This window comes from Pogonomyrmex barbatus, unplaced genomic scaffold (genome assembly GCF_055798465.1).
Source record: "Pogonomyrmex barbatus isolate J1 unplaced genomic scaffold, ASM5579846v1 scaffold19, whole genome shotgun sequence".
NCBI classification, from domain to species: domain Eukaryota; kingdom Metazoa; phylum Arthropoda; class Insecta; order Hymenoptera; family Formicidae; genus Pogonomyrmex; species Pogonomyrmex barbatus.
The window spans coordinates 2,266,758-2,389,151 of NW_028297115.1; the positions used below are offsets into that span (position 1 = coordinate 2,266,758).

Below are 122,394 nucleotides of genomic sequence, written 5' to 3' on the forward strand. Positions count from 1 at the left end.
TGGCGTTACGCAGCAAACCATTTCCGTATGTTGGGAAACATACGATGGGAAAGGTTCAGAAGAAAAGCAGATGGGTTCCGCATGAATTGTCCGAAGACAACAAAAATCGTCGGCGTGACTGCACTCACTTTGCTTTCAAAGTTCCGGAAAAAAGATTTTCTGCACAAAATCATTACAGGCGATGAAAAGTGGATTCTTTATGATAACCCTAAACGTAGAAAATCATGGGTCGACCCTGGTCAACCTTCGACATTGACGCCAAAGCAATATCCACGCCAAGAAGGTTTTGCTCTGTATCTGGTGGGATTGGAAAGGTGTGTTGTATTACGAATTGTTACCGGGTGAAACAATCACGGCAGACCGCTACCAACAACAATTGACCAATTTGAGCGATGCATTAGAAGAAAAGAGGCCATTTACTGGCCAAGGACGTCGTAAAGTGATCTTGTTTCATGACAATGCTCGATCACATGTTGCGAAAGCGACTCAGGACCATATCTTTGCGTTAGGCTGGGAACTTCTCCCGCACGCGGCGTATAGCCCAGACATGGCGCCTTCCGATTACTACCTATTCCGGTCGCTGCAATATCATTTGGCTGATACACATTTCGTGAGATTTGAAGAGATACGAAAATGCATTGATAACTTTATCGCTTCGAAGCCGGTGAGCTTCTATCGTCAAGGAATTCGCAAGCTACCCGAAAGATGGCAAAAGGTCGTTGATGCAAACGGGGAATATTTCGCTGATTAATATTTTTTTGTTTGTTTTTGAATAAAGATTGAATTTTATAAAAAAAGCTCAGAACTTTTTTGTGAACACCTAATATATACATTTATTTTAGATAACATACGTTATACAATTCTTCAAAATTGTTAGTTACCATGTTTTGCAAAACTTTAATCAAGAGACACAGTAGTGTCTCGGGTGTCAAGTCAATCAAACACTACCGTGTGACTTTACGCGAGTCGACGAGATGCGAGCATCCGTAACTATCGGATCTCAATAACGAATAAACCGATCAAATTTTAAATAGGCTTGATCGATAGCTTGAGTTTGACTTGCATAATAAAAATGAGGTGTATTTTAAGGAATGATCTATGTTGTTGGGAGAGTAGTCCCAGTATGAGAGAAAGAGAGAGAGGATGCGAGTTTATGCGAAAGGAGAATGAATGTGAGAGTGAATGGAAGCGAGAGTGTTGCCTGCTGCGCTTGCGAGTGTGTAACTCGGTAGGCTCGCTGGCTGATGAGGACAAGTGATTGCTGGCGTCTCTTTCTGAGTGCGGAGTATTTCGTTTTCGGCTATGTGGAAGGCCAGCGATGCAAGCGATTAGAAGCCAAGCAAGCAAGCAAAGCGAAAAATAAGCAGCCAAGGTATCGCAAGTATCGCAGTAGTAGTAGCGCAAGCTTATTTTTATGTGAGAGATGTAGGAATAGTGTAAACGTTTTTCAAGGTTTAATGTTCAAAATAAATAAGTTAGTCTTTTATATATTTCTTTAACATAACGTAATAAATTTAATATGAAAAAATTAATTATAAAAGTCTGGAATTCTCACAAGAATAATTTATAATATTTTATGACCGAGTCTTTCCGATCAAATTATTGCGATATCTTTTTCTCGACTCAACTTTATTTCCGACAAAATCTATTCGCTCTATATTCTATTCAATTCCGATTCTTTCTCGCTCTCGACTTCGTCTGTCTTTTTTCTCAATGCTCAATTCTAAACCCAGCTTTCTCCCATTACTTTCCTTTGAACGTCCCTACTTATATTCTCATCCTCCTACGTTTATTCTTTCAATTATCTATCCTAATCATTTTTTTAATATAAATTTTAATTTTAAGGGCTTACAGATAGGAAGGTTGTGTGCATGTTAATAACCTTTGACACAGCAATTAGTAATCACAAGTCATGCATATATTTTGCGATTATATGTACAGATGTATATGGTCTGTAGCTTCGAGTATTGAGTTTGAGTCCCGTGAGTGGGCGCGTGTCGTAGTCGTAGGTGATATCTATGTACCACTGGTCCTTACTATCGGAGTTGATAGTTACCGGGGTCAGTCTTGCTGATCGTAGTGACTCGTCCGGAGACTGGTATTGGAACTGCGTCGATAGTCGCGAGCAGAGTGCGACAGTGAACAAATCGCCCGGACACGGATTGGGCGATGTTTACGACCGTAGGTAACTGGCCTGGACGAAATGGTAAAGCGGTGTTTACGATTGTATAGGGAATGTCACCCGGAAACGGGCGGATTGAGCGGCATTCACGGCCGCTGTGGAAATGCGAGCAGATTGAGCGGCGTTTATGATCGCATGTAAGGAGTCGCCCGGAGACTGGCGGATTGAGTGGTGTTCACGGCCGCGTATGAGGGAGCGCTCGGAGGCGGGCAGATTGCGCGGCATTCACGGCCGCGGAGAGAAGATGCGCCCGGAGAAGGGCGGATCGCGCGGCGTTCGACCGTTGCAGAGTACGATCGGAGATCGGTCTTTCCGGCGTTTACGGCCATGTGATGGCACTAAGGTCGGAGCTGGCCTTTTGGGCTTCCAAAAAAAATGTCACAGTAAGACTCTTAGCCGAGTAGGTGACTGAGGCAAAGAGCGGTACTGGATGCCGCTTTTATATAATCTCGGTGCAAGTTAAATGCGAAAAAGTAGTCCTGCGCCTCGCCACTACTATCCTTGGCGAGTCCGTGCACAATTGCGCGTCGCAGTGCGGTCGAATGGCATTGGCCGTCACAAAAGTATTTTTATTTTTCTGCTACGTGCCCTACGAACGGAGATATTGCTATGTAAAGTTCGATTTGGAAATTTTTACTTTAAGAAATGTCGTCGTCGTCGTCTCCCCTGTATAGTTGCAATTTCTGTCATGAGAGGCGCTATTGATCCAATGTACCGCCCGTCAATGATTCGCTGGATCTTATAGTAACCTATCGGCCTGATTTATCCACAAAGTCAATAAGACTTTTAAGCTTTCAAAATCACTGAAAGATTTGCACTGACAGTTTATACTGTTCATGTATATCTTCTTTATATCTTTGTTGTACATACATACTGAACTAATCTATTAACATATGAATATGTTATTTAGTCAATAACATATTCAATTGATTGAATATTGCATACTGATTGAATATTGATTGAAACATATTCAGTTGATTGATTGAAGTTTACACTTACTCAAATAAAAAGGGAGGGTGTGCGTCACGGCGAGGCTCGACCACGAACCAGTCGTGAAAATTTGTAATTATTTTGTGAAAAATATCACCTCAGCCAGGAATCGAACCTGGATCTCTGTTTACCGGGCAGGTATTTTATCCTTTCGAGGCATGTGATGATATTTATCGCAATAACGTGTTTAGAACAACATGTCAACAATACAATGATGTACACACACATATATATATATATATATATATATTACAATATACATATATACATGTATATTCTCTCGAATCCCCACGACTGGATATTCCAGAGTGATGTTGGTCTCTCACTCGATGGATGCAGATCGGACTGCAGCGGTGACACCCTCCAATGCCATTGGCAGATATACAAATAATCCTCCTGATGCGCAGCAGGAAAGATTGCATCAAGCATGGCTCGAGGCTATTACAATATATATATATATATATATATGTATATTCTCTCAAATCCCCACAACCGGTTTACGTATATCTTCTTTATATCTTTGTATTAAACTAATCTATAACTAATCTATATAATTATCATTTAGTCGAACATTCAATTAATAATATCAATAGATAATATGGTTTATGCACTGATCTCTACGTTACAAAATCTTGCAGAATCGATAATATAAAAACTGATTTATCTCACGCGCTCGCATGATATAAAAAAAGAGATACTAGAGGTCCTATAAATAAAGTGCGTTACCAATTATGTAAATAATAAATAAAACCGCGAATCATGAAATAAGTTTCAACATGGCTACTGAAGAAAATATGTAAATATATTTGACCTAACATTTTATATAATTATACTAAATAATAAATTACTATTATTCTATTATTCTAAATTACTATTATACTAAATAATAAATACTAAATAAATTTATATAATTATAACAATATAAATTGAAAATATGAATTTTTAATTATATCTCATCTATGTGAAATATTTTTTCAGAGACATGAGTGATGACTTTAACCTAATTGATCTAAACAACGATAGAGAAATAGCGACTCTGAGGGCTGAAATAAGAAAACTTAAAGAACTAGATAAAATAAATCGGCCCTCAGAGCCTCTGGGTCCATTGTCGCAGCCGCCGGGACCACTACCACAACCATCAGAGCCGCCAGAGCCGATGCCGCAGCCAGAAACGAAAAAAAATGTAAATAAAACAATATGCATATATATGATACCCACACTACAATCTTTCTGATTAATATTTAATATTATTTAAGATTATATTAATAAACACACACACACACACACACACACACATATATATATATATATATATATATATATATATATAATATTCAGATAATTTCATCATTAGTTTTAAATTTTCATTATTTTCCTTATTCGGTCGAGCAGCACTAAGTATTTTTACATAAAAATTTTTAAAAATTAAAAAAATTTTTTATTTAAATAAAATTTTATCATTTATTTTATACTGTTACTCTTTAATTCTTTGTGATAAAAAAAAACTTAGGTTGAAAGCAATTTTGTTATATATAATAATATTTTAAAGCTAAATAATTATTACTACTTGGGTTAGAAAAGAGAGTCTTGAATGGGTAAAAATATATACATATTATTTGGTTTTTATTATTTTTAAATTAAAGACATACCGCTTGGACTTTATTTTTTAAAACTAGTGATATATCAAATCTTTTATATAAATAAAATATATAATTTGGCTAAGGTGGACTTGTAGCTTAATGTTTATAAGACTATAACTTGGCGCCAGTTATTGATATCAAATCTTTTATACAAATGATAATGACGACGTTTCTTAAAATAAAAATTTACGAATCGGACTTTGTGTAGCAATATCTCCGCTCTTAGGATATGTCCCTAATAGCACTCGTCTATTCTGAGAATGTTCCATGGGCTATCGTACAAGTATATTCGAGATATTCTCCGAAATACTGCGATATACTGCAGAATGTACTTACTACCGCTCATTAACCTAATCCCTAGTATGTACTGAAGAATATCCCGCAGTATGGCCATAGGATGAAAATGATTTAAAAACAGTATATCATGTAGGGCATGCATAAGGGTATCCCAGACAGCCGTATAGATCGTGAAAATCTACAATATACGTGACATCTCTTAAGGAAAATAAGTGAAAAAAATGAAAAAAAATGAGAGAAAGTAATGAAACATTTTTTATCTTGTATCACTGCATTTTTTTCGATCACCCATCCTATTTGGGATCCTGCTTGATGCTGCTTAACTTCTATAATGGGATGAAACCTGCAACTGAAATGATGATAATGAAATGACGATAAGTGAATTTTGACATAAAATATGATAAATCCGATTAACGAATGTTACTATATTGTCATATAAATAGTCTTAATTTTAAAATCTTGATTGCATATGTAATTTTTATGGATAATTTAATTACATATATAGATACGTGAATCTATATTGTGTTTAATGAGAATCATTTTTATTATGAAAATTGTTCATAAATTGATGAATATATTTTGTTTATTTGTTTATGAATTTGTCAATAATTGTATTAAATATGAAAAATATTTTTCTTATTTATATATTATAGTTAATTAAGAAAAATAATAATTAATAATGTTATTTCATTATTTATCCATTAAAAATGACTATTAAATGACGATATATTTATAACGGTAATATTTCGTGACAAATGTTACGTTTATTTTACGTCATTATTTAGTACACTGACGTCGAATGACGAAAAATAATCTTAAATCATCGTCATAATGATGTCATTTTGCTACTTGGGACAAATTCTACACAGATTTTATATGAATAATCTTAGTATCTTCGGTATGACCACAGTACATTCAGTATAAATTTAGAATCTTCGTATGAGATCATGTGCTGATAGGATATATTTGATATATTCTGAAGATGAGCTTAAGAATATACGAGAAATGATATACTATCAAGATATCATATAAATGTTCTCTGGTATATTAGGCAATAGTATGTATGACCACACTACTTTCAGTACGAGTGTAGAATATTCGAATGATATTATGTGCTATTAGGGATATGTCCCTTTACTTGACACCCTTTTTTACCTTTTTTTAAAAAGGTAATTTTGTATTATTATTATATATTATTTATATATTATAATTACATAACGATTATATTATGATTATATGTGATACACATCATATTTTGGAAGAAGGTGATATAAGTATCTAATTACTCCTTCTCAATGTTATAATCCATATCTATAATTAATTATTATTATTTATTGTTTGAATCTTATTATATAACTATTATGCATATATTTTACTTTATTTGTGAAATAACTTTATCTGTTAACTTTAATAAACTATAATTAAAAATATTGCGTTTTTACTAAAATATATTTTGTGAAAATTTGTTATATTTTCTTAATATATAAACTGTATTTTTTTAACAATAAAAAATATATTATATAGTAACATTTACATTTTTAGAAATATTTTTTAAATGAAAGTTTTATTAGGCTAAATATAATGTGCAAAATTTTAATAATTATGTTTTACATGAGAAAATGTTTACATAAATATATTGTATATCTGATATTGTATATCTTATGAAATTTGAAATTTTTTGTTTTCCGTTTAAATTACGCTTAAATTAATGGTATGTAGTTAAAAAAGAGTTTTTAATCTTATCTTAACTATGTGTTTATTTTCTAGCATGAGATGTATAACAAAGAATAAATATTTATTTATCCCCTATAAAAAATATTTTTAACCAATACATTGATATAAGCCGAGTACATGTTAATAAATAATAGCGAGAAACATTGTCAATTTCTTGGCAAGCAAGATCTTAGTTGTTAAATTTTTTTTTGTATGAAGTAAACTCAAATAATTATATAATCAACTACGTAACACTTAGTTTAGCAGACTTTCAACGTAATAGTTCTATAATAATTCGATAATCAAATATCTTGATATCGATTAAAATCCCTTTTTAGTATTTCCCACAGGAAATATATATTGCAAAAAGTATCACTTTAGCTAGGGAACTGTTAAATATTTTTAAATTAATATAGATTTTATTTTAATATTTTTAAGTTCTTAGAGGATCTTATAAATGCATAAATCTAATGTACAAATTAAACATATATTTTTAGAAATCATTATTAATCAATAATAAAAAATCTTAAATTGTATTTCTAAAATTGTAACTGATTTATATCTAATAAAATGACTTTATTTACTGACTGTTATCACCTCTTTGATATACAAAACTGACTTATTATGAATTTTGCACAATAACTACTTGATAAATATTTTATTTATGAATCAGAACTAAGCAATGGAAATGTATTAGAAAACGATAAATACTGCAATTGAAAACTTATTATACCTACGTACGTGTTTTGTTATTTACAGTGATCAATTATTTATATTGTTAGAAAACATCTTAACATAATAGTTAATAATTATTAATTAACAGTAGCAACAAAAAAGATTTTATTAAATTAGCTTAACACATGTCATAAATATTCTATATATTTTCAACTGTACATAAAATTGAGATACATAATATATATCTTAAAATATTTGTACTACAAATTCACAGAATATAATATGTTTAATATTTTTATATTGTGATTTATGTATGATACAAAAGTCTTTCAGGCAATATATATACAGGCAATATATATACAGGCAATATATTTTATATGATTAAAGACAATATATATATACTTTAAATGATTACACAATGCATTTTAATAATTATATGTGTTATAAATATGTGTGTATGTCTGTTTGCATGTGTGTTTATGTGTATGCATGTTCATGTGCGTACGTGTGTTTGTATTAATTTGTGTACGTGTGTGTTAATTTTACATACTAATTATTTTACATACTAAACATTACAGATGCACCTCATTCGTGCGCTATTTATTTTCAAACAAGCTAATTAGACTTTGTATTGTAAGTAAATTAATAAATAATATTACTTTTTTTTATTACTTTTTTTGATATCATAATCAAATGAAAAACTATTGTATTTAAGAATTTAAAACAAAATTATTGATAGATTAAAATAAATTTTGATGTTCAAAAACAAGATTTAAAAGCTGCAGTGGTGGTACAAGATTATTTTCAAAAACTAATTATTAATTCAAAAACTAATATTAAATAAAAAAATAAAAATATATTAAATGTGATTTATTATTAATATTTGTTTGTCAGAATTCAATATGTTAATTTGGTCTGATAAAACTTCGTACGCGAACATGTGGCAGCCAATATATTCTACTAACCACTTGTCACTTTAATCATTTTAATTAATAAATGAGTAATAAATGATTAGTAGAATATGTTTCGATATGTTGCGATTCATGAGAAATCTTCGATAAATTTTCTGTAGTATCCGGCTAATCCAATGAATGATTGCACGTCTTTTACCTTTTTGGGCGTAGGAAAGTTTTTTACTGCGTGCAATTTTGATTGATCTGGCGAAATTCCATTTTCAGTAATTATGTGTCCTAAATAGACTACTTCTTTTTGTAAAAATTCGCACTTGTCCGGTTGGAGCTTCAGATTGTTCTCTCTTAGTCTTTGAAGAACTAATTTTAATCTTTTGTTATGCTCTATTAGGCTAGGACCGTATATTACAATATCGTCAAGATACACTAGACATTTAATTCCTTGCAATCCTGTTAAAATTGAATTCATTAATCGTTAGAAGGTTGCAGGTGCGTTTTTTAGACCAAATGGCATTCTATTAAATTCATAATGACCGTGTGGTGTAGAGAATGCCGTTTTATTTTTATCTCGCTCCGTCATTGATATCTGATGGTAACCTGATGCGAGATCCAGTGTTGTGAAATATTTCGCGTTGCCCACCTGATCAAGTATATCCGTTATGTTGGGCAACGGGAATGAATCTCCGATTGTGAAATCATTTAATTTTCTGAAATCTACTACAATTCGTAATTTTGTTTTTCCTGACGCGTCTGTCTTTTTTGGCACGACTAATAGTGATGCGTTCCATTGGCTGACGCTCGGTCTGATAATTTCTTGTTTCAACATTTCTTGAATTTGCTTATTTACCTCATCTTTATGCTTTTCAGGTAAACGATAAGGTCGTACGTTTACTGGTGATGAATCTGTTTGTACCATTACTTCGTGCTTAATTTTTGTTGTGCACGTTAATGTGTCTCCTTCCAGGTGGAACACGTCATTATATTCGTGACATAATTCTAGTACAGATTTTCATTCTTTCTTATTTAAATGTTCTGTGCGCAAGGAATTATTTGCTCTTCTCGAGAGATTAATTTTGTATCTTTATTTTTTGTCTGCATTGCGTTCGCAGATTCCTGTGTTATTTTTTCTTGTATGTTTATCTCTTCTAATATTACTTGCGGTAATATCTGAACGATTTTTTCTTCTTCCGTAATATTTATTATACTGATTGGACTGATTGTATAATTTCGCGATTCGACTAGGCAACATCCAATAAAAATTCAGGTATCATTTCCTCTGGTTTCGTCAATCCAATTATGTTTTGGTTAGTCGTGACTTGCACGATTGTTTCGAGCGGCCCAAAAATTATGCGCCTGGATAAAGTTTGAATTTCGTATTTTTAAATTGTACTGAGATTGTTTTTGGATTGAACGTAGTTATGTATTTCTAAATGAAATCTGCTCCTAGGATTGCATCGTATTCCATTGACGCATTATCTCGCACTATATATACGGGGTGTCGTACCTTTTTTCGCGACAGTTGAACCGTAATATGTGTCTTGCCCAATGTTATTATTTCATGCCCTATTATGCCTGTTAGCTTAGTTTTCTCTTCATAGATTAGGACGTGATCTAGTAGATGTTTTAATTTTATTATTGTTGCTGATGCGCTCGTATCAAACAGGAAATTTATTTTTCTTCCTGTGGCTTCTGTAATCGGTAATGTGATCTCATTTAGTCCGGTATTAGCGAGCGATGTTCCCTTGACGTGTGCCACGCGATACTCTGACACAGGACGGTCGGTTTACTTTCGCCGATTTCGCTCTTTTTACTTTTAAAATTCTTCGCGGGATTTTCTCTTCGCGAATTCGAAAAAATTTTTTCTGAATTTTTTCTATTTTCCAGTTTTCCATTCAGTATCCAACATTCGTGACGCAAATGTCCTATCTTTTTACAATAGCTACACTCTTTTTCAATAGTATTTATTCGTGATTGTCCTTCCGGCTTAGGCAGGGTATATCTATTCGTGAAACGAGTAGTTCTGCAATCGTGCCCACAATGACCGATTTTTCCGCATTTATTGCAATGTGGGTTTTGTGATTGTGTTTTAATTATTGGCCGATTTCGATAGGTTAGCGTTCGCGTGCTAGGTCCTCGCGTTTTTTCTTCCGCGGTTGCTCCTGCGATCGCTTCCTGTATCGTTTGATATCGCTGCGATCGTACAATCAATTTAATTTCTTCATGTAAACCGTTCTGATAATTGTAGAGCGCCTGCTCTTTTATATTTTCTAAAATCGCGCGTTGCTGTTCGACCGTATGATTTTTTCCTTCTTCCATGGATTCGTATAATTCCATGGCTATATTGTCTGTTCGTCTGCCGAATTCTTGTGCATTCTCGTTTGGTTTTTGTTTAAGCGAGTTAAATTCGAGTTGTAAATGTGCGGTACTTCGTTTGCTTAAATATTCCTTTTCTAGTTCTCGTTTTAACTGTTCGAAGTTTATTATATCTCGCGTATGGAAATCCATCATGGCCTTGCCTTTGAATTTAGTGCAAAGAATGGCTTCTAATAGAGAATGTTCATCCGCGGGATGTATATTTTTTATTGCGTACGTACTTGCATTTAAAAATTCGTACACGCGTCCTCGTGACGTGCCGTCGATCTCTGGGATCATGTTACACGCGTCTTTCAATGTGAGGAATGTCAGTGCATTTCCCGGTTGGTTTCGTATATCTTGATACGAACATCCGTAAGTTAAGTGTAACGGGTGTGGCAAAAAATCCTGGGAGATTCTCGTTCGTTCGTCCATAGGTAATTGTGTCTGCCGGCTTAATCCGTTCACTTGTACGCGAAGTTCGCGTATTTCATCCATCAGTTCACGTAGTATAATGTTTTCAGGCTGTGCGTTAATTGTGACGCGACGGTTTGTTCGATTTTCTTGCGGTCCATGTCTATCGACTGAATGCCGTAGTTGCAAAATTTCATTTGTCGATTTCGTTCTGTTGTTCGACGGGTGAGTGGGCCATTTCGCTTATTAGTGATTGGTATATGTTAGAAGAATTAAATATATTTCCGTCTCGTAAATTTGTTCGTGTGTGTTTGCGTGTCTGTACGTGTGTGTTAATGTGAGAGTCAGTGTCGTTCGATTCGAGCAAGCTATAATCCTTTTCGTCGTACGGAAATTCGCATTCGGTTATTACGTGGACGTCTTTGTCACTATCATATCGTAGTACACGGCGCATGTTATCGCGTATTTCTTTTAACGCGTTTAACGCGGTATTTAACGCGGAGATAGTGTGCGGAAATTTTACGGGGTTGTTTGTTGCCCGCGATTTTGGCCAAATCGCATTCGCTAAGCTGTCCTTCGCTGCGGACATTCGCTTTACAAAATATTTTCTCTGACTTACATTAGAAGACAGATCGAATACGTTCGCATGGTTGCTGTTTGTGCTGGCGTGTCAGTTGACTGCGTGTAGTAGTGCGTGTCGGTGTGTCGGTGAAGCGTCCTCGCTGCCTGTGTCGATGTACACGGTCGACGCTGGCTGGCTCTCGGTGCTCGTGGACTCTCTGGTTGTTGCTCCGCTGCCACTGGACACTCGTTGTCATAGGTCGGCACTCTGCTGACTTTTACACTATACTGCTACAATTTTCGTGGGCGGCTTATTTTTTGATGGGGCCTTTTCCGTCTATCTTTTTCCTATAGGTTTTGTATTTCCGATTTACAGGAAATTTAATTTTTCTGCCTGCAGCTTGTAATCTATTACTGTAGGTCTTATTTTTGTTTTTTCAAGAAAATTTTTCCCTTCTTCTGCCCGTAATGCAATGCGTTGGGGCTTACTTGTTTGATTCTGCTGGCTTGATCAACGATGATCCTCTCAAATTGTTATTCTTCGGGATGGTTTTGACAATCCCACCGCTGCCACCAAATGTTGTACCCCGGATGGGCTACGACGTTAATATTAGGGATAGTCGAGTTCGTTAAGCCTAAGGAGTTGGGACTCCGAGCAGGATCAAAAGAATGTAGGGATCTTTTTGAATTCATTAACACACACTTTCTTTATTTTAACTGATTTATTCTCACAAGTGCACAAATGCTTGATATATTAACGATTATATTTTACACACAGTTAAACATCATCGGGTGACTCGGTGCGTATCGCGTTACTCTGGCGGCCGACGACTGAATATGTCACCTGAGATGCTGATAGTACGGCTCGCGGGAACTTCGCTACGAGATTCGGTAATATCTCGTGCGATTATTATAAGTCCGATTCCAGACGACACGTAATTTTCGACTCTGCCTTGTATGGTCGATTATATAGACTGGTCGATCAGCATGGCCTGATCAGCATTCTGATCGATTGATCGCGTGATATTGATTGACCAATATCACGCCTGGTTCGATCAGCAAATTGAGGAATTTGTTGATAGACTTTTCGCAAATGTTCGCAATGTTCTCGCGCGATGCATTTCTGCGGTCTGTCGAAAAACTGATCGCAATTTTGGCGATCACGCATTTATGTCGTCTTTCGAAAGACTTTTTCTGATTTCATGCGGATTAATTTTGTTGCCATGCGGACTACTTATTATTAGTTGTAGGTCTGGCTACAACAATATATATATATATATATATATATATATATAAAATATACGTATATTAAAATAGTATTGTATGTAACAATATATATTTACTTGTAGCATGGCATATACATTAATGGATATTAAGAATATTAGCTATTTTATCGACATTTTAGTTCTAGCAACATGTATTCCTACCGAAGTTTGGTTTGCACATTATGCGCAAGTGTTTGCATTATCGCAAAACCATTAACAAAACTCACAAAAAAGGGAGAGAAATTCGAATGGACCGAAAAACAGCAAATGCATTTGATACGCTAAAAAATAAATTAACAACGGCACCGATATTGAAATATCCGAACTTTACAAGAGAATTCCTTTTAATCACGGACGCATCGGACTATGCAATAGGAGCCGTCTTATCGCAAGGCGAGGTAGGTCAAGACCAACCCGTCGCGTACGCCAGCCGTGTACTATCACGAGCGGAACAGAATTATAATACGACTGAAAAGGAATTACTCGCAATAGTATGGGCAGTAAAACATTTCAGATCTTATTTATACGGGACAAAATTTAAAATAATTACTGATCATAAACCATTAATATGGTTATTTAACGTAACAGATCCCGGATCACGTTTAATCAGATGGAAATTAAAGTTAGAAGAATATGATTACGAAATAATACATAAAGCTGGAAAAGCGAACGCTGACGCATTAAGTCGTAATGTGGCAACAATAATAGAGAAACAACAAACTGACGACGTCGCGTCAGAAAAGCAATATGAAGAACGAAATAAACAATAACAATACAATAAGATACTCTTTTTTTTCACAAAAACACTTTGTATATCCTGTATCAATTAGCAGCTCGTTAATAATAATTATCGCTATCGTAACAATAATAATTGTAATAAGAAAGAAAAAACAAACTGAAATAATGACTCATGCAGTATAGATCGCGCCGTTAAAATAAGCGAAAGTACTCGATTCTAAGCAAACGATTATAACAAAAAATGTATCGGAAGAAAAATTATGTAAAAAAGCGAAAATTTCGTACCTCGGTTTTCTTTTACTAACGAGGGGGGGGGGATGTTGCAGCCAGACTTACAACTATAATAATAATAAAAGTAGTCCGCATGGCAACAAAATTAATCCGCATGAAATCGGAAAAAGTCTTTCGAAAGACGACATAAATGCGTGATCGCCAAAATTGCGATCAGTCTTTCGAAAGACCGCAGAAATGCATCGCGCGAGAACATTGCGAACATTTGCGAAAAGTCTATCAGCAAATTCCTCAATTTGCTGATCGAATCAGGCGTGATATTGGTCAATCAATATCACGCGATCAATCGATCAGAATGCTGATCGGGCATCGACCAGTCTATATAATCGACCATACAAGGCAGAGTCGAAAATTACGTGTCGTCCGGAATCAGACTTATAATAATCGCACGAGATATTACCGAATCTCGTAGCGAAGTTCCCGCGAGCCGTACTATCAGCATCTCAGGTGACATATTCGGTCGTCGGCCGCCAGAGTAACGCGATACGCACCGAGTCACCCGACGACGTTTAACCGTGTGTAAAATATAATCGTTAATATATAGCATCTGTGCACTTGTGAGAATAAATCAGTTAAAATAAAGAAAGTGTGTGGTAATGAATTCAAGAAGATCCCTACATTCTTTTGATCCTGCTCGGAGTCCCAACTCCTTAGGTTTAACGAACCCAACTATCCCTAATATTATCCCTAATATTAACTATATGTCGTAGCCCATCCGGGGTACAACAATATATATATATATATATATATATATATATATATATATATATATAATATTATATTATATTATGACATAGTAAGTTTCCCTTCATTTGCTTGTATGCTGACACTAACTTCGTCTCTGACACATTGCTATCATGAAAACAAAGTTTTACATGTTCCCTTAATGGTCTTTTTTTATTATTAATTAAGCTAAAGTGTTGCATTATTTGTATTCAGCATAAATTCTTAAATATGAATAGAAATTAAAAAAATATTTTATTTTATTAAAAATAAAAAATTAAAATTTATTAATATAATAATTAACAGTATATATACCAAATACAAAACTTATTGCATCAAATTCCTGGATATTTTTATGCTCGGCTAGTAATAATATTGCGTAAGTTAGACCCATTGCTACGGTATCATGACCCTGTAATACAAAAACTTTTTTAAATTGATTTCTGCATTATGTGCAGCCTATTTATGATACATTATTAAAATTAATTATAAAATACTCCTTTTTATTTAATATTCTTTTTCTTTATTAGATATTTACAATTATATGCCTTTATATATACATATATATATATATATATATATATATATATATATATACATAAAATATAATGAACAATACTATAATCTCTTTCCTTGCTCTTTTTATTTTACTTCTTCTTATTTCTGTACAATATGAATAAAATGTAAATATTTATTTCGAATATGAATGTATCGACTTCTTCTCTAATGTCGGCGTCATCTCAGTGAGCCTTTGATATCAGCAGATCCAACATAGCCAGTCTTTTCTTCACTTAAATAAGTAAAATAATTTGTGAATATTAATTTCATAAAGCAGATATTGCATGTTCTCTGTATACATACTTTCTATCGTCACTATACTTTCGTATCGTCTATTTCAATTTTATCTGTTTTATTTGTAAAAATATTGGCCATCGATGCCTTCATTATATTATTTTCTTTCTGTAATAATCTACGAAAAATGTATTACCATTATTTTAAAATTTTATTATAATATTGCTGTTAAACATATTGTAGTATTAAATAATAGGCTAAGCCAAATAATTTGTTACAAGATTCTTTTCGAAGTTACTGGAGATATAGACTTGAATTTTTTTAATATTAAATACGACGAATGGCTGACATCAGGTGTGAAAAAAAATGTTTAAAGAGGCTTTTAAATGAACAAATGGCATTTCTCATTTTTTTAAATAAAATGGAATATATAATTTTTTTTTATATTTAATTAGTTTTCGTGACAATTTATAACATTTATATGAAATATTTCTCTTTTAGTCTACATTATTAAACAATTACGAAAAGAACACATTTTAAAAGAAAATTTTGAAAATCTAAGAAAATTTAATTAAAATGAAGGATGTATCTCAACTATCCGGTACCGATTTGTTTCTTTTTGAAGCATGTTGTTAAATACGAAAATCTAAGAAACATATTTTTTACCCGTTTCTATTTTAAATACTAGGAGCTTCAAGATTAAGGGGATACTGGACTTGTTTGTATTACCGATAAAACGTAATAATTTGTGTATTGCTCTCATTTTTTATTAATTTTATATATCTGGAAATCCTTTTCCACAATTAAAGTTTATGTATTAATACATGTGTAGCGTATGAATTTCGTATCAAGAACAAAAAAAATTTTTTAAATTTAGATCTTTTTTACCATTTGGTTCCTTAAAATAGCGTCCAAAGCTATCAAGTCGCGTCAATATTTGCTTTATATACAACTTTTACAGCCTGTAGCTACAAAATTGATATTGCCAGACTAAAAAATTACATGAAGAAATAACGTTGAGTTCTTAGAATTAAGCTAGTTACCTAATATAATACAAAAAAGCAATACAAAAATTTGTTCATATGTGTACAAAAATATATGTATGTATGAGTGTATGTATGTATACATATGTATGTATACATAAATGTATCTATATATGTTTAGATATGCATGTATGTGAACATTTTCATCAGAGTTCGCTCGTCAGTCCATAATCCCCTTAAATATTATATAACCATTGTCTAAATTTTACGATTTTTGCTTAAAATTGAATTTAATCTTTAAGCAATGTTTTACTCCATAAAATTCTGAACTGACATGCATAAAAAATATGTGTCTCTTAGAAATTTTTGTGTTTAATAATAAATTTCAAAACTCAAATCGGTGCTGGGCAGTTGCAATATTTTCGTTGTGAGAAGACTATATCAATTAATAGTTTATTACTTCAAAACTTTACAGCCAACAAAAGACTTAATTTAAATATTTCCTTAATCTCATTTATTCATGCATATCTTAACTTAAATCTTATTTTACCTAATCTTGCAATTATACATTAAAAAATTATATATCCAATTTATTATGATTCCTTTTAAGGAAAGATTCTCACAAATTTGAATAACACGATTTTTACTTATTTTTTCGGTGAATCCGTGTAATATTTTCAAATATTTGGCGTGCCTTCTACCCATTGACGTTAATGCAAATATCATATCAAAATCATATAATCATCATATAACCACGGTCTTAACGATCTGCATATTATTATTCAACATAAATTTTAATAAATAATGTATTTTTAACAGATATATTTTTTAAATTGACTATATGAAATTTTTATGTATCTTAACAACTGTATTATAACATTCCATTTTCTCTTTTCGATATTAAAAATAATTATAAATATATCATATAAAATATCGAATCAAAATTGCTATCCATATAAATTACTTGTACATTATAATTTTTCTCATTTCGTGAATTGCTTGGCGATATTGTTCTTGGAACTCACCATTTCTCGTAAAGAAGTGTCCATGGCAGTTTCTAAACACATGAACAAATATTATTTTTAATATTGTAATATTATCAATAATTTGATAATTATATAATGGAAAATAGCTTTTTGATTGAAAACCATTGAAAATCATATCTTCAAGCTTTCTTTTTAAAATTGTATAATGAAATTTTTCAGTTTTTAGAATTATATGTAATTAGTAAGAATTTATGTGAATATAATCGTTGTTTATCTGTACTAAAAAGAACTTTCCTGTTTTATAGATGTATACATTGACTTATCGCATATTGCATTCAACGTGTGATAACTGAAAGAATATTAAGTCATTAATAATCAATCCTTCAATATTTTTCAAAGATTGTGTTAAATGATTTCCTTCGTCAATCAGTATCTCAACGAGTTGTTTTAATATATTAAAATGAAACGTAGGTGTTAGTATTCTTCGCCTTTTTTGCCATTTTGTCCCTGTAATAGAAATAAGATAATATGTTTGTAATCTTAGTATAAAAATTTTAAACCTTGCTCATATTTTAATTAATAAATTTGATACCATAGAAATAATATTTATTAATTGGAGCTAAAATTATATTCTTGTATTACATATTTTTATGCAATATTAAGTTCCATATATCTGTAAAATTATACGTACAAAAAAAGTAGAAGAAGGCCAAGTTTCTGTGCCCTATCTTGTTTAAAAAATTCTGTGTAAAAAAATCAAATTTATAGAAAAATTTCCAGCAGAGAATAAAACATTTTATTGTTTATAAAAAAGATGTAATATCAAAATGTGGCGCCGACTTATCTCAATTGGGTTTTATAAAATAAAAAGAAAATCTTATAAAAATTAAATAATTATAGAATTATCTTTATATGAAAATATAAATCATATTATCATTAGTATAAAAGATTTGATAACACGAAGTTGCGCTGATTTGTAATATTATAAAGTAAAAAAGAATCTTGCAAAGATGAGGTAGCATTTATCGAAGGCTAAAGCCTTGTAATTATCAATAAAAATTAATCAATAAAATTTAATAAAATTTTATCTCTATCCTTATATTTCCATATGACTCATTTGTAGTATAAACATATGTTTGACTATGATACGTTAAATAATAATATAACGTAATATTAATGTTTTATTAAATGTATGTTTTATTACTTTTTATGTTTTTCTTTCCAATTGGCATTTAGGGGAAAGTTGCCAAATGCGTATTGGTCATTTAAATCGTTCCTCATCAATATTTCATATTATTACTTAATGTGTAACGATATGCCCGAGTTACCTCCTCTCGTGATTAGATGGCGAAAAATAATTCCTCGATCCGTCGGGAATATCGACACGGCGATCCTCTGTGATCCCACCTGTCGATAAAATTCACGTAGACCAACGGATGCGATAGTTCACGTGAACAGAATGTAAATAACAACGGACCACCGCTGACCTCGCTACCAACCGCGCCACCGAATGGAATTCGCGAAATCGCCGAGCCCGTTCGATGAAATTCGCGGACCGTTGGCGAAATCATTTGCGGAGTCAGAGCCCCAGAACTCAAATTGCTCCCGATCCATCCTGTTTTACAGTCGACTCGGATATATATGCTGACCCCGACCCCGGATGATTTTCGCCTTTTCTCGGTGAAACAGCGACCAGTGCTGATATCTTTTGCGATCCTAGAATACTATCTAACAGCCAAGAGTTTCTGGCGGATCACTCCTATCTTTGGAGCACGCAAATATTCTCACGAGTTAGAGCGCTTCCTAGTTTCCTAGGCCCTAAAGGCACTTGCATGCAAAATCCATCGCTGATAGGCGACAGAACAGGAGGCTACTTGTCTCTGAGCCACAGCAAATTCAAATCCTGTTCCGAGTTCCGGACCGTAAAATCGTCCAGAAAAGACAATAGCGCGACGTGACAGACGAACAATTGATTGGCAACGCGTCAAACTCCGCGCACCGTCTCACGTCGCGCGCCTATGATCGGGACGCGCCGAATTTCCGCGAACCAGATTATTATGCGATTTCGAGACTTCGCAAATACTTTCGGCGAACAACGCCCGAGATTCTGGAACTTAAAATCGAAATCCGTGTACATATTGTAAATAACAAACGTAATAAGACTATAGTCAGTAAATAATTTCTATCTTAGAATTAAAACTCATTTGTATATCAAAATCTTCTATATTCTATATTTTATTTCTTTTCTTTATCGAATACTCTCTCTCTTCTTGGCAAGCCGGATTGTATGCTATCTTGCGAACCATGAGAGTAACTGTTATAAATGTAAGCAATATTTAGTAACAAAAACATGAAATAAATGAGAAATGAGTAATATAAACAAAAATTTAACAGGTTACATTTTGTTTTGTGAGAGCTAATAATATTTTAAATCAAGTACAATGGTATTAGCCGGCCCACCGGCAAATGCAAGCGCGCAATAAAATATTCTCGCCCGGCAATCATTGTTGATAGACGCGTGAGAAATTGTTTACTTTAAGCGATAATAACTATAGCCAATATATTAAAGAAAATAATTCCTCGCGCGCCTAGCAATGATGATCGCCAGGCGGAAATATCTTACTGCTCGCTTGTATTTGCTAGTGGGCCGGGCTAATACAATCATTTTTAAGAATTAATAACTCGATAATTATCGCGAAAATTGCAAAATGATACAGGACTTTTCTACTCAATTTTACCAGCTCTATCTATATACACGAGAGATGATATGACCAATGCCAGACACTCTGTCCGGCATATATATATATATATATATATATATATATATACATACACACACACACACACACACACACACACACACACACACACAGGGTGTCCCACAATTCGCGACCAAAATTTTTATGACATATTGCTGACTTAAAAATAAGACGAAAATTCTAATACGAAAATGCCGAGGCTGTAATAGTTTTTAAATTAATAGCGATTAAAGTCGACTAATCATAGAGCTAACATTTCGCGCGCTCAGGCATGATGATATAACAAGTGATAAAGGTACTAGCACGAGGACTCTCTTAACGTCAATCGAGATTATTATACAAATATATTGATATGATATTATATTTTTATTGAGAAATTATTTTTGCTTTTTTACGAAACCTATTTGTATATTACATACGTATAATTAATACTGGAACACAAAATAGCAATATCAATTCAATAGCGAGATATTACGACATGTGTTAAGTATCGATATAAATAACGTTGAAATACAATGATAATGAAATATTTCATTAATTACATCATTTAAACATAGAAAATAAGTACATTGCCTATGCATTGTATTTAATCATAATCATAATATAACGAAATGTCAAAATTTGACATATCATAGACAACCTCTCTCGTATTTTTAATTGTTTTTATTCATAAATATGATATTTTCAAAAAAGATATGTTTTAGAAGTTTCAAAGGTCTAGACAACCGGTTACCTAAATCGTATTTTTTGCAGCATGTTACAAATAAGATTATAAAAAATTTGTTATTAGCGAAAGATTAAACGCACAATAATAGGTGGTTAAAACATCAAGCTGTAATTTTTAGTGCTTATCCACATAAAAATCAGTACTAAATACTAGAAAGAGATATGATAAAAAATAACGTAAGTGATACGTATTTGGCAACATCCTAAAATTAATTTTAAAAATTTTCGTTATATTATTTATTATAACTATATTATATTTTCTCATAAAATACATATAAATTTTATATACATACTTTCTCATACAAATATTATTTAAAATCTTTTCTTTGTTAGAATAAAAATTTTTACATTCTAACGATACCTTCACTAGTTAATAGTCCAGTTCCTAATCATGGTTTTAAAAAAGTATATATATATCCTTTTGCAAAATGCTGTTTTGCAGTGCCTAATAATTTTCTAAAATAAGAAATAAGAATATATAAAATAATATTTTTGAATAAATTATATTTTCAATGAATAGTAAAATGAAGAAAGTGAAATATAATGCGTGCAAAAATTTATTCTAAGTACATTGTAAAATTGGACTTAAACAATCATTACAAATAATTTTAAGGATTGTTCTTTATGAATAATTTAATAATTGACATTGAATAGTGCTACTAATAGATATTTGTAAAAATTACTGAAGCAATCTGATATAGTATAATTAATGAAATAAACTGATAAATGATTGATTAATCTTTTGTGTTTTTTATCTCTAAATCATCCGGATGATTTTTTTACAAATATCTATTAGTAGCACTATTCTGGATCATCTGGATAAATGATGACGAAAGGGAAAGGACCTAACCACATCTTATAAATTGGATAATAATTCTTACAATTTATACGCCTCCTAAGTTTCCAAAAATTTTCTAAAATATAAAAAATATAAAAAATAGTACTAAATGATAAAAATATAAACTTTCAATGTATCTATGAAATTATTTTATACGTTGTCAGTAAAATATAAATATAATTGTATTATTTTATTTATTATTGACATTTTTAAGAGAATTAATTTATTTCAATATATGGACTATTCAAGAATAAAAAACATATGATGTCTTCAATCTTCGTAGTCTATTTATTTTTTTTAACTTTTTCTGTATTTAAATATAAAATATAAAATTAAAATTAAAATTAAAATTAAAATTAAAATTTAATAAATATTGTTACATAAATATAAATAGATCTAGAATATATACAATCTGCTTTTGATCAAGCAGTATACACAAATTATAATTCTTCTAATAAACTATTCTTCTAATAATGATCCTATTAATAAGTATTTAATATAATTAAAAATTAATTAATTAAGTAACTATAAAACTAAAATGTAAATATCAAAGAACTTCTACTTGCCTCGTGAAGCCGTACCCAATAATAAAACATGGCCAAACAGTGGAAGTGATGGCACTCGGTATGTTATTAATAAGTCGCCCGAATTTTCCATAATGAAGAATATAATAATATAATAATATAAAAAAAAGACATAATAGAATTAAGTTGATAATCATATTTATGTTTTAAAAGTATAAAATTTCTTCTTTTACTTTATTTCTTTCCTTAATATTTCAATATCAATAACTTATGTTACAATATGCTGTAATACAAAATATAAGATTTTCATTTAATATTATATTAATAATAAAAAACTTATAATGAATTCCATATAATTGTATATAAAATAATGTATAAACATAATTATTTACATATATATGTTTATTTTAAATATCTTACATTATGTAACTTTTCAAAAACTTTTATTTATCATACTTTATAAAAACTTAAATTACTATCCGGAAAAAAATTCCTCTTATTTGTTCATATTAATAAATATATATATTTATACATGGTCATATAAGAAATGGAACTGTGAACTTAAACAATTTTATATGCCTATATATGAGAATATATGATTATATTATTCTTATAAACTCTATTTAAATATGGTCTTATATAATCATATAAAATCTTATATTTTTGTACATTATCATATCTGATCATGTAAAAGTATATTTATGTAATCAAATATAATAATATATGAATATATATAGTCTTATGTTCTTGTATATTAACATATTTGATTTGTGAATGTATATTTATATGATCAAATGTAATCATATATAAACTAATATATTTGAATCTATTCGTAAATTTGTTAGGTATTATATAATATTCTTTTAATACATTATTACAATTTCTATAAATTGTAAGGTATTTAAATAATAAAATTACAATTTGTTACAGAAATAAAGAATTTATTAATATGCTTTTATTACAACGTTTAATTATTTAATTTTATTATGTTTAATTAAATGTTTGAAAATGTTTTATATTTAAAAAATTTTATATAACATTATACACGTACATTTATATATATATAAATTACATTATATTTTTTATGTGATGTGGCATTTTACAAACGTACTGTCCAACTCTTACGAGTTTATACATGTATTATAATGATTTCGTATCAATAAGTAAGAAATTATCTTCTTTCTTTTTAAGAAGTATGTGATTGATTTTTCTTTTTAAAACGCGGTGAAAGAAGAAATGATTATGTTTAATTGAAAAAGGTCTGAAAAGTAAGTACAAATCATTCTGAACACTAATATACAGTCTTATCGAACCATATTTAGTCTTTTTATCTTGTTTTAATTGAATTTCTACATTATTACATTTTCAAAATTATTATATTTGCCATCGGTTTTATATAATTTAGATGTAAAAATTTCATTGAATACTTTTGCTCGACTATAAATTTGAAAAACTTCGTTTTCTAAAATTGATTGGTTTATTTCACCTAATGACGTGAGCAACTTACTAATTTTTTCGGTTTTTGTTAATGACTTATAAACAACTTTGCCAAGTACAAAAAAGATATATTTAAACGAGATATTTTCCAAAACCTATTTTATTCTTTAAAGCTTGCATACCTTGTGTTACAATTAACTTATTCATTTCTTGACCAATATGTTTAGAACCCTTAACAAGTTTTGATAAAATTCCATTTTGATTTTCAAAAGCAAAAGTAGAAGCCCATAAGGGATCTGATCTTTTTATGATTAAATTAAGATGTAAAAGATTATGACTATTATATGTCAATTCTTCTTCTTTGTATAATTTTTTTATTTGATTTACGTATAATTCGAGTAATATTTCCGACTTTTCAATTTCGTCTAATGTGATATTATCTTTTAGTAGAGTATGAATTGCTATAACTAGTAAAATCCAGTAAAATATATTTGAAAATATTCCTCTCCAAGATAATTTTTCATAGTTGGCAAAGAATAAAATAAAAGTCAATTATAAAACTGAGTAGCTTTGTAATAATTAAGTTCGGTCAATGATCTGGGCATTCGTTCCATTGTATCTGGAGATCTAATGTTTAAAAGAAAATTATCTAGATATATTAAAAATTATTTTACACACCATGGTCCCTTATATTCAATCCAATTAATTGTTATTCGCTTTACTATTCTTAACAGAATCAAATACATATATTCTGATATGACGTTTTTCGTAAATGTGGTGGTATTTCGGCTATTGAGAACATAACTGGCCAACAATTTTTTTTGGAACTTGATTTTAAAGAAATTTGTATTCAATATTAATGTTAAATCGTACCGCTGACGTTGACGCAATTGAAAATTGACTCTGATGTATTCTGTTCCGTTAATGAGATCACGTGAATTGTTACGTTGGACTGGCTTTAAAATTTTAGCAAGATTAAGATGTTCAAACATGTATCTAATCTGACCAATTATATCCAATTCATAAAAAATAGGATTGTTTTTTGACAAACTTTGCATATAAAAATATCATTAATTTCAGTACTAATTTCTGGATAGTTCATTTTTACAATAATAATGTCTAATAATTTCGCACGGAGGTGGAACGGAGGCTAATCGTTTTAAGTAATTAAAAAATTTGTAGTTGGTATAAGGCATATTATTAGGCACTGGCAACATATTATAAGAGGCTATTAGTACATCTTGCAATGCTTTGTTAGTTAAATTATTATTTATATATAACTTAACAATTGCGTAAATACTTTCATCTGTGCTCTGTCTATTTTCATAAAGCATCTCTTTATTTGAAAGTTCATTGGTGTCACTTCCATGATCAGAATTATACGAAAGGCAGTCATTATTTTTTGCTTGTACATTTTTATAAAATTCGTTGGAATTATCATTACTAGTATTATCATTGTTATATGCAATATCTCCGCTACTGTCTGTCGAAACTGAATCATTGTATGAATTTAATTGTTTATTATCGAATAGCTCGTTATTTATTTCAATGTTACTTATACATGGCTCTGTACTCGAATTATTTCAATAATTCTCATATATCCATCCAGCTTCATATGTTCCTATATGTTCTTCTAGGTATCTATTATCAAATATTAAGTCGAGAATGTAAGTTAAAAATGAAATATGTATTCTTTATAATTTTATAATTAAATATAAACTATATTACAATTAAACTACATATACATATATCCCTCTACTTACAACTATTTCATTTTACAAGTGCAATAATTTTGTTTTTAATTACTTGTTGAAGTTAATCTGTGTTTAAAGTAAATATTATATTATAATTTATATTTTTAAGAAAAAGCAGAGTTGCTTTGTTTTTAAAATGAAGTCTGTAATTATTTTGTAGTAATAAAATAATTTTCCATGAATAATGATATGATTCATATAAAACTAGCATAATCCATCTTCGCTTCGCAGAAGAGCAATTTTGAATACACTTATATGTCTAATAGTGCAAGATCCGTTCAGATTTTCAAAATTATGCACATCTTCCAAGGACTTTAACTTTAAAAATAAAAGAATACGGAAGTTAAAAAGTAACATATTATCCAATCATATATTGTAACGTCGTAAAGAAAGGAATACCTATATTAATCAAGAGACACGGGTGGTCTCGACGCCAAGTTCACGCGCAGCGAAATTTGCGTAGAACGGCGGCGAGACGCCCGTGGCTCTATTTACGTGAGACCCCGAGATGAACTCGGTCTACATTTTCATATCTCAGCAATGACTGCATTGATTAAGTTTTAATTACGCTTAATCGACAGCTGAGTATCAAATTATATAAGAAAAGTGTTTTTATTTTTTTTCCGTTCTACAAACTGAGATATCGCGACGCAATCGTGATGCAAAGTTCAAATTAGTAAATTTAAGAAACATCCTGGTCGTCGTCGTGACTCTCCTTTTTCTGTCACAAGAGGCGCTAATGAACGTCTCTGTATTACAGCTCTTGCAGTACTCATTTTTTTGACTTGATATGTCTTTGACAGATGTCTTTCGTGTGAAATTGTACATATTGATTAATAAAAAAGAAGATATAACGTGTGTCACATATAATAGTAAGTAATATTGTAATATTGTAAGTAATATTGTAATAATATATAATACATTGAAGAAATAGAAATAGAAATAGAAATAGAATTAGATTTTTACAACAAATTAAATTATTAGATTTTTATTATATTATTAGATTATTGACAACAAATGTATTAGATTTTTACAACAAATTATTAATATTTATTAACAATTATTAATAAATTATTACATTAAACATAAATAACATAAAAAAACATAACATAAAACATAAATTAATAACATATAACATAAAACAACATAAATAATATGTTATATGTTATATGTTGTAATTATATGTTATGTTATATGTTATGTTGTATGTTAACGGCATTTGAAACTGCAAAACAGTTAGTTTAGAAATATTTAGATAATGAATTGCAAAAACAACAAAATGCATCTCAAGATGAGCCAGAAAATGCAATAGGTGTGCAAAATATAGAAGCGGGAAGCCATGCAAGACTTTAAAGATCTTGGAGCTAAAATTAAAGAAGAGGATGTTTCTGAAATGATAATAAAATTAAACACGGATCAAAAGAGAGTATTTGATAGACTTATTAGCACTATTAAATTAAATAAATCAGTATTACGATTATATGTTAGCGGTGAAGATAGTACTGGAAAAAGTTTTCTAATTAAGACTATTAAATGTTGGATAAAACAAAATCTTAATAAAGAAACTGCTGTAGCAGCACCTACAGGTATTGCAGCATTTAATATAGACGGTTTGACAATTTACAGATTGTTCTAATTACCTGTTGACCATGATCATACTCCTAAATATAAACAATTATCTGATCATGTATTGAAAGTTTTACGAGCGGATTTAAATGACGTTATACTTTTTATAATAAATGAAATATCATTGATATCTAATTTAATTTTAATGTATATACATCTTCGATTATCCGAAATATATGACACTACTGAATATAATAATGGCTGGTCTGATAGAAAACATATTCTTTTATTTAGAGATCTTTTTCAATTATCTCCTGTACATGAAGATTTTATTTTTGTTCATTTATTGAAAGAAAAAATTTATAAATATATTAGCACTTTAGGAACCATTAATTTGTGGACATTATTTGAATATGATGAATTGACAATTAATATGCGAGAAAGCAAGAAAGATATGGCTTATCGTGAATTATTGTTATCGCGTATTCGTATTAATTATTTATTTCGTATTTATTGACAAATTCAGATCACGAGATTCAAAATAGAAAAATATTCTTTACGAATACTTCTTTTAATTCAAGATTGGATGAAATATGTAATTTTATTATCAATTTACCAATTGACATTGTGTGTTTATTTCTACTTGTCATATGTGTGATATTTTAAACAATGTTGAATCGTATTAATTCAAAAGAAATATTATTAATTGCTGAAGACATGATAAATTGTATTCCATACATAAAAAAGAAAGTATTATCGAAAATTGAAAGTATTATCGAAAAATGATGAAGATGATATTAGAACAGCTGGACTTTCGAAACAAATTATTATTAAGATTGGAGCAAAAGTAATGATAAGATGTAATATTGATGCTAGTTTGGCACTGGTAAGTGATACAATCGCGAAAGTAATATCAATTGTTCAAGATATAAATACTGAAATGTATATAGTAAAAAGGTAATTTTATTAAGTATTTATAACATATATTTTTGTTCTTAATTATTCCCGGAAGAGCTTATCCAATATAAAAAATATTCCTGGAAATACTCGAAATTGGAGCAAATCACCAGCGCCATGTGAAATTCATACATACTGGTATATTTTTTATTATGTAACCAAGTCTTGTACTTTGTTTTTGTTATTGGAGGATTTATATCGTTATCTATATATTCCATATTAATCTGTTAACATAGCATTTAGTCCGATATCGACCGTTTTTAATTAAAACTTTTCGTGAAACGATTGTTACACGAATACAACTAACAACGATTAAATTTGTAAGGTGTATTTTAAAAAATGCTACTATTACTTTAAGGCTTGTGTCACTATAGAAATTAATCCGAGATCTCGGACAGAGAAAGAATTAACTAATTGTATTTAAACAATACAGTAATTGATTAATGCGATTAGTTAATTTATTCTTCGTTCGAGATCTCGGATTGATTTTTACTATTATACATAAGACTTTAATGTGGTGACTTTAATGTTGTGACTTTTAATGTGAGTGATTTAACCTCTTCATATGCTACGGCTACGTTTGCTTCAAGGTTCATAACGTTTATAAGCATCATTTTGTGCATCATGTTTCTTCTTAAATGCATTGAAGATGAATTTTACTGCGTCGTTGATAATGAAGCAGTAATTTACGAAAACTCTGTAAAAAAAAAGATAAAGTGATCTTTTTTTACAATAAAAAGGAATATGAAGGAGAGATTATAATATATTCAGATAATATAAAAATTAAAATTTGTTTGTGATAAAAAATGAAAGTATAAGATCAAAAATCCAAGTGGGATACAATAAACGTATACTGAAACATATGTCACCTAAACTTTACATAAAAGCATTTATTTCAGGAATCTCCTCATAAGAATCTAACCTCACTTTGAAAAAGAAGCTTATGTGTATGAATTTCATGCACATATATATATATATATATATATATATATACATATATAAGTTTCAGATAATTTGTATCTCAATATACATTCATTATTCTACTATTGAATATTTTATCTTGCATTAAGGTCATTAATTCGATAAAGTTTTTTTTATCTTAATAATTATGTTTTCATATATTTTTTCTAATAATTATTATACAAATTTTTTTATCGTAAAATAAATTGATGATTGATAAATTGTCTAATAATACATAAATTTAAAATTATAGATGATAAAACTTTGATCGATAAACAATTTGAGCAGTTAAAAAAGGATATAAAGACAAATAAAAAATATAAAAATTATAAGATTGACCATGATCTGTCTATTCAACGAAATACAAAATCAAATACGAAATTAAGTCAAAAAAAAATCCAATGCTGAGATTTCTAACAATAATATGTCGCCAGAAAAGAAAATAAAAGTTAAATTTCATACACATTAATTGCACACTTGTCAACACTTAAAAAATTGTTAAGTTTAGTAATTAATTAAATATTATTTTATATAATATTTTATATTAACCTTAATATTTTATATTAATCTTATTAAAAAATTTTATAGATAGAAAAATCATCATCGGAACCTAAAGATTAATAGGAAATTACCAAATCCGTCTAATTTAAAGATTAAAAACAAACGAAAAAGAAAATGAATCTTCCGATGATCATTGTGATCTTTCCATGGATAATTTAAATAATAATTCTACAGACCTCAATACGAAAAAACTCATTAAAAATTTGAGATCTACAGTATCTAAAATACTTCTTGATGATTCTAGTAAAACGAGTGAAGATTCTAATCTATCAATTTCGGGTCAATCAATTTCATCAGTAGTTCCTTTTGTAATTCTGGAAATACAAGCCTCACGAAAGAGGAATTGAAGCAAATTATTCGAGATCTTCAGGAAAAAAAAATCGCAAATCGAAACAAATAAGAAACAAAAAAATCTTTCAAGTTAATTTTATTTATTATTTTATTATTTAATTTATTATTTTATTCCTTTTAATATATTTATATATTAGACAAAAGTATTGAAGAGTCATCTTCATTCCTGCCATATAATCATAATAAGAAAAAGAAACTCGATGTTTCTATATTCAATTGTCTATTTGAAACTTCATTAAATATTAAGAAACAACTCACGTTTGATCAAGAAGATAGTGAAACTGAGAAAGAGAATTATCAACTTTTTGGTCCAAATTGTGGAGATGTAATTATTTAAATATATAACAAGTTGAACAGTAACTCTCTGATTAAAAATTTATTTATAAAAGAAAAAAGAAATTGTAAAAAATACATTTCATATAGAAAATAATATTCTTCATATAAACTTAGTTTACAAATAAAATATTAAATTAATTTAGAGATCCATATTATAATTGTTTTATTATTTAAAATAATAATATATTTTAAAAAATTATAATTTTAATTTTAACATTTTAATTTAATATAATTAATGTTTTTTAATTCGCAAAAATTCATTTGATAATTTGTTTTCTAGATGGTTTTGCTTTCTAATAGCATATATTGCAAAAAAAGAGTACTTAGTACTGCAAGAAGTATTGCGAAAAAACCACAGCATTTTGCACGTTAATTAATGATAGGAGTATTCACACCTGAAGCATTTTTAAAATATACATATAAAGGGCAGGCTGCAAGAGCTGGCAAAGAGAGAGCCAAAATTCTAGTAGATTCTTTAGATTCTTTAAATTCTTTAGATTTTGATGCAAAACAAGCGATTCTTGGTAAAAATAATATCTATATCTACATTTTAGTAAATATAAATATATTCATGCAATTATAATATATTATTTATGATATTTACTACTGTGATCAAATATAAACGAGATTTTTAAATTTAAATTGCACGGGTTCATCGATTCTGACAAATATTTTTTTGATTAAGTTGGTAGTCTTTGACATCTGTGTGAAATTTCATGTCATTCTCTTTATTTGTTTAATAATGAACGCTCGTTTTTGTGAATATCCAAAAGTATTTTTTTCGATTTTTACGATGTGTGATTCTGTTGGGCAAAGAAATTGTATTTTATTTTGTTTGCAGAATGAAATTTCTGCTACTGAAACGTCAGAATGTTTTGGTGACCAGGCTCTAGACCAAGAGTATTTGACTGGTATAAAATGTTGAAAGATAGTCGAGAAAGCGTAGAAAACGAACATCAAAGACGACCAAAAACATTAACTGATGAACAACACGTGAAGCAAATCAAAGATTTGGTGCTCTAAAATCGTCGATTGACAATTAGAGAACTTGCCGATACTGTAAACATTTCATTTGGATCAGTCCAGACCATTTTGAAAGACCATTTATGAGAAGAGTCAAATCTCGTTTGGTTCCGAAAATACTCAATTTTTTGGAAAAACAGCGTCGCGTTGAAATATGTGAAACAATGATTTCTGACTACCAGGACAAGATGAAACGCATGATAACTGGAGATGAGACTTGGATCTATGTGTACGACTCGGAAACAACCGATCAATCGAGCGAATATCATGCAAAAGGCAAGATCAAAAAGATCGCGCCACAGTCGCTCAAAAATCAAGGTTTTGTTAACAGTTTTCTTCGATTATCGTAGTGTGGTGCATTATGAATTCTTTTCGCCGGGCCAAACTGTCAACAAGGAATATTATTTGAGTGTTATGCGTCGTTTGCGTGAAGCTATTCGCCTCAAGAGGCCAGATTTATGGGCAGACAACTCATGGTTTTTGCACCACGATAATGCGCCATCTCACACTGCACTAGTTTTTCGTGACTATTTCGCCAAAAACTCGACCCATATCGTTCCACAACCACCGCATTCGTCTGATTTAGCATCGTGTGACTTCTGGCTATTCAGTAAACTCAAAAGACCGCTCCGGAGACACCGTTTTGAATCGATTGAGGAGATACAAGCCGAAACGAAGAAGGTATTGAAGGCCATTCCGGAAGAAGAGTTTTCAGAGTGTTTCGAGGATTGGAAAAAGCGTTAGCATAAGTGTATTGCATCGGGAGGGGATTATTTTGAAGGCGACGAATTTGATTTTGAAGAATAAATAAAGATTTTTCATTCTATAACAAAAATCTCGTTTATATTTGATCATAGTAATAGATTACATTGAGATGGAAACTAAAAAACGCATCAATTGGGAACTACAAACTCACGTTGATATAGAAAAAGCCATGGCTAGCAAGTTCAATGAAGAAAGAAGTGCGTTTTTGAAAAATCAAAAATTTGACAATTATTAATAACTATCTTATATTTTCTCTTTTTTTCTATTTTTGCATAAGGAACTTTATTTTTTATTTAATTTTTATTTTTTTAATTGAGATTTTGGAATTTGTAAAGTTACGAATAAATGTCATAAAGCATGATATTTATTCAACAACTTCTCAAATCTAACCGATTAATAATTGTCTAAAATTTTATTTTTCTTGTTTCTTTTTTTCTAATTTTTGCATAAGAATCTAAATTATTTTTTATTTGACAATAATTTCTTTAATTAACATTTATTAATAACTTTGACAACATAATAACTGAAACATGTAATAATTTTAAAAGCTGTTATATAATATATATATATATATAAATTATTCTTATAAATAAATATATTAACTGTATTATTTTGCAAACATGCATTGTATAATTCCAGTTGAAAATATATAATCATATAAAAACTTATATGGTTATATAAGATTATATATGATTATATCACAATACTATACTCCAAAATATAAATTTATTTAAATATGACCTTAAATAACCATATATAAACATATATAACCATATAAGCTTTTATGTGGCCAAAATTCATATATGAATTCATATATGAGTTGAGAAATTCATATATGAGTACATAATATCGTTTCTTATATGAGCATATAAGAGATATTTTTTTCCCGGGACTGTTATGTATGATTTTATATAATAATACATGGGATGTAGTATAGTTACTCATATAATTACTCACTCTCATTTTTAAAGTAATGGTTTTATAACATTATCTATTTTATTTTTACTCACTCTTTTATATCAATAATTAATTATCAATATTTATTGTCATAATCTTATTGTTATATCAATGAGATATGTTCGTTTTATTTTACATTATTTGGCATAATTTTATTCATTTTACATTAACTTTATTTTGTTGAACTATAATTTAAAATGATGCATCTTTATTACAATATCTTTCGTTGAAATAATAAAATTGCTTTTTCTTAATATACAAATTATATATTCTTTATTATTATTATATAATTATATATTATATAATTATATTCTTTATATTTAAAGCATATGGCGTAAAATTTATACTAAAAAGATTCTTTTTAATAAAAAACTTATTAGGATAAATATATCTTGCATAATTTCAAAAGTTATGTTTTACATGAGAAAACGCTTTCATAAATTACATATCTCACGAAATTTGATGTATGATTAAATTAAGTTTAAATTAACACTACGTAATTTAATGTTTTTAATCTTTTTAACTAAAAGTTTTTAATCTTACCTTCAACAACGTGTTATTTTCTAACGGGATATAGATAAAGAATAAATATCTTATGTAATTTTAAATTAATATAGGTTTTATTTTAATTTTTATGATTTTTTAAAAGATCTTATGCATAAATCTTATATGCATATTACACACACACACACACACACACACACACACACACACACACACACACGCACGCACGCACGCACGCACGCACGCACGCACGCACGCACGCACGCACGCACGCACGCACACACACACACACACACACACACACACACACACACACACAGAAATTTATATTAAAAGAACTTTAATTAACTTTCTAAAACTGCAACTGATTTATCTCTAACAAAATTTCAAAATGACTTCATTTACTGATTATAATAGACTCACTCTCTTTGACTTGTGGACGAAATAACTATTTATAACACTGCACTCTACTTCACAATCATCATAACTATTTGATAAATGTTTTACTCAGAAATTAGATACATCACTGAAGTGAATAAGATGAAACTGCAATGAAGAGCGATAAAGACTCAAAATTCTATTTGTATTTCATTATCTGCAATGATCAATTAATCATATCTTTAAAGAGCATAATAATATAATACAGATATTAATTAATAATACTTGCAGATAAGATCTCATTAAAATGAACATGCGTCATGAACATTTTATGTATTCTCAATTGTATACATAATATATACTTCATACTATTTATATTATCTATTTTCACAAAATATAATATGTGTTATATTTTTATATTATGATTTGTGTACCATATTTAAACTTTTCACACTCTACAGAATTATTTTAAATAATCAAATAATGCATTTTTTAATGATTATGCGTGCGCGTGTGTATTAAATCAATTTCCTATACCATACATGATATGTAGACACTTTATGCGCGTGTTACATATTTTCTTGTATATTTTTTCTTAAATTAAATATGATATATTCATAGAATTTATTATTAATATATAATTATAGCAGCTACTTATGTATAATTTAACTTTATCGATAAGTTATTTGAATAATATTGTTTTTTTTAAATTTTTTATTTTGATCGAATAATAAATATTGTACTGGAAGATTTAAAATAAAATTGTCAATAAAAGTTAAATCAAATTTAGATGTTCTAATTAAGTAAGCTTTTTAAATCAATGATGCTACAAGAATGTTCTCGAAAATTCTATGAAATATTAGATTAATAATGGTGTTATTAAAATATCTGACATTCTTAAATCCATTATATTATTTTCAAAAATAATGCATGTTAATTAATATATATTGTATTATATATCAATGTATATTGTAGATATAACTTAGAGTAATTCAAATTTTTTGAATAAAAACATAAGAGAAAGATATAGTAACAATGACATTGTACACTTAATATGTTAAATACGATTTTTATTAGCATTGGTTAGCTGAACTTTACATATTTAACATTAACATTAAAAAATCAAGTTTACGCTTTCAAGAAACAGTTATGTTTATTATATGTAATTGCATGTATGTCAATGTAAAGACATTTTTCTACAAAATTTTCATTTCAATTTTCATTTCAAAATGGAAACTGAAAAAATAACTCTATTCTATGTATGATGCAAAGAAAAAATGTATTAAAAATACTTATTTCTTTATAATGTAAGATTTAGAATAAGAAAAAATAAATACTCTGCAAAACAGATATATTTTCATGTATATTAAATTTATTTATAAAATAAAACATAAATTTAAAATTATTAAATATGTAACACCAAATATCATTAAAAATTAAAAGATAAATTATTGTTTTACACCAAAGAAATATATATATATATTATTTTAAAAAATATGACAATTCCAATAAGTGACTTTATATCAAGAAACTTAAACAAAATCAATTGCTTCTTATTTAATAAAATTATATGGCACTGAATAAAATTGATTGCGTTTGATCGACTGGAATATATCGTACTCGAATAGAATGTACAATACGATTTACAATATCTATCTTGAAACGAAAATCCTTTAAATAATCTACAAATAAAAATTGTATATCTACAAATAAAAATTGTAATAGTGCTATTATAGCCTTCATTTCCAACATAGCGAATCTTGTTATTTATAAATATATTAGTACTTGTTTATGTAATTAAAAAATTAACATTTCAGACGTTATACAATTTCATGGTTTTACACTAAATACATAAGAATACGTACATAAGAATAAGGATGAACCTCCTGGATATCTAAATTTAAATATTAATGTGCCAGAAGATATCTGTTCGAGGATGAACCTGTTTTATCATTGAAAGTCGCGCGTAGGCGTCTCTTTTTCAGATGACAACACCTCACGGACGCATGCATTATTCATGATCGTCCGAAATTGGTCGCCTGAGCGCGCTCGCGGCTTTTTTTTCTATTGCGCTCTCGCTCTAGGCTCTTTTGTTTCGGCCATTATGCGCATCGCATACCGCTCTGATTAGATCTTCGCTCTCGTGAGTTGCTCGTTAATAAAATTATAAAAATTCTAATCTCAAGGACTCGCTCATTGAAAGGTTCAGTAAAGTGAAGTGATAAGGAGTGCTACCGAATTATCTCAAGATTACATCATCAAGGCGTGCTCGTGTTTAACACGTGGCATTCACGGCCAGTGAATCCATTCTCATTTCTCTCATCATGGACTTGCTTACTTGGAGAGCATTAATATAATCTCTCCAAGATTCGCGGAATATTATTCGGCTCATCGGTTTCGGACTTTTCATAAATTTTAAACTGTGTGTCTGCTCGTTTAGTGTTCAGCTCGTGGCATATCTCAAGGACTCTTATAACATTGTACTTCTCAAAACTAGTGATCTGTTATATTTTTAATAAATTAATTACTAGCCCTACTCGAAACATCACTCACAGTCTATTTTCATCACTCTTGCCCATTCTCAAACATTTGGTCCTTCGAGCCGGATCGTGAGTGATAAATTTGAAGCGTTGTGTCAGTGATTCTCATCCAGCTCATATCAGTGATTCTCATTGACTCATAGATTGCTCTTTTGAAAGTGATTTTGGAGAGCGCGAATTAAAGTGAAGCTTGTGCTCATCTGTGTGCGTGAAAAATCAAACGCATTTTCTCATTATCAACATGGCTGACGCTCAAAAGGAGGAAGTTGCCAAGCTCGAAGGAGCCCGCTCCTGCTCTCGCAGTTGGCTCTGCTGGTCGGGCTCTGCTCGTACTCCTCGGTCCAATCGCTCATCTCGGCGCTTTTCTCGAGCCAGCTCGGCGCACTCAAGGAGCAACTCATCCGCGAAGCTGCCGATAGAACTCGCTCTTAAGACTCAGAGGACTTATTTCGCTTTAAAACTCGAGAAACATGGGAGACTTTTCTTGACTCATCTCAAGAATATCTCTCGTTTTCTCAATTAAAGGCATTCTTGAATACTGCTCGAATCCAATTCGCTCTCGAGCGAATAGAATCTATCTACTCATCTACCATCAGCTCAGGCACCGAAGAAGACAGCTCTTACGGCTTCTGCTCAACCGGGCCAGTCTGCCGTCTCGAAAACCACAGCATTTTCTCAAGGTTCAACAGCTCATCCATGTGACTATTGTAGTGGCCATCATTACATAGTCACATGTGAACAGTTCAGGGATCTTGCACCGTCGGCTCAAAGATCCTTAGCTGAGCGCAAGCGATTGTGCTTTAATTGCCTTGAACGCCACAGTGTTAAGGCGTGCAAGAGTGCAGAGGGCTGCAAGACCTATTTTGGGCGGCACCATACGATGCTGCATGAAACTGATCGTTCACTCAACAAGTCCAGCTCAACTCTGGCAGCTTCAACTTCCCAAACTGTTCAGTCATCGACTTTAACTCAGCAATCATCATCGTCAGCTCATTGCATGCCAATGCTAAATCATGCTCAGCTTTTTTAGGAACAGCTCTAGTTTAAGTTAAAACTCTTTTAATTGCTCACAAGATACGTCTGTTCATTGATTCAGGCTCAGAATGTATTTTCATTTCTGAACAGCTTGTACGTCAGCTCAGCATTCTTAGCAAACAATCATCACTTATCATTTATAGAATAGGAGGCTCAAGGTCAATTCAAACTCTTGGCGTCGTACAACTACAAATGGATTCTCTAATCTCTCAAAACACAGTCAAGATCAACGCTCATATACTAAGGATTATTTCATCAATTACTTCCAGTGAAGTATTAACTCAAGAATGGTCGTACTTGGAAAAATTGTGTCTTGCAGATCCAGGATACTATTATCCTCGTCCAATTAACATCACCATTAGTGCTGACTCTTATGGAGCAATTATCAAATCCAATATTATTAAACATCATCCATCGATACCAATTGCTCAGCTTTCAATTTTTAGTTGGATAATATTAGAATTCATCAACACATCTCACTCATACTAGATTTGCTCATCAAGTTTGTGCTCATCAAGATGATGAGCAAGGAATCATATCAAGGAATTATTCATTAAGTTTTGGGTTTAAGAAGAATTATCTATCGACAATCACTCTCAATTATCATCTGAAGAAGCATGCGAGGCTCATTTTCGTATCACTTATTCAAGAGACTCATCTGGACGAGTAGTGCGAATTCTACTCAAGACATCTGCAACAACTTTAGAATCTTCTAATCAAACTGCCTCTAGATGTCTACAAATTTTATGTCGGCTCAACAAAGATAGAATACAGCCAACTCTATAGAAACTTCATGAAGGAGTATGAGGAACTCAATCACATGAGAAGAGTTAACGGAGATGATCATACTCCTGAGATGACCTTGGCACATGATGCTTCGATGTCAGGAGAGGTTGAGGGTGGTTCTTCATCGAAGTGCTCTTCTGCTCATCTTCCTTATTACTTGCCTCATCATGGAGTACTTAAGCCGACAGCTCAACTACAAAACTTCGGGTTGTATTCAACAGCTCAAGCCCTATATCATCAGGGAAATCTCTAATGACATCATGCAGGGTGAGATCCGTTTAATCACATTGCAACGGTTTGATCATCAGCCGCTCATAGCGTTTGAACAGAGAAAAATCTCTAGGCACCGACCGCTGTGAGTGGCTGTGGTCAATCGCAACGTGGTTAAATGAAACGCTCCCCATCATGCACACTGGGACAAATTTGTTGCTCAATATTATGGACGTTCTCATCTGGATTCGCCATCATCGCACATATTCGCCACAGACATCACTAAGATGTATCGACAGGTAAAAATTCATCCAAAAGATTAGGGTTTAACGAAGCTCTGGATAAACGATCAGTTCCATGAAGTCCCTTTCCAGTTCACTACGGTTACGTACGGAATAAAAACTGTTTCATTTTTAGCAACTCTTCTTCAACTGGTTGAAGATGAAGGACACTCATTCCCGTTTGCTATATCATCCATGATCGATACGTGATATATTCGGAGGTGCAGATATAATTGAGCAACTCATTTCTGTCGCTCAACAAGTAATAGGCTTGTGCAACGCGGGCGGTTTCCTACTCACAAAATGGCATACAACAAACCCAGAATTACTCTCAACAGTCTCATTCAACAGCTCATCAAAGTTAACATTAACTCCTGATCAAATAAGAAGGGAGGATATGCGTCACGGCGGGGCCCGACCACGAACCAGTCGTGAAAACTCGTAATTATTTTGCGAAAAAATATCACCTCAGCCAGGAATCGAACCTGGATCTCCTGTTTACCGGGCAAGCATCTTATCCTTTCGACTACCGAGGCATGATATTTATTGCAAATAACGTGTTTGGAATAACATGTCAACAATACAATGATACACATATATACATATATCACAATATACATATATACATGTATATTCTCTCGAATCCCCCGACTCCAGAGAGATGACGGTCCTAGTTTCTTGATGGATGCAGATCGGACTGCAGCGGTGATATCCTCCAACGCCACTGGCAAATATACAAATAATCCTTCTGGTGCGCGACAGAAGAGATTGCATCAAGCATGGCTCGAGCCCTCGACTGCATGACTAAATTATTCGGATTAAGTTGGTTTCCTCAAGAAGATAAATTCATTTTCTCATCCAAATTTAGTGATTAGTCAGATAAACTCACAAAATGCCTCTTATCTGAAGTGGCACAGATATTCGATCCTCGATTTTATTTCTCCGGTCGTTATCAAGGCAAAGAAGCTCTTACAAGAGCTCTGGTTGCCATAGAGCTCTGGGCTGGGATGATCCATTACCAGCTCTTCTCAACGCTAAATGGTCGGTAATAAGAGCTGAACTCAGATCCCTAGCGTCTCAGTTCCCCGATGATTTTTCAGATATATTTCAACTTGTCATGGCAACAATCATTGATTTGACTGGACGCTCACTGTCCACTGACTCTGCGACATCGCTTGTATGCTCAAAAACTAAAGTTGCTCTGCTCAAAAAACTAATCATTCCCAGATTAGAACTTATTGCAGCGCTGCTACTCACGAAGCTCATGTCTCATGTTTAAGCCACATTTAAGCTCAAGGTAGATTCAACTCATTTGTAGACGGATTCTTAAGTCACTTTCATATGGATCAAATCACATGCATCTCGTTGGAAAGATTACCTCAGAAACAGAGTATCCCAAATTCAACAATTGTTGACAAATACCATGGGCGCCACGTTCTTGGCTCTATAAATCCAGCAGATTGCGCTTCTCGAGATGTTTCAACTGATCAGCTCATTATTCATCCATTGTGGTGGACCGGATCTCAATGGCTTATTCAGTCTCAAGAGTTCTGGCCAGCTCAGCTTGAACTCTCTCCAGAACTCTTTAACATGGAGGTTCGTCCTGGATTGGGATTGCTTGCTGCTGCCCCAGCACCAGCATATCATTGGGATTTAGTATACAGGTACTCTTCACTCAATAAATTGCTCCGAATCACAGCACTATGTTTCAGGCTTATATGCAGGCTCAAGCAAAAGCTCAGCTCTCCTCCAGCTATCATCATTCCCACACAAGATATTGAACAAGCTAAACTCTTCTGGCAATTCAAACAGCATACTTCTCTCATGAATTCAAGATGCTCAACCACGGAACTCAACCGCCATCAGCTCATGCCTTCTCCAGATTGACGGCATTCATCAATGATCAAGATATTATTCATGTTGGAGAAAGACTCAATAAACTCTCACTTAGTTAGCAAGAAAGGCATCCAGCAATCCTGTCACGTCTCTCTCAACTCTCATCTCTCATCATCGATGACGCTCATAAGATCACACTTCATAGTGGCACTTAATTAACGCTTGCTAAAATCCATCAGACTTACTGGATAAATAGTGGGAAAACTCCAGTAAAATCTCATGTGCTCAAATGTATGGACTGCACTCGACAACAAGGAATTCGTACACGTCAACTCATGGATCAGCTCCTTCTTGCACGAGTGACTCCCTCACGTCCTTTTCATACAGGAGTAGAAACTATGCAGGATCAGTGTAGCTCAAAATTTGGAAGGGTCGAGACTCTAAAACACACAAGGACTGGATCTGTGTGTTGGTGTGTCTCGCAACGTCAACTCATCTAGAAGTCGTCACTACAGTCGTGACTATTCAACGGAAGGTTTCCTAGCTGCATATAGAAGATGTATCTTAAGAAGAGGAATAGCTCGTACTCTTTACTGCGAACCCAATTTTATCGGTACAGACGCGGCTCTCAAGAAACTTTTCATCAACAGCTCAGCAGAACACAATCATCACTTCATCTATCTCAGCAAACGGTACCAATTAAAGATTCAACACTCCAGCATCGCCACATATGGGTGGCAAGTAGGAAGTTGTTGTGAAATCTATCAAATTCCACCTTCGACGGACAATTGGAGACACTCTGTTCATCTACGCAGAATTCTCGATCGCACAGTGATGACTCTGAAGATGTCTCTGCTCCTGGCCATTTTTTGATTGGATCTCCTCTCAACTCAATTCCCAAATCATCTCTACTTGATCTGTCCTCTTCTAGGCTGTCTAAGTGGCAACTCATTCAACAACGGGCTTAACAATTCTAGTCCCAAGGATCGGCTCATTATCTACAGCGTCAACAATCCATTTCCAAGTGGTATCACTCATTTAACATCATCAAGGTTGGCTCATTAGTTGTGTTCACGGATGAGAGACTACTTCCAAACAAGTAGCTTCTAGCAAAGATTCTAGTTGCACCCAGGAAAGGATGGACTCACCAGGATTGTTACGCTCAAAACTGCCACCACAACACTTACTCGACCTATCACCAAGCTTGCACCTTTACCTGCTCATCCGGAAGATTAACATTAGCAAAAACTTACTGATAGCGGGTGGAATGTTCGAGAATGAGCCTATCTTATCATTAAAAGTCGCACGTAGATGTCTCTTTCTCAGATGGCAGCACCTCACGCATGCATTATTCATGATCATCCGAAATTGGCCGTCTGATCGCGCTCGCGATCTTCTTCGGGTGACACCCGTTTGATCACGTCTCGATTGACTACTAGCCACTCACAGCGCTTGAACAGTGGAAAAAATCTAAGCACCGACTCCTGCGAGTAGTTGTGGTCAATTGGGACGTGGTCAAACGGGACGTTCCCCCTTCTTCTCTATTGCGCTCTCGCTCTAAGGTTCTTCGGCCATTATAGCATCACATACCGCTCCGATTAGAGCTTCGCTCTGAGTTGCTCGTTAATAAAATTATAAAAACTCTAATCTCAAGGACTCGCTCATTGGAAGGTTCAGTAAAGTGAAGTGATAAGGAGTGCTATCGAATTATCTGAAGGGTACATCATCAAGGCGTGCTTATGTTTAACACGCGTTCACGGCCAGTGAATCCTTTTTCATTTCTCTCATCATTGGATTTGCTCACTTGGAGAGCATTAATATAATCTCTCCGCGGAATACCATTCGGCTTATCGATTTCGGATTTCTCACAAATTTTAAACTGTGTCTATTCGTTTAGTGTTCAGCTCGTGTCTCAAGTACTTTTATAATATTGTACTTCTCAAAACTAGTGATCTGTGATATTTTTGATATAAGAATTAATCACTACATAGCCCTATTCAAAACGTCACTTACAGTCCCAGTATTTTCATCACTTGCCCCTTCTCAAACAGTATCAAATATGATTCTGAAATTAATATATATGTATCTTTATATATAATTTGTATAATATTTATTATATTATGTTAGTATATTTCTTTAGAGTATAGCTGTTCGAGAATGAGTTTAGATTCTTGAAGAAGGTGCACGCGGAGGTCTCATTATCAGATGATAGCCCGTAGATACATGCATTATGCATGAGCGCGTGGCCACCTGAAGCGCTTTCGGGACTTTTCTTGTGCGCGCGCCCATTACATCACCCTCGTTACGGCCATCTTGTGCAACTCGTCCCTCGAAAGTGCTCGTTTTGGCTCTCGTGGTGTTTTTCTGTTGTGTACTGTTTTGATGAATGAATCGAGATTGCTCTACTATCAGCCCTCATCCGGATTGAAGTGTCGAGATCATTGTGCTACCGGAAGGGTCCATTGAAAGGATATAGCATCACATCGCGCTGGTGCTCACCACGTGGTGTTCACGTGGGCAGCAAGTGCAATCATAATCTCGCGCCTCTCCTTTTGGTCAGCTTACTTGGAGAACATTCTCTCAACTTCTCCAAAGTTTTAATACAGTGTTCAGCTCAAACTTGTCATTGTGTCAGCTTGATCTTTGTTTCCGCGTATGACGCGTGAAAAACTTTAATAGTGCGGAGACATTCAAGATGATTATAGTGAGATCTGTGACATAAACTAAGTGAATCGCGGCATAAATTATAGGAACCTTTTTTCGCTCGCAGTCCCAGTATTTTTGTGACAATTTAGCTAATTCGCAAACATTTGGTCCTTCGAGAATACGTGAGTGAAAATTCAGTAGTGTCGTGTTAGTGTCATGATTGGCTCACGTCACGGTGATTCTTCATGGGCAGCGCGTGTCAAGACTGTATTTGTGTTTGTTTGTGCACGTGAAAGCCATCAGATTCGCGTGTGTACAATATGGCTGACGACAAGAAGCCTGAGATTGCCAGGCTGGAGGTGCCCGCTTCGATTTCCGCGGTCGGCGCTGCCGGTCCGTCAGGCTCATCCTCCCGCGTCAGGCCGTTCTTCACGGTGCTCTTCTCGAGCCAGCTTGGTGCACTCGTCGCGAAGCAACTCACCCGCCGGATTGCCAACAGATCTTGTTCTGAAGGAGACTGTCGCGAGCGCCGAGAACGCAATCACGCTCACCGCTGACAAAGCGGATTGCGGCAAGCGATACTTTATCCGACGAATTATTATTTTACCAAGCGATAGCGATTACCAACGCTACCGTGCTAATCGCGCAAATATTGTGTAATCGTTCCACGTGAAGCAACTGTTAACCGGGTTGCGCGGTCCTTACGCGGAAAACCGCCGCGTGACCCAGAAATATACCGCGAACGCTGACGAACATGTTGATGACACGGCAAGGACCGGCCGCCTGGAACAGGATAAAAACGGAAGACCGATACTAGAAGAGGACTCGTCGAGATCCGCCGTGCCGTCACGTCTGTCGCGGTCCGAATTAAAAAGGACAAACTGTATCAAGTGTTAATAAAATTTATTGAAATTAAAACGAAGTGGTGAGTGCTTCCTCCCCGCCGACTCCTTGACCGATCCACCGAAACGACCCGCACAACATTTCTGGTGGCAGCGGTGGGATCGTTTCGCAGCTACACCCAGTCATCTGGAAGGAACAAACAATCGGAATTCAAGGAAAAGGCCGGAAAAGAAGTCGACATCCCTGCAGCGAGAAAGAGCCGGTAGAGCCACAACGCAGAGCATATCAGTGACACCGGAGAAGCCACGACCTACCGCAACAGCCAGCGCCACGTCACAAACATGCGAATTGCGAGCGTAATGTAAGTCATAGAAAATTAAGCCAAGCGCATTAGATAGCGAGAGAAGCGTGTAAGTAGATGTCGAACGAGGGAGTTAACCAAACTCCTGCCCAAAGAAACACGTCGTGGTTACATAGTGCGTCAGCCAGCCGAGCGCTCAGCCCGAGCCCTCCGAACCTTGAGCAGACGGAAAATTCACGCGATCCGCGCGATAACGTACGCCGCGATTTAAGTAATTATTATTCCGACGATAGTTTGACGAGTCAACCGGAATTACATCCGAACATTGTAATTGAACGCGTGTTTTCGCTTAGTGACATAGATAATAGCCTACTACCGAGTAGTGAGAGACGCGACGACGCTCTATTACAACCAACAGACGCAAGATCTGACCATAGCGACGGCACGAACACAAGTAACCCTAGCCGCGGAGAATTCTCATTGACATCTTACGATAGTAGCGTGTTCGATCCAACTGAATTTTACACCGCTTCACGAAACATAAATCCAGCGGAAATGGCAAATCAACCCTCGGGCACACCGTTAAAATCGATCGCGGAAGAACAACAAGTAGTAAACAAAGAATTGGACGACGAAGTAAAAAGGATGAGAGCCACTTTAAGCCAGGCACACTGGAAATCTGACCCGGCGGAATCTTCGCACGACGCGCGAGATGTTGGTCGAATTGATAGAAGGCATGCGAGCACTACAGGGCCGCATAAGCCAACTAGAAGTCGTTAATTACGATCGGAGTGCAGAAAATGACGAACCGATAGAAATGACATACGGGCGTACACGGGACGATGTCCGAAATTCGCGAGATCCCGCACATACGTTTATGAAACTGAAAGAAGCCCGCGATATGATTCCGGAAATGGTCGGATCATCGCGGAACCAAGCTCAAAAATTCTTAAATGCAAGCACGTACGCGATGAGCGAAATAAATCCTGCCGAAAAATCATTATTAAAAGCGATCTTGTGCACGAAACTAACAGGGAAAGCCATGCACGATTTCCAAACAAGGGATATACGCACATTCATGCAACTGAAACGCGAGATCGAGATGTGCTATTTGGCAAAGCGTAGCACTACGCACATTCAGCGAGAGTTTAATATAACCCGACAAAAACCCGGGGAAAGCGCGCGAGAACGGACTCCGCGTTGACAAACTAGCAATGGAACTCTATCAATCTATGGTAGAAGGACGCGAGCACACCGCGGAGCAACGAAAGGCAATCCTAGATTCGATACAAGAATTAGCCCTAGAAAATTTCCAACTAGGATTACGTGACGAGATACAAACAATAGTACGATCCAGGAACTATACGAATTTAACAGCCGCGATGCTAGGCGCGACAGCCGAAGAAAAATTAAAAGGTAGCCAATCTATAAAAATGTACAATAACGAGAAAGCTAGAAGCAACCAAGAACAGTATAGAAACCGCAATCAAAAACCGGAGTGCCACAAATGCGGTAGGCTAGGACATTTGGCGCGCGACTGTCGTTCAAGCCGATACATAAATAAATATCCGCTACCGCGAGCCGAACGACCGGCGAACGTAAATAATATTGAGAAATACTGCTCGTAGTGCAAAAAGACAGGTCATAAGCGCGACGAATGCTGGTCACTGAACGGCCGCCCGAGAAAGGGGCAACCGAGACGCACGAGACAGGATAATGAAAAAGGGCGACAAATAAATACCGCTGTAATAATGAGAAAGAATAAGCAGCAAAGGGAGAGCGATGACCTATCGTTCACAAGCAGTGGCGACGATGAAGAAGAAGAGAAACCGAGAACAAAGATAACGCGAACCGTACGCGAGCATCAAGTGACACAGGTGAATACGCCTCACACAAACGCCACGTTAGACTTGATTACCCTGCTGATGCGAGAGACAAAAAAGGGAAAAACAAGTTTCCTCCTCGATACAGGCGCCACTTTGACATTAATAAAAGTAGGAAATCTAAAGGGAAACATACTAATGCGCGAAGAGCGTTTAGCCCTAACCGGAGTTACGGGCCACAAGATACACTCGGAAAGATAAAAGCAACGATAACGCTAGGAGACCGAGAGATACGGCACACTATGTATGTGGTAAGAGATGACTTCCCAATAAATTATGAAGGGATACTGGGACTAAACTTTTTGAATAAACAGCAAGCGAAATGCGATCATGGGAAAAAACAAGTCAGTATTGGCAACACAACTTTCAAACTCTATCCGTACAAGAAAACCATGCTAACGCCTCGCAGTGAAACCATAATTCAGGCAGTAACCGATCGGAATAGCATTGGAATAGTAAATGCAGTCGAAACCAAACCCGGAGTTTTCATAGGAAATTGTTTGGTCATACCAGAAGAAAACGTATGTCCAATAAGTGTGATAAATACCACGGGAGAATCCGTGGAGATAACAACGCCGCTAGTCACGGTGGACGAGATAAAGACACAAGACGCCGCACACATGTATACCATGGAGGTGTCAAGTAACGAAACAAGCGACGAGCCCATTCAAGCTCGTAAAGAAAAATTGCACAGACAAATGCGAACCGAGCATTTAAATAAAGAGGAAAAGAAAACCTTGCACCAGATTTGCGAAGATTTCTGTGATATCTTCCACCTAGAAAACGACCGCCTATCGTACACTAACGCAGTAGCACATGAAATAAATACGCGAGCAGATAGCGCGCCGGTGAATGTCCGACCATATAGATTACCAGAGAAGCACAAGGCAGAAGTAAATAAACAGATAGCGAAAATGCTGGACGACGAGATAATCCGTCCCAGCACGAGTCAGTGGAACGCACCCCTACTAGTAGTACCAAAGAAATTAGACGCATCTGGAGAGCGAAAACTACGAATAGTTGTGGACTTTCGGAAATTGAATGACTTAACAATCGGCGATTCTTTCCCGCTCCTGAATATCACTGACATACTAGACTAACTAGGAAACGCGAAATACTTTACAACATTGGATTTAGCATCGGGATACCATCAAATCCCCATGCATGAGGAACACAAACAAAAAAACAGCATTCTCCACACCTTACGGGCACTACGAATTTAATAGAATGCCTTTTGGAATAAAAAATGCGCCTGCAACATTCCAGAGACTTATGAATTCCGTACTAACCGGATTACAAGGCCTCAAATGCCTAGTCTATCTAGATGACATCGTAATATATGGACCAAATTTGAAAGAGCATAACAAAAGACTAATTGAAGTATTCAAAAAACTAAGAAACTACAATCTGAAACTACAACCGAATAAATGTGAATTCTTAAGAAAGGAAGTGACATACTTAGGACACATTATCTCCGAAAACGGTATAATACCGGATCCTGCGAAAATAACGGCCGTAGCAAACTTTCCAATACCAAAACGGGTAAAAGATGTGCAATCCTTCATAGAATTAGCCGGGTATTATAGAAGATTCATCGAGAATTTTTCAAAGATAGCAAAACCACTGACAAAACTAACAAAAAGGATGAGAAGTTCGCTTGGACAGCAGAACAACAGAACGCATTCGAAACATTAAAAGAAAAGTTAACGACCACACCAGTTCTAGCTTACCCGGATTTCACTAAACAATTTATAGTAACGACAGACGCATCCGGATACGCCATCGGAGCAGTATTGTCGCCAGTAGGCCAAGACCGACCAATTGCATATGCAAGCAGAATTCTGAATAAAGCGGAACAAAACTATAATACAACGGAGGAAGAATTGTTAGCCATAGTATGGGCCGTCAAACACTTTCGACCGTACCACTATGGAACAAAATTTCAAATAATTACAGACCACAAGCCATTGATCTGGCTATTTAGTATAACAGACCCTGGTTCACGATTAATCAGATGGAGGCTCAAATTAGAAGAGTACGACTATGAGGTACACAAGGCAGGTAAAGGCAATACAAATGCTGACGCGCTCAGCAGAAACCCGATCGCGCCTGACACACAGATAAACAGCATCGAGCGTGACAAGGAAGAACGCGAATATAACAAAGAAGACAAGGAGCAAATAATGTACGAATATCATAATGCCCCCCTCGGAGGACATCAAGGCGTAACACGTACCGTAAATCGAATACGACTAATGCACAACTGGCACGGACTAATACGAGATGTGGAAGAATACATCGCCAAATGTGAATACTGCCAGAAAAACAAACTAAGCAAGAAAACCAAAATGCCTCTAGTACTGACCGACACGGCAGAAAGACCGTTTCAAAAATGCGCCCTGGACATCGTAGGACCACTCACGGTCACCATGAAAGGAAATAAATACCTACTAACATTTCAAGACGACTTAACAAAATTTAGTAAAGCAATACCGATATCAGACCAGGAAGCAAACACTTTGATTGCCAAAGAGTTCACCACAAAAATAATATGCGAATTAGGAATACCGGAGACAGTACTGACAGATCAAGGAACGAACTTCGTCAATGAAATGTTCAAGGATGTATGAACCCTCCTAAAAATAACGAAAATTCAAACAACCGCGTACCATCCTGAAAGCAACGGAGCCCTGGAGAGATCGCACAGGACTCTGATCGAATACTTAAGACACTATATAAATGAGGATCAAACCAACTGGGATGAATGGATCCCATACGCGATGTTCACGTACAATACGACACCGCATACAGCAACGGGCTATACACCGTTCGAATTGATGTACGGGCACCAAGCAACATTACCTACGGCCCTGGCAGCGCCGCCGAAACCATATTACACATACGATAACTACGCGCAAGAACTAAGAGAACGACTCAGAGCCACACAGAAAGTAGCAAAAGAACATATTCGCGAAGCAAAACAAAAGGCAAAAAACTATGCAGATAAAAATACGAATACTAAAACCTTCAAAGTAGGAGATAAGGTCCTCCTGCATGACGAAGCAGTGCGCAGAGGACGATCGAAGAAATTGGAAGCACCATGGATAGGTCCAGATAATCGAGAAAACCTCTGATGTTAATTACAGGATTAAACAGAAACGAAAAATTACGACGGTGCACGCGAACCGACTCAACTATTCATCGAAGGTTAGCAAACAACGCATACGAATAATTACCCGCAACAAGCAAAAAGCAAAAGCAGTAAAATAAAGATATTAATAATAAAGACAGCATAAATTAGAGTTAGTAAAAAGAAAAAAATACAGGACTCACCAGTCACGCAGGACAGCGACGAACCGCTGCCCGGTGGCAACGCAAACCCGCACCCGCAACGAGTCGCGGGGGTAGAGCTCCTCGCAGACGGGCGGAGGGGGCATAGGAGACCTCTCTATGCAGATCGTTTGAACACGGGGACGACACTCCCCCGTCCAGACGACCGTGGACGGCCACCTGGACGACATCCTCAAGGCTACCCGATTGGGCCGCCAGGCGGTATGACCGCCGCACACATTCACCACACATGATGGGAACATGTTCCCGACCACACCTAGTGCACTGCATGATGGAAAATAAACTGAGAAATAAACAAAAAATCGTCCACGACGCGCGATAGACCACGGTCGACGGCAGACTGAACAAAATAATTTATAATGTTAAACGTAGCACACAAAAAATGCACGACGAGGATTCACGGAAAAGTAACCTGAACCCTAAACTTGCAGGATGCTCCTTATGTGGAGAAGAGCAGGACAAGCGACACCTGACTCTCGGCATAATCTTGACTGGGAATTGTTCTCACAGCCAGGAATCTACTACGAGGAAATCGGTCAGCTGAGACAGGCTGAATCGGCATGGAAATTAGTGATAAAACTGAGCGCAAAAGAATTAGAGATCAGACATCAGCAATTGCAAGACTATATGGAGGAAACCGCAATACAGTGCCGAAAAGTAATAGGCAACGCCCAGTTAGGTTGCCGAAACATTATGAGGATAATAGAAAGAAAAAACACCAAATTGATCACGCTGTTGACACAAGTTGAAACGCTATACAAAACGACTGACAAACGACGAGGACTGCTAGATGCGGTCGGGTCGGTCAGCAAAATATTATTCGGAACAATGGACGCCGACGATCAGAAACTAATAGACGAGCAACTACAAACGTTACGAACAAACGGCAAGGTACTGTAGCACGCAGTAGCAAATCAAATAAAAGTAATCAACGCCACAATAGCGCACTTGGACGAATTAGAAAATACTCTAAATTATAATGAAAATCTGATAATGAGTGCGACAAAACGACTAGAACAACGATTGACCGAGTCAACACTATAGGCAGACGTAGACGAACACTTACTAATCCTGACAACGATAATGAACGATTTAACGAAGGACACGGAAAATGTAATAGACTACCTGACATACGGGAAAAACGGAATGATATCGACACGACTACTACCCATCAAACATATAATAACAGCCCTCAAAGAAGCGGCTACACAATTACAAATGGGATTACACTTTCCTTTTAAAATCCAGATTGAGCACTGGCAGACCATACACACATACATCACTTTTAGCGCATATTCAGATGGTCCATACATATACACAATCTTGCGATTTCCGGTAGTAGCATACCCTACATTTAAACTAGTTACAGCAATACCGTTACCAGTACACGATCATGCGAATGTATTCGCCTACATAAAAATAAACCATCCCTTGCTAGCTATAGATAAAGAGAATCACCACTACAAATTACTAGAGGAAGTAGAGTTAGAACGCTGCATACGAGAAACAAACACATACACATGCGAACAGAACTTCGCGACATATTATGCGGAAACAACAGCACCATGCGAGGTGCAAATATATACACATACACCGGGACAGCTCAATTACTGCGAAAAGAATCATATGATATCTAACACACCGTTGTGGATAGCATTGACGGAGGAGCAAGCGTGGCTCTACTCCACGGCACAGAAGCAAGAAATTAGCATTAAGTGCGAAAAGCAAATAGAAAAGAAAATTATATTAGAAGAAACCGGAAAAATAAAACTAAAAGATAATTGCAAACTAATCACATCAAACGTAATATTAAAAGCATGAAAAATTGAGGGAATAAAATATATTCAAAACTACCTCCCCGAATACAATATAACATTAGAAATAAAGACACCGATAAGAATAAGCTAGCGAAAACCGACACGTTACGACAAATAATTAAGAACCCCGTAGATTTAACCAAGTTAAGCATAAGTCTAGAAGAAATAAGAGAAACTCTAGAAGATAGCGATTATAACTTACTCAAAAATAAATACACTGTATACTCTATGGGAACAGGCACCTGCGTAGTAATAATAACTATAATAGGATTAATAACATGGCGCACAAACAAAAACAAAAATAAAAAGCAAAAGAAAAGCGAGACCGCACAGAGGCGCCGCGACGATGCTATGTTATATTAGTCATAAGCACACGATTATATTACAGTTATGCGACAACATGTGTAAACTAACAAGTAAGATCACCTTCCATCGAAGGGAGGGAGGGATGCCGCGAGCGCCAAGTAAGGGACACATGGAAGCCGAACCCCCATGGTTCCCTTCCATCAAAGGGGGAGGGATGTCGCGAGCGCCGAGAACGCAATCACGCTCACCGCTGACAAAGCGGATTGCGGCAAGCGATACTTTATCCGACGAATTATTATTTTACCAAGCGATAGCGATTACCAACGCTACCGTGCTAATCGCGCAAATATTGTGTAATCGTTCCACGTGAAGCAACTGTTAACCGGGTTGCGCGGTCCTTACGCGGAAAACCGCCGCGCGACCCAGAAATATACCGCGAACGCTGACGAACATGTTGATGACACGGCAAGGACCGGCCGCCTGGAACAGGGATAAAAACGGAAGACCGATACTAGGAGAGGACTCGTCGAGATCCGCCGTGCCGTCACGTCTGTCGCGGTCCGAATTAAAAAGGACAAACTGTATCAAGTGTTAATAAAATTTATTGAAATTAAAACGAAGTGGTGAGTGCTTCCTCCCCGCCGACTCCTTGACCGATCCACCGAAACGACCCGCACAACAAGACTCAAGGTCAACTCAAACTCTTGGCGTCGTGCAATTACAATTAGACTCTTTAACTTCTCAAGACACAGTCAAGATCAATGCTCATATTCTAAGAACTATATCGTCAATTATGCCTTCCAGCAAAGTCAACTCAGGAATGGCCACACCTGAAGAAATTATGTCTTGCAGATTCAGAATATTACCATCGTCGTCCGATTGATATCATTATCGGTGCGGACTCTTATGGGTCAGTTATCAAATCCGATATCAAACATCATCCATCGATCCAATTGCTCAGCTTTTTCAATCTTCGGTTGGATAATAGAGCCGATCAATACGTCTCATTCACATACTAGATTTGCTAATCAAGTTTCTGCTCAACAAGAGAATGACATCAAGGAATTACTCATCAAATTTTGGGTTCAAGAAGAGTTACCTATCAATAATCATTTTTAGTTATCATCTGAAGACGAAGAATGCAAGACTCATTTTCGTATTACTCATTCAAGAAACTCATCTGGACGATACATAGTGCGAATTCTACTCAAAACTGCATCTGCAACAACGTTAGGCTCTTCTTATCAGATTGCCTCGAAATATCAAATTTACAAAGGACTTTACATCGACTCAACAAAAGTGAAGAATACAGCCAACTCTATAGAAGCTTCATAAGGGAGTATGAAGAACTTAATCATATAAGAAGAGTTAACGGAGACGATCAAGCTCCCAGAATGACCTTGGCACATGATGTTTCGGCATCAGGAGGGTTGAAGGTCTTGAGTGGCTCTTCGTCGAAGTGCTCGTCTCCTCATCTTCCTTATTACTTGCTTCATCATGGAATATTTAAGGTCGATAATTCAACCACTAAATTTTGAGTTGTGTTCAACGGTTCAAGCTCTACATCAGGGAAATCTCTCAATAACATCATGCATACTGGAGCAAATCTGCTGCTTAATATTATGGACATTCTCATCTGGATTTGCTATCGTCGGCACATATTCGCCACAGACAACACTAAAATATATCGACAAGTGAGAGTTCATCCAGAAGATTGGGATCTTCAACGCATCCTCTGGATAGATAATCAGCTCAATGAAGTCTCGTCCCAGCTGACTACGGTTACGTATGGAACAAAGGCTGCTTCTTAACCACTTGGGTTCTTCTTCAACTGGTTGAAGATGAAGAATATTCTTACCTGCTTGCTATACCATCATTCACCTATGGTCAATACATGGATGATATCTTCGGAGGTGCAGATACAATTGACCAACTCATCTCTATTACTTAACAAGTCATTGATCGCAACGCGGGCGGTTTTCCACTCGCAAAATGACATGCAACAAATCAAGAACTATTCTCAGCAGTCTTATCCAACGACTCATCAAAGTCAACTCTTGACGGCTGCGCAACCAAATTACTCGGATTAAGTTGGCTTCCTCAAAAAGACAAGTTCATCTTCTCATCCAAAGTCAATGATCAGCCAGGTAAACTCACGAAACGCCTCATCTTATTTGAAGTGACACAGATATTCGATCCGCTTAGTTTTCTTTCTCCGGTCGTCATCAAGGCAAAGATGCTCTTGCAAGAGCTCTGGTTACACATTCTAGGTTGAGACGATCCATTACCAGCCCTTCTCAGCTCCAAATAGTCGGCAATAAGGGCCGAGCTCAGATCGCTAACTAGCATCTCGGTTTCTACGATAGTTTGGTACATGGAGCTACTCAAAAGTGAAACTTCATGGTTTTTCGGATGCATCTCAACTTGCCATGGCAGCAGTCATTTATTTGACTGTCAGCTCACCGTCCACTGGCTCTGTGACGTCACTTGTGCTCAAGGACTAAGGTTACTCCACTCAAAAAACTAACCATTCCCAGGTTAGAATTTACTGCGGCGCTGCTTCTCGCGAAGCTCATGTCTCATGTTGAAGCCACACTTAAACTCAAGGTGGATTCAACTCATTTGTGGACGGATTCTCAAGTCACTCTCATATGGATCAAATCTCATGCATCTCGTTGAAAGGATTACGTCAGGAACAGAGTGGCCCAAATCCAACAATTGTCAACAAATGCCAGCTGGCTATGAATCCAGCAGACTGCGCTCCTCGTGTTTTAACTGATCATTCATACATTGTGTTGGACCTCAAGACTTACTCAGTCTCAAGAGTTCTGGCCAGCTCAGAACTTTCTCCAGAACTCATTAACATGGAGGCTCGTTCTGGATTGGCATTGCTTGCTGCTGTCCCAGCACCAGCATATTATTGGGACTTAGTGTACAGGTACTCATCATTCAATAAATTGCTTAGAATCACAGCACTTTGTTCCAGGCTGATATGCAGACTCAAGCGAAAGCTCAGCTCTCTTTCAACTATTATCATTCCCACACAAGATATTGAACAAGCTAAACTCGTCTGAATCAAGGCAATTCAAGCAGCATATTTCTCTCATGAGATCAAGATGCTCAACTATGGATCAATTGCAATCCGTTCATGCCTTTTCCAGATTAACAGCATTCATCAAACAAAGCATCATTCGGGTTGGAGGAAGACTCAAGCTCACGAACTCTCAACTACCAAGACACAGGCATCCAGCAATCCTGCAACGTAACTCTCATCTCTCATCATCGACGATACTCACAAGGCAATTCTTCATAGTGGCACTCAACTGACGCTTGCTAAAATCCGTCAGACCTACTGAATAATTGGGAGAACTTCTAGAACTTTCAGTTCTAAATCTCATATACTCAAATGTATAGTCTGCGCTCGACAACGAGGAATTCGTGCACATTAGCTCATGGATCAGCTCTCTCTCGCACTGATGCCCTCATGTGCTTTTTTGCACACTGTGGACTACGCAGGATCAGTGTAGCTCAACGCGTGGAAGGGTCGAGGTTCTAAAACACACAAGGGTTGGAACTGTGTATTTGTGTGTCTCGCAACGTCTGCGACTCATCTAGAGGTCATCAACGACTACTCAACGGAGGATTTTTTAGCTGCATACAGAAGATTTGCCTCAAGAAGAAGAGCAGCTCACACTCTCTATTCGGATTGCGGAACCAATTTCATAGGAGCAGACGCGGCTCTCAAGAAACTTTTCACCGATAGCTCTGCAGAACACAAGATTACTTCATCTATCTCAACAAGCGGCACCAATTTAGAAGTTCAACATCCAGCACGTTCCAGCATATGGATGGCAAATGGGAAGCTGTTGTGAAATCTATCAAATTCTATCTTCGATGGAACAATTGGAGATACTCTGCTCACCTATGCAGAGTTCTCAATGTTTCTCATTTAAATAGAAGCGGTTCTCTCGACCGCTTGAACCGCTCAGTGATAACCCTGAAGACATCTCTCCTCCCGATTATTTTCTCATTGGAGCTCCTCTCAACTCGATTCCAGAACCATCTCTACTTGACCTGTCCTCTTCAAGACTATCTAGGTGGCAACTCATTCAACAATTCTGATTTCAATGATCAGCACACTATCTGCAACGGCAACAATCCATCTCTAAGTGGCACCACCCATCCAACATCATCAAAGTTGAGTCTTTAGTTCTACTTATTGATGAGAAACTACCAAGCAAGTGATCTCTAGCAAGGGTTCTAGAGTTGCATCCAGGAAAGGATGGATTCAGGATTGTCACGCTCAAGACAGTCACAACACTTATTCGACTCATCGCCAAACTCGCATTTCTGCCAGCTCATTCTGAAGATCAACATCAGCAAAAACTTGCTGATGACGGGCGGAATGTTCGAGAATGAATTTAGATTCTCGAAAAAGGTTGCGCGCGGGGGTTTCATTATCAGATGGCGGCACCTCACGGATACATGCATTATGCATGAGCGTGGAAGGTGGCCGCCTGAGGCGTTTCCGACACTTTTCTTGTGCGCTCGCCCATTACATCACTCTCGTTATGGGCATCTTGTGCAACGCTCGTCCTTCGAGAGTGTTTCGTTTCGGCTATCTTGGTGTTTTTCTGTTGTGCATCGTTTTGAGTGAACAATCAAGACTGCTGTACTATCAGCCCTCATCCGGATTGAAGTATCAAAATCACTGTGCTGCCGGACATTGAAAGGATATAGCACCATGTCGCGCTCGTGCTCACCACGTGATGTTCACGTGGCCGGCAAATATAACTGTAATCTCGCACCTCTCCGTTTGGTCAGTTCACTTGAAGAACATTCTCTCAACCTTTCCAAGGTTTTAATACAATGTTCAGCTCAGACTTATCATTATGTCAGCTTGATCTTCGTTCCGCGTGTATAATGATGGTTATAGTAAAATCTGTGACATAAACTAAGTGAATCGCGGTATAGACTACAGGAATCTTTTTCGCTCGCAGTCCCAGCATTTTTGTGACAATTTAGCTAATTCGCAAACAATACCATATAACAGATAAAGATAATTTTTGAATAATAATGAGTTTCCTGAAAAATAAAAATAAATATTGACTAGAACGGTTCCGAACTTGATACTGACATATGTCCAGACCAAGTTAATTTTAATATATGTTGAAAATAGGTTTGTTAGTAGATACATATACTTATATACTTATATATATAGTGTTTCACATTTTAATATGACATAATTTTATATAATTTCTTCATCTAAATTAATAATTTGTGAATTTAGTAATTTATTAGGTGTACAAAAAAGTTCTGAGCTTTAGATTTCATACAACCGAAATAACAATTTAAATTTTATATATCTTCCCGCCCTTTTGCGGTTTTAAAGCGTTGACATTTGGCCTTCTAAAATGCCACGGTTTGGCACGTTTGATGCACCTCAAAAATCAGTAGTGTTCACGATGGCAATAACAAAAGAGCATATTCGATTTTCCATCCACTTCGCGTTTCATCTGAAGAAAAATGCTGCTGAAGCCACTGCAATGATTTGTGCTGCATATGGAGAGAACGCTGTAAGTCATACTACATGTAAAAGTTGGTATCAAAAATTTCGCCAAGGAGATTTCAATCTTCAAGATGAACCGCGTACTGGATGCTCTCAAAAGATTGAAACGGACGAATTGCAAGCACTGCTGGATATAAACTCTGCGCAAACTGAAAAGGAGCTTGCAGAACAGCTTGGCGTTACGCAGCAAATCATTTCCGTACGTTTACATACGATGAGAAAGGTTCAGAAGGAAGGCAGATGGGTTCTGCATGAATTGTCCGAAGACAACAAAAATCGTCGGCGCGACACTGCACTTACTTTGCTTTCAAAGTTCCGGAAAAAAGATTTTCTGCACAAAATCATTACAGGCGATGAAAAGTGGATTCTTTATGATAACTCTAAACGTAGAAAATTATGGATTGACCCTGGTCAACCTTCGACATCGACGCCAAAGCCTAATATCCACGCCAAGAAGATTTTGCTCTGGTGGGATTGGTGTGTTGTATTACGAGTTGTTACAACCGGGTCATACATGTAATGTATTCGATAATGTATCGAATACATTACAACAATGTATTCGAATTTTTTTAAAATGTTATATTTTTTAGCCTTCCCACTCCCTCCCCCTAATTTAAAAAAATGTTTTAATTTTTATAAGGACATGAATTCAAGAGTATTTTATGCTAAATACAATGGTATATAATAAAGTTATTTTCCGAAATCGCATTTTTGGAAAATGAACTCTTATTTTTGTTCACGTTTTAACATATTCGAAACTCATTAAAATCGAGGAACATTTCTGATACTTCCCTTAAGATATAACCGCAATTACAATAACCGATTCTTTCAAACATCTTTTCAAATAAAACATTATTTAATGCTGACATAGTAAGTTTTCCTTTATTTGCTTGTATGAGGACATTGACTTCGTCTCTGACACATTGCTATCATAAAACAAAGTTTTATATCATTCTTAGATGACCATTTTTTATTTTTAATTATACTGATACTTTATTTGTATTGCATTATTTGTATACAAAATAATTTGTTAAGATATTAATAAAAACGAAAAAACATTTTTAACTTCATATATATATTTTTAAATCAATATTTTGTGTTGTTTATTTAAAAATTATTCATTAAAAATAAAGGAAATATGAATTAATTAATAGCTAATAATAATATTGCAAAAGTAAACCTATTGCTATAGTATCATGCCCCTGTAATAAAAAATCTTTTTTATGTCTTTACTCATTATATCACCAATACTAAAACTAACAAATTATAAAATACTTCTTTTTATTTTTCTATATTTATTATAATTATTTACAATTTATAAGCTCTTTTACAAATAAAATAATAATAAAATAAACAATAACATAATCTTCCCTCTCTACTGCTGTTTATACTTATTGTTATATAGTATGAGTAAATTGCAAATGCTGTAAAGGTATTCCTAGTCGTTTCCTGATTTTCCACGATACCAACGTACACGATATAGGGGACACACGAATCAGAGAGCAACTTTTATTAAGAAAAATCTCTCTTTATTTTTTCATACGCGACGTACATTACACTCACGCGGGTCGTATGCTATCACGCTCCCTTTCCCAGCGCATCAGTATCACCGGTTTCGATAGTGTCCGTATCGCGCATGCTCGGTACAAATCTAAAGCTAACTACAATTCGGTCAATCTGACTTGGGTTTGGAGACCAAATCCAAATGCTTAAATATAACATAAATTAACGGAAATTAACTATGGTGTTTGTGTGTACACCAATGTGGTGGTTCGTATATCCACCAATGAAGACGTTGTGAATCTGCTGAGTCTCCGGCGTAGCCAGTCTGCTGTCTGCTTCTCGAGTACAAAGCGGAATGGGCGATGGGGAAAGGAAGGTTGTTCGTGCTGGTTCCCAGAAATAGGCGATTCTCATGAGTACATTTTATACATTTTTAATAGAGAAAAGCGTCGTGTACATTAATGGCGCGGCGTGGGAGTTTGCGCGTATACGAGGTGCCTCCGGTGGTGACCGGGGCGCGTGGTTCCTCCATGTACCGTTGTGCGCGTTTCTCGCGGGCACCGGCTCCGCCGTGATGAGGCGTCCTGGCTCGGGTCGTTAGAGCGGCTTCGATGGATGGCGAGGCCTCAGTCTGAGAGGCGGCGTGGAACGAAGACTGCCGGTGGTCTCGGCGGGGCGTTTCCTGCGTGATGCTCCCCAGGTCAAGGGGTATAAGGCGCCACGGAGTGCTGGTGGGCTCCGGTCGTAGTCCAGTGAAGCCTGGGACGGATAGGCAGCGATGTGCCGCAATCTGCGGCGAGAACCTCGCCCGTTGCAGGGTGATTGGTTCGCCGCGTGCGTCCCTGCGGGCCGGAAAGTGGATACTGCGGCCCGGCGTAGGCGGACAAGTCCGCGGAGCTGCTGCGCTCGGACGCGGTGGCGTCCGCGATGTTGGGCCGGACGTGTGGCTGTCGGCCGACGAGGAGGAGGTCGAGAGGGCGCCAAACAGCTCGACTAAACGGTCTCGCTCCGAGGCCGTGGGGCGATGTTCGCTCCTCCGCGCTGGCGGCGCGGGCTCTGGTCGGCGCGGTGTCGCCGGTGTCGGTGTCTGGCCGTCTCGTCGTCCTCCCAGCCGTGAAGTCCGCTCTGCGCTGGCGGCGAGGGTAGGCCTCCCCGCGATGATGGCGGCCAGCAGGCCGCTAGGGCACGGGCGGATGCGGCTGCGAGGTCGGCGGCTGTGTAGAGGTGGCTGCGACGTGGTGGCGGAGTCTGATCCTTGGCGGCGTACTCCGGCGTCGTCTCCGCGGCGTGGCCTTCCTCCGATGTCTGCGGTGGTGGCTCGTTCGGGTGCCTCTCGGCAGGAATGCCTAGAGTCCGCTCAACGGCGTGAACGGCCGCTGAGAAGAGTTCGGCGAGAGGAGGCACGGCGTGAACGGCCGCGTCGGAAGGTGAGGAGCCCCTCTATGGCGTGAACGGCCACCGAGGGGAGAGTACGACCTGTGAAGGGTCGGTAACGCCAGCTGCAAAAGGCCGTGTAATTTGACCGCAAGCAGTCGGACCTCAGTGACTCTTTAGCCGTGTACGGGCCTCAGAACGCACTGAGGGGTAGTGTCGGTTGCTGGCCGCTCTTATATAGCGGCCGTGTGGTCTTCCGCGCACGAGTTGATGATTGTCCGGGTGGCCATCTCGTGGCGAGCGTGTGTATCACTCTCGTGCGCGGGCGGGCCCTACGGCTTTCCGCGCACGAACAGACGGTCGGACGGCTGGCCATCTCGTGGCGAGCGTGTGTCACTCCCGTGCGCGGGCCCACGGTGTCGGCGCGTGGCAGCGCGGCGGCGCGCGCCGGCGCGCTCGTTGCTGGGCCAGAGTGGCGGTGACCGCCACATAACAATTAATTGTATGATTAACGGTGAACCTTATCCTAGGATTGAAAAATAACATATGAACTATTTTGATAGTAACGAGAATCCATCGAGGAAACAAATAAAATATAACAAAGAATTAATGCTCTCTAGAAGTACAACAAATAGATTTAGAACATGCAACAAAATAAAGATATAATCGATAATATGATTAGCGCACATTGAGTTAGAGGCGCATATTGCTAGCTGCCCAGATGCCATTATACAGTTTTTGGAAATTTTGGAAACCCGGAGGATCCGCGAGTACATATCGATCATTTCCCAGGATTTTTTACATCTTGTAAGAATCACGAAAATGTAGTATTAATTTCTTAAATACTCCTGACGTATTATTAAAGTTCCGGATCATGACCAAATCCCCAATGCGATAGTTTCGCGGAGCTTTATGTCTATTATCATAATATAACTTTTGAGTGCGCTGTGTCTTCAATAATTGATCGGCAGTTTTTTGCCGAAGATAATTAAGATCGAAGATAGGACGATTTAATTGATCAGCCACGAATTCACGAACGCTATCACTACATCTACCTCGTTGTGCTATATCGAATATTAAGTGACTCGGGGTTTATCTGAACCTATTAACGATGGTATTATTGATAGCATACTCAATTTCCTACAATTTTGTACCACTGCTTACTATTGTTGTCATCGCTTAATTTAGAAATAATAAGAGTTATAAAACGATTAACCCATTCAGCTTGACCATTTGCTTGTGGTGAAACAGTCAATATTTTAAGATGCTTAATATTGCGTTCCTTTAAAAAGTCTTTCAAATTCTATTGAACGAAAGAACTATCTCGATCCGAAATTAATGTCTTTGGTGTGCTGTAATTGAAAAAATGTAATTAAATAATTAATGGCTTCGTTCGAGTTGATGGTTTTCGTGGCACGTAATTGCACAATTTTTGAGAATCCATTGATAATTAAAACATATTTTTTTAAGAAACTTGTTTACTCATTAGGCCAAAGTGATCAACATGAATGACTTCAAAGAGAAAGTTACCCTTGAGAATGGGATATAATGAGCCTTCTGTCTTACCGCAAGTGGGGGGCAAATGATATGCATTTTAAACAATTATGTATATTCGTCGCATTTCTGCTTAATATTGGGGAACCAATAAACTTTTCTTATCGTGTCGAGAATTTTATTAATATCAACATATCCTATCTTGTTGTGATATTTAAATAGAACATGTCTTTCCATCCTCTCTGGCACAAAAAATAAGAATTGACCTTGCTTTTTACATCGTTTTGTAGTTCGCAGCGGGGATCCTCTGTTTTTTCCAACTTATCGGCAATTTCTTTTATTTTCGCGTCCTCACTTTGTAGGATCATAAGATTCCATTCAAAGGGATTGTCTTCGACAACCAATATGCCAAAGGATTGGCTTAAGGCATCAACGTGCCTCATCCGTGTGCTTTGCCTGTACACAATTTTGAAATCGAAAGCCCTGCAGCTCCAGACTCCATCGCGCGATTCCAGCATTTATGTCGCGTTTATCTAGGTTACTGCGTTGCAGTCAGAGACTATAGTAAAAGAAATTCCTTGGAAATAAATTCGAAATCGGCGCAACGCATAGACGATAGCAAAGGTCTCGAGTTCGAAACTATAATATCTTATCTTCGGCTCGGTAGTACGCTTGCCAAAATAGAATACTAGGTGTAATTTTTTAGTCGACTGCTGTTGAAATAAAATTGCCCTGAGCACTCGCATCACAATGTAGTTTAGTATATTGTTGTAGCCAGGCCTACAACCAATAATAAAAGTAGTCCGCATGGCAACAAAATTAGGTTGCACGAACCTCGAAAAGTCTTTCGAAAGATTACACAAATGTGTGATCGCCGAAATCGCGACCAGTCTTTCGAAAGACCGAAGAAATGCATCGCGAGAACATTGCGAAAAAGCTGATCAGCAAATTCCTAAATTTGATGATCAAATCGAGCGTGATATTGATTGATCAATATCACGCAACCGATCGACGCAAACGATCAGAATGCTGACTAGGCATCGATCAGACTATATAATCGGCTACACAAGGCGGAAGAGTCAGAGTCGGGAAACAATCAAACATACCGTGTCGTTCGGAATCGTTATTATAATTATCGCGCAAGATATTACACGAGCACAGCGAAGTTCACGCGAGCCGTACTATCAACGTCTCAGGTGACATACTCGGTCGACGGCCGCCAAAGTAACGCGATACGCGCTCGCCGACGTTTAACCGTGTGTGAAAGAAATAATATAAATATTAAATCCAAGAAATTGTGCAATTGTTAAATAAATCAAATATCATAAAGAAAGTGTGTTAGTGATTTTAAGAAGATTTCCTTCCATTCGTTTGATCCTGCTCGGAGTCCCAACTCCTTAGGCTTAACGGACCCGACTATCTCTAAAAATTAACGTTGTAGCCCATCCGGGGTACAACATTTTGGTGGCAGCGGTGGGATAGTCAAAACCAACCCCAAGAACAACTTGAGAGAATCATCGTTAATCAAGCCAGCAGAATCAAACGAGTAAGCCCCGATGCATTGCATTACGGGCAGAAGAAAAAAAAAAAAAAAATTTTTTTTTCTTCTTCTTGAAGAAACAAGACCTGTAGAAAACAGGCGGACGGAAAAGGCCCCGTCAAAAAATAAGCCGCCCAAACAAAATAAGACCTGCAGTAATAGACAGGCAGAAGAATCAAATTCTCAATAAGCAGAAAATACAAGACCTGCAGTAATAGACAGGCAGAAGAATCAAATTCTCAATAAGCAAAAAATACAAGACCTGCAATAATAGACAGGCAGAAGAATCAAATTCTCAATAAGCAAAAAAAAAAAAATACAAGACCTGCAGTAATAGACAGGCAGAAGAATCAAATTCTCAATAAGCAGAAAATACAAGACCTGTAGAAAACAGGCGGACGGAAAAGGCCTCGTCAAAAAATAAGCCGCCCACGAAATTGTGTCAAGTGTACAGTGCAATATTAGTAGAGTGCCGACCTACGACAACGAGTGTCCAGTGGCAGCGGAGCAACGACCAGAGAGTCCACGAGCACCGAGAGCCAGCCAGCGCTGACCGTGTACAACGATACCAGGCAGCAAGGACGCTTCACCGACACGCACTATTACACGCAGCCAATTGACGCACCAGCACAAGCAGCGAACATGCGAGCGTATGCGATTTATCTACTAATGTAAGTCCAAGAAATTATATTTTAAAAAGGCGAATGTCCGCAGCAAAGGACAGCGTAGCAAATGCGACTTGGCCAAAATCTCGGTCAATAAATAATTCTGTAAACTTTCCGCATACTATCTCCGCGTTAAATACCGCGAGAAACGCATTAAAATTAAAAGAAATACGCGATAACGTGCGCCGCGTACTACAATACGATAGTGACGAAGACGTCCACGTAATAACAGAACGCGAATTTCCATACGACGAAAAAGATTACAGCTTGCTCGAACCGAACGACACCGACTCTCACAATAACACACACGTACAAGCGCGAAAAAACATACATACAAACCTACGAGACGGAAGCTTATTTAATTCTTTTAATATATACCAATCTTTAATAAACGAAATGGCTCACTCACCTGTCGAACAACAGAATGAAATCGACAACGAAATTTTACAATTACGACATTCGGTCGAGAGACATGGACCGCAAGAAAGTCGAACGAACCGCCGCGTCACAATCGACGCACCGCCCGATAACAGTCTCATTCGAGAGTTAATGGACGAAATACGCGATCTTCGTGTGCAAGTCAACGGATTAAGACAACAAACACAATTGCCTATGGGCGAACGAACGAGAATATCTCAGGATTTTCTACCGCACCCGTTAGATCTAACTTACGGACGTTCGTATCGAGATATACGAAACCAGCCGGGAAATGCACTGGCATTCCTCACACTGAAAGACGCGCGTAACATGATCCCAGAGATCGACGGCACGAGGACGCGTGTACGAATTTCTAAACGCAAGTACGTACGCGATAAAAAATATACATCCCGCGGATGAACATTCTCTATTAGAAGCCATTCTTTGCACTAAATTCAAAGGCAAGGCTATGATGGATTTCCGTACGCGAGATATAATAAACTTTGAACAATTGAAACGAGAATTAGAAAAAGAATATTTGAGCAAACGAAGCACCGCACATTTGCAACTCGAATTTAACTCGCTCAAACAAAAAGCAAACGAGAATGCACAAGAATTCGGCAGACGAACCGAAAATATAGCCATGGAATTATACGAATCCATGGAAGAAGGAAAAAATCATACGGTCGAACAGCAACGCGCGATCTTAGAAAATATAAAAGAGCAGGCGCTCCACAATTACCAGAATGGTTTACATGAAGAAATTAAATTAATTGTACGATCGCAGCGATATCAAACAATACAGGAAGCAATCGCAGGAGCAACGGCGGAAGAAAAAACGCGAGGACCTAGCATGCGAACGCTAACCTATCGAAACCGGCCAGTATTTAAAACGCATACACCTAGTCCGCGTTGTGAAAAATGCGGAAAAATCGGTCATTACGGATACGATTGTAGGACTAGCCGTTTTTCAAATAGATATACTCTGCCTAAGCCAGAAAGGCAACCACGAATAAATACAGTTGAGAAACAGTGTAGCTATTGCAAAAAGATAGGACATTTACGGCACGAATGTTGGACATTAAATGGAAAACCGGAAAACAGCAAAAATTCCGGAAAAATTTTTTCGAATTCGCGAAGAGAAAATTCCGCGAAGAATTTTAAAAATAAAAAGAGCGAAACTGGCGAAGATAAATCGACCGTCCCGCGTCCCGCGTCAGAGTATCGCGTGGCACACGTCAAGGGGACACCGCTCGTTAACACTGGATTAAATGCGATCACATTACCGATTGCAGAAGCCAAAGGTAGAAAAATAAATTTCTTGTTTGATACAGGAGCATCAGCAACAATAATAAAACTGAAACATGTTCTAGACCACGTCCTAATATATGAAGAAAAAACTAAGCTAACAGGCATAACAGGACATGAAATAATAACATTGGGCAAAACACATATTACGGTGCAACTGTCGCGAGAAAAGATACGACACCCCGTATACATAGTGCGAGATAATGCGCCAATGGAATACGATGCAATCCTAGGAGCAGATTTTATTTGGAAATACATGACTGCGTTCAATCCAAGAATAAATTTAGTACAATTTCAAAATACGAAATTCAGACTGTACCCATACAGGCGCGTAACCTTAGGGCCGCGCAGCGAAACAATCGTGCAAGTCACGACTAACCAAAATATAATTGGATTGACGAAACCAGAGGAAATGATACCTGGAATTTTTATTGGATGTTGCCTAGTCGAACCACGAAATTATACGTGCCCAATAAGTATAATAAACATTACAGAAGAAGAAAAAATTGTGCAAGTACCACAAGTAATAATAGAAGAAATAAATACACAAGAAAAAATAATACAAGAATCTGTAAACGCAATACAGACAAAAAATAAAGAGACAAAATCAATAGCTCGAGAAGAGCAAATAAACAATTCCTTGCGCACAGAACATTTAAATGAAGAAGAACGAAAATCTATATTAAAATTATGTCACGAATACAATGACGTGTTCCACCTAGAAGGGGATACATTATCATGCACAACAAAGATTAAGCATGAAATAGCAGTACGAACAGATTCGTCACCAGTAAACGTACGACCTTATCGTTTACCGGAAAAACACAAAGACGAAGTAAATAAACAGATTCAAGAAATGTTGAAACAAGAAATTATCAGACCTTATTTATACGGGACAAAATTTAAAATAATTACCGATCATAAACCGTTAATATGGTTATTTAACGTAACAGATCCCGGATCACATTTAGTCAGATGGAGATTAAAATTGGAAGAATTCGATTATGAAATAATACATAAAGCTGGAAAAGCAAACGCTAACGCCGACGCATTGAGCTGTAACGTAGCAGCAATAACAGAAGGGCAGCAAACTGACGACGTCGCGTCAGAAAAACAATATAAAGAAGAAGAAAAGAAACAAATATTATATGAATATCACAACGCACCTATAGGAGGACATCAGGACGTTGAACGAACAATAAATAGAATACGATTACACCACAACTGGCCAGGATTAAAAAGAGATGTAGAGCAATACATCTCAAAATGTGAATATTGCCAGAAAAATAAATTGCAACGACGCGCTAAAGCACCATTAATGATAACAGATACGCCAACAAAACCATTTGAGAAATGCGCGTTAGATATTGTAGGACCTTTGCCTATAACAACGATGGAAAACAAATATGTATTGACATTCCAGGACAGTTTAACAAAATTTAGCAAAGGAATACCAATACAAAATCAAGAGGCGACAACAGTAGCGAAAGAATTTGTCACAAAAATTATATTAGAATATGGAATTCCAGACAAAATATTAACCGACCAAGGAACAAATTTTACAAGCGAATTATTTAAGAATACGTGCAAATTACTAAAAATACACAAATTACAAACGACGGCCTATCATCCAGAAACAAACGGAGCACTCGAAAGATCACATCGGACATTAACCGAATATTTACGACATTATATTAATAATGATCAGACAGACTGGGACGAATGGATACCGTATGCGATGTTCGCATATAATACGACACCGCACATCGCTACGGGATTCACGCCATTCGAACTGGTATACGGGCACCAGGCGCCACTACCTACGGCCCTAACTAGCTCACCGAAATCATCGTATACATACGATGACTATGCGCAAGAACTCCGTGAAAGAATACGAGCCGCGAATCAAATAGCGAAGGAAAATATAAAAGAAGAAAAACAAAAAGCGAAGGAAACATACGACAGAAAAACAAAAATACGCACGTTCGAAATAGGAGATAAAGTCCTACTACACGACGAAACAGTTCGGCGAGGGAGATCAAAAAAGCTAGACGCGTTATGGATCGGACCCTACACAATTCTAGAAAAATTAAGCGATTTAAATTATAAAATAAAAATGGGCCGCCGAACGATAAACGTGCACGCGAACCGAATTAAACCGTTCGTGGAAAATTAAAAAGGAAATAAAAAGAAAAAAGCACACAGTACAGAATAATATAAGAAAAATAATAGGAAAATGAAAATAAAAATTTTGGGACTCACCAGAGAAGAAATCCCAGGTCCGAAAAATAATCCAAAAGTACGAAAACACTACACTACAGTACTACACTACACTAAATAACTACACTACAAACTAAATTATGGTAGTACGAGGCATGCATCACATCAGGCCCCAGGACAGCGGTTCCTCGCCTGCACGGGATCATCCCCTAGATCAATCTCGTCTTGAGCAGCCACCTCGACGGGATCGTCTGAATCTTCCAGCTCCTCGTCCTCCACCACCACACTGGAAATATATATAGCATCAGGCATGGATATGAGCAGCTCATAAAGCTCCACGGACCACGGCAACTCGAAAATCCGACCAGGAGCCTCATCGGTGGCGAACCAGATGCAATCGCCACACACATAAAAAGTACCATTGTCGTAAAAACGGTTGACAATTGACAACCATTCGCGCACGCGTCGGAAATGGGCCTGAGCGTCAGGCTGGCCCATAAACTCGTCAACGTCATTATCGTCGATTTCAATATCGAAATCGTCATCAGACGCTTCCGCCGCGGCCCGATCGTCGAAAATCGGCGGCGACGCGTCTCGACCATAATTCCCTTGAGAACCCATGGTGTCACAAGGAAGGCACTTCGACAACTGACGAAATGCAGCCAGAGAGCTCATCGCAAAAATGAAATATTAGAAGGATCACACCGATATAATAAATAAGACACCAAGAGAAACGATATACGTCGTAAAAAAGCAAGCTCAACAGACTCACAGGAGAATCGTTTAACTAAGATAACAAATTCAGAATAAAGTAATATTACACCTGGGAACAGGATAAAAAAGAAAAAACGCCGAATTCGAGCATCGACAAATTTTCAGGAGAAATAAGAATTTTTATTTTTGCAGAATAAAGATATGGATGACCAACGGAGAAGAAGAGAAAAAATTACCATTCGAAATAGAAAACTTCGAGCATCACCCCGGAATATACTTCGAGGAAATAGGAAAACTAAACATAATCGAGTCATTCTGGAAGATAATTATAAAAATAGATATTTCGCCAATTGAAAAGCGAACAGAACAAATAGAAGAATACATTCAAAAAACGCAAAATATATGCACAATGTTACACCTCACAAACAAGGGGTCATGTCAAAACTATAATATCATCATTGAAAACAATTATCAGCGGTTAAAACACTTAATAAAAAGAATAAACGCTCTGTATAAAGCACAAGAGACAAAAACGAAAAGAGGACTAATAGATGGAATAGGAACTATTGCCAAAACATTATTTGGAACAATGGACAATGAAGATAGAAAATTAATCAATGAGCAACTAAGTATCCTAGACAACAAACAAAAAACGACAGAGCACATAATAAGGAACCAAATCAAGATTATAAAGCGCGACAATAGCGCACATAAATAACCATGAAGAAATAATTCAGAATAACGAAAACATTTTAGCTAATGCAATCAAAAAATTAGAAATGACGCTAACAACAGAAATAAGTAACGAAAACATAAAAGAACATTTTATAATCACCAACGCAATACTTGCAGCAGTAACACAAAACGCGAAAGACACGCTAGAATACCTAACGGCGATAAAAAGTGGAATATTACACCCACGACTAATACCGTTAGAAGAAATAATAAAAAATCTTAAAGAAGCAATCACGCAAATACCACAAGGATCATATTTCCCATTTAAAATAAGGGAAGAGGATTGGCAGACAATAGAAAAAGTAACGACAATGAGCGCGCACTGCGACAAAACAAACGTATACACAATCCTACATTTCCCATTAATTACACTTCCGCTATATGAAATATTAAACGTAATACCACTACCGGTACCATACAAACAAAATATATCCGCATTAATTGAGACGAACAATCCATTAATCGCCTTGGACACTAACAAACACACGTACGCAAAACTAACTCACAAAAAATTAAAACAATGCAAGCAAATAAATACAAATTACTTATGCGAACAAATCTTCCCAATAAGAAATGTAAAAACCGACCCGTTATGCGAAATAGATGTATATATAGAAAACAACAATTGTTATAATAATTGTAAAATTAAATATATAACAATAAAAAATAGCATATGGATAGCCTTAAGCAATTCATATTCTTGGCTATATTCCACGCCAGCGAAACAAACTATTACAATTTCATGCAAAAATAATAAAGAAACGCGTACAACCATTACAAATACAGGAAAAATAACGTTATCAGACAATTGCAAAATAGTCACATCAGACGCGACAATAAAATCTACAAGCACCAATAAGGGAAAAGAAATAAAAACATATCTACCAAAATATAATATCACACTACTAAGCGAAACTTTCAAGGCAAACAAGACAGAGAAATTAAAATTAAAAGTTATACAAGACGCAACAGACCTGACAGAATTAACAAAGAAATTAAATGACATGAAAAACGAAATAAACAATAACGAGACACCTTTTTTCCAACAAAAACACTTTGTATATCCAGTATCAATTAGCAGCTCATTAATAATAATCATTGTTATCGCAACAATAATAATTGTATTAAGGAAGAAAAAACAAAACGAAACAATAACGCACGCAATGTAAATCGCGCCGTTAGAATAAGCAAAAGCATGTGATTCTAAGTAAACGATTATACCAAAAAAAAAATGTATCGGGGAAAAAACAAAAATTATGTAAAAAGCGAAAACTTCGTACCTCCGTTTTCTTTTAATAACAGGGGGGGGATGTTGTAGCCAGGCCTACAACCAATAATAAAAGTAGTCCGCATGGCAACAAAATTAGGTTGCACGAACCTCGAAAAGTCTTTCGAAAGATTACACAAATGTGTGATCGCCGAAATCGCGATCAGTCTTTCGAAAGACCGAAGAAATGCATCGCGAGAACATTGCGAAAAAGCTGATCAGCAAATTCCTAAATTTGATGATCAAATCGAGCGTGATATTGATTGATCAATATCACGCAACCGATCGACGCAAACGATCAGAATGCTGACCAGGCATCGATCAGACTATATAACCGGCTACACAAGGAAGAGTCAGAGTCGGGAAACAATCAAACATACCGTGTCGTTCGGAATCGTTATTATAATTATCGCGCAAGATATTACACGAACACAGCGAAGTTCACGCGAGCCGTACTATCAACGTCTCAGGTGACATACTCGGTCGACGGCCGCCAAAGTAACGCGATACGCGCCCGCCGACGTTTAACCGTGTGTGAAAGAAATAATATAAATATTAAATCCAAGAAATTGTGCAATTGTTAAATAAATCAAATATCATAAAGAAAGTGTGTTAGTGATTTTAAGAAGATTTCCTTCCATTCGTTTGATCCTGCTCGGAGTCCCAACTCCTTAGGCTTAACGGACCCGACTATCTCTAAAAATTAACGTTGTAGCCCATCCGGGGTACAACAATATGATTTAGGATTGTATATTGATAATACCGGCGCTTTGATTAGTTTTTTTTTTAGTATCTCAAAAATGTTTATCTCAAAAATGTTTCTTTCGGCTTCTCCGAACTTAAAGACGGCATCTTCCTTCAGTAGATTATACAAAGATTTCGCAATCAAAGCAAATTTCACAATGAAGTTGCGAAAATACGATGCGAGTCCGATAAAACTGTATACTTTCTTTACCGTCTTTGGTTCGAGAAATTTCTGAATTGCCAGTATGCTGCCATCAATAGGCCGTATACTCTCACTGGTTATATGGTATTTTAAGTATTCAATTTCATTAAATAGAATAAAGCACTTCTCAAGGCGCAATTCGAATTTATTTTGAATCAATATTTCGAACCTCTTTTAGCAAAGTCAAATGAGTGTTTCCATGATGATCATGATGTCATCCATATATATAACCACGTATCTGATTTAACGACGTCCACTATTGTCTCGCTGATAAATCGCTGAAATCGCTGTGGGCCAATTTTTATTCCAAAAGGCATTTTTAGAAATTCAAATTGTCCTAGAGATGTTACAAACAATGTATACTTTATCGCCTCCGGAGCCATAGTTATATGATAAAATCCATCTTTTAAATCGATCTTACTAAAAAAAGATTTACTTCTTAATATATCAAGTTGATCCTCAATTAAAGAGAACAGATAATTGTCACGAATGACTTTGTTCAATACTCGAAAATCGACACACATCCGTACTTCACCGCTTTTTTCCGCGTCAAAATAATGGGAGAAGCAAATTCAGAGGTGCTAAGTCGGATAATTTTTCGTTCCAATAATGAGGCTAATATTTTACGAAATTTTTCTTTATCGGAATAATTTAATCTCCGAGAACCGAATTGAATAGGTTGGGCACGTTTTAGATTTATATTAACCACTGCATGCCTTGGTTCTTGAGGACGTACATACGTTTCGATAGTACATAATAATCCCTAAAAATGGTTTCGAACTTTTTTACATCATTCGGTGATATTTTACAATTAATCCTGAGACTACCGTTTGGACTATTATCTATAGTTTCCATATTAAATATTTTACGGTCTTATCATATACAAGATTTATTCAAAACAGGCCGAATAACTTAGGGGCATCTCGGCCTAGCAGCAATGAAATTAACATGATTTCTTTTGATACTACTCCTAGAACAATTTTACGGGTTTTATTCTCCAACGGTTTCACTCTAGTCTCGATTATCCTTAATACTTTCAATTTTGATCGATTAATGCCGTAATACTTATCCCATTCGCGTTCTGCTCTTTCGATAAATGTATTATTTACTATACTGCTTTGAATTAAACTAATTGAACATCCAGTGTCAATCCTGGTCATACCTGAAAATTGTTGATTACCCCGCGCTTCTACCTGAAATCCTTTGGAAGTCGTCGCTTACTTCATCGTTAATGTCCACAAAACAGACTTCTTCTTGTTCGTGTTGGCCTTCGTTTTTTCGGGCATCTTCTGTTGAGGAGCTTTCTGCTTCAATGTCATTCTTTAATAATTCAATTTGCTTTCGCTCTTTTTCGGCTTTGATATGTCCTTCTTCGTATTGGACAACCTGTAGCCAGATCTATAACTAATAATAAAAATAGGCCGCATGAATCTCGAAAAGAGATTCGAAAGACGACACAAATGTGTGACCGCCGAAATTGCGACCAGTCTTTCGAAAGACCGCAGAAATGCATCACGCGAGAACATTGCGAAAAGCCTATCAGCAAATTCCTAAATTTGATGATCAAACCGAGCGTAATATTGATCAATCAATATCACGCAACCGATCGACGCAATCGATCGGAATGCTGATCGGGCACCGATCAGACTATATAATTGATGACACAAGGCGGAGTCGATAGAGTCAAGAATAACGTGTCGTGCGGAATCATTATTATAAACATCGCGCAAGATATTACGAAAACGCGGCGAAGTTCACGCGAGCCGTACTATCAGCATCTCAGGTAATGTACTTGGTCGTCGGCCGCCAGAGTAACGCAATACGCGCCGAGCCGTCCACCGACATTTAACCGTGTGTAAAATAAGAAATACTAATCTCAAGAATTTGTGCATTTATTAAATAAATCAATTAAAATAAAGAAAGTGTGTTAGTGAATTCAAGAAGATTATCCTTACATTCTTTTGATCCTGCTCGGAGTCCCAACTCCTTAGGCTTAAATGAACCCGACTATCCCTAATATTATCGTTGTAGTCCACCCGGGGTACAACAAACCCTTCGAGTAATGACATATCTCGTTACACTCATAGCATCTCTGTACGCCTCAGCTACTGGTCTTGGGAATATCATTGATCACTTTCTTATTTTCTGTTTTGGGTGTCGCCCCTCCTGATTTTCATTTAATAGCTTTGTAGATTGATGCGTCTCTCTTAGCTCCGTGCTTCGATCCCAAGGCAATTTTAGAAAATGCTTTGATAAGATCTTGCACTGAAGAAAAAAAATATATCCTTGCCTAAGTGACTCCAATGGAATGTCATCAATCAAGTGATCGATCATCTCTTCTCCGACCATAGCGAGTTCTCAAAATTAGTTTTTCGTGGCAATACTCATTTTTTTACCACTCTCGCGCTTCAAACTTTCTTTTTAGCTCTAGTCATCCCAATGGCTGGTAAAACATGGGCTTCATTTCTTGAAGTAATTCCTCTACGTCCATAGCTATTTGTTCCGGGAGTGATACACCTCAGAGCCTTATCTCTTAATTTGGATCCCACTAGTCTCTTGATGTATTCTCTAATTCACAGGTGGCTCTCAATAAATTAACTTGCATCTTCCATTAGTCAAAATCTTAGTCTGATCCGTGATATTCGCCTAGCAATTCACTGATGTTTTTAATATTCATCGTCGGCCGCGAATATATAGACGTACTGCCATCTCGAGGAGACAGTCGTAACATTTCATTTTCGCGTCTCAACAACGCGATTTCTCTTTGCATGAGATCTTTTTCTCGCTGTAAGAAATTCATCTCACGCTGTCTATCACTTCCTTTCGCTCGTCCTGTTCGATCAATATCTCCTATCATATCATCGCCGATATATTGGATTTATTTCTTCTGAATTCTCGTCCAATACCTGTTGTTGTGCCGTTTCATTTCCAGTCTTCCGTCGGATTCGCTTGTTGTACCGCTCCGGGCGCAACTAAGGAAGAATGGCGGAAGAGAGAGAAAGGGAGCCACGCACTTAACTATTGATACGGAATAAAGAGCTTTATTTAATTAATTTGGATATTTGTTATTTCCGAATACCCCACAAACTGTCATGCACTATTACACTTTTCTAATATCTACGCGTCGTTACTTGTGCGCCTGAGCTTCTGAGCGCCGCTTGATTACTTAGTCATTTTTTATAGATCCGCTGTTATGCGGCTTCGGTGCGTCTTTATATCGAAATTTGTGTTGTTTGATACGTCAGCGTTTCGACACGGTTATCGGAGTCAGCATCCTTGCCGATTTGTACATCAATTCGTTGCAAGGGTGCGCATTATTCTATTATTTTAAACTTATTTTAATTTTTTATTTGATTTCTCGAGAACTCTCGAGTTAGAATCCTTGGGATTCTGACTGATCAGCAGTGTTACGAGATTCGGTTTGCGTTATTTAAGTTGTGACTTCGCAACATTCTTCCTCCTTAGAAAAAGAAAACGAGGGAGAGTCATCTTTTAGCTTAGCGCTTATACTAGTAATACAAAATGTAAATATTTCAGAGCATAGTACGCAATGCTTAAGGTAGTCTTATAGTTAAATTTTACATAGGTTTATTAATGGGTTTATTTTTACATTTATTTTTAAATTTGCTCTTAATCTATCATTGCTTCGTCGCCAAACCTTTCGTGATTACGACGGAGAGTTTTTTATTATGGTTTCTCTTTTCCTTTACAATTATATATTATAACAGTAGTGATTACAATTATTATTAATCCGTTAAAGCTAATCTGGGATATAAAGTGGCTATTTTTAAGTCTATGTATATATTTTCGTCTACCTGTTTGTTTATCTCGTCTTCTATATACTTAGTCTAGCGTATACTTAGTCTAGCGAGTTTGAGTGGATTCTTTATTATGGGTTGTAACTTAATATTTTTTATTGGTTGATTATTTTCGCGCGGCGTCAGTGTTAAATTGAAATCCGGTAAATATGCCTGTATATATTTCGTCGGCAGTTGTCGCTGCGTTACTAACGTTACCTCGGGCATTGTTAGCTTACATTTTCCGTTAATTTTTATTTTTTCATGTCGCTTAATTCTAATTGTTGTTCCAGTGACTTATCGCACTGCGTATTTATTTTTTGTATGGTGTTGTGCTTTATGTAGTACACCAATGTGGTGGTTCGTGTGTCCAATGTAGTAGTTGAGCATCTGATACAGTTCCGGCGCAACCTGCTCGCTGTGTGCTCTCGTTCGTGCAAAGCGGAATGGGCGACAGGGAAAGGAAGGTTTTCGTGCTGGTTCCCAGAATAAGGCAAATCTCAAAAGTACATTTTATATTCTCAAAGTACAAAGAAAGACGACGAGAACATCAAGAGCGTGACGCGGGGGTCTGTGTCTCCCGTGTGTATGATGTGCCTCCGGAGGTGACCGGGTCGCGAGGTTCCTCTCGGTATCGCTGCGCTCTTCTCTCGCGGGCACCAGCCCCGCCGTGGTGAGTAGCCCTGGCACGGGTCGTCAGTGCGTTTCCGACGGATGGAGGGACCTCGGTCTGAGAGGCGGCGTGGAATGAAGTCTGCCGGTGGTTTTGACGGGGCGTTCCTCGTGTGATACTCCCCAGGTCCAATGGTATAAGGCGCCACGAACTGCTAGGGGGCTCAGGGCGTAGTCCGGTGAAGCCTTGAGCAGGCGGGCAGCGATGCGCCGCAATCTGTAACGAGAACCTCGCTCGTTGCGGGGTAGTTGGCTCGCTGCGTGCGTCCCTTCGCGCCGGAAAGTTGATGCTGCGGCCTGGCGTAGGTGGGCAAGTCCGTGGAGCTGCGCTCGGACGCGGTGGTGTCCGTGATGCTGGCCCGGACGTGGCTATCTGCGGATGAGGAGGATGTCGAGAGGGCGCCGAACAACTCGATTAGTCGTTCTCGCCCAGAGGTCGTGGGGCGATGGTCGCTCCTCCGCGCTGGTGACGCGGGCTCTGGTCGGCGTGGGGTCGCCGGTGTTCCGGGATGCGTCGGTGCCTGGCTGTCTCGTCGTCCTCCCAGTCGAGAAGTCCGCTGATCCTGGCAGCGGGGGTAGGCCTTCCCGCGGTGATGGCGGCCAGCAGGCTGCTTGGGCACGGGCGGATGCGGCTGCGAGGTCGGCGACGGTGCAGAGGTGGCTGCGACGTGGTGGCGGAGTCTGGTCTTTGGCTGGCGTACTCCTACGTCGTCTCCGCGACGTGGCCTTCCTCCAGAGTCGGAGGTAGCTCGTCCAGTTGCCTCTCGGCAGGGATGCCGGGGATCCCGCTCAACGGCGTGTACGGCCGCTGAGGAGAGCTCGGCGAGAGGAGGCACGGCGTGCACGGCCGCGTCGGAGGGTTGAGGAGTCCCTCTATGGCGTGAACGGCCACCAAGGGGAGAATACGACCTATTAGTGGTCGGTAACGCCAGCCGCAAAAAGGCTGTATAATTGACCGCAAGCGGTCGGACCTCAGCGCTACTTTAGCCGTGTACGGACCCCAGTGCGCACTGAGGGGTAGTGTCGATCGTTGGTGCTAGCCGCTCTTATATAGCGATGATGTTGCTTTCCGCGCACGAGTAGATGATTGACCGGTTGGTCATCTCGTGGCGAGCGCGTGAATCACTCCCGTGCGCGGGCCCACGATGTCAGCGCGTGGCAGCGCGGCGACTCGCGCCGGCGCGTTCGTCGCTGGGCCAGAGTGGCGGTGACCGCCACATTTGATTTGTTATCATTGAATATAACTATGCTTATGATTCCGTTAATATCCACAAGAGTGTGTTAGACGCTATGCATCACTGTTCGCAGTTTTTAAGTTGGCTCAGTGCGTTTACATAGATTTGCACCTGTTGTAGCCCTTGGGTTACAAGATTGTAATTAGGGAAAGTCAGGTTCGCCTTAGGAGTTAGAATTCCGAGCAGGATCGTAGGTGGAAGATTCTTCTGGTCAAATATTATTATTCATGTTTATTAAGTAACTGGTTTATTGGTACGGCTTCTTGACAATGTTTCGTGTGATTCTTGCTTATTACTGATAATGACTGGCCGTGACGAAGTATGACTGCCTTGTTACGTACTGTGACTGCCCTGCTCTCGGTTTAGTGACCGTTTTTATAGTATTTTAGTAATGTCGCGTTTCGTCGCGTTATAATTCTAAATCAGACCATATATGGTCAAAATAGCGCGCATTCCTCATTCGGGCTCTGCTTTGGAATTTCGACTTGCTTTTGCATACTTGCATTTCCGGCCAGCGTTTCCGTAGCATCGTCCCGGTGCTATTCCAAAATTCGAGAATGATCATGAAGATATATAAGAAATAATGAAAATATATAATATAGATAATATAAATAATAGATATGTAAAAAGTAATTCGAGCTACAACACCCCTCCCTCACCGAGAAAGAAAAATGGAACTTTTCGCATTACAAAATTCTTCAACCCGATACATTTATGTTATAATTGTTTAGTTTAAATTTTAAAATCGTGAACTTTCGCTTCTTCTGACGTTTAAATTTACTGTGCGCAGTTCGCTGTTTTTATTTACATTTTTTGCTTTTTTTTTATAATTACACTTATTGTGGTTATTACAATTATAATTATTATTGTTCCGCTAAAATCAACAGGATAGGTAAAATGTACGTTTTGAAACACGCTCGGATCTTCATCTAATTGCTTATTTAATTCATTTATTTTTGTGCTTAATCTTGTTTAAACGAGTGTTTTATTATCAGTCGCAGCTTTATTTTTTATATGAGCTGTTTTACATCTTTGATGTTTTTTGATATTAACGTTAAATTGTATTCCGGTAAGTGCGCTTGTACGGATCGCTATTTGTCGTCGCGTGACTATCGTTATTTCCGGCATCGTTAGTTTACAATCGCCGTTTAATTTTACTTTACCTATACCATTTATTTCTAGTTTTCTTGCTTCCGGCAAGAAAATCACATTGAATTTCTATTTTTTGGTTTACTTGTGCGGAATATAGCACGCTTGTGGTTCCGTTAGCGCTAATCATAATGAGGTTTCAGAAATTATACGTCCTTGTTCACAATTCTGGAACTGTTCGGGCGCGTTTATATAAATTTGCACCTCACATGATGCGTCTGTACCTATGTGATATACGGGAAAATTTCGTTCGCACGTGTAAGTTTGATCGTTGTGCACGCACGCATTCAGTTCACGCTCTTCCAATAATATATAATGATGGTTTTCTTTATCTAATAAGGCGCTAATAAGGCGTGATTTACCGGTATAAATGAAAAGATATTTGCGTGTTCGCGTATCGGGAGCGGTATCGGTTTTATTAATTTGAATGTTGGGAAAGCGATTATTAAAAATCGGAAGATTGTAAATGTCTGTTTCATCGTAGTTATGTATTTATAATCACATATTTCTATACAGTGCGCCAATTTTCTATACTAATTTTAAATGGAAAGTGTTGTCCTTTCGTTAGCTGTGTCGCGACTTCTCGCAATTCTTTTATATTCTCGAGTGGTAATAGGCGGGTTTGCACTATTTTGTCTTTCGTTAGTGATAAATAGTCAATAGTGTTGACATCTCTGATTAGGTCCATCATTATTGTTCAGTATTAGTAAATTTTCGTCCATATCCTTTCGCTGCATGTATTTAGCTAATTGCATTCGCGCTGTTATATTTTTTAGCCGATCTTCATTATAACTGATGGTTTTTTCTAATTCATCTATATGGCCTATCGTGGCATTGATAATTTTTATCTAGTTTTTTGCAGCATGCTGTAAAATTTGTTGGTTGTTTCGCAATAATTGTATTTGCTCGTCTATGTGCAGCGCGTCATCGGCATCCATCGTTTCAAATAATGGTTTGCTCATTATACCAATCGTATTTAGTAATCCTCTCTTGCCGTTAAAGATTTTATATACATTTTGTAGGCGTGCTAATAGTGTTGTTACTTTCTCGTTGTCTCTATGCACTATTTGTATTTCGGCAAATAAATTTGACTAGTTCAATAATATTTTTTCATTTCTTGTCCGTCTGTTCTAAATAATCTTATAATTGATGTGCTCGTATTCCTAGAGCGTAATATCTAATTTGATAACTAATTTCCATGTAATTTGTACTTGATTCATCAATCTAATTTCCTCGAAATATATCCCAAGATGATGGAAAAAACTTTTTATTTCGAATTCGGCGACTTTCCCTAGATTTCTTCAGTCCCATGATGGCTTACAAAGTTATCTGGAATTATAATAAGGTTTCTCTTACTTATTGTTGTACCCCGGATGGGCTACAACGATAATTTTAGAGATAGTCGGGTTCGTTAAGCCTAAGGAGTTGGGACTCCGAGCAGGATCAAAAGAATGGAAGAAAATCTTCTTGAAATCACTAACACACTTTCTTTATGTTACTTGGTTTATTTAACAATTGCACAATTTCTTGGATTTAGTATTGCTTATTTTATTTCTGTCACACACGATTAAACGTCGGCGGGCGCGTATCGCGTTACTCTGGCGGCCGTCGACCGAATATGTCACCTGAGACGCTGATAGTACGGCTCGCGTGAACTTCGCTCTGCTCGTGTAATATCTTGCGCGATAATTATAATAACGATTCCGAACGACACGTTATTCTTTACTTTTGACTTTTGACTCTCTCGATTCCGCCTTGTGTAACCGGTTATATAGTCTGATTGATGCCCGATCAGCATTCTGATCGATTGCGTCGATCGGTTGCGTGATATTGATTAATCAATATTACGCTCGGTTTGATCATCAAATTTAGGCATTTGCTGATCAGCTTTTTTGCAATGTTCTCGCGATGCATTTCTGCGGTCTTTCGAAAGACTGGTCGCAATTTCGGTGGTCACACATTTGTGTCATCTTTCGAAAGACTTTTCGAGATTCATGCGACCTAATTTTGTTGCCATGCGGACTACTTTTATTATTGGTTATTATTTTATTATTGGTTGTAGACCTGGCTACAACATTATGAAAAAAAATTTTTTTGCTGTCATAGTATCGGGACTGACTATATTCTTTTATTTCTCAAGATATGTTCTACTCTTATTTCGTTCTCCACTGTATCTTTTCTTAGATTCTGATGTCTATCTTTTGACTTTGGGATCTCCCTTTTAAGATAGCACCTGCTTACCCGCCTTTTTTATTATATTATATAATGTTAGTTGTTTCCCGTGGATCCTTGCTAACAAATGTTCTTAACGACGTCTCCTCGCGATGCATGTTTCCTATTTTGTAGTTCACTTGTGCGCGACGCTCGCGAGTTAAGTGATGAGGAAGTCGTAGATGATATTTTGGATATAGATATTTTCAATGCCGATACGATTTCTTATGTTTCGGATTAGTGCTCAGATTAATGTTTTTCAAGATTCTGGGGAAGACAGTATCTGGCGCGAATATTTCGCTTTGTTTCGCGGGGGTCTTTTTAATGACAGTGTAATGGATTATTTGGCGCGTTACGACATTGAATGTGATACATCGATATCACCGAGTTTTTTGCCCACGGATTCTTTTATGGGTATTTGTGAAGATCCTAGAACTGAATACAGTACAACTGAGAGTGTCGTTAGTAATGAGACCGATGATGATGCTCATCGGTTCGCAGCGTGATTATCGGAATCTTCTCGTTTCTGTTACTTCTCCCGAACTCACTGATTTTGATTTTCCGGAAGGTGCTATGTTTCTTGACAAAGATCCATTGATTGATTTTCCGGAGGAAGAAGAATTTGAAAAATTATTCTCTCTTTTTTAATTAATTCGGGATTAACTTTTCAACAGTTACTTTAATTTAGTTTTTGCTTTGTAATGATTAGTGCAAGCTAATTTTTTATTTTTAGTGTATAGTGTGTAGTGTGCAAGTTTTATTTTATTTTTTGTGTGTAGTTTTGTGTATAATTTTGTGTATAGATTCGTCCCAATCTGTTTGTTCCCCATTCATATAGTGTCGAAGATATTTTACCAAAGTTCTGTGTGAGCGTTCTAATGCTCCATTACTTTCGAGATAGGCTGTTGTTTGAATCTTTTCGATTTTCAACAATTTGCATGTTGTTGTACCCCGGACGGGCTACAACGTTAATATTAGGGATAATAGAGTTCGCCAAGCCTAAGGAGTTGAAACTCGGAGCAAGATCAAAGGAATATAGAGGTCCTCTTGAAATCATTGACACACTTTCGTTTAATTCGATTGATTTATTTTAACAAGAGCACAAACACATGATATTATAACTGTTATATTTCTCACACACGATTAGGCGTCGTCGGGCGGCTCGGCGCGTCTCGCGTTACTCTAGCGGCCGACGACCGAGTATGATACCTGAGATGCTGATAATACGGTTCGCGTGAACTTCGCGACGGGATTCGGTAATCTCATGCGACTTTTATAATTTTGCTTCCGAATGACTCCACCTTGTGTAGCCGGTTATATAGATTGGTCGATGTCCGACCAGCATTCTGATCAGTTGCGTCGATTGATCGCGCGATATTAATTGATCACGCCCGATTCGATTGAGGAATTTGCTGATAGGCTTTTCGAAATATTCTCGCGCGATGCGTTTTCGCGATCTTTCGAAAGACTAATCGCAATTTTGGCGATCACGCATTTGTGCCGTCTTTCGAAAGACTTTTTCCGAAATTTATGCGAGTAGGTATACTAGGCGGGTTCTATCTCAGAAGCGTTGAGGGGGGTGCGGGTGTGCGGGGGGAACGGTGGGCGCGGGGAGGTGCAAGGGAGAGGGAATGGTAAAAGTGGGGGGGGGTAGTGAAGAAAGACAAAACGAGGTGAGATAAACAAATAGGATAAGATAACAAGGCGATATAAACAAATAGGATAAGATAACAAGGTGATATAAACAAAATGAATAAACGGGCGGCAAAGATGATATCAAAAAATTGCGTGTGGACAGAGCGCGTGGACATAACGTCAGGGGGGGAGGGGTCGCCGCCGCGTCTATCGCCGCTGCTTCGCCCGCCGTCGCCGCTACGCCCGCCGCAGCCGCCCGATGCCATGTTCTTTCTTTATACTTACCATTTATGCGTCTCTCTCCCTTCCTCCAGACTCTTTTCGTATCCGTGATTGAATGATTTTTGACTTTTTTGAATTACATGTGTTTATATATGTGTTTATATGTATTGTAAAAAGAAGATTTTTTTACAGAAGAGTATAAAAATATGTTTTAGCAATTTGTGTTTTGAATGGCGGGGAAAAAGAATAAAAAAAAACATATTTCATACATTATATTTATTTTATTCATGGTTATCTGACCACCAATTAAATAATTTGAATACATTTTGTAATGCGCAATTAGTATAGTGATATCCGCATCGCATTAACAGCGTCCAGATTGTTTAGAGAATCTACGTCTTTGTAATCAGCATCCAGAGTTTCGATGCACACGCGCTCATCGTCCAGAAGCAAGTTCCACAGCCATGTCGTTTTTCCTTTGATATACGACAGCATCGCTATCATCGTCGTCGTCGTCGTCGTCGTTGTCGTCGTCGTCGTCTTCTTCCGTTCCATGCACAGCCTTTGTAAACTCTTAGCTTTGCTGTATGAAATCGTTCCATCGCAGTCTATGGTGATGACGTATCACCCAGCGTGCGCAAGATTTGTCGGCACTTGCAAGGAAATGCCATGGTATAGGGCTTGCGAAAATGTAGTGAGAAAAAACGGTCCATTTTCTGAGAGCGGCAAACTCCTTTACAACAAACTGTCTTCCAACGAGAAAAGTCCTTTGCAGGTCTACGAACGTTGGCGCGACCATGATGAGCAATTTTTCGAGACTGCGGTGTCATTTTGATGTATCGTAGATTTTATTGTCTCTCTCTCCCATGTGCCAGCGATGCTCTTAGGTGATCTTGCGTACAACATTGGTCAACGGATTGTAGTGAACCACGCGATCATGTATAATGAGACAGTACACGGTGGTATTCATCGGTATGTTCTCCTTAGTCTCAAATTCCAATCTCACATCCACAGTTGCGCTCTTGACCGATTCGTTTTGTCGAGAACAATCGATGATTACGAATGGACCGAAATGAAGAAAAGATATGACGGTGAGACTCGGCTCGAGATACTCGTATCCATAATAACCTTTGCAGAAACGCGCGTACGTTTCGTACAACACGGATCATCTGTTTTTGTCGAAATCAAGATTCATATCTTCGTACGGATAACATTCCGAGTTCAGATAGAGTTTCACGTTGGTCAAGTTGCAGTCATCGAATCGGCTCGTGCCCTCAGTCATGACATTTTTGCGACCTGCTTGCACAGCGAAGATAACGTATCGTGGTTTCTCGAGCTGAGCGGTCTCGAGTAGCGGTCTTGATGGCTCACGAATGCTTGGTTGTACGCTGTAATAGCGAAAACTCATTCCACACAGATCCCACAAACGAAAAGCCATGCTCAAGTATCGTTCGCTTTTCAAAATGCGCAACATCGATAGTTTTTTTATCTCACTCAATAACACGTGCGGCATTCGCCATTGTATCTTGAATAAGTCGACTACGGGATCCAACGCCGAATTTCCCATCAGGTAATTGTTGTCGTTACGCGATCGTATCAAGATCAATTCGTGAGCGTTGGTTACCACGCGTCTGTAATCCTCGCAAAATCCCAACAGTGAGTAGAGAGGTACGCAAAAATTAAAATATCCATCCGCGCTAGTATGCGCATCCCAACCGGCATTCCTCAGAATCACGCTTCTGTCGGATGACGTCGTTATATAGTGTTTGAGCGTGTTAGTTACACCCAGGTTTCTGTTACGATTAATCTCCACACCATCAAGCTCGTATCGAGTCTCATCGAACAGGAACGTGACAAAATTATTTCCCAACACCACATCAAATCCCTCGATAACTCTGTTCTTCGTTAATTTTCTCTCGACATACAGAAAGCTTTCGTATGGCAATGTGTACAGATCCTGTTGCTGTATGAGTATTCTTATCTCATCGCTGTACCCGAACGTTGTATTGGTGAACGGGTTGTATGCATGAATCTCAATCTTGACGATGCGATCGTCAAAGATTGGCTCGTCTTCGATGTTTAGAATATCGGTCATCTCAACAGTTGCGCACCGAATCCTAAAGCTTGTAAAAATTTAACGTTCAACGCGTTGAGTATCTTCCTCTTCTTAACGCAGGTGGATGAGCGAGTATTGTCGATTGGTGTTTTCTTTGTAAAATGCGTTATCTCTCTGCGTATACTTCGTTTCATTCAACACGAGCATCTCAAATGTCATTCGCGTTATCGCTGTCACCGGCGTACGTGTAATCTGACGGTGATCTCTTTTCCTCTGAAATCGAGCAATCGTCCGTTCTGGTCAACAATGCGTATCGTAATGCTCCGTAATGCTCCGTATGATGACTGGCAGGTAAATGATCTGCATCGGCCTTTCTGATATCTTATATTCTTATATTCTGGCGGCATGCTCGGCGAAAATTTATGTATCGTGTGCACACCTTTGTCGTTGCTGTATGCGCCCGCGGTCACGTTGCGCTCTACACGGATAATGTTTACATTCATTATGTTGATCGACACGTCCAATTCGTGCCATTTTCGCGATTACAGTGTACGCTTCGATGAGAAACCCAGCAGCGATCCAAAGTTGTTCGGCTTGTTAAAGTTTATTCTGAAGACGCATTTAATCTCGCACCTCATCGTGTTGTAATTTGCGCGGAGCACTATCGGGTATTCCCCAATTTCGTCATCACCGTGCGTGATGTTGCCATCGGGGCGCGCGTCACGTCGCGGTCGTTTCCGTAAAATTTCACGTCTCAAAAATTCATTTATAGCTTGCAATTCGTACGACCCTTCGAGAATCGTAATTTCTATCTTTGCCAAAATAAAATTTGTTGTTCGAAACGTTTACATTCGGTATCGTGTGATAAGTCTTCAAATGTATTAGACCAAGCTCATAGTCATCGTCGCTTAAATCTACGGCTGGAAAGTAGTTTGCCGCGAGAACGCTGCTCTTCCCGTTCAGCGTAAGCGTCAGCGACATGATGGAAAAAGCGTTCGACGAATACTGAGACGTCGCGACATTTTGTCGGACTTTTTAAATTCACGCACGTCGACCGTTTTGGAGAAGAAACCATAAACACAGCTGTCCGCAGATGCTCTGATCGTACGTCTGATAGGACGTTCGATTGTACTCTATCGTAGCATCATTTCCGAAATATAGCACCAGTTCCTCGTACGGTCGAAGATTACCAAAACTGTCAAAGTACACAACGCGATTGTTTCTCTTTGCGTACGCTACCCAATGAGTATCGGGACCCATCATATCGTTCAGATTTATGAGACTATTTTCGTTTCGACGTGCCGCTAATCGGTAACGCGTTACGCATGAAAACACTTCTGAAGTACGGTACACGCATACGTCTCGCCAGTTGATGCAATTGTACGTTGGTGGTTACGCCCGTAGGTACTTTTATCGTCTTTTTGACATTTTTTTTCTTTTTTCGCTGTTACTCCTCGTCCGCGTTTGTACGGAGAGAGATACAGTCCCTGACCGCGCGTTTCCATCGCGCGATTGTGACGTTGCAATTCCTCGAGCTGACGTTGCACGACTTTCCTGTCGTTTACCGCTTTCGCCACGCTGGCCGCTCCGTCGATCAAAGATCCGAGCGCACCCAACATTGGCAGACTCGGTAACACGCCGCCTCATTTTGCCGTCGGAAGTATTCGTTTCTTTTTTTTGGCAGGCTTTTTCCTCGTCTTCGCCTTCATACCCATGCCGATCTTGATCTTGGCTTTCATCGCTGTCCAAACGGCTGCAGCGGCAGCTCTCTCGCCCAGAGAGTCGAATCTCTCGAGATGACGCGTCCTAAGGCTTTATCGGCGAGTACCTCGTCCGCCGCGTGTCTATTTGCGAGATCGTTGCTTCGAGAATACGCAATGTCGTGTTCACGGCACGCCGCATCCAGTGGATTTATGCCCGTTTCACCTCTGGCTAATCGCTTTTTCAGCCGAGTATCCGGACCGCAAAACTGATAACCGGGGATATGTAGTTCGAAAAGAAGCGCGTTTATCGCTTGATTGAACAGACCTCCAATGTAGCCTTCGTTTGACGCTGCTGCTGGCATAGGCCACAATCCTTTATCTTCGGTGCAGGACCGTCTATATGATTTCGATCCCACGATTGATTATAATGCTCGACGCAGCGACGATAGGTTTGAACCTCCAAATCCGCCTTTATATACTCCGGAAGCTTGTCCCACACGTGATCGATATAATTACCGCACACGCGTAACAGTACGACCTTCGGTATATATTGCAACTGCTCAGCGCTCAAATCCCGAATATCGGAAGGATGCGACAGCGCGAGATACATTTTTGCTACTGAGCGATTCGTGGTTTCGCGCGCCTATAAATAGGCGTTCGATCGAAGCCTAGATAACGCAGTGCGAACATGAAATTTGTACGGCAGCCGCTGACGATACGCGTCGCGAACTGTGACGAGAGAGCGCGAATGATGGGAGACATCGCGACGGAGCGCAAGCACGGTGAAATGTTACCGAGTACTATACGCGCCATCATTTGCGGGCCGTCGAATTGTGGTAAAACCAACGTTCTCATAAGCTTGCTCGAGAGTCCGCACGGTTTCGAGAACGTGTACGTATACTCGAAATCATTGCAACAACCGAAATATCGATACTTGGAAAATTTACTAACATCGATAGAAGAAATCGGCTACTTTACGTTCTCCAACAACAGTGACGTCATTCCATCGAGCGAGGCACGTCTCAATTCGATCTTCGTCTTCGACGACGTTGCATGCGATAAGCAAAATGCTGTGAGAGAATATTTTTCGATGGGCCGCCATTCGAACGTCGATTGCTTCTATCTCTATCAGACATACGCGAGGATACCTAAACATCTGATGTCGCGACAATGCGAACCTGCTGATTCTATTCAAACAGGATACCAACTTGAAACATGTTTACAACGATCACGTGAATAACGACATGTCATATGATGAATTCTGTGCGTTATGCTGCGATTGTTGGTACCGCGAACGTAATAAATTCCTTTCTGTATCGTCCATTGATAAGCGGACTGTCCTTATCTATCACTAGGAATCCGTACTCGCGCTGCGACGCGACGCGCCCGAGGGTAACGCTGGTGACACCGCGCGCGGCGATGACGAAATTGGAGATTACCCAATAGTGCTCCGCGCAAATTACAACACGATGAGGTGTGAGATAAATGCGCCTACAGAATAAACTGTAACAAGCCCCATAACATTGGATCGCTGCTGGGTTTCTCGAGGCGTATATTGCAACCGCGAAGGTGGCATGAATCGGACGTGTCGATCAACATAATGAACGTAAACATTATCCGTGTAGAGTGCAACGTGACCGCGGGCGCATACAGCAACGACAAAAGTGTGCACGATACACGAATTTTCGCCGAGCGTGCCGCCGGGATATAAGATCGGAAAGGCCGATGCAGATCATTACCTGCCAGTCATCGTACGGAGTATTACGCATAACGATACGCATTGTTGACCAGAACGGACGATTGCTCGATTTCAAAGGAGAAGAGATCATCGTCAGATTGCACGTACGCCGGCGACAGTGATAACGCGAACGTGACATTTGAGATGATCGTGTTGAACGAAACGAAGCATACACAGAGAGATAACGCATCTTTTACAAAGAAAACATCGATCGACAATATTCGCTCATCCGACTGCATCAAGAAGAGGAAGAAACTCAACGCATCGAACGTTAAATTTTTACAAGCTTTAGAATTCGCGATGCGCAACTTGTGAAATGACTGATATCCTAAACATCGAAGACGAGCCAATCTTCGACGATCGCAGCGTCAAGATTGAGATTTATGCGTACAACCTGTGCGCCAATACGACGTTCGGGTATAACGATGAGATAAGAATACTCATACAGCAACAGGATCTGTACACATTGCCGTACAAAAGCTTTCTATATATCGAGGGAAAACTAACGAAGAACAGAGTTGTCGAAGGATCTGATGTGGTGTTGGGAAACAATTTTGTCGCGTTCACATTTGATGAGATTCGATACGAGCTTGATGATATCGAGATTGATCGTAACAGAAACGTGGGCATAACCAGCACGCTCAAACATTACGTAAAGGCATCATCCGACAGAAGCGTGATTCTGAGGAATGCCGGCTGGGATGCGCGGATCCCTACTAATGCGAATGGATATTTTAACTTTTGCGCAGTGTTGGGATTCTGCGAGGATTACAGACGCGTGGTAATCAACGCTCGTCACGAGTTGATCTTGATACGATCGCATAACGACAATAATTGCCTGATGGGAAATTCAACGTTGGATCCCGTGGTCAACTCATTCAAGATACAATGGCGAATGTCGCATGTGTTATTGAGCGAGATAAAAAAACTATCGATGCTGCGCACTTTGGAGAGCGGACGATACTTGAGCATGACTTTTCGCTCGTGGGATCTGTACGAATTTCCGCTGTTATAGCGTACAACCAAGCATTCGTGGGCCATCAAGTCCACCACTACTCAGCTCGAGAAACCGCGATATATCATCTTCGTTCTGCAAACAGGTCGAAAAAACGTTATGGCTGAGGACACGAGCCGATTCGACGATTGTAACTTAACCAACGTGAAACTTTATCTGAACTCAGAATTATCTGTACGACGATATGAATCTGGATTTTGACAATAAACAGATGGTCCGTGTTGTATGAAACGTACGCGCGTTTCTGCAAGGATTACTACGGATACGATATCTCGAGCCGAGTCTCACCGTCACGTCTTTTCTACATAACGGTCCATTCGTAATCATCGATTGTTCTCGACAAAATGAATCAGTCAAGAGCGCAACCGTAGACGTAAGATTGGAATTTGAGACTAAGGAGAACGTATCGATGAATACCACCGCGTACTCTCTCATTATACACGATCGTGTGGTTCAGTACAATCCGTCGATCAATGTTGTACGTAAAATCACCTAAGAGCATTACTGGCACATGAGAGAGAGAGAGACAATAAAATCTACGATACATCGACCACAGTCTCGAAAAATTGCTCGTCATGGTCGCGCCAACGTTCGTAGACCTGCAAGGTTTTCTCGTTGGAAGACAGTTTGTTGTAAAGGAGTTTGCCGCTCTCAGAAAACGGACCGTTCTTTCTCACTACATTTTCGCAAGCCCTATACCATGGGATTTCCTCGCAAGTGCCGACAAGTCTCGCGCACGCTGGGTGATACGTCATCACCATAGACTGGAATGATTTCATACAGCAAAGCTAAGAGTTTACAAAGGCTGTGCATGGAAAGGAAGAAGACGACGACGACGACGACGACAACGACGACGACGACGACGACGATGACAGCGATGCTGTCGTATATGTCAAAAGACATGAAAAACGACAATGGCTGTGGAACTTGCTTCTGGATGATGAGCGCGTGTGCATCGAAACTCTGGATGCTGATTACAAAGACGTAGATTCTCTAAACAATCTAGACGCTGATAATACTATGCGATGCGGATATTATTATACTAATTGCGCATTACAAAATGTATTCAAATTATTTAATTGGTGGTCAGATAACCATGAATAAAATAAATATGATATACGAATTATGTTTTTCTTATTTTTTTCCCATGCGTTGATAATTCTAATGATCGACGTACCGCTTCTTATCATATAACGCCGAGAAGTTTATCTTGCCGGGGTGTCTCGCGCGCGTCGGGCAGGAATGTAGGTCAGTGTGTCGGTCATGTACATGACAAAGAAATTGAATCACAATTTAAAAAAAAGTGAAAAATTTTTTAATATTTATTTAATGCAAAAAATAAATCATACAATTCACTTTTATTTATTGTACATATATTCATTTGTGGTCTTTATTAATTATGTAATTATTCAATTAATTATATAATTATTCAAAGTAATGAGAATATCCTATAGAAAAATTTCACCAAACTTCTTCATCATCATATCGACGTAAACCAAAAAGTATCTGCAAATCAAATACGTCCTCGCGAGTAATTTCTTCCCATAAAAAGTATAAATACTCCTTGTGTTAATGATTGTCCGTTTTTAGGTCAATACATTTAAGTACTTTACTCTGGGATTGGACCGGTTTGTGAATTAATCAACCCCGAATAGGAAACGAATTTTATAAATTTTGTATCGGGGATCCTTCTTATTAATTTGATTATAATTTGGATAATTTACCTCGAAATCAATTTTTCTTAATTTATATTTAGGAATTTGTTTAATTATTTTAGTTTTAGTTTGTCTTTCCAAATTCTTAAGTTTTAGGAATAATGAGAAGGAATCTTTATTTAAAATTATCGTTTGATTTAACTAAAATCTTAATCTTTTAATTTGAACATCCTCCTCTTTTGGGCATGAATATGTTTGAAAATAATTATTTATTATTAAGATTTTAAATTCAAATTATTCAGTCGCAACACCATTGGCTGCGACTAAATGGTACGCTACGCTATTGTTAGCGACCGGTTTTGGATTTAGAATTATAATCTTGATTTTAATTAAGAAGAATTTAAGATTTCAGTTTTCCCAATTATTTTAGTTTAAAATTACCTTTATTTAATCGAGGAGGCTTTTAAATTCTCCTAAGAGAAATATTACAGAAATTGATTATAAATTTAAGAATTTAACCCTAAGGTTGATCACGCGCCACTGACTAATATCACTGCCTAGTTAGTACCGAAAAAAGACACGGCCGCTTTTTCCGCACGCATTCTTATAGATGGAAATGGTCAGAATCTCCGCTTCTCATCACTTCCTTCTTTCAAACCCATAATTAAGAGGGGAAAGGTTCTTTCTCAGAGGTGTCATCTGAATCTTCGTTGGCAACAATCGAAGCCTGGTACCAACAAGAATTCAATCAATAAATCAATAAATCAATATTTTATCATATTATGCGCATTCCTTCATTTAAAATTATAAGATGTAGATAGCCGTGACATCTCCCCCCTTAAGTCATACGTAGTACCTTATGTTACTACATATGAATAATACTAATTAATCTGATACAAAATTAGCTTATTTTTATACAGAGATTACTATTATTCTTATTATTATTGTATTTATATATTTGTTATTATTTTGTTTTTATTTTATTTTATTGTTTATGATTATTTATTCATTATTTGTTGTTATTTATTTATTTGAAAGTAATATGGTTTAAATACAAAATATGTTCCACCTTTCCTCCTTTTTTTTGTTTATTTATTTATTTGTTTTGTTGTATCCCGAATGGACTACAACGATTTTATTAGAGATAGTCGGGTTCGTTAAGACTAAGGAGTTGGGACTCCGAGCAGGATCAAAAGAATGTAAGGATCTTCTTGAATACACTAATACACTTTCTTTATTTTAATTGATTTATTTAATAAATGCACAAATTGTTGAGTTTAGTATTTCTTATTTTATTACTTTACACACGCTTAAACGTCGGCGGGCGGCTCGGCGCATGTCGCGTTACTCTGGCGGCCGACGACCGAGTATGTCACCTGAGACGCTGATAGTACGGCTCGCGTGAACTTCGTCGCGCTTTTGTAATATCTTGCGCGATGTTTATAATAATGATTCCGAATGACACGTTATTCTAGATTCTTTCGACTCCTTGTGTAACCGGTTATATAGGCTGATCGATGCCCGATCAGTATTCCGATCGGTTGCGTCGATCGGTTGCGTGATATTGATTGATCAATATTACGCTCGGTTTGATCATCAAATTTAGGAATTTGCTGATAGGCTTTTCGCAATGTTCTCGCGTGATGCATTTCTGCGGGCTTTCGAAAGACTGGTCGCAATTTTGGCGGTCACACATTTGTATTGTCTTTCGAAAGACTTTTCAAGATTCATGCGAACTATTTTTGTTACCATGTCATGCGGACTTTTATTATTAGTTGTAGATCTGGCTACAACAGAATGTTATCGGGCGGTGCGTCGATTGTGACGCAGCGGTTCGTTCGATTTTTTTGCAGTCCATGTCTCACGACCGAATGTGGTCGTTGCAAAATTTCGTTGTCGATTTCGTTCTGTTGTCCAACAGGTGAGTGAGCCATTTCGTTTATTAGCGATTGGTATATGTTGAAAGAATTAAATATGCTTCGTCTCGTAAGTTTGTATGTATGTGTTTGCGCGCTTGTACGTGTGTGTTAATGAGAGTCGGTGTCGTTCAGTTCGAGCAAGCTCTAATCCTTTTCGTCGTACGGAAATGCGTGTTCGGTTATTACGTGGACGTCTTCGTCACTATCGTATCATAGTACACGGCGCACGTTATCGTGTATTTCTTTTAACGCGTTTCTCACGGTATTCAACGCGGAGATAGTGTGCGGAAATTTTACATGGTTGTTTATTGGCCGCGATTTTGGCCAAGTCGCATTCGCTAAGCTGTCCTTCGCTGCGGACATTCGCCTTTACAAAATATGATTTTTCTGACTTACAATAGAAGACAGTTCGTATACGCTCGCATGGTCGCTGCTTGTGCTGGCGTGTCAGTTGGCTGCGTGTAGTAGTGCGTGTCGGTGAAGCGTCCTTGCTGCCTGGTATTGTTGTACACGGTTGGCTTTCGGTGCTCGTGGACTCTCTGGTCGTTGCTCCGCTGCCACTGGACTCTCGTTGTCGTAGGTCGGCACTCTACTAATATTGCACTGTACACTTGACACAATTTCATGGGCGGGTTATTTTTGGACGGGGCCTTTTCCGTCCGCCTGTTTTCTACAGGTCTTGTATTTTCGGCTTATTGGGAATTTGATTCTTTTGCCTGCTTGTAATCTATTACTGCAGGTCTTATCTTGTTTTTTTTTCAAGAAAAAAATTTTTTTCTTTTTCTGCCCGTAATGCAGTGCGTCGGGGCTTATTCGTTTGATTCTGCTGGCTTGATTAACGATTATCCTCTCAAGTTGTTGTTCTTAGAGATGGTTTTGACAATCCCACCGCTGTGTTGTACCCCGGATGGGCTACAACGTTAATTTTTAGAGATAGTCGGGTTCGTTAAGCCTAAGGAGTTGGGACTCCGAGCAGGATCAAACGAATGGGAGGAAATCTTCTTGAAATCACTAACACACTTTCTTTATGTTACTTGATTTATTTAACAATTGCACAATTTCTTGGATTTAATATTGCTTATTTTATTTCTTTCACACACGGTTAGACGTCGGCGGGCGCGTACTCTGGCGGCCGTCGACCGAGTATGTCACCTGAGACGTTGATAGTACGGCTCGCGTGAACTTCGCTGTGCTCGTGTAATATCTTGCGCGATAATTATAATGATGATTCCGAACGACACGGTATGTTTGATTGTTTCCCGACTCTATCTATTACGCCTTGTGTAACCGGTTATATAGTCTGATGCCTGGTCAGCATTCTGATCGATTGCGTCGATCGGTTGCGTGATATTGATTAATCAATATTACGCTCGGTTTGATCATCAAGTTTAGGAATTTGCTGATAGGCTTTTTCGCAATGTTCTCGCGATGCATTTCTGCGGTCTTTCGAAAGACTGGTCGCGATTTCGGCGGTCACACATTTGTGTCATCTTTCGAAAGACTTTTCGAGGTTCATGCGACCTTATTTTGTTGCCATGCGGACTACTTTTATTATTGGTTGTAGACCTGGCTACAACATCCCTCCCCTGTTATTAAAAGAAAGCGGAGGTACGAAGTTTTCGCTTTTTACATAATTTTTGTTTTTTCCCGATACATTTTTTGGTATAATCGTTTACTTAGAATCGAATACTTTCGCTTATTCTAACGGCGCGATCTACATTGCATGAGTTATTATTTCGTTTTGTTTTTTCTTTCTTAATACAATTACTATTGTTGCGATAACAATGATTATTATTAATGAGCTGGTAATTGATACTGGATATACAAAGTGTTTTTGTTGGAAAAAAGGTGTCTCGTTATTGTTTATTTCGTTTTTCATGTCATTTAATTTCTTTGTTAATTCTGTCAGGTCTGTTGCGTCTTGTATGACTTTTAATTTTAATTTCTCTGTCTTGTTTGCCTTGAAAGTTTCGCTTAGTAGTGTAATATTATATTTTGGTAGATATGTTTTTATTTCTTTTCCCTTATTGGTGCTTGCAGATTTTATTGTCGCGTCTGATGTGACTATTTTGCAATTGTCTGACAACGTTATTTTTCCTGTATTTGTAATGGTTGTACGCGTTTCTTTATTATTTTTGCATGAAATTATAATAGTTTGTTTCGCTGGTGTGGAATATAGCCAAGAATATGAATTGCTTAAGGCTATCCATATGCTATTTTTTATTGTTATATATTTAATTTTACAATTATTATAACAGTTGTCATTTTCTGTATATACATCTATTTCGCATAGTGGGTCGGTTTTTACATTTCTTACTGGAAAGATTTGTTCGCACAAGTAGTTTGTATTTATTTGCTTGCATTGTTTTAATTTTTCGTGAGTTAGTTTTGCGTACGTGTGTCTGTTAGTATCCAAAGCGATTAATGGATTGTTCGTCTCAATTAGTGCGGATATATTTTGTTTGTATGGTACCGGTAGTGGTATTACGTTTAATATTTCATATAGCGGAAGTGTAATTAATGGGAAATGTAGGATTGTGTATACGTTTGTTTTGTCGCAATGCGCGCTCATTGTCGTTACTTTTTCTATTGTCTGCCAATCCTCTTCCCTTATTTTAAATGGGAAATATGATCCTTGTGGTATTTGTGTGATTGCTTCTTTAAGATTTTTTATTATTTCTTCTAACGGTATTAATCGTGGGTGTAATATTCCACTTTTTATCGCCGTTAGGTATTCTAGCGTGTCTTCCGCGTTTTGTGTCACTGCTGCAAGTACTGCGTTGGTGATTATAAAATGTTCTTTTATGTTTTCGTTACTTATTTCTGTTATTAGCGTCATTTCTAATTTTTTAATTGCATTAGCTAAAATGTTTTCGTTATTCTGAATTATTTCTTCGTGGTTATTTATGTGCGCTATTGTCGCATTTATAATCTTGATTTGGTTCCTTATTATGTGCTCTGTCGTTTTTTGTTTGTTGTGTAGGATACTTAGTTGCTCATTGATTAATTTTCTATCTTCATTGTCCATTGTTCCAAATAATGTTTTGGCAATAGTTCCTATTCCATCTATTAGTCCTCGTTTCGTTTTTGTATCTTGTGCTTTATACAGAGCGTTTATTCTTTTTATTAAGTGTTTTAACCGCTGGTAATTGTTTTCGATTATGACATTATAGTTTTGACATGACCCCTTGTTTGTGAGGTGTAACATCGTGCATATATTTTGCGTTTTTTGAATGTATTTTTCTATTTCTTCTGTTCGCTTTTCGATTGGCGAAATATCTATTTTTATCACTATCTTCCAGAATGACTCGATTATGTTTAGTTTTCCTATTTCCTCGAAATATATTCCGGGGTGATGCTTGAAGTTTTCTACTTCAAATGGTAGTTTTTTCTCTTCTTCTCCATTGATTATCCATATCCTTATTCTGCAATGTTAAAAAAAAATTCTTATTTCTCCTGAAAATTTGTCGATGCTCGAATTCGGCGTTTTTTCTTTTTTATCCTGTTCCCAGGTGTAATATTGCTTTATTCTGAATTTGTTATCTTAGTTAAACGATTCTCCTGTGAGTCTGTTTAGCTTGCTTTTTTACGACGTATATTGTTTCTCTTGGTGTCGTATTTATTATATCGGTGCGATCCTTATAATATTTCATTTTCGCGATGAGCTCTCTGGCTGCATTTCGTTAGTTGTCGAAGTGCCTTCCTTGTGACACCATGGGTTCTCAAGGGAATTATGGTCGTGACGCGTCGCCGCCGATTTTTGACGATCGGGCCGCGGCGGAAGCGTCTGATGACGATTTCGATATTGAAGTCGACGATAGTGACGTCGCTGAATTTATGGATAGTCCTGCCGCTCGGGACCATTTTCAACGTGTGCGCGAGTGGTTATCCATTGTGAATCAATTTTATCATAATGGTGTGTTCCACGTATGTGCGGACTGTATATGGTTCGTCACCAATGAGGCTCCCGACAGGGTTTTTGAACTACCCTGGTCCGTGGAGCTTTATGAGCTTCTCGTCTCGATGCCTGATGCTGTGTTTTCCAATGTGGTGGTGGAGGACGAGGAGGTGGAGGGCGAGGAGGTGGAGGGCGAGGAGGTGGAGGACCCGGACGATCCCGTCGAGGTAGCCGCTCTAGACGAGCTTGATCTGGGGAATGATCCCGTGCAGGCGAGGGACCGCTGTCCTGGGGCCTGATGTGATGCATGCCTCGTACTATCGTAATATAGTTTGTAGTGTAGTTATTTAGTGTAGTGTAATACTGTAGTGTAGTGTTTTCGTACTTTTGGATTATTTTCCGGACCTGGGATTCTTCTTTGGTAAGTCCCAAAATTTTTATTTTTATTTTCTTGTTATTTTTCTTATATTATTCTGTACTGTGTGCTTTTTTCTTTTTATTTCCTTTTTAATTTTCCACGAATGGTTTAATTCGGTTCGCGTGCACGTTTATCGTTCGGCGGCCCATTTTTATTTTATAATTTATATCGCTTAATTTTTCTAGAATTGTGTAGGGTCCGATCCATAACGCGTCTAGCTTTTTTGATCTCCCTCGCCGAACTGTTTCGTCGTGTAGTAGGACTTTATCTCCTATTTCGAACGTGCGTATTTTTGTTTTTCTGTCGTATGTTTCCTTCGCTTTTTGTTTTTCTTCTTTTATATTTTCCTTCACTATTTGATTCGCGGCTCGTATTCTTCGGAGTTCTTGCGCATAGTCATCGTATGTATACGATGATTTCGGTGAGCTAGTTAGGGCCGTAGGTAGTGATGCCTGGTGCCCGTATACCAGTTCGAACGGCGTGAATCCCGTAGCGGTGTGCGGTGTCGTATTATATGCGAACATCGCATACGGTATCCATTCGTCCCAGTCTGTCTGATCATTATTAGTATAATGTCGTAAATATTCGGTTAATGTCCGATGTGATCTTTCGAGTGCTCCGTTTGTTTCTGGATGATAGGCCGTCGTTTGTAATTTGTGTATTTTTAGTAATTTGCACGTATTCTTAAATAATTCGCTTGTAAAATTTGTTCCTTGGTCGGTTAATATTTTGTCTGGGATTCCATATTCTAATATAATTTTTGTGACAAATTCTTTCGCTACTGTTGTTGCCTCTTGATTTTGTATTGGTATTCCTTTGCTAAATTTTGTTAAACTGTCCTGGAATGTCAATACATATTTGTTTTCCATCGTAGTTATAGGCAAAGGTCCTACAATATCTAACGCGCATTTCTCAAATGGTTTTGTTGGCGTATCTGTTATCATTAATGGTGCTTTAGCGCGTCGTTGCAATTTATTTTTCTGGCAATATTCACATTTTGAGATGTATTGCTCAACGTCTCTTTTTAATCCTGGCCAGTTGTGGTGTAATCGTATTCTATTTATTGTTCGTTCAACGCCCTGGTGTCCTCCTATAGGTGCGTTGTGATATTCATATAATATTTGTTTCTTTTCTTCTTCTTTATATTGTTTTTCTGACGCGACGTCGTCAGTTTGCTGCCCTTCTGTTATTGCTGCTACGTTACGGCTCAATGCGTCGGCGTTAGCGTTTGCTTTTCCAGCTTTATGTATTATTTCATAATCGAATTCTTCCAATTTTAATCTCCATCTGACTAAACGTGATCCGGGATCTGTTACGTTAAATAACCATATTAACGGTTTATGATCGGTAATTATTTTAAATTTTGTCCCGTATAAATAAGGTCTGAAATGTTTTACTGCCCATACTATTGCGAGTAATTCCTTTTCAGTTGTATTATAATTCTGTTCTGCTCGCGATAGTACACGGCTGGCGTACGCGACGGGTTGGTCTTGACCTACCTCGCCTTGCGATAAGACGGCTCCTACTGCATAATCCGATGCATCCGTTGTTTGGAGGAATTCTGTCGTAAAGTCTGGATATTTTAATATCGGTGCCGTCGTTAATTTATTTTTTAATGTATCAAATGCGTTTTGCTGTTTTTCGGTCCATTCGAATTTCTCTCCCTTTTTTGTGAGTTTTGTTAGAGGTTTTGCTATTCGTGAGAAATCTTCGATAAATTTTCGGTAATATCCGTCTAATCCGATAAATGATTGCACATCTTTTACTTTTTTGGGCATAGGAAAATTTTTTACGGCGTGCAGTTTTGATGGATCTGGCGAAATTCCATTTTCCGTAATTATGTGTCCTAAATAAATCACTTCTTTTCTTAAAAATTCGCACTTGTCCGGTTGGAGCTTTAGATTGTTCTCTCTTAGTCTTTGGAGAACTAATTTTAATCTTTTGTTATGCTCTATTAAGCTAGGACCGTATATTACAATATCGTCCAGATACACTAGACATTTAATTCCTTGCAACCCTGTTAAAATTGAATTCATTAATCGTTGGAAGGTTGCAGGTGCGTTTTTCAGACCAAATGGCATTCTGTTAAATTCATAATGACCGTGTGGTGTAGAGAATGCTGTTTTATTTTTATCTCGCTCCGTCATTGATATCTGGTGGTAACCTGATGCGAGATCCAGTGTCGTGAAGTATTTTGCGTTGCCCAGCTGATCAAGTATATCCGTTATATTGGGCAACGGAAATGAATCTCCGATTGTGAGATCGTTTAATTTTCTGAAGTCTATTACAATTCGTAATTTTGTTTTTCCTGACGCATCTGTCTTTTTGGGCACGACTAATAGTGGTGCGTTCCATTGGCTAACGCTCGGTCTGATAATTTCTTGTTTCAACATTTCTTGAATCTGTTTATTTACTTCGTCTTTGTGTTTTTCCGGTAAACGGTAAGGTCGTACGTTTACTGGTGACGAATCTGTTCGTACAGATATTTCATGCTTAATCTTTGTTGTGCATGATAATGTATCCCCTTTTAGGTGGAACACATCATTGTATTCGTGACATAATTTTAATATAGATTTTCGTTCTTCTTCATTTAAATGTTCTGTGCGCAAGGAATTGTTTATTTGCTCTTCTCGAGCTATTGATTTTGTCTCTTTATTTTTTGTCTGTATTGCGTTTACAGATTCTTGTATTATTTTTTCTTGTGTATTTATTTCTTCTATTATTACTTGTGGTACTTGCACAATTTTTTCTTCTTCTGTAATGTTTATTATACTTATTGGGCACGTATAATTTCGTGGTTCGACTAGGCAACATCCAATAAAAATTCCAGGTATCATTTCCTCTGGTTTTGTCAATCCCATTATATTTTGGTTAGTCGTGACTTGCACGATTGTTTCGCTGCGCGGCCCTAAGGTTACGCGCCTGTATGGGTACAGTCTGAATTTCGTATTTTGAAATTGTACTAAATTTATTCTTGGATTGAACGCAGTCATGTATTTCCAAATAAAATCTGCTCCTAGGATTGCATCGTATTCCATTGGCGCATTATCTCGCACTATGTATACGGGGTGTCGTATCTTTTCTCGCGACAGTTGCACCGTAATATGTGTTTTGCCCAATGTTATTAATTCATGTCCTGTTATGCCTGTTAGCTTAGTTTTTTCTTCATATATTAGGACGTGGTCTAGAACATGTTTCAGTTTTATTATTGTTGCTGATGCTCCCTTATCAAACAAGAAATTTATTTTTCTACCTTTGGCTTCTGCAATCGGTAATGTGATCGCATTTAATCCAGTGTTAACGAGCGGTGTCCCCTTAACGTGTGCCACGCGATACTCTGACGCGGGACGCGGGACGGTCGATTTATCTTCGCCGGTTTCGCTCTTTTTATTTTTAAAATTCTTCGCGGAATTTTCTCTTCGCGAATTCGAAAAAATTTTTCCGGAAATTTTGCTGTTTTCCGGTTTTCCATTTAATGTCCAACATTCGTGCCGTAAATGTCCTATCTTTTTGCAATAGCTACACTGTTTTTCAATTGTATGTATTCGTGGTTGTCTTTCTGGCTTAGGCAGGGTATATCTGTTTGAAAAACGGCTTGTCCTACAATCGTGTCCGTAATGACCGATTTTTCCGCATTTTTCACAACGCGGACTAGGTGTATGCGCTTTAAATACTGGCCGGTTCCGATAGGTTAGCGTTCGCATGCTAGGTCCTCGCGTTTTTTCTTCCGCAGTTGCTCCTGCGATTGCTTCCTGTATTGTTTGATATCGCTGCCATCGTACAATTAACTTAATTTCTTCATGTAAACCATTCTGGTAATTGTGGAGCGCCTGCTCTTTTATATTTTTATATTTTATTTTCTAAGATCGCGCGTTGCTGTTCGACCGTATGATTTTTTCCTTCTTCCATTCGTATAATTCCATGGCTATATTTTCGGTTCGTCTGCCGAATTCTTGTGCATTCTCGTTTGCTTTTTGTTTGAGCGAGTTGAATTCGAGTTGCAAATGTGTGGTGCTTCGTTTGTTCAAATATTCTTTTTCTAATTCTCGTTTCAATTGTTCAAAGTTTATTATATCTCGCGTACGGAAATCCATCATAGCCTTGCCTTTGAATTTAGTGCAAAGAATGGCTTCTAATAGAGAATGTTCATCCGCTGGATGTATATTTTTTATTGCGTACGTACTTTAGAAATTCGTACACGCGTCCTCGTGACGTGCCGTCGATCTCTGGGATCATGTTACGCGCGTCTTTCAGTGTGAGGAATGCCAGTATAATTTCCCGGCTGGTTTCGTATATCTCGATACGAACGTCCGTAAGTTAGATCTAACGGGTGCGGCAGAAAATCCTGAGATATTCTCGTTTGTTCGCCCATAGGCAATTGTGTTTGCCGGCTTAATCCGTTGACTTGCACACGGAGATCGCGTATTTCATCCATTAATTTTCGAATGAGATTGTTATCGGGCGGTGCGTCGATTGTGACGCGGCGATTCGTTCGACTTTCTTGCGGTCCGTGTCTCTCGACCGAATGTCGTAATTGTAAAATTTCGTTGTCGATTTCATTCTGTTGTTCGACAGGTGAGTGAGCCATTTCGTTTATTAATGATTGGTATATATTAAAAGAATTGAATATGCTTCCGTCTCGTAGGTTTGTATGTATGTTTTTTCGCGCTTGTACGTGTGTGTTATTGTGAGAGTCGGTGTCGTTCGGTTCGAGCAAGCTGTAATCTTTTTCGTCGTATGGAAATTCGCGTTCTGTTATTACGTGGACGTCTTCGTCACTATCGTATTGTAGTACGCGGCGCACGTTATCGCGTATTTCTTTTAATGCGTTTCTCGCGGTATTTAACGCGGAGATAGTATGCGGAAAGTTTACAGAATTATTTATTGACCGCGCTTTTGGCCAAGTCGCATTTGCTACGCTGTCCTTCGCTGCGGACATTCGCCTTTTTAAAATATAATTTCTTGGACTTACATTAGTAGATAAATCGCATACGCTCGCATGTTCGCTGCTTGTGCTGGTGCGTCAATTGGCTGCGTGTAGTAGTGCGTGTCGGTGAAGCGTCCTTGCTGCCTGGTATCGTTGTACACGGTCAGCGCTGGCTGGCTCTCGGTGCTCGTGGACTCTCTGGTCGTTGCTCCGCTGCCACTGGACACTCGTTGTCGTAGGTCGGCACTCTACTAATATTGCACTGTACACTTGACACAATTTCGTGGGCGGCTTATTTTTTGACGAGGCCTTTTCCGTCCGCCTGTTTTCTACAGGTCTTGTATTTTCTGCTTATTGAGAATTTGATTCTTCTGCCTATCTATTACTGCAGGTCTTGTATTGAGAATTTGATTCTTCTGCCTGTCTATTACTGCAGGTCTTGTATTTTCTGCTTATTGAGAATTTGATTCTTCTGCCTGTCTATTACTTCAGGTCTTGTCTTGTTTGGGCGGCTTATTTTTTGACGGGGCCTTTTCCGTCCGCCTGTTTTCTACAAGTCTTGTTTCTTCAAGAAGAAAAAAAAAATTTTTTTTTTTTTTTTTCTTCTGCCCGTAATGCAATGCGTCGGGGCTTACTCGTTTGATTCTGCTGGCTTGATTAACGATGATCCTCTCAAGTTGTTCTTGGGGATGGTTTTGACAATCCCATCGCTGCCACCAAAATGTTGTACCCCGGATGGTCTACAACGTTAATTTTTAGAGATAGTCGGGTTCGTTAAGCCTAAGGAGTTGGGACTCCGAGCAGGATCAAACGAATGGGAGGAAATCTTCTTGAAATCACTAACACACTTTCTTTATGTTACTTGATTTATTTAACAATTGCACAATTTCTTGGATTTAATATTGCTATTTTATTTCTTTCACACACGGTTAGACGTCGGCGGGCGCGTATCGCGTTACTCTGGCGGCCGTCGACCGAGTATGTCACCTGAGACGTTGATAGTACGGCTCGCGTGAACTTCGCTGTGCTCGTGTAATATCTTGCGCGATAATTATAATGACGATTCCGAACGACACGGTATGTTTGATTGTTTCCCGACTCTATCTATTACGCCTTGTGTAACCGGTTATATAGTCTGATCGATGCCTGGTCAGCATTCTGATCGATTGCGTCGATCGGTTGCGTGATATTGATTAATCAATATTACGCTCGGTTTGATCATCAAGTTTAGGAATTTGCTGATAGGCTTTTTCGCAATGTTCTCGCGATGCATTTCTGCGGTCTTTCGAAAGACTGGTCGCGATTTCGGCGGTCACACATTTGTGTCATCTTTCGAAAGACTTTTCGAGGTTCATGCGACCTTATTTTGTTGCCATGCGGACTACTTTTATTATTGGTTGTAGACCTGGCTACAACAGCTGCCACCAAAATGTTGTGCCCGAATGGGTTACAATGATTTTATTAGGGATAATCGGATTCGTTCAGCCTAAGGAGTTGGGACTCCGAGCAGGATCAAAAGAATGTAAGGATCTTCTTGAATACACTAATACACTTTCTTTATTTTAATTGATTTATTTAATAAATGCACAAATTCTTGAGATTAGTATTTCTTATTTTATTATTTTACACACGGTTAAACGTCGGCGGGCGGCTCGGCGCGTATCGCGTTACTCTGGCGGCCGACGACCGAGTATGTCACCTGAGATGCTGATATTACGGCTCGCGTGAACTTCGCCGCGCTTTTGTAATATCTTGCGCGATGTTTATAATAATGATTCCGAACGACATATTATTCTTGACTCTTTCGACTCCGCCTTGTGTAACCGGTTATATAGGCTGATCGATGCCCGATCAGCATTCCGATCGGTTGCATTGATCGGTTGCATGATATTGATTGATCAATATTACGCTCGATTTGATCATCAAATTTAGAAATTTGCTTTTCGCAATGTTCTCGCGTGATGCATTTCTGTGATCTTTTGAAAGATTGGTCGCAATTTCGGCGGTCACACATTTGTGTCGTCTTTCGAAAGACTTTTCGAGATTCATGCGGACTATTTTTGTTGCCATGCGGACTACTTTTATTATTAGTTGTAGATCTGGCTACAACAATTTGTTTGTTTGTTTTTATATTATTTATTTGTTTTATTTTATTGGGTAATTACTGTATTTATTGAGTATTTATTTATTTCATATGTTACATGTTAAATAAGTATATTTCCTCTGTGATTGGTTTTTTTTCTAATATATAGCTTCGAATATATTTTACACAGTCTAATAGTTTTTTTAATTCTAAAAGTATCTTATGACATTTTACACATTTTATTTTTTTATCTATATTATTTTCGTTTATAATTGTGTGACTATCCCAATATGGAAGAGGTAGTGTTTTAAAATTTTCTGCGTCTTTTTTGTTGGGTCAAAGCAGACTCTGCATATTTTCCTTCTAGGAGGTATAATTTCGGAAAATATGTAATCATAGTATTTGGTTCGTAGTTTGTTAAATTTGTCCGGCCCTGTGATACATTTTAGGTCCGGATTTCCTAGCATTTTTGTGTAGTTTACTTTTTGGTTTTGTTGTTTCTGTATCTTAAAAGAAAATTAATTTATTATTATATTTATTATATTTATTTATTAATTAATTTTCTCAGTTACTTACAGCACAATCAAATTCTGGATTTTTTATTTGTTTTTTAAAGTTTTCTATTTCTTTTTCGTCCTTTTGCATTTTATCCATTGGTTTAAAATTTTGATGTGTAGAATGAGTCCGTCTCATACGAGGAACAGAATGAGTCTGAATGATTTTTTTCGGCAAGGCTCTTGGCCCTTAGCTTATGCTCTATGCCACTCTTATCTTATAACGCTTTTTGTTTAGGTGAGAAAGGTATTGGATTTCATTTCCTTTGTTTAATGTGGACTTATCTATTGCTTCCTGTTTCATTTTTCATGTATGTAATGTATTGGTATATATGCCTTAGTAATGTATGAATTTGTTTTATGTATATTCTCTTTATTATTAGTATTATACTTTTTATTTAGGAATTTATTACATATTATTATATATATATATTTGATTTTATATTTTTATCATTTATTATTAATTACAAAGGTATATAGTTATTATTAATTTATTTATATTATTTCTATACTATATTATATTATTATTTCTATTTATATGTATGTAATATATAATTAATTTTCAATATTTTCATAATTTCATACATCTATTTCGTCTTTCCAGTAAAATTCTTCCTCATTATTAATAAATTCTTCTATTTTATACATTCTTTAGCTGATCTTAAATTTAATATAATTTTTCCGCAACAATAGCATATACGTTTAATTCCCTGCATTTGTTCTTCAACCTTACAAAGCGTGTGCCAATTTCTTACTTCCTCGATAAAATTGTGAATGTTGAGAGCAATGTCCCAGAAACATTCGTCACAGACTCGTCTATAAGATATGTCTTTTTCCCTGTAGATTGTCTCTTCTTCGTTTATTGCCGTAATGCACATTGTTGTTTCTTTTAGTAAAGCTTCATAGACGTCTGGATGATTTTGGGATAATACGCCGTTTAATTGTGGTTTTTCTTCTTGTTGTGTCGGCGGTCTCATTTTCTCTTTTGTATATAAAAAGAATTAGTAAAATTTAATTTTGATGAGTTAAAATGTGATTTAAAATTTACATGATTTGTTTTGTAAGGTTGTTTATTATTAATTTACTATTACAATTTTGTTCTTTTTTCTTACACGGCTGAACTTCAACTGTTAATTAACTCTACCGTAAGAATTTGCACCTGTTATCTTTATTTGTCGCTTGATACATGTTTTGTTCGATCGATATAGGGCTCGTCTTTCATCTTTTCGTTATCTCTTTATAATCGCGGATATAGAGTTTGAATTTCGTTGCGAATAAAAGTTTGACTTGAATTTCCAATTTTATTTTCTATTTCAACTTGTGTTTGTTGTTGTGTCGATATTTGTGTTATTTCTTGTTGTTCATTTGATTGTTGATTTCCTTTCTCTAGTCTTTTTTCTTCTAATTTTCTTTCTTCTTGAGGTTTTCGTTTGGCTAGATGTAATAACAGATTTGTGACTGAAATTTGTCCCAAAGCGCTCCGATGAGATATATTGACCAATCATAAATTGTGTGAAGTGCATAGCCATGAATTAATGTGTCTATTATTAATTTCATTGTTCTTATGCAGAAATATAATCCAATTAGTTCTGCACTTGCGTTTCCGATAGATAGGAATGTTCCCCAAATTTTCTTCCATGCAGATTCGGTAATTTTATATAGAGAGTTTTCATCGAGAAGATGAGATAGTGCTATTCCTTGAGATAAGGTCGGTTCTCCTATTACACCACGGGCCATTGTATTTAAAATTCCGTTCTTCTCTGCTGGAAACATAATATCTCGTAAATTTTCGAGTTCGCTGTTTGTATATATGCCGCTTGCTGCCAATGATCCAGGATCATTGTATGGCCAAGTCGGTTTCGTCATTGGTGTTAGTTTTAATGAGATTTGCTATAGATTTGCTTCCAGAATTGGTGTAATTTTATACCATCCGTCGTTTAAATAATACATTGTTGGAATTATTCTGCTGCAAGTGCGTTCCGGTTTTGAAAAGAATATGAGTTCGTGGTGCTAAAAAGTATGTTTCATTTCCTTTTAATATTGATAATTGTTGATAACATTCCTTCGTATGATAAATTTTAACTTCGACTGGAATACATTTGATTATATGGATGACTTCTCCTGATATTGCTGCCATATATCCAGGTCCTTTCATAATTTGATATGCGAAATTGTCTAGAGAATGTATGGCTATGCTAAGTGCATTTTTCATAGTTTTATTTTCATAGTTTGTTGCTCCAAATTGCACCGTTGTTTAAGTACATCTGTGTATAAATGATTTATTTGTGTTCGTATATGTCTTTCTACGTAAACAAATTTTGAATTTACATAAGCAAAAATATCTAAATTTTCAACTGATAATTTTCGTTTTTGAATAAAAGTTTCTTCATTTTTAATTTCAAGAATTAATAATTTTGGATGTTCTGTATTTATTAAAGTATATCCGCAAAGAAACTCTTCTCCAGTTTGAGTAAGCGTAAAAGTTATATCTTGAGTTGACAAGGAATAAATTATTTGTAATTTTTCATTTATGTTACTAATCATTTTGTTCGCTTTTCCTTCATATAATACGTCATAATAATTAAATTTACAAAAATTCGTTGGTATGGTTTCCCAAAAAGTATAGCTACCTTCGATATCTATGCAATTTCCATCTGAATATTGACAAATTGTTCCTGTTTTTAAATGAATTTGATTTGTTTCAATATTTATTATTGCTTGATATGAAAATAAACTTATAGTCATTATTCCTTGTACAACTACATCTTGCCAAGTTCCATATGAATCTGAATATTGTGTTCCAAAGCATTTTCCATCAGTTGTTACAGATCCAGCAAAAATAATTGGTCGCGAAGTTGTATAATTTACTTTTAATCCGTTAATTATGCTATTTATGTTTACAGTTAGTGTTCCGGTTTTGTGCATATTTTTACATTGGTCGAATGTTGTGTCGATTATATATTCCGCTTGCGCATTTTGTACAGTTGATATATGTGAATATATGCCGCAATAATAAATTGTTCGCAAGATTGAGATTTTACATTATATAATATTGATAGATTCGAATTTCGACAATTGTAATAATTGAATTTTAGTTTCTTGTATTTGTGGTTCGATTAGCGGTATATTACATTCTTCTGTTTCCAATAATGACAATGTTGTGACATTCAGGTTGGATCCGTCAAAGCCGATAATTCTATAGTTTTCTTCTACCAAGATGTTCTAGATGAGAATTAAGAGGAAGATTTTCGCTTTCATCTGTTTTGAAAGAAATATTATTATTATAAATGAAATTGAAGTTGTTGCGCGGTACAAGTTCAATTTCTTAGATAATTGTCATTTTTTGGTTTTTCGAATTTTATTAGGATGAACAATCTTTGGTTTTCCTTTAAAAAGAATTTTGATATTTCCATTTGATAAAATATCTGTTATTATATGTGGTCCAGAATATTGATCACCTAGTTTTCCTTTTTTTGATTCACATAAAAGGAAAACTTGATCGTTAACTTGAAACTCTTGTGGATTAATTTTTTGATCATAATAATGTTTAGATTTAATTTTTGAAGCTATTAAACATTCTCGAGCCAATTCTTGTAAGTTATGAATATTTGTCATTAATTTACATAAATAATCGTCATATGTTTTTCCTTTTTCTGTATCATTAATTATTTCACTGGACGGTTGTCTGGCTATTTTGCCAAACATCAACTCATATGGAGTATATCCAGTTGATTCATGTGTACTCGTATTATAAGAAAAAGTTGCATATTCTAATAATTCATCCCATTCAGTAAATTTATTAACATATGTTTCAAATATTCAATTAATACTAAATGAGATCTTTCCAAAATTCCATTGGCTTGTGGATAAAAGGATGTTGTTTTAAATTGTTTAATTCGAAATTGTTTTGTAAATCTTTTCATTAAGTTACTCATAAAATTCGTTCCTTGATCTGTTAATATGGCCTTAGAGGCTTCAAAAATACAAATAAAATATTTTAATAATGCGTCAGTGACTTTTACGGGAGTTATTGATTTTAAAGGTATTGCTAAGAAAAATTTGGTTAAGTTCTTGGATTGTTAGGATGTAGGAATTTCCTTTCGATCTTTCTGGTAAAAGTCCGACTATGTCCATTGATATTTTTTCAAATAAAGAAAAGGATGTGTCAGTTATTAACATAAGTTGTTTGGTTTTGACTCGAACTAACTTTTTTATTTGACATTGTAAACATTGATTTATATAATTTCGAATTTCAGTTTTTAAATTATCCCAATAAAAATTTTGCCTAATTCGATTATATGTTTTAGTTACTCCTTTATGTCCTCCAATTTTTGATGAATGAGCTTCTTCTATTATATTTTTTCGATTTTCAACTTCCGGAATTCTGACTAAACTGTAACAAATTATTAATTTAACTGAGATTCCGATAATAGATTCTCGAATTTAATTTAAGATTTCTTCCCATTTTATATTATCAATTTCTTTTGTTTTTGCAATATTTAAAATTTTAATTGAATTTTAATTGCTTCTCATAATTTACTAGTTAAACAATGTAATGTTTCCTTAGTTATTTTTTCGTTAATATTATTTTTACAAATAAAAATTAGATGAATTTTATTTCCTTTCTTTACTATTTCAATATTTCCTAATTTTCCTTTTTTAATTTAGAAATCAAATTTCTACTTTGTAATGTTTTTGATCCGTCATCACAAGGATTACCGTTTACAGTTAAAAAGTATAAGTAATTCCCTTTTTACATAAAAATTTTGTCATGACTGTTTATTATACTTTGCTTTTGTCCATGTGTCTTTCGGTTGTGTCATTTATTTCGTCAAAAATCATTTCATTGTAAGTTTCGTCTATGTCTTGTTCACCGTCATTGTCTTCGTCTTCGTCAAATTTTTTCGTCAAAAGCGGATTGCGGCAAGCGATACTTTACCCGACGAATTATTATCAAGCGATAGCGATTACCAACGCTACCGTGCTAATCGCGCATTTATTGCGTAACCGCATCACGTGAAGCAACTGCTAACCGGGTTGCGCGGCCCTTACGCGGAAAGTCGCCGCGCGACCCAGAAATATACCACGAACGCTGACGAACATTTTGATGACACGACAAGGACCGGCCGCCTGGAACAGGATAAAAACGGGAGACCGATACTAGGAGAGGACTCGTCGAGATCCGCCGTGCCGTCACGTCTGTCGCGGTTTGAATTAACAAGGACCTGTATCAATTTTTTAATAAAGTTTATTTAGTATCGAACAAAGTGGTGAGCGCCCCTTTCCGCCGACTCCTTGATCTATCCCCGAAACGACCCGCACAATATTTCTGGTGGCAGCGGTGGGATCGTTTCGCAGCAACACCCAGTCATCTGGAAAGAACAAACGATCGGAATTCAAAGAAAAGGCCGGAAAAGAAGTCGACATCCCTGCGGCGAGAAAGAGCCGGTAGAGCCACAACGCCGAGCATATCAGTGACACCGGAGAAGCAACGACCTACCGCAACAGCCAGCGCCACGCCACATGCGAATTGCGAGCGTAATGTAAGTCATAGAAAATTAAGGCAAGCACATTAGATAGCAAGAGAAGCGTGTAGGTAGAACGAAGGAGTTAACAAAACTCCCGCCCAAAGAAACACGTCGTGGCTATATAGTGCGTCAGCCAGCCGAGCGCTCAGCCCGAGCCCTCCGAGCCTCGAGCAGACGGAAAATTTACGCGATCCGCGCGATAACGTACGCCGCGATTTAAGTAATTATTATTCCGACGATAGTCTGACGAGTCAACCGGAATTACATCCGAACATTGTAATTGAAGGCGTGTTTTTGCTTAGCGACATAGATAATAGCTTACTACCGAGTAGTGAGAGACGCGACGACGCTCTATTACCAACAAACGCGAGATCTGACCATAGCGACGACACGAACGCAAGTAATCCTAGCCGCGGAGAATTTTCATTGACATCTTACGATAGTAGCGTGTTCGATCCAACCGAATTTTATACCGCCTGTAGTCCCGGATGGGCTACAACGATAATATTAGGGATAGTCGGGTTCATTAAGCCTAAGGAGTTGGGACTCCGCGCAGGATCAAAAGAATGGAAGGAAATCTTCTTGAATTCACTAACACACTTTCTTTATTTTAATTGGTTTATTTAATAAATGCACAAATTTTTGAGATTAGTATTTCTTATTTTATTTCTTTACACACGGTTAAACGGCAGACGGCTCGGCGCGTATCGCGTTACTCTGGCGGCCGACGACCGAATATGTCACCTGAGACGCTGATAGTACGGCTCGCGTGAACTTCGCCGCGCTCTTGTAATATCTTACGCGATGTTTATAATAATGATTCCGAACGACACGTTATGCTTGATTCTTGACTCTTGACTCTCCCGATTCCGCCTTGTGTAACCGGTTATCTATATCTGTCTGATCGATGCCCGATCAGCATTCTGATCGATTGCGTCGATCGGTTGCGTGATATTGATTAATCAATATTACGCTCGGTTTGATCATCAAATTTAGGAATTTGCTGATAGGCTTTTTCGCAATGTTCTCGCGTGATGAATTTCTGCGGTCTTTCGAAAGACTGGTCGCAATTTCGACGGTCACACATTTGTGTCGTCTTTCGAAAGACTTTTCGAGATTCATTTTGTTGTCATGCGGATTACTTTTATTATTGGTTATTATTTTATTATTGATTGTAGATCTGGCTACAACATCCCCCCCCCCTGTTAGTAAAAGAAAACGGAGGTACGAAGTTTTCGCTTTTTACACAATTTTTTGTTTTTTCCGATACATTTTTTGGTATAATCGTTTGCTTAGAATCGAATACTTTCGCTTATTCTAATGGCGCGATCTACATTGCGTGAGTTATTATTTCATTTTGTTTTTTCTTTCTTATAACAATTATTATTGTTGCGATAACAATGATTATTAGTAACGAACTGCTAATTGATACAGGATATACAATGTGTTTTTGTGAAAAGAGGAATATCTCGTTAATGTTTATTTCATTCTTCATGTTATTTAATTTTTTTTGTTAATTCTGTCAGGTCTGTTGCGTCTTGTATAACTTTTAATTTAATTTTTTCTGTCTTATTTATCTTGAAAGTTTCGCTTAGTAGTGTAATGTTATATTTTGGTAAATACGTTTTTATTTCTTCTCCCTTATTGGTGCTTGTTGATTTTATTGTCGCGTCTGATGTGACTATTTTGCAATTGCTTGATAACGTTATTTTTCCTGTATTTGTAATAGTTCTACGCATTTGTTTGTTATTTTTATATGAAATTGTAATAGTTTGTTTCGCTGGTGTGGAATATAACCAAGAGTATGAATTGCTTAAGGCTATCCATATACTATTTTTTATTGTTATGTATTTAATATTACAATTGTTATAACAGTTGTCATTTTCTATATATATATATCTATTTCGCAAAGCGGGTCGGTTTTTACATTTCTAATTGGAAAGATTTGTTCGCACAAGTAATTTGTATTTATTTGCTTGCATTGTTTTAACTTTTCGTGAGTCAGTTTTGCGTGTGACTGTTAGTATCCAAAGCTATTAATGAATTGTTCGTTTTAATTAATGCGGATATGTTTTGCTTGTATGGTACCGGTAGTGGTATTACGTTTAATATTTCGTATAGCGGAAGTGCAATTAGCGGGAAATGTAGGATTGTGAGTAGGAATATAAGGCGGGTTCTAACTCAGAAGCGTTGAGGGGGGTGCGGGTGTGCGGGGGGAACTGTGTGCAACCGAGGAGCTCCGGGGAGGGGGGAGGGGGGGACGGCGCGTGTTGAGCGACCCAGTGCCACTGAATGTAAACAGCGTGCGATTGAATCGGCGATTGATGTGTTGTACCCCGGATGGGCTACAACGATAATATTAGAGATAGTCGGGTTGGCAACAAAATTAGGTCGCATGAATCTCGAAAAGTCTTTCGAAAGATGACACAAATGTGTGACCGCCGAAATTGCGACCAGTCTTTCGAAAGACCGCAGAAATGCATCGCGAGAACATTGCGAAAAAGCTGATCAGCAAATGCCTAAATTTGATGATCAAATCGAGTGTAATATTGATTAATCAATATCACGCAACCGATCGACGCAATCGATCAGAATGCTGATCGGGCATCGATCAGACTATATAACCGGTTACACAAGGCGGAATCAGCAGAGTCAGGAGTCAATCAAGCATAACGTGTCGTTCGGAATCGTTATTATAATTATCGCGCAAGATATTACACGAGCACAGCGAAGTTCACGCGAGCCGTACTATTAGCGTCTCAGGTGACATATTCGGTCGACGGCCGCCAGAGTAACGCGATACGCGCCCGCTGACGTCTAACCGTGTGTGAAAGAAATAAAATAAGTAATACTAAATCCAAGAAACTGTGCAACTGTTAAATAAACCAAGTAACATAAAGAAAGTGTGTTAGTGATTTCAAGAAGATTTCCTTCCATTCTTTTGATCCTGCTCGGAGTCCCAACACCTTAGGCTTAACGAACCCGACTATCTCTAAAATTAACGTTGTAGCCCATCCGGGGTACAACATTTTGGTGGCAGCGGTGGGATAGTCAAAACCATCCCCAAGAACAACAACTTGAGAGGATCATCGTTAATCAAGCCAGCAGAATCAAACGAGTAAGTCCCGACGCATTGCATTACGGGCAGAAGAAGAAAAAATTTTTTTCTTCTTGAAGAAACAAGATAAGACCTGCAGTAATAAACATTACAAGCAGGCAGAAGAATCAAATTCTCAATAAGCAGAAAATACAAGACCTGTAGAAAACAGGCGGACGGAAAAGGCCCCGTCAAAAAATAAGCCGCCCACGAAATTGTGTCAAGTGTACAGTGCAATATTAGTAGAGTGCCGACCTACGACAACGAGAGTCCAGTGGCAGCGGAGCAACGACCAGAGAGTCCACGAGCACCGAGAGCCAGCCAGCGCTGACCGTGTACAACGATACCAGGCAGCAAGGACGCTTCACCGATACGCACTACTACACGCAGCCAATTGACGCACCAGCACAAGCAGCGAACCTGCGAGCGTATGCGATTTATCTACTAATGTAAGTCCGAAAAATTATATTTTAAAAAGGCGAATGTCCGCAGCGAAGGACAGCGTAGCAAATGCGACTTGGCCAAAATCACGGTCAATAAATAATCCTGTAAAATTTCCGCATACTATCTCCGCGTTAAATACCGCGAGAAACGCATTAAAAGAAATACGCGATAACGTGCGCCGCGTACTACAATACGATAGTGACGAAGACGTCCACGTAATAACCGAACGCGAATTTCCATACGACGAAAAAGATTACAGCTTGCTCGAACCGAACGACACCGACTCTCACATTAACACACACGTACAAGCGCGAAAAAACATACATACAAACCTACGAGACGGAAGCATATTCAATTCTTTTAATATATACCAATCTTTAATAAACGAAATGGCTCACTCACCTGTCGAACAACAGAATGAAATCGATCACGAAATTTTACAATTACGACATTCGGTCGAGAGACATGGACCGCAAGAAAGTCGAACGAACCGCCGCGTCACAATCGACGCATCGCCCGATAACAATCTCATTCGAGAATTAATGGATGAAATACGCGATCTCCGTGTGCAAGTCAACGGATTAAGCCGGCAAACACAATTGCCTATGGGCGAACAAACGAGAATATCTCAGGATTTTCTGCCGCACCCGTTAGATCTAACTTATGGACGTTCGTATCGAGATATACGAAACCAGCCGGGAAATGCACTGGCATTCCTCACACTGAAAGACGCGCGTAACATGATCCCAGAGATCGACGACACGTCACGAGGACGCGTGTACGAATTTCTAAACGTAAGTACGTACGCGATAAAAAATATACATCCCGCGGATGAACATTCTCTATTAGAAGCCATTCTTTGCACTAAATTCAAAGGCAAGGCCATGATGGATTTCCGTACACGAGATATAATATACTTCGAACAATTAAAACGAGAATTAGAAAAGGAATATTTGAGCAAACGAAGCACCGCACATTTGCAAGTCGAATTCAACTCGCTCAAACAAAATCCAAACGAGAATGCACAAGAATTCGGCAGACGAACCGATAATATAGCCATGGAATTATACGAATCCATGGAAGAAGGAAAAAATCATACGGTCGAACAGCAACGCGCGATTTTAGAAAATATAAAAGAGCAGGAGCTCTACAATTACCAGAACGGTTTACACGACGAAATTAAATTAATTGTACGATCGCAGCGATATCAAACAATACAGGAAGCAATCGCAGGAGCAACCACGGAAGAAAAAACGCGAGGACCTAGCATGCGAACGCTAACCTATCGAAACCGGCCAAGATTTAAAGCGCATACACCTAGTTCGCGTTGTGAAAAATGCGGAAAAATCGGTCATTACGGACGCGATTGTAGGACTAGCCGTTTTTCAAACAGATATACCCTGCCTAAGCCAGAAAGACAACCACGAATAAATACAATTGAAAAGCAGTGTAGCTATTGCCAAAAGATAGGACATTTACGACACGAATATTGGACATTAAATGGAAAACCGGAAAACAGCAAAAATTCCAGTAAAATTTTTTCGAATTCGCGAAGAGAAAATTCCGTGAAGAACTTTAAAAATAAAAAGAGCGAAACCGGCAAAGATAAATCGACCGTCCCGCGCCCCGCGTCAGAGTATCGCGTGGCACACGTCAAGGGGACACCGCTCGTTAACACTGGATTAAATGCGATCACATTACCGATTGCAGAAGTCAAAGGTAGAAAAATAAATTTCTTTCTTGATACGGGAGCATCAGCAACAATAATAAAACTGAAACATGTTCTAGATCACGTCCTAATCTATGAAGAAAAAACTAAGCTAACAGGCATAACAGGACATGAAATAATAACATTGGGCAAAACACATATTACGGTGCAACTGTCGCGACAAAAGATACGACACCCCGTATACATAGTGCGAGATAATGCGCCAATGGAATACGATGCAATCCTAGGAGCAGATTTTATTTGGAAATACATGACTGCGTTCAATCCAAAAACAAATTCAGTACAATTTCAAAATACGAAATTCAGACTGTACCCATACAGGCGCGTAACCTTAGGGCCGCGCAGCGAAACAATCGTGCAAGTCACGACTAACCAAAATATAATTGGATTGACGAAATCAGAGGAAATGATATCTGGAATTTTTATTGGATGTTGCCTAGTTGAACCACGAAATTATACATGCCCAATAAGTATAATAAATATTACAGAAGAAGAAAAAATTGTGCAAGTACTACAAGTGATAATAGAAGAAATAAATATACAAGAAAAAATAACACAAGAATCTGTGAACGCAATACAGACAAAAAATAAAGAGACAAAATTAATAGCTCGAGAAGAGCAAATAAACAATTCCTTGCGCACAGAACATTTAAATGAGGAAGAACGAAAATTTATATTAAGATTATGTCACGAATATAATGACCATGTTCCACCTAGAAGGGGATACATTATCATGCACAACAAAGATTAAGCATGAAATATCAGTACGAACAGATTCAGCACCAGTAAACGTACGACCTTATCGTTTACCGGAAAAACACAAAGACGAGGTAAATAAACAGATTCAAGAAATGTTGAAACAAGAAATTATCAGACCGAGCGTCAGCCAATGGAACGCACCACTATTAGTCGTGCCCAAAAGGACAGACGCGTCCTTTTGGAAAAACAAAATTACGAATTGTAATAGACTTCAGAAAATTAAACGATCTCACAATCGGAGATTCATTCCCGTTGCCCAATATAACGGATATACTTGATCAGCTGGGCAACGCGAAATACTTCACGACACTGGATCTTGCATCAGGTTACCACCAGATATCAATGACGGAGCGAGATAAAAATAAAACGGCATTCTCTACACCACACGGTCATTATGAATTTAATAGAATGCCATTTGGTCTAAAAAACGCACCTGCAACCTTCCAACGATTAATGAATTCAATTTTAACAGGGTTGCAAGGAATTAAATGTCTAGTGTATCTTGACGATATTGTAATATACGGTCCTAGCCTAATAGAACATAACAAAAGATTAAAATTAGTTCTCCAAAGACTAAGAGAGAACAATCTAAAGCTCCAACCAGACAAGTGCGAATCTTTAAGAAAAGAAGTAATTTATTTAGGACACATAATTACGGAAAATGGAATTTCGCCAGATCCATCAAAACTGCACGCCGTAAAAAATTTCCCTATGCCCAAAAAGGTAAAAGATGTGCAATCATTCATCGGATTAGCCGGATATTACCGAAAATTTATCGAAGATTTCTCACGAATAGCAAAACCTCTAACAAAACTCACAAAAAAGGGAGAGAAATTCGAATGGACCGAAAAACAGCAAAACGCATTTGATACGCTAAAAAATAAATTAACGACGGCACCGATATTAAAATATCCAGACTTCACGAGAGAATTCCTCCTAACAACGGATGCATCGGATTATGCAATAGGAGCCGTCTTATCGCAAGGCGAGGTAGGTCAAGACCAACCCGTCGCGTACGCCAGCCGTGTACTATCACGAGCAGAACAGAATTATAATACGACTGAAAAGGAATTACTCGCAATAGTATGGGCAGTAAAACATTTCAGACCTTATTTATACGGGATAAAATTTAAAATAATTACCGATCATAAACGTTAATATGGTTATTTAACGTAACAGATCCCGGATCACGTTTAGTCAAATGGAGATTAAAATTGGAAGAATTCGATTATGAAATAATACATAAAGCTGGGAAAGCAAACGCTAACGCTGACGCATTGAGCCGTAACGTAGCAGCAATAACAGAAGGGCAGCAAACTGACGACATCGCGTAAGAAAAACAATATAAAGAAGAAGAAAAGAAGCAAATATTATATGAATACCACAACACACCTATAGGAGGACACCAGGGCGTTGAACGAACAATAAATAGAATACGATTACACCACAACTGGCCTGGATTAAAAAGAGATGTTGAGCAATACATCTCAAAATGTGAATATTGCCAGAAAAATAAATTGCAACGACGCGCTAAAGCACCGTTAATGATAACAGATACGCCAACAAAACCATTTGAGAAATGCGCGTTAGATATTGTAGGACCTTTGCCTATAACAACGATGGAAAACAAATATGTATTGACATTTCAGGACAGTTTAACAAAATTTAGCAAAGGAATACCAATACAAAATCAAGAGGTGACAACAATAGTGAAAGAATTTGTCACAAAAATTATATTAGAATATGGAATTCCAGACAAAATCCTGACCGACCAAGGAACAAACTTTACCAGCGAATTATTTAAAAATACATGCAAATTATTAAAAATACAAAAATTGCAAACGACGGCCTATCATCCAGAAACAAAGCACTCGAAAGATCACATCGGATATTAACCGAATATTTACGACATTATATTAATAATGATCAGACAGACTGGGACGAACTGGATACCGTATGCGATGTTCGCATATAATACGACACCGCACACCGCTACGGGATTCACGCCGTTCGAACTGATATACGGGCACCAGGCACCACTACCTACCCTAACTAGCTCACCGAAATCATCGTATACATACGATGATTATGCGCAAGAACTCCGTGAAAGAATACGAGCCGCGAATCAGATAGCGAAGGAAAATGTAAAAGAAGAAAAACAAAAAGCGAAGGAAACCTACGACAGAAAAACAAAAATACGCACGTTCGAAATAAGAGATAAAGTCCTACTACACGACGAAACAGTTCGGCGAGGGAGATCAAAAAAGCTAGACGCGTTATGGATCGGACCCTACACAATTTTAAAAAAATTAAGCGATTTAAACTATAAAATAAAAATGGGCCGCCGAACGATAAATGTGCACGCGAACCGAATTAAATCGTTCGTTGAAAATTAAAAGAATAATACAAGAAAAATAAAAATAATAAGAAAATAAAAATAAAAATGTTGGGACTTACCAAAGAAGAATTCCAGGTCCGGAAAATAATCCAACATCCAAAGTTATGAAAACACAGTACTACACTACACTAAATAACTACACTACAAACTAAATTATGATTGTACGAGGCATGCATCACATCAGGCCCCAGGAGAGCGGTCCCTCGCCTGCGCGGGATCATTCCCCATATCAATCTCGTCTAGAGCGGCCACCTCGACGGGATCGTCCGGATCTTCCAGCTCCTCATCCTCTACCTCATCGTCCTCCACCACCACGTTGGCAAGTACAGCGTCAGGCATGGATATGAGCAACTCATACAGCTCCACGGACCACGGCAACTCGAAAACTCTACCAGGAGCTTCATCGGTGGCGAACCAGATGCAATCGCCACACACATAAATAGTACCATTAACATAAAAACGGTTGACAATTAACAACCACTCGCGCACGCGTTGGAAATGGGCCTGAGCGTCAGGATGGCCCATAAACTCATCGACGTCACCATCGTCGACTTCGATATCGAAGCCTTCGTCACCGGACGAGACTTCCGCCGCAGCATCGTCATAAAAAATTGGCGGATCGCGACCATAATTTCCTTGGGAATTCATGATAACACAAGGAAGGCACTTCGACAACTAACGAAATGCCGCCAGAGAGCTCATCGCAAAAAAGAATGAAATATTAGAAGGATCACACCGATATAATAAATAAGACACCAAGAGAAACGATATACGTCGTAAAAAAGCAAGCTCAACAGATTCACAGGAGAATCTTTTTAACTAAGATAACAAATTCAGAATAAAGTAACATTACACCTGGGAACAGTATAAAAAAGAAAAACGCCGGATTCGAGCATCGAAAAATTTTCAGGAGAAATAAGAATTTTTATTTTTGCAGAATAAAGATATGGATGACCGATGGAGAAGAAGAGAAAAAAACTACCATTACCACCGAAGTAGAAAACTTCGAGCATCACCCCGGAATATACTTCGAAGAAATAGGAAAACTGAACATAATCGAGTCATTCTGGAAGATAATTATAAAAATAGATATTTCGCTAATCGAAAAGCGAACAGAACAAATAGAAGAATACATTCAAAAAACGCAAAATATATGCACAATGTTACACCTCACAAACAAGGGGTCATGTCAAAACTATAATATCATCATTGAAAACAATTATTAGCGGTTAAAACACTTAATAAAAAGAATAAACGCTCTGTATAAAGCACAAGATACAAAAATGAAACGAGGACTAATAGATGGAATAGGAACTATTGCCAAAACATTATTTGGAACAATGGACAATGAAGATAGAAAATTAATCAATGAGCAACTAAGTATCCTAGACAACAAACAACAAACGACAGAGCACATAATAAAGAACCAAATCAAAATCATAAACGCGACAATAGCGCATATAAGCAACCATGAAGAAATAATCCAGAATAACGAAAACATTTTAGCTAACGCAATCAAAAAATTAGAAATGACGCTAACAACAGAAATAAGTAACGAAAATATAAAAGAACACTTTATAATCACCAACGCAATACTTGCCGCAGTGACACAAAACGCGGAAGACACACTAGAATACCTAACTGCGATAAAAAGTGGAAAACTACACCCGCGACTAATACCATTAGAAGAAATAATAAAAAATCTTAAAGAAGCAATCACACAAATATCACAAGGATCATATTTCCCATTTAAAATAAGAGAAGAGGATTGGCATACAATAGAAAAAGTAACGACAATGAGCGCGCACTGCGACAAAACAAACGTGTACACAATCCTATATTTCCCGTTAATTGCACTTCCGCTATACGAAATATTAAACGTAATACCACTACCGGTACCATACAAACAAAACATATCCGCATTAATTGAAACGAACAATCCATTAATCGCTTTGGATACTAACAGACACACGTACGCAAAACTAACTCACGAAAAGTTAAAACAATGCAAGCAAATAAATACAAATTACTTGTGCGAACAAATCTTTCCAATTAGAAATGTAAAAACCGACCCGCTATGCGAAATAGATATATATATATAGAAAATGAAAATGACAAGAAGATGACTGTTATAACAATTGTAATATTAAATACATAACAATAAAAAATAGCATATGGCCTTAAGCAATTCATATTCTTGGCTATATTCCACCACACCAGCGAAATAAACTATTACAATTTCATGCAAAAATAATAAAGAAACGCGTACAACTATTACAAATACAGGAAAAATAACGTTATCAGACAATAGTCACATCAGACGCGACAATAAAATCGACAAGCACCAATAAGGGAAAAGAAATAAAAACGTATCTACCAAAATATAACATTACACTACTAAGCGAAACTTTCAAGGCAAATAAGACAGAAAAAATAAAATTAAAAATTATATAAGACGCAACAGACCTGACAGAATTAACAAAGAAATTAAATGACATGAAAAACGAAATAAGCAATAACGAGATACCTTTTTTCCAACAAAAACACTTTGTATATCCTGTATCAATTAGCAGCTCATTAATAATAATCATTGTTATCGCAACAATAATAATTGTCATGAGAAAGAAAAAACAAAATGAAATAATAACTCACGCAATGTAGATCGCGCCGTTAGAATAAGCGAAAGTATTCGATTCTAAGTAAACGATTATATCAAAAAATGTATCGGAAAAAACAAAAAGCTATGTAAAAAGCGAAAACTTCGTACCTCCGTTTTCTTTTAATAACAGGGGGGGGGATGTTGTAGCCAGGTCTACAACCAATAATAAAAGTAGTCCGCATGGCAACAAAATTAGGTCGCATGAATCTCGAAAAGTCTTTCGAAAGATGACACAAATGTGTGACCGCCGAAATTGCGACCAGTCTTTCGAAAGACCGTAGAAATGCATCGCGAGAACATTGCGAAAAAGCTGATCAACAAATGCCTAAATTTGATGATCAAATCGAGCGTAATATTGATTAATCAATATCACGCAACCGATCGACGCAATCGATCAAAATGCTGATCGGGCATCGATCAGACTATATAACCGGTTACACAAGGCGGAATCGAGAGAGTCAAAAGTCAAAAGTAAAGAATAACGTGTCGTTCGGAATCGTTATTATAATTATCGCGCAAGATATTACACGAGCACAGCGAAGTTCACGCGAGCCGTACTATCAGGTGACATATTCGGTCGACGGCCGCCAGAGTAATGCGATACGCGCCCGCCGACGTCTAACCGTGTATGAAAGAAATAAAATAAGTAATACTAAATCCAAGAAACTGTGCAACTGTTAAATAAACCAAGTAACATAAAGAAAGTGTGTTAGTGATTTCAAGAAGATTTCCTTCCATTCCATTTTATCCTGCTCGGAGTCCCAACTCCTTAGGCTTAACGAACCCGACTATCTCTAAAATTAACGTTGTAGCCCATCCGGGGTACAACAGATGCCTTCAGAGCACCGTGATAAATAATTACCAAAAGATAAATAACGAAGATGATATAAAAAATTGGACGCGTGGACATGACGTCAGAGGGGGGGGGGCCGCCGCCGCCGCCGCCGCCGCCGCCGCCGCCACCGCCGCGCCCGCCGCCGCCGCCACCACCTCCGAGTAAAAAAATAAATATCTCTCTCTCGTATATATCTATTATCTCTTCCGTTGCGGCTCTCTCTCTCTTATGGAGAATGTTATTTTTCTAATTATTTTATGGTGGGGGAGAAAGAAATGAAAGAAATACATGTTTTTTGCATATTATATATGTTTATATTTTTAAACAAATTGAATACATTTTTAAGTGTGAAATTTTTTTTTATTCACATGTTTTTTTCTTATACACTAAAAACTAAAGCTAACAGCTCGCAATCGACGAGTTGACGTCTATCGAAGATATCGCAATCGCGTATCGCGTTCGGCACTTCCTTCGGGATCTGTTACAACAGACGCGATGTTGGAGAATCGCGTATACTTGGTATCGATCGTATCGACGAATCTGACGAGTCGATCGAACGTCA

General features: G+C 37.2%; 2 protein-coding genes, 1 long non-coding RNA gene and 4 pseudogenes across 3 annotated transcripts; 2 read left to right on the forward strand and 5 right to left on the reverse strand.

Annotated features, from left to right (window-relative positions):
* Nucleotides 1-15,380: 15,380 nt before the first annotated feature.
* On the reverse strand, nt 15,381-17,585 carry LOC148936885 (uncharacterized). Its single transcript, XR_016138894.1, has 3 exons — nt 17,492-17,585; nt 15,614-15,722; nt 15,381-15,542 (listed from the first exon to the last, which is right to left on the reverse strand). It is a non-coding gene; the product is annotated as an uncharacterized LOC148936885 (long non-coding RNA).
* A 207-nt stretch (nt 17,586-17,792) lies between these two features.
* LOC148936886 (cytochrome P450 4V2-like) lies at nt 17,793-22,557 on the reverse strand (annotated as a pseudogene).
* Nucleotides 22,558-24,345: 1,788 nt separating this feature from the next.
* Nucleotides 24,346-25,769, reverse strand: LOC148936887 (uncharacterized). Its single transcript, XM_089075729.1, is given in 3 exon segments — nt 24,346-24,424; nt 24,542-25,364; nt 25,757-25,769. Coding segments are annotated over 3 exon segments (915 nt in total).
* A 26,735-nt stretch (nt 25,770-52,504) lies between these two features.
* Nucleotides 52,505-55,291, forward strand: LOC148936888 (uncharacterized; annotated as a pseudogene).
* LOC148936889 (uncharacterized) lies at nt 55,151-56,847 on the forward strand (annotated as a pseudogene).
* Nucleotides 56,848-93,399: 36,552 nt separating this feature from the next.
* Nucleotides 93,400-95,929, reverse strand: LOC148936890 (uncharacterized). The gene has a single exon (XM_089075467.1). The coding sequence runs from the start codon at nt 95,709-95,711 to the stop codon at nt 94,218-94,220; it is 1,494 nt and encodes a 497-aa protein (XP_088931593.1). The 5' UTR covers nt 95,712-95,929; the 3' UTR covers nt 93,400-94,217.
* Nucleotides 95,930-105,278: 9,349 nt separating this feature from the next.
* On the reverse strand, nt 105,279-107,547 carry LOC148936891 (uncharacterized; annotated as a pseudogene).
* Between the last annotated feature and the right edge of the window lie 14,847 nt (nt 107,548-122,394).

Bases quoted from the DNA above. Each gene is read 5' to 3' on its own strand.
- LOC148936890 (XM_089075467.1), bottom strand. From the start codon at position 95,711: ATGTTACACCTCACAAACAAGGGGTCATGTCAAAACTATAATGTCATA.